This window comes from Rhizophagus irregularis, chromosome 1, assembly GCF_026210795.1.
Source record: "Rhizophagus irregularis chromosome 1, complete sequence".
Taxonomy (NCBI): domain Eukaryota; kingdom Fungi; phylum Glomeromycota; class Glomeromycetes; order Glomerales; family Glomeraceae; genus Rhizophagus; species Rhizophagus irregularis.
Window position 1 is genome coordinate 3,390,615 of NC_089429.1, and position 108,542 is coordinate 3,499,156.

General features: G+C 32.5%; 19 protein-coding genes across 22 annotated transcripts; 5 read left to right on the plus strand and 14 right to left on the minus strand.

Moving 5' to 3' along the window:
- Positions 1 to 4,530: 4,530 nt before the first annotated feature.
- Positions 4,531 to 4,860, minus strand: OCT59_000689 (uncharacterized protein; the record flags this gene model as incomplete). Its single annotated transcript, XM_066139028.1, has 1 exon — positions 4,531 to 4,860. The coding sequence occupies one exon, from the start codon at positions 4,858 to 4,860 to the stop codon at positions 4,531 to 4,533; it is 330 nt and encodes a 109-aa protein (XP_065988467.1).
- A 109-nt stretch (positions 4,861 to 4,969) lies between these two features.
- Positions 4,970 to 5,440, minus strand: OCT59_000690 (uncharacterized protein; the record flags this gene model as incomplete). Its single annotated transcript, XM_066139029.1, has 1 exon — positions 4,970 to 5,440. The coding sequence occupies one exon, from the start codon at positions 5,438 to 5,440 to the stop codon at positions 4,970 to 4,972; it is 471 nt and encodes a 156-aa protein (XP_065988468.1).
- A 672-nt stretch (positions 5,441 to 6,112) lies between these two features.
- Positions 6,113 to 7,579, minus strand: OCT59_000691 (uncharacterized protein; the record flags this gene model as incomplete). Its single annotated transcript, XM_066139030.1, has 1 exon — positions 6,113 to 7,579. One exon carries the CDS (start codon positions 7,577 to 7,579, stop codon positions 6,113 to 6,115), a length of 1,467 nt encoding a protein of 488 aa, XP_065988469.1.
- Positions 7,580 to 7,625: 46 nt separating this feature from the next.
- Positions 7,626 to 7,964, minus strand: OCT59_000692 (uncharacterized protein; the record flags this gene model as incomplete). The annotated part of the gene is made up of 1 exon (XM_066139031.1): positions 7,626 to 7,964. The coding sequence occupies one exon, from the start codon at positions 7,962 to 7,964 to the stop codon at positions 7,626 to 7,628; it is 339 nt and encodes a 112-aa protein (XP_065988470.1).
- Positions 7,965 to 22,167: 14,203 nt separating this feature from the next.
- Positions 22,168 to 24,159, plus strand: OCT59_000693 (uncharacterized protein; the record flags this gene model as incomplete). The annotated part of the gene is made up of 6 exons (XM_066139032.1): positions 22,168 to 22,252; positions 22,354 to 22,548; positions 22,835 to 23,112; positions 23,185 to 23,457; positions 23,534 to 23,695; positions 23,878 to 24,159. The coding sequence occupies 6 exons, from the start codon at positions 22,168 to 22,170 to the stop codon at positions 24,157 to 24,159; spliced, it is 1,275 nt and encodes a 424-aa protein (XP_065988471.1).
- An 8,201-nt stretch (positions 24,160 to 32,360) lies between these two features.
- Positions 32,361 to 32,917, plus strand: OCT59_000694 (uncharacterized protein; the record flags this gene model as incomplete). The annotated part of the gene is made up of 5 exons (XM_066139033.1): positions 32,361 to 32,376; positions 32,462 to 32,494; positions 32,573 to 32,597; positions 32,685 to 32,757; positions 32,843 to 32,917. 5 exons carry the CDS (start codon positions 32,361 to 32,363, stop codon positions 32,915 to 32,917), a joined length of 222 nt encoding a protein of 73 aa, XP_065988472.1.
- Positions 32,918 to 51,053: 18,136 nt separating this feature from the next.
- On the minus strand, positions 51,054 to 52,019 carry OCT59_000695 (uncharacterized protein; the record flags this gene model as incomplete). The annotated part of the gene is made up of 3 exons (XM_066139034.1): positions 51,054 to 51,221; positions 51,474 to 51,650; positions 51,753 to 52,019. The coding sequence occupies 3 exons, from the start codon at positions 52,017 to 52,019 to the stop codon at positions 51,054 to 51,056; spliced, it is 612 nt and encodes a 203-aa protein (XP_065988473.1).
- Positions 52,020 to 52,341: 322 nt separating this feature from the next.
- Positions 52,342 to 53,177, minus strand: OCT59_000696 (uncharacterized protein; the record flags this gene model as incomplete). Its single annotated transcript, XM_066139035.1, has 3 exons — positions 52,342 to 52,445; positions 52,524 to 52,586; positions 52,715 to 53,177. 3 exons carry the CDS (start codon positions 53,175 to 53,177, stop codon positions 52,342 to 52,344), a joined length of 630 nt encoding a protein of 209 aa, XP_065988474.1.
- A 3,563-nt stretch (positions 53,178 to 56,740) lies between these two features.
- Positions 56,741 to 56,986, minus strand: OCT59_000697 (uncharacterized protein; the record flags this gene model as incomplete). The annotated part of the gene is made up of 1 exon (XM_066139036.1): positions 56,741 to 56,986. The coding sequence occupies one exon, from the start codon at positions 56,984 to 56,986 to the stop codon at positions 56,741 to 56,743; it is 246 nt and encodes an 81-aa protein (XP_065988475.1).
- Positions 56,987 to 80,561: 23,575 nt separating this feature from the next.
- On the minus strand, positions 80,562 to 82,497 carry OCT59_000698 (uncharacterized protein; the record flags this gene model as incomplete). Its single annotated transcript, XM_066139037.1, has 15 exons — positions 80,562 to 80,589; positions 80,671 to 80,722; positions 80,809 to 80,858; positions 80,938 to 80,989; positions 81,087 to 81,131; positions 81,230 to 81,274; positions 81,370 to 81,414; positions 81,512 to 81,556; positions 81,653 to 81,697; positions 81,782 to 81,830; positions 81,922 to 81,959; positions 82,050 to 82,107; positions 82,229 to 82,242; positions 82,336 to 82,382; positions 82,478 to 82,497. 15 exons carry the CDS (start codon positions 82,495 to 82,497, stop codon positions 80,562 to 80,564), a joined length of 633 nt encoding a protein of 210 aa, XP_065988476.1.
- An 806-nt stretch (positions 82,498 to 83,303) lies between these two features.
- OCT59_000699 (uncharacterized protein) lies at positions 83,304 to 85,444 on the minus strand. Its single transcript, XM_025311787.2, has 5 exons — positions 85,359 to 85,444; positions 85,003 to 85,208; positions 84,757 to 84,943; positions 83,900 to 84,693; positions 83,304 to 83,829 (listed from the first exon to the last, which is right to left on the minus strand). The coding sequence occupies exons 1-5, from the start codon at positions 85,393 to 85,395 to the stop codon at positions 83,563 to 83,565; spliced, it is 1,491 nt and encodes a 496-aa protein (XP_025168350.1). The 5' UTR covers positions 85,396 to 85,444; the 3' UTR covers positions 83,304 to 83,562.
- A 226-nt stretch (positions 85,445 to 85,670) lies between these two features.
- OCT59_000700 (uncharacterized protein) lies at positions 85,671 to 87,442 on the plus strand. Its single transcript, XM_025333901.2, has 7 exons — positions 85,671 to 85,807; positions 85,889 to 85,909; positions 85,984 to 86,076; positions 86,186 to 86,357; positions 86,427 to 86,450; positions 86,571 to 86,816; positions 86,885 to 87,442. Exons 1-7 carry the CDS (start codon positions 85,706 to 85,708, stop codon positions 87,127 to 87,129), a joined length of 903 nt encoding a protein of 300 aa, XP_025168351.1. The 5' UTR covers positions 85,671 to 85,705; the 3' UTR covers positions 87,130 to 87,442.
- Positions 87,152 to 89,328, minus strand: OCT59_000701 (Putative clathrin-associated protein complex). Its single transcript, XM_025309582.2, has 9 exons — positions 89,248 to 89,328; positions 88,917 to 89,179; positions 88,757 to 88,848; positions 88,563 to 88,695; positions 88,360 to 88,486; positions 88,161 to 88,289; positions 87,854 to 88,087; positions 87,535 to 87,766; positions 87,152 to 87,455 (listed from the first exon to the last, which is right to left on the minus strand). Exons 1-9 carry the CDS (start codon positions 89,319 to 89,321, stop codon positions 87,450 to 87,452), a joined length of 1,290 nt encoding a protein of 429 aa, XP_025168352.2. The 5' UTR covers positions 89,322 to 89,328; the 3' UTR covers positions 87,152 to 87,449.
- Positions 89,329 to 89,956: 628 nt separating this feature from the next.
- OCT59_000702 (uncharacterized protein) lies at positions 89,957 to 94,217 on the minus strand (the record flags this gene model as incomplete). Its single annotated transcript, XM_025309581.2, has 19 exons — positions 94,092 to 94,217; positions 93,513 to 93,983; positions 93,260 to 93,379; positions 93,046 to 93,189; positions 92,914 to 92,980; positions 92,770 to 92,842; positions 92,512 to 92,666; positions 92,310 to 92,431; positions 91,943 to 92,224; positions 91,768 to 91,869; positions 91,594 to 91,700; positions 91,274 to 91,409; positions 91,050 to 91,201; positions 90,838 to 90,975; positions 90,727 to 90,770; positions 90,547 to 90,659; positions 90,331 to 90,471; positions 90,135 to 90,244; positions 89,957 to 90,053 (listed from the first exon to the last, which is right to left on the minus strand). The coding sequence occupies exons 2-19, from the start codon at positions 93,714 to 93,716 to the stop codon at positions 89,957 to 89,959; spliced, it is 2,307 nt and encodes a 768-aa protein (XP_025168353.2). The 5' UTR covers positions 93,717 to 93,983; positions 94,092 to 94,217.
- Positions 93,971 to 95,212, minus strand: OCT59_000703 (uncharacterized protein; the record flags this gene model as incomplete). The annotated part of the gene is made up of 2 exons (XM_025328061.2): positions 93,971 to 94,998; positions 95,071 to 95,212. The coding sequence occupies 2 exons, from the start codon at positions 95,210 to 95,212 to the stop codon at positions 94,526 to 94,528; spliced, it is 615 nt and encodes a 204-aa protein (XP_025168354.1). The 3' UTR covers positions 93,971 to 94,525.
- Positions 95,213 to 95,307: 95 nt separating this feature from the next.
- On the minus strand, positions 95,308 to 100,637 carry OCT59_000704 (uncharacterized protein; the record flags this gene model as incomplete). Of its 4 annotated transcripts, XM_066139040.1 has the most annotated exons (14): positions 95,358 to 95,832; positions 95,896 to 96,039; positions 96,103 to 96,192; positions 96,266 to 96,382; positions 96,451 to 96,711; positions 96,777 to 96,980; positions 97,048 to 97,182; positions 97,249 to 97,392; positions 97,465 to 97,912; positions 98,055 to 98,076; positions 98,405 to 98,465; positions 98,537 to 98,827; positions 98,898 to 99,483; positions 99,571 to 99,902. In XM_066139040.1, the coding sequence occupies 14 exons, from the start codon at positions 99,900 to 99,902 to the stop codon at positions 95,434 to 95,436; spliced, it is 3,234 nt and encodes a 1,077-aa protein (XP_065988478.1). In that variant the 3' UTR covers positions 95,358 to 95,433. The 4 variants fall into 4 exon arrangements, with proteins under 4 accessions (XP_025168355.1, XP_065988478.1, XP_065988477.1 ...); XM_025329485.2 differs by lacking the exons at positions 98,405 to 98,465; positions 98,537 to 98,827; positions 98,898 to 99,483; positions 99,571 to 99,902 and having other exon boundaries at positions 95,308 to 95,832; positions 97,465 to 97,922; positions 98,055 to 98,160; XM_066139039.1 differs by lacking the exons at positions 95,358 to 95,832; positions 95,896 to 96,039; positions 96,103 to 96,192; ... (5 more) ...; positions 97,465 to 97,912; positions 98,055 to 98,076 and adding an exon at positions 100,052 to 100,617 and having other exon boundaries at positions 98,236 to 98,465; positions 99,571 to 99,957.
- A 501-nt stretch (positions 100,638 to 101,138) lies between these two features.
- Positions 101,139 to 102,833, plus strand: OCT59_000705 (uncharacterized protein). The gene is made up of 6 exons (XM_066139042.1): positions 101,139 to 101,354; positions 101,457 to 101,567; positions 101,663 to 101,677; positions 101,755 to 101,967; positions 102,106 to 102,210; positions 102,323 to 102,833. Exons 1-6 carry the CDS (start codon positions 101,199 to 101,201, stop codon positions 102,701 to 102,703), a joined length of 981 nt encoding a protein of 326 aa, XP_065988480.1. The 5' UTR covers positions 101,139 to 101,198; the 3' UTR covers positions 102,704 to 102,833.
- Positions 102,834 to 102,982: 149 nt separating this feature from the next.
- On the minus strand, positions 102,983 to 104,847 carry OCT59_000706 (uncharacterized protein; the record flags this gene model as incomplete). Its single annotated transcript, XM_066139043.1, has 8 exons — positions 102,983 to 103,229; positions 103,310 to 103,460; positions 103,533 to 103,768; positions 103,837 to 103,907; positions 103,972 to 104,133; positions 104,294 to 104,470; positions 104,540 to 104,668; positions 104,737 to 104,847. 8 exons carry the CDS (start codon positions 104,845 to 104,847, stop codon positions 102,983 to 102,985), a joined length of 1,284 nt encoding a protein of 427 aa, XP_065988481.1.
- A 166-nt stretch (positions 104,848 to 105,013) lies between these two features.
- On the plus strand, positions 105,014 to 106,322 carry OCT59_000707 (uncharacterized protein; the record flags this gene model as incomplete). Its single annotated transcript, XM_025321629.2, has 2 exons — positions 105,014 to 105,058; positions 105,135 to 106,322. The coding sequence occupies 2 exons, from the start codon at positions 105,014 to 105,016 to the stop codon at positions 105,984 to 105,986; spliced, it is 897 nt and encodes a 298-aa protein (XP_025168360.1). The 3' UTR covers positions 105,987 to 106,322.
- Positions 106,323 to 108,542: the final 2,220 nt, after the last annotated feature.

A 108,542-nucleotide genomic window follows, 5' to 3' on the forward strand; every position in this document is an offset into this window, starting at 1 on the left:
GTAGAAGGAAGAACGTCGCAAAGTGAGTCAGTGTGAGTGGAAAAAGATTCCCATTGTTGAGTAGTGACTGAATCAAATTTGAAAATGCGGCGAGTTCGACGTTGAAGTTGTTTAGCACGAGCAACCTTGATAGACGCAGCCAAGAGTGAATCATCAAAATACGTGATGACAGGATTGTGATCAGAAGAGCAAGTATCGTGGGCGTCGAATATGTAGGAAGTGAGAGCAAAGCTTTTTAGCATCGGGCAGGACCAAACATAGTCTATACGAGTAATCTGGTCATCACGGTGGAAGGTGCCTAGGGAATCAGAAGCATTAACAGGAATGGTTTCTTCATAACCATGAGATAAAAGATGATGCAACAAACGGTAAGACCGTTGAGAAGCAACAGAAGGACGGTTAAAATAAATAGGGTAATAAGTATCTAAGTGCATATTAAAATCGCCACAAATGGCGTGATAAAAATTTTGTTGTTTAGTTTGCACTAACAATTGTAAAAGGAGATCAATAGTTTCAGATCGTAATTTAGAATCGGAAATAGGAGGGATATATATAACAAAAATACGCAATTTGACGTTGCCTTTAAAATAAAGGTCAACAGATAAAATTCGTGAGGAATGCGAAACAAAATCTTGTACATGAGAAGCAAGGGATTTTTCAATAAAAAGGGAAACGCCACCAGTAGATTTGACTTGTTTAGTTTTATCTATGTCAGAGGAAAGGACAGTATAATTAGGAAGGCGTTTGGATAAAAAATGAATTTGTTTGGGGGATAAATGGGTATCTACGATACCACCAAAGGAAATATGTTTGAGGTTGAAAAAGTTTGAAATTTGTTCAATTTTAACTTGACTATTATGGCGAAGACCATTAACATTAAAGGAAGAAATATTAAAAGAATTAGGGATAGGAGAAACATTTAAGGTAGTAAATAAAGATTCATGTGCTGAAAAATTATAAATATCTACAGAGTTGGGGGGGTTTCGAACGAACGTATCATAATCAAAATTGTCAGTCATTAGAACACAATGATAATAATAAACGGGGAGGAGAAATGAGAAATCAGTTATTGCGAAGGAGCTGAAGCTCGATCGGAAGGAGAACCACCAAGAGAAGCGATAAAACCTTGAATGGAACCAGTGAGCGATTGCAAAGTATCTTTAATCGCTTTTTGATCTTGAATAACCGAGTTCAATTCGTCATGCGGGGAAGGGGTAGAAGTGGATGTAAGAGTTGAGTGCAGAATATTATTGAGTGTAGATTTGGGGGAAGGGGAATTCTTGACACCAGAAGATAAGGGAGCATTAGGATGTGGGATTAAGGTACCAGTAGTTTCAGGAGGGTCTTCTTCCATCCGATCAGGTTCAGAATTGACAACAGGAGCGGAGGGAGGATGGATGCCTAAATGGGCTTCAATAGCAGATAGCCGTTGATTGTTAAGTTCTAGATTTGAAATGCGGGATTCCACACGAGCAACATCTTGTTGAAGATTCTCTAAAACATTAAGAATCTTAAGGGCAGCCTCAAGAGCATTAGGAGAATTCGGATCCGGGAGTGGAGCACGAGCATTGGACGAAAAAGAAACAGATCTATCTTTGCCTTTTCGATTATTGGAAGGCGTACGTCCATGAGCAGTTGAGGAGGAGTTAACTGGACCAGAGGAGGAGGGTTTAGTATTGTTAGAGCTATTATTATTATTATTAGAGCGGTTAGAGTTTGAATTCAGACGCTGAGCAGAGGCAGAACGATCTCGGGATTTAGAGCGAGAGCAAGACCGAGAAATATTACGCGGAGCTCTTTGTTGGGCAGGTCTTTGGACAATGTTGAAGCGTTCTTTAAGGGCGGCAACAGGGTCGCGTGTACGTGAGCGTCCGCGGCGTTGATTGAGCGGGCAGGAGGTAGGAGCACAACCAAGCTTACCACATCTGTGGCAGAGGGCTTTCGAATCGTTGGAAGTACCCCACCGAAGAGTACGACCTTGGAATCCAATTGTTTGTTCCATAGCGGCATCCATTGTCTCTTGCGAGTTGAAGGTAACATAAGCCCAAGGCTTGGGTTTATAAGAATTTAGGGAAAGGGGAATGTTAATAGCTTTTGCTCCATGTTCTTTGACCAAAGGAGCGAGATGGATATCTTTAGTATTAGCGGGAAGTCCAGAGAGAACAGCCACGAACACTCTACGAGCAGCTTTTTGATCTAAGGAGTAATGGCAAGGGGTAACACGCAAGCAGGTGGAAAAGCAATAAACTGCCTATTGAGTTGTGAAACGGGAGATGGCATCGGCATGATCATAGACAATGCGAGCTTGTTGCATCTTAGCACCTTTCCTTGAGTAGAGATGGAGGGCAAGGAGATTGCCAAATTTCTTGAAGTAGGATTGGAGTTGCGGTTTAGTAATGAAGAACGGTATATCCGTGACTTGGATTGCACGGAGGTCTTCATCAGACCGGAGCTGTTTGGGATCGTACTAGTGGAATTGAAGGTCTGGAAAGTCGGAGTGTGTGCTTCCAACACACAAGTCACGAGCCTCCGCAGTATGGAAGTGAATGATGAGACGTTTAGCGTCTCCTGAACCAGTCATACGAGCCCGACCGGTATATGATTCATATGTTTCTAAAAACAAATTGTTAACGGCATCAATGATTGCCTTATTAGTTTTAAGTTTCTCTAGAGTTTGGGGAGTGGAGTTGGGCGCAGCCGCAGCCAGGAAATCTTGACGATTAATGGTAATGGTAGGGGAGGGATCGACAGCCTGATCGGGCGATGTACCATCATTCACGTCCATATTAGGGGACGCGTTAGGGGATGAGTTATTTTCTTTGTTTCGGGGTGCATGAATTGACGCGTTAGTACCAGAAGACGCGTCTTGGCCAGGCGCAGGAGGCGCAGCAGAATTATTCGGGGTAGAAGCTTGAGTATTTTCTTGAGCGGTGCTGCGGGAATTATTTTGTTGAGGAATAGCGGTCGAAGTTGAACCAACTAAACCACCATCAGCCGGCGCGTCGGCAACGAAATCTTCATAGTCTTCATCCATGGAGTCTTTTGTAAGTATACGGGAACGTTTTTGAGAATTATTATCACTATCAGAACCAGAGTTGTCAGAGAGTTGTTTTTTATTATTTTTCTTTTCTTGACGAGCAGCCTTATTACTATTAGGATTATAGCTGCCGCCACCTCTTCTAGCAAGGTTTCTAGACATGTTAGAAGGTATGAGTTGGGTAAAATATAAGAGTTGTTAGTACGAAGATATAAAATTTTCTTTCCGAAAATTTTTGGTTAATAGATCGGCGGTAAGAGATCTATCATCAGTCCTATCAGTCCTATCATCAGTCCTTGTCAAGGTAAACATAGCATGAGCTTGAATTTTATTAATTAATGCCGAAGTAACTTTAGAGAAACACAGAGTGATCTAAAAAGTACCGCAACAAGTGCAGAACTAATAGAAAAACAAAGAACAAATAATCTTCCGAAATTACAAATAAGAAAAGCTAAGATTAAAAACCCCACCCTCTCTATATAAATAACTACGGCTACTCCCCCCAAATATATCTCAAAATGAGTAAAGTCGACTATGCTATACGTAACCCATCCAGCGCCGTACCCACTCCTAGAATCGGTAAAGAACCTCCGAGCTACCATTAGCACTATCAAAAACGCCTAAAATTCAATTTCCCCTATTTGACTACATACTATGGATAACAAACCTATTTCACAAAGACCTCCGGGAACTTTTTAGTGTCGTGCAGTCCAGCCGATGGGGAACTTTTTAGTGTCGTGCAATCCCTGAAGGGACACCCACCTCATTTCGAATGATCCCAAACGGAGGACACCCACCTCATTGCGAACAATCCATCGACCTAAGATCTACCTAGATAAGTCAATCCAATGATAGTCCATCATGTGACCACCTTGATCGGCATACTACAAAAACTGCGGTACCCAACCTGTCACCCCCCTTATCACCCCAATGATGATCGATTTTGAAAATTGTAACACCAAGCCACCATGACGATCAAATTTTCCAGTATCCCCCCAATCAGTCCTTGTCAAAAAATGCTAGGATGCCTGATGATGAGTCATCAGTTCTTGTCGCAAAACACGAGGATACCTGATGAATAAGTTATTGGATTATTGGCGCAAAAGCATTCGTTGAAAAACTATGGATTATATTACAGAAAATGTGAACGGAGTTCATGTCACGTGATACCCTGAACAAATGTGTAGAGTGTCGCGTGACTTCATGCGGGTACGTAGATCATTTCCTTTTTGGGCGATACCCGTTCCACAAAAATCGATTTGGTAAGAATGCGTTTGGAACCTTGTGTAACATAAATTTCCTTTTTCGGTAATTCGGGATTACGCGGTAATGCCGGCCGGATCTAAAAAATATGACTCTGCAGGGTAATTCCTACGAAAGTCAAGTACAAAATGCTTACTCCTGTTGAAATTCAATCATTCCACTTCCAGTCCAATCTCCAAGGATCGCCTCCCCATCTGCTCACTTAATGCATACTCTATGGTTTCCCTCTCTTAGGGGTCCACAACCATCCCATTCCTAAGCATTTTCTCCATAATATAAAGCTGATCCTCGGTAAGGCGGTTTATCCATCTTTTATAGAGGTCGTTTACATCTTCAAACGTTATCCAGTCAATTTCCCTCTTTATATAATGCTTTCCGAGAGCTTGGATTTCACAGTACACATCCCCGATCGTAGTGGCATAATTTTCCCACCTCTTATATGCCTCTCGACGAACTTCCTGCCACCACACTCTATCTACCTTACTCGCTGCAATAAGGTCAGTATCCGGGATCTTTGTGACAATGCGTTCGACTATTTCTACTGGTAATCGGTCCAACATGATGTTATGTTACTTATACTATAGCTATCTTCAATTACTGTATGCCTATTACACATGGATAAAAAATATAGACTAAATTCGTACAGAATCGTAGGACCACAGGAGCCGCTTATGCAAGAAGTTCTGTTAAGGTTTTCTCGGCCTCGTTTTTAGTAATAGCTCGCTTTGGGGGACCGGTTGATGAGTCCTTAGTCGCATTATAATACAATTCGAAGAGGGCCTCAAGCTTATCTAGGAGAGCTTGTTTATTCTTGTATGATTCGCGGATTTTTGCTATTTTAGCAGTATATGCCGCATTATCTGGGAAGAGTTTTCTGGCCACGAACTTCACATATGATACAGGAGAATTTGCCGTCTGGATTCGCTTGATATACTTCACGTGGTCCTGGACGAGGTAACTGGTTTTGCTAAACCCAGATACTAATGCGACTACTATAGTATCTTTTAATGCGCGGATAATCTTGGGGACAGTTTCGTCAGTGATAACACTAGGCTGAATGCGCGATGCCTCGTAAATAACCTCCTCACTAGTGCTGTCAGTGCTGTTAACAATGCTTGCGAATTCGGTATATGTTGACATGATTCTTTGTACTTTGTAAAAAATATAAATCTTCAGTTACCTGTTTATTCGAATGAGAAAAAATAAATATGAAACTCGGGGTTTACACTTGGGATACTGCAAGGCAGTAGAAGCGTCGCTTGGCCTTTTGTATCAATGGAGAGCCTGGTCTATATAACCAGGGGATAGCGACTTTCTGGATGATCTTAGCCGCTTTATTGTTCCTTCTTTCTATATATCTCCTAAAGGCTTTCTGGATCATTTCAGCATGATGAGTATAATAGTCGAAATTAAAATGCTTCGAGCAACTATATAAATGTAGTCGTACCGCTTGATCCATGGAAGCATCGGCTCCCCATCCGCGATCAATAAAAGATTTACAGTAGGTACAGTACCACCTATTTGGTAGTCGTGATACTATTCTTCTAATGTGCACAATATAAGCATATACAGCTTTCGACGAGACCTTGGATAAGGTAGCCGCCTATGAAAACCTATTCTACTACAAGTCTCATAATATTGCACAGCATTCTGAATGCGCTTAGCCCACGTGTGGAAACTTTCGTCGTCTTGTCTACCTAATCCGTCGGTGTTTTGCATTTGGGTATCTTGTAAGATTACATGTTCTATAGGTTTATTCAATTATGCTATCACGGTATGTCGGTAAAAAATAAACCTACCAGTTCTTAGCAATCATGTCCAGATAACCTTGTTCGCATTTTTCACATGGCAGTATCCCACGGTTTCAAACTTGAAAGTCTTTAGAGTCGTATCTGCATTCTCTGAACAAGTGAAAAGCGCGGGGCTATCTGGCTGCTCTTCTAAAATAAATCCATCCGTATGGATACGTCGTACTTTATCCTTGTATGGTTGAATTGCCTCAGATGTGATTTTGCGACCACGTGCTAATAAGAATGGGGCGATCCTGGGATACTCACCTTTGAAGGGATTACCCGGGTTTGTGAACTGGAATCGCCACTGGTCAGATCCTACTGGTATGATAGAGTCGAGTGTATGGCCCTCTGGAAATGTAAATGGGTCTGTTTGATCTGCGGTGAGTGTCTTGTAATTACGCTTCCTCTGGCATAATGCTCCCCATAATGTGTTGAGGACTCGCTTTGCCACGCGGCCAGCTACGCCACCTTGGTTTTTAATTTTCAAGAGGAAGTGTACATACTCACCAAATATTACAGTTCCAGGGATTCTTGCTTCTCTATCATATATCAATGCATTTGGCTTCCCATCCTGTATTAACTGTATATTGAGACCAAGTTTTTTTGCTCGTTGTAAGTCGATGAATGTATAGATTCCCCTTTTATTCTGTCGGAAGAGAATATTATTCCCACTTACCTTAGCATGGAATAATCCATACAAGGCATAACCCCTGTGGTCAACAAAGTCATTAAGTGTCTGGAATTTACCCCGTCTGATTGGAAAGTTCGCGTTCGATTGTTGGATACTCGGGTATAAACTTGTTGCATCGTACTGTCTTCCATAGCCCTTCCACTCGTTATCTGCCCAGATTAATCCTCCCATCATTGCATCACTTAACCACTCTGCTTCTATCGGGTCAAGAGGATCATTGGCTGGAATCCCTACACTTAATCGTTCGAATAACCAGAGAGCCGTTCTTTTGTAAGACCAGTTATGGTATGATAAGTCGATTCCTAAACTGAACTTCTTTGTAGTTTGTAAGAAGATATCCCGCTCCTCGTGGATTTTCTGATATGCTTCTTCAAGAGTTTCATATACTCCAGTCTTACGGTTTTTCTCGACGGGGATGAAAGAACTCTTGGAATTCTTAGTCTTTTGAAACTGCGCAATTGTGCAAGACTTAACTGTTTTGCCGTTGTATATTGTGACTACATTATTGGTCCCATCTTCATAGTATACAATGGGTAAATTACGCTTTCTATCTATTTTACTGGGGTGGAGTCTTCCGGGATTTAACGCGATGGAGTAATGGCCTTCTGATAGGATGAGAGTCGCACGTCTATCGGACTTACTCTTAGAGATTCGGGTAATGTCCCCCACAATATTAATTGCGAGACTTCCTGCAAGTTGTTCAACCTTGTCCATGCATGAAACTGGGATGGGAGCATCGCGATTGAGACCTAATGCCTTTTTGATATACTCGGGCTTTTCGATTGACTTTGGCATTTTAGAGAATGTGCCGTAGATATTTTTCAGGCATTCATACAGGCAATCATTTAGCTTCCCCGTTGCAACCTCCTGCAACCGGTGGGGCATCTACATAAATTATGAATCGTTCAAAATAATCAGGGTCTGCGTCATCCGGTAGTTGTGCTTCGTCGTAATGATCCAAGAGTGAGAAAAGGCTAGCTGGTTGGTTTCCTGATGTCCAACCACCGGGTTTCCAGTTTTCATAGGGAAGTAAAATCTGGAATTTACAATTTGGATATTGGGATTGGAGTCGCTGACCGAGTCTTGCTATTGCTCCTCTGGAAAAGCGGACGCCAGAAAACTGGAGTTCCTTGATGTCAGGTCGTGTTGGTAAGGCGCGTGCAATTTTTGAATGAGTCATTTGATATACTATGAATTGTATTCAATTGTAATATAGCTTTTCTTTATAATAAGTGTAGGATAATTTAGGACAAAAAAATATAAGATAATTACACGTCACTTATCTTATTAAATGGAGTCAATCATATCACAGACCTCATCAAAATACTCATCATCAAACTCGTCGATGATTCCATTGGCAGCTTCCCATTCACGTTCCATATTAGTCTTTGGACGTTCCTCGGGGATCTCTCGCGCTTTACCCTTATCTGCCCTCATAGTTTCATAACCAGAGGGGTGGGAATAATTTCGGCATTACGATTATCCTTGTATACTCTTATTAAATCCGCGAGTTCTTTACGGCTAGGTGTTTTAGGTAAGTATCCATTATATTCAATCCAGTCCTTGAAACGGTCTACTACTTCCCTAAGGTAGTACTGGTACTCGTCCTCAATACGCGTTGTGGGACATTCCTCTACTTCAAACGCGAGTATTTCCCAGTCATAGTCATCTGACGCATCTTGATACTTGGCCCATAATTCCTTACCTGTATTGTAGAGTTCATTGAAGACCTGGTCTTTTGAATTTTTAACCCACGGTTTGCGATCCTATCGGTGTCTTTCATGACAAGCCCAGTGCGCTCGAGTGCCTTCCTTTGGTTCAGGATTCCGGTCGACTTCTGGTTCTGTGTCGGGTTCTGGGATAAGTTGCTCTTCGGGAGCCGGTTCTGGGTCAGGCTTAGTGACAGATGCAGAAGATTCTGCGGGAGACTCGGATTGTTGTTCAGGAGTTGGGTCCATGGTTGTAGAATCCGAGTCTGATAATAAGTCATCTAAGATGTCATAGTTATCTGGCTCGGGGGCAGACGGTTTTTCAGGAACTGGGTTTGCGGTTGTAGAATCCGAGTCTGATAACAAGTCGTCTAAGACGTCGTAGTTATCTGGCTCAGGGGTAGACGGTTTTTCTTCCCTTGACTCTTGTGGGCGTTTTTTTAAGTGATCAGGCTTGGGTGGAAGCGGTGGAGGAGTCTTGCGAATTACAGGTGCAGGTTTTTCCTCGACAGGTTCGGGTTTTTTCTCGGCGGGTTTCTCGGCAACTAACTCTACTTCCTCTACTGGTGCTTTTTGTACGTCTTGTACATCTTGGATTACTTTACTAAAATTCTCCGTGATTTTTGCTTTATCTAGTATGTAATAGTTTATTCGGGCACCTGAACGTCTTGGGCGGGTTTTAGGAATGAATTGTTTAATCTCCATGCCAAACTTATTATCACTAAGTGTTTTGTTTTCGCCCTTCTCACTGCACCAATTCTGATAAGTGCTATAGAAATTTGTACACGAGATTTCAAGTGTGTCGCAATTGTCGGGCCACATCATTTCAAGGTAATATTGTATAAAACGCTGGGGATTTGGGATACTTGCTTCAATTAACTCCCGTTTCATTTGAGTATCAGGAATAGATCGGGGATTGAAGCTAGTTAAGTCTCGGCTAAGTAGATAGGACATGAAGGAACTGGCTGTATCCGGATTTTCTAATACTTTTACGAGAGAACCGAAGTATTCTCTATTGCCTTTATATTTGGCTGAAACATTGAGAGCTACAAATCTTTCATCTCCCATTTCTATGCGGATTGGCATAGCATGATTACTGAGGATCATGTAGCCAGCAAAGTCATCAATAACCTTTACATCTATCCCCTTTTCCTCAATAGAGATGTAAGACTCGGTGATTAAACTCTTGAGTCGGTTGTTTGCCGTGCCGTTCCTTGCCTGACATATCGCATTCATTGAGGATAATAAGTTTTTTGGCACGAACAGCCGCATTGAACCTTCCCATTACATCTTCAAGACGGGTAGTGGAGAGGAAGTTTTCACGGCCGAGAATACGTTCTCCGATAAAATCGGTTAAGATATTCTTACCACATCTGGGGGGACTGCGCATGATAATTGCTGTACCGGGTTTTTTGTCTGGATTTTGAATTAGAAATGCGAGCCAGTTGAGGATGTATATGGTTAATTGCTTGTCCTCTGCACACCATACCTCATGAACGTGTCGGATGATTGGATTAACTAGATTTGGTTTAATGCGCTCAGCGGGTTGGGCCCTGAAACCTAGGAAGAGATTGAAGAATTCAGGATTATACTTTGGTGCGTTTGGGGGATAAGGCATGAAGTTTACATCTGTATAACAGATCTTTGCGATTGAAGCTTGGAGAAGAAGATCCTTTAATTTTGTGGATGTGGTCGCGTCACTGTCTTCTCCGGTATCTGACCGAATAATTACCTTGTGCTTAGTAGAAATCCCCTTGAGATCTGCGGTGAACTCGAAGTATATGCTTCCATTGTAAGCCTTCTTTTTTCTAATCCACATGCTAAATTTTGTGGTGATGAAAGCCACAGAAGCCGAGATTGCTGAATTGACGCTTTCTTTCGTGTGTGTACCTACACATTTTTTAAGAAGGTCATCGTAGAAGAAACGGTTGTTAGGGTTAAAGATTGCTGGAACTTGAGCGGCCATTTTTTGTTCTATCAAATCGAGTACTAATTTATAGTTACCTAATCTTCAATTGCCGAATATATTTTTTCGAGTGAGATAGAGGGGCAGGTGTCCATAGCTTGAATCGGGTTTTAGAGTCTGAGGGGCTGACTAAGGTGTCCATAGTTCGGCTGCCATAGTTTGGGACATAGAGCGGTCATAGTTCGGTGGCTATAGCTCGGTGGCATGGTTCGCTGGCCAATGGGCGGCGGTCATAGTTCGGTGGTCATAGTTCGGTGGCATAGTTCGGTGTCCCAGGTAAGTAGATAAAGGGTGGTCATAGCTTGAATCAGGTTTTGGAGCCTGAGGGGCTAACTAAGGTGGCCATAGTATTATCATAAGTTTTTTGAACTGCGGCCAGTACTATGACCGGATATTCTGTCTGATTTTGGCTTTATTCGCGTTTTTATCCACTTTTTAGTAGTCTGGTCATAGTGGTCATAGTGGTCATAGTAGTTTTATATATAAGAAAAAATGGAGTAAAAAAAAGAAGTTGGAAAGTACTGTGACCAGCCATGGCCACTGTGGCCATGGCGGTAGTATATATCACAGGTCGAAATGCTAAAAATCGGCAAAAAAAATGGCGCGAAAAGCAGTGGCTATTTTTGGCTATTTTTGGCTATTTTTGGCTGTTTTTGGCTATTTACGAATTAACCTATACTATTTGTAAATAGTTTATACAAATTTGCGAATAGTTTATGCGATTTGCGCCATTTTTTTTGCCTATTTTTGATCATTTGACGTGTGTATGGAGAATTCTCTACCCCATGGAGGGGGGAAGGAGGTACTGCGAGGCCGTGAGGCCGAGGTGGGGTGAGCGTAGCGAGACACACTACCAGCCCGACGACAAAAATAATAAAATATAATAAAAAACGTTAAATTAAACGTTTTTTATTAATTTTTGTCAAAAAGTTTCGAAAAATCAAAACTTTACGGTAACCCTACAATAATATTAAAAAAAAAAACGTTTTTAATATTAAAAAATGTTTTTTAAAGTTTCGAAACTTTTGTTTTAAAACTTACCTTTGGAAATCGATATCTAAGTAGGAGCCGATTTCCTATATAAAATATAAAAAAAACGTTAGAAAACGTTTTTTTTATAAAGTTTCAAATTTTTTTTTCGAAACTTATCTGGGACATTGGTATCCACGCCAGAACCGATCTCCTTACAATAATATAAAAAAAAAAAATGTTTTTTCGTTAAAAAACATTTTTTTTAAATAGTTTCAAAGAAATTCTTCAAAACTTACCTTTGGAATTCAGTATCCAAGTAGGAGCCGATTTCCTATATAAAAGTATAAAAAAAACGTTAAAAAACGTTTTTTTTATAAAGTTTCAAATTTTTTTTTCGAAACTTACCTTTGGAATTCGGTATCCAAGTAGGAGCTGATTTCCTATATAAAAGTATAAAAAAAACATTAGAAAACGTTTTTTTTATAAAGTTTCAAATTTTTTTTTCAAAACTTACCTTTGGAATTCGGTATCCAAGTAAGAGCTGATTTCCTATATAAAAGTGTAAAAAAAACATTAGAAAACATTTTTTTTATAAAGTTTCGAATTTTTTTTTTGAAACTTACCTTTGGAATTCAGTATCCAAGTAGGAGCCGATTTCCTATATAAAAGTATAAAAAAAAATGTTAGAAAACGTTTTTTAAAGTAATAGTTTTGCAAAAAAAAATTAATAAAATCAGAACGTTAACTAATATTCCGATTGAAAATATTAAATGAATAGTTAAAAAACATTTCGTAAAAAATAAAAATGTTAAAAATCAGAACATTATTTCTGATAAAAAATTAAAAAAAAATCCCAAAACATTTAAAACTGTTTTGTTTAGGAATCTTTACAGAAACTTTAAGTTTTCAAGTGATATCATTTCGATATCATTTTGATATCATTTCAATATCAATTTAATATTGATACGATATCGAAATAAAGTATTATCACTTTGATATCATTTTGATATTAAATTGATATCGAAATGATATCAAAATGATAATAGAAATGATATTGAAACAACATCTTTAAGTTTAGAAATGATACCGTTAAGATAAACTTAACGATATCGATTCTATATTGATTAAAAATGGTAAGTTTCTGTAAAGATGAAGTTAGATGAAGATAAAGTTTCGAAACTTTAGTTTAAATAAAGTCTAAATTCGGTAATAAATCAACTAATTGCCGGATTAAATTTACTGTAGCTGCGGCTTAGTACATCATAAGTTGATTTTAAAAAATCGTTTATTCAATTATTTACATTATCGATATATCGATATTCTACCAATTTTTATAAATCGACCATAAATCATATATGTCAAAATTTGAATAACTTCTGAAATTGAGCCGAAATGTGTGACAGATCTTTCGAACTTGTGCCACACTGGTCAAAATCAATTCTATCGGGTACATATCGGGTACCTATATATCGGTGGCTAATCGGATAAATATCAGGTATTTTTACATATCGGGTACCTGATATCTAAACTATTAGTCACTGATATGTATATCGGGCATTGATCTATCTTACACATATCAGGTACCCGATATGTATTTTAATACGTTAAGATTTTTATTTTGTATAACGTACTGTATTATTTATAATCCGTTTCAACTAAAATTTTTTATTTAAATTCATTTTTTAGATAACTTTTATAAATAATTTTTTAAGAAATTTTAAAAGTCCATTTGAATAATATTTAATAGGGATTTTATTTAAGAAACTTTTAGATTTTTTAGATTTTTTTGAGAAATTTTTTGAGTCCGTTTGGAAAAATTATTTTTTGAGAATTTTTTAACTAAGGGGATCGTTTAGAGCATTTTTTGATAGAGAATTTTCTAAGGGTTTATTTGAGAAAATTATTTTTTGAGAATTTTTTAATTGAAGGTATCATTTGATAAAAATTTCTAAGAGTTCGTTAGGGAAATTTTTTTGTATTTTTTAATTAAGGAAATTGTTTAGGGGCTAGTGCTCCTAACAGATCGGTTCAGACCTTCCTTTTTTTAAATCCTGGTCGTTCAGTTTCATCTCACGTCCAGGTTTTTTTTTTAAAAAAAAAGGGAATGTTAATTAGTACGTTCCCTTAAGTAAAAATAAAAAAAAAACAAAAAAAAGAAACGAACTTACCATAGTTCGTTCTTTTTTTTAAATCCTGGTCATTCAGCTTCGCTTCACGTCCAGGTTTCCTAAAAAAAAAAAGGGAACGTTAATTAGTACGTTCCCTTAAGTAAAAATAAAAACAAAACAAAAAAAAGAAACGAACTTACCATAGTTTGTTCTTTTTTTTTAAATCCTGGTCGTTCAGCTTCGCATCATGTCCAGGTTTTCTAAAAAAAAGAAAGGGAATGTTAATTAGTATGTTCCCTTAAGTAAAAATAAAAAAAACAAAAAAAAAATGAACTTACCATAGTTCATTTTTTTTAAATCCTGGTCGTTCAGCTTCGTCTCACGTCCAGGTTTCCTTAAAAAAAAAAGAAAGGGAACGTTAATTACGTTCTCTTAAGTAAAAATAAAAAAAAAACTTAAAAAAAAGGAACGAACTTACCATAGTTCGTTCATTTTTTTTAAATCCTGGTCGTGTTGTTAGACTTCGTTCATCCAGGCTTCCTACTAAAAAAGAAGGGAACTGTTAATTACGTTCCCTCAAGTAAAAATAACAAAAAAAAAGAAACGAATTTACCTAGTTCGTTCTTTTAAATCTTAGTCGTCCGGCTTCGTCCATTCATCCAGGAAAAGGTTTTTTAAAAAAAAAAATTTTTTTTTTTATTTAAAAAAAAATTTGATCTGAATCTGTTCAGATCGGATCAGATTTTCTTGTATTATAGGGCATTTCACTGGTTGAAATTTATGCTATTGGGTATTTAGTATATCGGTATATTTGATTGGCCGATCTACACATCTTTTTTTTTGTAGATTCCGGGTAAGTCCTAAAAAAAAGGCCAAAAAAAAGTGAAAGTCCTAAAAAGACAAAAAAAATGACCAAGAAAAAAAGAAGACAGTGTCTTAAAAAAAGTGAAGACCGAAAGAAAGAAAAAACCGAAATGAAAGACCAAAAAAAAAGAGGGAGAAGTCCTAAAAAGAAAGACCGAAAAAAATGTAAAAAGTGTCTAAAAATTTTGTTTTTTTATGTAAGAACGTTCATTAACGTTCTTTTACTGCTTTTTTTTTGTAGATTTTGGCCGGAACTTAGAAATGGAGATCGGTGAGTATTTTTAAAAGGAGTAAGCAAGTTTTTCTTTAATTTTTCATATGTAAGAACGTTTATTAACGTTCTTTTACTTTTCATTTTTTGTAGATTTCGGCCTGTGAACTTGAAATTAGGATCAGTAAGTGTTTTTAAAGAGGAAAGCAGGAGGTTTTTTTATGTAAGAACGTTTATTAACGTTCTTTACTTCTTTTTTTTGTAGATTTTAGCCTGCAATTCGGAAATAGGGACCGGTGGGTATTTGGAGAAGTAGGAGGTTTTTTTTTGTTTTTTTTATGTAAGAACGTTTATTAACGTTCTTTTATTTTTTTTTTGTAGATTTTGGTCCGGAACTCAGAAATGGAGACCGTTGGTGAGTATTTTTAAAGGAAGGAAGGGGATTTTTAAATTTTTCTTCATGTAAAAACGTATATTAATGTTCTTTTATTTCTATTTTTTTGTAGATTTCGGCCCGGAACTCAGAAATGGAGACCGGTAAATATTTTTAAAAAGGGAAGTAGGGGTTTTTTATTTTATTTATGTAAGAACGTTTATTAACGTTCTTTTATTTCTATTTTTTTGTAGATTTCAGCCCGGAACTCAGAAATGGAGACCGGTGAGTATTTTTAAAAAAGGGAAGTGGGGGTTTTTTATTTTATTTATGTAAGAACGTTTATTAACGTTCTTTTACTTCTTTTTTTTGTAGATTTTAGCCTGCAACTCGGAAATAGAGACCAGTGAGTATTTGGAAAAGTAGGGGTTTTTTGTTTTCTTTATGTAAGAACGTTTATTAACGTTACTTTACTTCTTTTATTGTAGATTTTAGCCTGGAACTTGAAAATGGAGACCGGTGAGTATTTCTAAATGTTTTTTTATATTTCTTCATGTAAGAACATTTATTAACGTTCTTTTACTACCTTTTTTTGTAGATTTTAGCCCGGAATTCGGAAATGGTGACCAGTGGTGAGTATTTTTAAAGGGAGGAAGCGGATTTTTTTAATTTTTCTTTATGTAAGAACGTTTATTAATGTTCCTTTACTTCTTTTTTTGTAGATTTTAGTTCAGAACTTGGAAATGGAGACCGGTGAGTATTTCTAAAAGAGGAAGTTGTTTTTTTATATTTCTTCATGTAAGGACGTTAATAATGTTTCTTTTTTTTATCATTTTTATTAGGGACATGGATTCTTGGATAATAATACAAACTGTAAGTTGAGTGGATGAAGGAGATTCTAAATTAATATTTATTATTGTAATATTACGAAAAATCAGTGATTTAACTTGTTGACTGGTATATGCATGATAGGTTACCGATAGGTACCCGATATGTGACTAATTGGTATATTTAAGTAGGGTTTTGTATTATTTAAAGCAATAAAGAGTTTAACTTGCAGTGTAATTCTAGTATAAATAGTATAAATGCATTTTATAAATTATAATAACCCGGATTGATATGTTGGGGTTAAAATCTATGGCCCAATCAGAATTTGTTGTTGTAATCAAGCGATTGATTACATGATTTTGGTATTTATATTTCGCACTTTATTTATTTTTTTTTTCTTTCGTAAAAACCTTTCTCTTAAACTTTTTATTTAAAACAAACTCTTTACTTAGTTATTATGAAATAATAATATTATTATATTTTTTTATTTATTTTTATATTAGAAATAAACATAAAGGTATATTTTCATTATGCTTGTTTTTTTCTTTTATATATACATTTTCTATTGACGTTCTAATACTTTTTTTCTTTTCTCCCACTAATGTTTTTTACCACTTATTAACATTTTCTATTAATATTAAATACTACTAACATGTTTTTATTAACATTCTCGTATTAATATTTTCTATTTTACTAACTTTTTTTTCTTTCTACTAACATTTTTACTAACATTTTCTATATTTACCACTAACGTTTTTATTAACATTTCTATTTTTATTTCTCTTATTAATTAATATACTTACTAATATTTTCACTAATATTTCTTTTAAATGTTAAACAGATAATTTTATTATCATTGCTACTTTCAGTAGAACTTTACATATTACATAGTATAATTATTTATTTTTAATGTTCAACTTTATTTGATTTTACGTATGTAGTAGATAGAGTAAGACTTGTATTATTGTTTAAATTTTAATAAAGTTGAATTTCATTTTATCTGAATTAAAATAAAAAAAAGAGATATATATCTATTAGTTTTAATATGAAATTTATAGCTACTAACTGATGTATTACAAATATTTTACTACCCGATATATGTGTGTTAAATATATGATATCTATAATATATATCACTGATATTTGACTACCCGATATGTATAAGATATATACGTGATGTTTACAAGATATGTCACCAATATTTGACTACCCGATATGTATAAGATATATACATGATGTTTACAAGATATGTCACCGATATTTGACTACCCGATATGTGTAAGATGTATATATGATGTTTACAGTATATGTCACTGATTTTCTACATTTCTACTACACATATCGGGTACCTGATATGTGTAGTATTGTTAAATATCATACACATATATCACATATATTATACACATATCAGGTACCCGATATGTACCCGATAGTATTAATTTTGACCAGTGCCAATTTGTCCATGCCCAAAAGTTTTGATTTTGACCAATGCAATTTGATATAAAAGTGCCATAAATCAGACAATATTAGGCAAATTTTAAGCTGTTAATCAAATATGATAATTTTTTGCTAAATTTTTATTGAATTTTTATTGAATTGTCAATTTTTCATAAATCTGAAGTACATATTTGAATATTGTAAATTTTAGGTTGATTTTTTGATTTCAACCAGCATCAATCAGCCATCAATCAAATATGATGATTTTTTGCTAAATTTTTATTAAATTTTTATTGAATTATCAATTTTTCATAAATTGGAAGTACATATCACTAGTCGAAATAAGGCAAATCGGAAGTAAGGTAAATCGGCCAAATTTCGGCCAAATTTCAGATAAATTTCGGATATGATCGATAATCGGCTGACATTCGGCATAGCTGATTTGTGGTGCAAAATTCCGATTTCGGATATGATTGATAATTGGCTGCATATCAGATGATATTCGGCATAGCCGATTTGCGGTGTAAAATTCCGATATTTGTTTCAAATTCCGATGTTTGCGCATTATAATATTTCGACATTCCGATAATTATATTATATGTAAATTAGACATTTAATAATTCTGATATTTGTATTGTATTGTTTTAACATTTAATAAATTTCGATATTTGTATTATTTGAAATTTGTATTATTTTGAAATTTAATAAATTCCGATATTTGTATTATTTGAAATTATATGTCATTTCATCAAAATAAAGTTCGAAAAAGATACTAATTTCAGCGAATATGAAATTTTCTATTGACTGGATTTACCGCTAAATAGACGTTTGAACTTCTCCTGCCTGAAATTCGGTATTTCGTTGGTATAAATCGGCCAAGAATATGATGAACTGGAATAATACAGTCGCGGGATTCTAGGTAAAACTCGGTACCCCATAATTCAACATTGCATATTTCGTCATCTCTAACTCTGAAATGATACCAAATATTTGATGATTCTGCAGGTTTATACCAGCGAATAAATGCTAGATTATGTTCGGATAACCCATCCGGCAAATTAACGGCATGTGTAAAAAAGTATTGGACTTGTCCAGGATAGCAATTGATATCACCACTTTCTGTCATAAATTTTGCCAAGATAAATGAGCTTTTTACATGACGTGATGATATCGAAGAGCTGAATATTTCAGAACCAATTCGGCACCTTCCAAATTGATTCATTTTAACTTGAACTATTATCGAATCTTCTACACCTCTCTAAATGGTTTCTGAAATTCCATCGTTTCGTAGCTCGCCATGTAGTATTCAACTATTAAGTCAAGCATATCACTTGAAATTACAATATCGTTAAATACTGGTCTGAGCATTTCGCCCAGAAATGCTTCTTTTCCTGTGGTGGTCAATTCATGAATGTTTCTTGAAGTCAACCAAAATCGCCTCATTTCATCAGCAGAAAATTGGTCGGCTTCTGATAGAGATCAAACAGATGGTCTATTACTAATCAAATCTAGGCCCTTTGATTCCACGCTGGAATTAATGATATTACTGATTTGATTATCAAACATCAGGCGGCGCATAATTTCCGGTTCAATTTTCCTTCTGCTATTCAGAAAAGAGCCTAAATTTATTTTAAACAAAAGTTGATAAAAATGCATTATTTTAGAAAGTAACAAAAATATTTAAAATATTATACCTAGCATGCCATTCATGCGCTCAAAGGAAAAACACCAGAATGTATATAAAGGTCCATAGTCGAGTGAGCATTCACATAAGTGAAGTGATAAATGTAAATTCGGTGTGATTTTATCACGACCGTAATTTTCTTCTATCAACTTTACTAGGTTAATTAGCCTCTGATGCGCCTCTCTCATGAAATCAACTTCTACAATTCGACTTACTGAAATTGAACAAATTCTCACAAAATTCACGAGAATCTTCTGGTCATTCTCAGAAAGATGTTCCCAGAGAGAGACCGTTGCATATATTGTAAAAAATATTTGCCATTGATCTGCAGTAAAATTTGAAAACCCATCTCCACAATCGACTTTTCCCGGGATTCGACCCAAGTCAGCTGGAACTTTAAATTCATCCATTTTTTTCTGAACTGTTTTCAAAATATGTGTTGTTAATATGCCATTTTCGATTCAAAGTCTTCTTACAATCCATTTTGCGATGTCCAGAAACAAGCAGTGCATCGGGTCGATTGTAATGAACCGAATTGAATCGAAATATGGTAGACGCAATAATTCAGACCATCTAACTCCAGTTTGCTTTACAAATCGTTTTTTTGCTGCGTCCGAATTACAGCGTCTCCATCCTATAGCATCTTGACGATGTTGAGCTGAATCACGGCAAGTAAACCATTCGTCTATTTCATTTATCTCAGCGAAATTATGCTGCCGATTTTCATAATTCGCCTTCTTTTCGCATCTATGACATGACACCAAAGCGGAAATATGTCCGCAAATTTTTCTTGCAGCCGGTATGTCACATGAAACAAGAATCAGAGCTGCGCGAATTCTTTTCCCTTCTTGACATTCATACGTTTGATTTAATGTCACTCCTTCCCAAAGTGACTTCAACTCATCAATGATTGGCGCCAGATAGTGATTAATCTTATGTAAACTTACTTCATCTGGGCCGGGTAATAAGCCAAAAATCAAGATATTATTACGCTTGAATCTGACATCCCTCGGAAAATTACCGATTGCAGCGTATATTACTCCGGTGCTGTGGATTGTGCCGTCGAAGGGTTGAAACCAATCCAAATTCAAAATCAATCCGAGGTGCGAATCAGCAACATCAGATCGGAAAAAATTATTCAAACTTTCATCTGTCGTTTCTTTAAAAGTTTTCCAAACTTCACCATCGTATATATCAGTTAGGATATTATCGAAAGTTGGACGATTTATCCAATGCCTTAGAGAATTTTCAAAGTTAGGTTGACGATACTAAGGTTGCTTGCCAAAACCTAGAGGTTTAGGCAAGATGGCGTTTTGCCGAAAAGCGAAATTCTGCCGAAACTATATTAAAGTTATATTAAAAAACTGGCGAAACTTTGGAGAAAGGCGAAACTGCTGAAACTTATTATAAATGCCGAAACTGCCGAAACTCTGCCAAAACTATAATAAATCTATAGTAAAATTTTGACGAAACTAATCGTAGGATTTTGAAGAGGTTTAGACAAGCAACCTTAGACGATACATTGCTTCCAATTGCTGCTTAATACTCACAAACGGAAATAATAATTCAGGTTTGATTGAAATTTGGTTATTTAACAATGTTGTTTTCTGTGCCAAAGGTGTTTGGCACAACCTTAATCTTTGAGTTGTCAAATTAGGAAATTCGACATGGCAACACTTCATGATGGCAGGTTGCTCATTTTGGAGAAAACTTTTTATTTCCTGTTTGTTGTATAATTTGTGGCATTTGGAACACGCCACAAAACTATGAAACTGGTCTTCAAGATTAAGGGCTTTTCTTGCTAGATATAAAGTGTCAGGAAATGTGTCAAAATCAGGACTACCGATTTCTGTTAGAACAAGCTTCAAGAATTTTATCAATGATTCTGTAGCTGTTTCTGGTAAGTTAAACCTGGTTCAGAAGCTTATGATCCATAATAATATCCATAAGAACCGATTATTTATTGATTGTTCAGTATCAGAATCTTGAAATATTTCGAAAGGTGGACATGAATAATCTTCAAAAATTTTGTGGTATTCGTCATCATTGGATGGTTCATTATCGGATGATTCATTTCTATCATCAATATTTGCATCTTCCTCCGTAGTATATTCAGAAGATTCAGAAGATTTATCATCTACTATATCTCCTAATTCAGCAATTATAACCGGTCGAACATATTTTCTTGATCGTTGTCTACTAGGCAATTCAGCTTCCGATTCTCTCATTCGTGGTTCATCTGATATTGAGGCACTTTCGTATGGTTCGTTACTAGGCAATTCAGCTTCCAATCTTCGTGGTTCTCTGATATTGAGGCACTTTTAGCTTACTAGGCAATTCAGCTTCATCAGTTAGATGTACTTCTGTTCTTTCTGAATCATCATCTTCTGAATCTTGGTTAATTTCATGGATAGTTTTCGTACGATGATCTACTAATCGTCCATTACATTCAGAACAATTACATGCAACTAACCTTCCAATACGTGATGATGTAGGATAAGATTGATTTGAAGATTCTTCGTCAATTATATTTGACACTGATCTGGTTCTTTGTATACGTGATGAAGGTATGGCATGAGGTCTAGAATCTGATTCTTCATTGAGTATACTTGATAATGATCTTTTTCTCGTCATTTTTGTGAACGTTTTTCAAAATAAAGTTAATTGTTAATAATATATCAATAATATCAATATAATTCGTTTAAAATACTTAAATTAGAATAAAATCATCAACTGCGTCGATGTAATACTAAATTTATTAAAATCATCAATCTACACTTAAATTATAAATATAAATCATTCGATTAATAATATTAATAATAAAATAGACTATTCGATTAGTATGATGGCGAAAGTTTCTTAAAGTTTAATTTTTTAAACAACTTCATTTTTTCTTACCAACCTTTTTCTTTTTAGAGTTTAATCTTTTTAGAGTTTAATTGTCGATATAATACTTAAATTATATTAAATTTATTAAAATCATCAACTATCACTTAAATTATAAATATTACATGATGTCGATTTGCGTTCAAATCGTTTGATTAATAATATTAATAATAAAATAGACTATTCGATCAGTATGATAATGAAAGTTTCTTAAAGTTTAATTTTTTAAATAAAACTTCATTTTTTCTCACCAACCTTTTCTTTTTAGAGTTTTAACGTCTAATACTCTTCGCAACCAAAAAAAAATAAAAAAATAATGAGCCAAAATTCGCAACCAAAAAAAATAATGATCCAAAATAGAAAAAATAAAAATACTGAAAAAGGTTTGGCTAGTGATAATCGAAATAAAACGATTACTAACATCAATAAAAGTTCGTCCAATATCCAACAAGCTGTTGAAGGGACTGCCACGCCAATTCATGAGCAAGCTCAAACACTAACATCAATAAAAGTTCGTCCAATATCCAACAAGCTGTTGAAGGAACTGCCACCCCAATTCATGAGCGAGCTCAAACTACTAATATCAATAAAAATTCGTCCAATATCCAACAAGCTGTTGAAGGGACTGCCACCCCAATTCATGAGCGAGCTCAAAGTGTAAAAGAGAAATATAAAAATCTTCGGCTTCCGGATTCGTCCAATACTCAACCACCATCTGCTGCGCCAAGTCATGAACGAGTCTAAAGTGTAAAAGAGAGATATAAAAATCTTTGGCTTCCGGTCAGATATCAAACTAATGAACCTACCCGCAATGATGATGATACATCAACAGGTCTGTATCGTGTATATATCGTCAGTTAGATTTAGTATTTTTTTTTTGTTGATTTTACATTTTTATACAGAGAATCGGAGGTTATCTCAAGAAGTATCCGATTTGCGTGCGAAGTGTTTACAGTTAGAACGACGAAATAATGAATTAACCAAACATACAGCTGTCGTTGCCACTTAAATAGCTCGCTTACGAGAAGATAATGAATTTTTTGCTGGTGTTAACGCAGAATTCGGTTCTGAAAATGACGACTTGAAAGAAGAGGTTAACGAATTAAAAATGAAACTCGAACAATACCAGATACGATCATCATCTGAAAGCCTTGATGTTATTGATGTTCCAGAAGAACGGTTAGCAAAACGGTTCAAATCGGATGAGTCAAAAAAAGTAAAGAAGACGGTACACTACGCCGAAAATCAACCAAAAGAAAAACAAGAAGAACAATGTGAAAAGGAGGCGAGGGTTTGTAATTTTGTAATTTTAGGCAGAATTGTACAGTCTTTATACTTTTATACTAATTGTTCCGATTTAAAGATTGAAATGAAAATGATTCTCAAAACTATTAAACCTAATGACAATTTGGATGATAACGAAACATTTAATAGTCCAAAAAATGTTGAAATTCATAGTAGATTAATTCCCGAACTTCGAAGGGCGATGTTTCCGAATTATAAACCTTCAGTAGCACAATTGACCAACTGGTTGAGCGCCCTCCATAAGTCGCGAAGATCACAAACACAACTGAAAAAAAGTGGAAAAAGTGACGAGGACAGTCGTAGAGTTCACAACAACAGTCGCGTACAAAATGTAAAATTGTCGAATTTTTTCCTTTATCATCATGTTAATGATTCATGCTAATTTTCTTATATATTTATCATTTAAGAAAAAATTGCGTCGAATTAAGGCTGCAAAGAATCTTTATAGGAAAAGTGACGAAAGAATAATTAGTTATGAAAAACGCCAATTATTAAAAATGTTGGCAAATCGATCTTACCACTCACCGGAAATCAGTGAGTCAGATGAAGAGAATCCAGATAAGACGATCGTATGCGTCTATGATTATTTTTGGTGATCACAAGAGGTTTATACTTCGATATTTATTATACTTCGATATTTATACTTCGATATTTATACTTCGATATTTATACTTCGATATTTATACTTCAATATATCACTCTCGTTCCTTTCTTTATTTTGTATTTATTTTATTTATATTGTCTTTTTTAGCTAAAAAATTTACTTCGAAACGTCATCGACTCACATTCAGCAGATATTCAAATGGCAAAATTACAACGACCTCGCCAGTATGATGATGAAGTTCAACACTTCGACCGAATGCACCCTGAAGATGCTCCACAATGGTCATATGTCGAGCAAAAGGATTTTATATATGATATGGAAATCGATAGTAGAAGTGGTTTTGACGAAGATGAAGACTATGGTGAAGAAACGGAAGAGGTGTTAATCGATAGTCAAAAAAGTGCAGCCGGTGATGATTTAGCTGAATGAAGTGGGACTATCGATTACATTTATTTAAAAATTTTTTTTTTCATATATTATTCGTAAATATTTCTGATAATTAATATATAACGTTAATAAATTTAAATCGAATTTTCTATATATAATAATTTTCCGAATTTAGTATGATTTAGTTCTGATTTATGTCCGATTTAAGTTTCGAAGTACATTTGATTGACTGTCTGAATTTAGTATGATTTAGTTCTGATTTATGTCCGATTTAAGTTCCGAAGTACATCTGATTGGCAGTCAATCAGATAACAATCGGAATATATTTTTTTTGTAAAAATCGGACATATTTCAGCCGTAATTTGACCTAAAATCGGATATCCGATTTTTAGCCGATTTGCCTTATTTCGACTAGTGTATTTGAATATTGGGTAAATTTTAGGTTGATTTGCTATTTTGTCTGATTTTTTTTTGATTTCAACCAGCATCAATCAGCCATCAATCAAATATAATGATTTTTTGCCAAATTTTTATTGAATTTTTATTGAATTTTTATTGAATTGTCAATTTTCCATAAATCGGAAGTACATATTTGAATATTGGGTAAATTTTAGGTTGATTTGTCATTTTGTCAGATTTTTTTTTGATTTCAACTAGCATCAATCAGCTGTCAATCAAATATGATGATTTTTTTCTGGATTTTTATTAAATTGTCCGATTGGCATCAATCAGATGTGCCGATTTGTAATGTCTGTCAATTTTGGTCTGATTTTTAGCTGATTTTCCATATGTCCAATTTTTTTGATTTCGACCAGTGGTAATTTTATTTATTTGTAATTAATTAACAATTAAATAAATAAATTAATATTATAATTAAATTTAAATTATAAATTTATTAGCATTCATATTATTGCATTAAATAAATATTATTTTTGATATGCGTTTAATAATAAAATCAGTAAATTATAGCTATTAGCCTATTAAGTCTATTAAATATACTTCAAATATGTATATCGGCATTATCGGATAAATGTATATTATCTATCTGATATTTTACTATAGGCAAACGTGGTATAGTAGTCTTCATCTTTATTAAATTTATTCGAACATTACAATTTAAAAATAAAAAGAAAAATTAAACAAATAAAACTAACTAAAAATAAAGCTATATAGTCTCCTAAGAAAAAATAAAGTAAAAAATTAATCTGAAAAAAAATAATTGCATTACACTAAATTTTCCCAGATCTTTCCCCTTGATATATTCCAACCAAAGTAGAAGCAACTATGCTAACAAAATAATGAATAGCGCGTCCACTATAAAAATTGACACTCCATCCTGCAAAAGTTGTTATTCAGTAGCACCGTTAAATGACTCATAAAACCCAAAAAGTGATTAAACTAAGGCAAACCATATTTCATTGAGTTTTTTAACCAATCAGTTTCAGAGTCACATGAATCATGTAGGGTCAGAGGTGTAAAGATGAGTAAGGTAAATACACCATCAGGAAATTTGTTTAAGCGTAATTTAGTGTAATATTTCAGAGGTGGTGTAAAATTTCGAAATATTACACTAAAAACGTAATATTACAAAAGTTTACGCTTTTAAATTTGAATAATTATAGTAATTTATGAATATCTTGCTATCTACTGATCCAATCATGACGATCTATAGCTCATTGGAATCAGCTTATCAAGACGAATCGAATGGTAGCAAAATCATATCTCTATGTTCGATAGATGACTTTCTATTAATTTAAAACTTTATTGCATACTATAGAGCGTTCTATCAACTGTAGAAATGCAATTTTACTACCATTCGATTCGTCTTGATGAGCTGGTTTCAATGAGCTATAGATCGTCTTGATTGGATCAGTAAATAGCGAGATATTCTTAAATTACTATAATTATTTAAATTTAAAAGCGTAAACTTTTGTAATATTACGTTTTTAGTGTAATATTTCAAAATTTTACATCACCTCCGAAATATTACACTAAATTACGCCTAAACAAATTTCCTGATGACAGATTTTGGCAAATTCGACGGCTGAGGAGTAGTTTTTAACTTATGTATAATATTTATTGCATTTTCCCATCTATCTTTGTCATAGGAATGCAGATTTCAAATTCGTCTTCTGAATTTCTGAACAAAATTATTGTGAATGGCGGCGATAACCTTCATCGCAGAATTTCTTAGGATAGATAAATCGACTAATAAGTCGACAAAAAGCTTGGGCAGACAGCCATGAACAAGGTCATAAGAGGACCAATTTGTAGAAGAAAAGGAGCAGCATGAAAGGGAAGAGTAATGAACACTGGTAAAAAAATGGTCTATCCTACACATATCCTATACATATCTTACAAATATCGGGTACTCAAAATGTAGAAAATCATACACAAATAATACACATATCATACACATATCGGGTACTTATATATATAGTATACCTATTAGGTACCTGATATATGTATGATATATATATTAGTACCCGATATGTGTATAATATGTGTATTATTTGTGTATGATTTTCTACATTTTGAGTACCCAATATGTGTAAGATATGTGTAGGATAAATCATTTTTTTACCAGTGGAACGGGGTAGGATCAATATCAGCTAATGTTCCTGCTTCTAGAATTTTAGAAATCAAATGATCTTGATAAGATTGGAGAGTTTGTTGCATATACAAGCGATGTTTATTGCACATAAAAAGGTGCATTAAATCTTCCATGCAGTCGATACAAAAATAGCAAGTTAATTCGTTCATGTATAAGTCAGGACGTGTTCTTTTAAGGTTTTTCAAAGTGGGTAACTCATCCAAGAAAAGCTTAAATTTAAAGATATGGTGCTATGAAGCATGTTCAAAAGTGAAGGAAACATCATGAGAAGGTTCAAATTTCAAAACGAACTAAGTAAGATCCCAATCAACAATATAATCTATAAGAAAATAATAGAAAAGTGAAGTGAAATCACGTTAAATGTAATAATTTCCGCATCAACTGCGTTTAATAGTATTGTTTGAGAAGATGACGCAGATTGGACTCGCAGACAACATCATTATCATAAGTTAAGACAAAATCGTGGGCAGAGACAAGATCCAAGCCAGAGATTAAAATACTGGACGATAAGGTATGAGCAATGTTGGCTAAGGAATCAGCAAAATCATTCAAATAGTTGTCAGAGTGGGTTGTGATATTGACTAGAAGAACAGTCAAATTCTTGGAGAAGATAGTTCGTTCAATAATAGCCTAGAGTTCAAAGTTCGTAGTTTTATAATAAAGCCGGCTATTAGAATAAGTAGAAGAAAAACAACCTCAGAGGCCATTGATGGCAGTTTGCAAGTCAGTATAAATAGTAACTTCTGAGTCGCGAGGAGAGATAGTTAAGACTGCGTAGATAACGGCAGCTTCAGCTCAAAAAGAAAAGGGATTATTCCGAATAATGCCATGTGCATAAGTAGCAATAAAGTTGGGAAAGCCAGAATCTAATACAATTTGCATCCAAGACTAGTCCATAGAAACGTCAGAAGTTCCTAAGTTAATAAGAACTCCATTAGTGAAAAAGATATAATGTGAATCTGTAGAGGAAACTAAAGAAGAGTTAGCAAAAATAGAGGCAACCAAGGATTCAATAGTAGTAGGGATAGCAGGAGCCTCAATAGGACCCCGAAGAATACATATAATACTGGGATCCAATTTTGTATAAACTTACTATGTAATTTCTTAATAAGTTATATGTTTGAAATTGTATAACCAAATAGCAGTTACGCAAAAAGTCAGATTTTTATTTGTATAACAATAATGATTTTTACAATAAGTAAGATTTTCATTTTGTATAACGGATATTAGAATTTTTTTTTATATACGTTTAAAATTTTTTAAAGTTTTTTTTTATTTTTTGTTTAAGAAATTTTTAAGATATTTTTTAATAAAGAGTTTTTTTATTTGTTTTAAAAAACACTTGAAATATTTTTTAATAGAAATTGTTTTTTGTTTAAGAAGTTTTTAAGGGTTCGTTTAAAGACATTTTTTTAATAAAAATGAAGAAATTTTTTTAAAATTCATTTACAAAATTAAAAAAAATACATTTTATTATATATCTCAGCATCCAGTGATCATAGAGAAATGAAACACAGCTTATTAGATTCGTCTCAATACGATGAGTCGAATGGTGGTAGTTTCATATTTCTAGGCGCGATAGATACCGAGTTATGTGATAAAATGTAAAAATGCACAGTAGACGAAAATACAAAGTGTCGATGTGTGGTATAGCTCATCATCTATCACACCTAGAAACACGAAACTACTACCATTCGATTCGTCTTGTCAAGACGAATCCAACGAGCTGTGTTTTATCTTTTTACGATCACTGGGTGGTGAGATATATAACAAAATGTATTTTCTTTTATTTTGTAGTATACACCCAAATTTTTGCATAAAACTTACTATATTATACATATTGGGCATCAATATCTATCGGGTATTTAAAATTTTAACATGCAATTTTGTTTAAAAATTTTATTTAAGTTATTTTTTAATAATTTTTTTTAATAATTTTTTTTAAAAAAATTTTTTAAGTATTTGTTAGAATTTTTAAATAGTTTTTAATAATATTTATTAAAATTTTCAATAAAATTTATTTGAAATTTTTCTTTAAAAATTTTTTTTTATATAAACTCAGATTTATAATTGTATAATTTATAATAAAATTTGAACTTATGTGATGATTTTGTATAAAGCTTCTAATAAAATTAGGCGTATAAAGTTATATTAAAATTTTGGGTCTGGATCTGAGTTGTATATATATTCTTCGGGGTCCTGCCTCAATGGTAGCTATAGGGGAGAAATCAGGAGTAACATCCCATCTATTATAATGAAAACGAACACCATCTTCTATATCAGCCCAAGTAAAAAGGGTAGTCACTTCAGTGGTATCGCATCTAATCCGTTCATTAGTAATGGGTAGGATAAGCGAATATAGTAAAGAGACCTTCAGTATGCAAAAAGTTAATTCAGCATTCCGTCTTTTAGAAGGAAGTAAAGGGTATGAGCGGTGCAACCAGGGCAGGGAAAAAGTTTAATGATATCGCCAGGTAAAGATTTACAATTAGGAGAAATCCAATATATAATGAAGCAGATGTCTCGATCTGGTTGGACCAAAAGTTGTTTACCAAAAATGGGAGAACCAATTTCATCTAACGTGACAATCCAGTTCATGGTAGTAGAAGGAGAAGAAAGACAGGAATCAAGTTTATAGAACGAGAAGACGTTCACAGGTAGAAAAGTTATATATTCATCGATTAAGCAATTATTAGAATCAGAAATAGTAGTTTGTCATTGGATATCTTTATACCAAAAGGGGATGTGACCAGGGCCACATTCACTGGTCAAAAACTAGGCAAATGTGGCATAGTAGCTTTTATCTTTATTAAATTTATTCAAACATTACAATTTATAAAAAATAAAAAGAAAAATATAAAATAAAACTAACTAAAAACAAAGCTATATAGTCTTCTAAGAAAAAATAAAGTAAAAAATTAATCTAAAAAGAAAAATCGCATTACACTAAATTTCCCTAGATTTTCCTCCTTGATATATTCCAACCAAAGTAGAAGCAACTATGCTAACAAAATAACGAATAGCGTGCCTACTATGAAAATCGACATTTCATCCTACAAAAGCTGTTATTAAGTAGCACCGTTAGACAACCCATAAAACCCAAAAAGTGATTAAACCAAGGCAAACTAAATTTCATCGAGTTCTTCAACCAATCGGTTCCAAAGTCACATTAATCGTGTAGGGTTGGAGATGGTAAAGATGAGTAAGATGTGTACGATGACAGCGGCAAATTAGATGGCCTCAGAGTAGTTTTCAACTTATGAGTAATGTTCATTGCGTTTTCCCATTGATAAGTTTCATAAGAACGCGGATTCCAAATTCTTCTGAATTTTAAACAAAATTATTATGGATAGCAGCGACAACCTTTATCGCAGAATTTCTTGGGATAGTTAAATCAACAAATAGGTCAACGAAAAGTTTAGGTAAACAGTCACGAACGAGAGCATAGGAGGACCAATTAGTAGAAAAAAAGGACCAACATGAAAGAGAGGTAAGTTTAGTAATAAACGGAGTAAGATCGATATCAGCCATTTTACCGGCTTTATGAATTTTTGAGATTAAATGATGTTGATAAGTTTATAGAATTTGTTACATAGGCAAATGACGTTTTTTGCACATGAAAAGGTGCATTAAATATTCCATGCGATCGATACAGGAACAGCAAGTTAATTTGTCCAAGTATAAGTCTGGGCGAACTCTTTTAAGCTTTTCCAACACAGGTAATTCATTTAAGAAAAGTTTAAATTTGAAGGTATGGTGCTGAAAGGCATGTTCAAAAGTGAAAGATGCGTCATGAGAAGGTTCGAATTTCAAAGTGAAGCAAGTAAGATCCCAATCAACAACATAATCTATATTATCTGATAATAAAGAAATGAAATGAAATCACGTTAGATGTAATAAATCACGCATCAACTGCGTTTGATAAAATTGCTTGAGAGGATTGGACTCGCAGATGACATCATCATCATAGGTTAAAATGAAATCATGGGCAGAGGCAAGATCCAAGCCAGAGATTAAAATACTGGATGATAAAGTGTGAGCAGTATTGGCCAAGGAGTCGGCAAAATCATTCAAATAGTTGCCAGAATGTGCTTTAATTTTAATTGGGAGAACAATCAGATTCTTGAAGAGAATAGTTCGTTCAATAATAGCCCAAAGTTCAAAGTTCGTAGTTTTGTAATAAAACTGGCTATTAGAATAAGTAGAAGAAGAACAACCTCAAAGGCCATCAATAGCAGTTTGCGAGTCAGTATAAATGATAACTTCTGAGTTACGAGGAGAGATAGTTAAAACTGCGTAAATAGCGGCAGCTTTAGCACGAGAAGAAGAGGAATTATCCCGAATAATGCCATGTGCATAAGTAGTGATGGAGTTGGGAAAGCCAGCATCTGGTACAATTTACATCCAAGACCAGCCCATAGAAACGTCAGGAATTCCTAAGTTAATAAGAGACCCATCAGTGAAAAAAATGTAACGTGAGTCCGTAGAAGGAATTAAAAGAGAATTAGCAAAAACAGCGGCAGCTGATGAGGATTCAATAGTGGTAGAAATAATAGGAGTTTCAATGGCGACTACAGGAGAAAAATCAGGAGCAATATTCCATCTATTAAAATGGAGACGAACACAATCTTCTATATCAGCCCAAGTGAAAAGAGAAGTCACTTTAAAGGTATTGCATTTTATCTGTTCATTGGTGGTAGGTAAAATGAGCAAATATTATAAGGAAACCTTTGGTGTACAAAGAGTTAAATCAGCATTCCGTCTTTTAGAAGGAAGTAAAGGATATGAGCAGCGCAACCAGGGCAGGAAATAAGCTTGATGATATCACCAGGCGAAGATTCACAATTGGGAGAAATCCAATGGACAATAGAGCAGGTACCACAACCTGCCTGGACTAAAAGTTGTTTTCCAAAAATAGGAGAACCAAATTCGTCCAACATGACAATCCAATTTATTGTCCGGAGCGTAGCGAAGGACTATTTATTGTACGGAACTAGATAAATTTGTAGTACCGGTTTAACCCATGTAATTTTTCCTTCCTTCCACCTACGTCATTACCACAATTTCCTTTTTGAAACATAATGCCCCTGCTTATTTCCCTTTATACTTTTTATTTTTAGTAACATTGTATGCAATGTCCTTGATTACTTGATAAAGCAAAATGTATCATATTCATTATATAAAAAAAAAAAGACCCCGTATTTTAAAAAAATTTTGTCACGTCGCGTTACTCCGCGTATCACATCTGATAAGATCAATAATCAAACAAATAAGTCACATGAAAAAAAAAAGTACTTTCCTATTTCCTTCGTCTTACCCTTCCCCTTACTTCTCTCACTTTTTCTGGTGTTTAGTTTCCTTGAGCGTGATATTTCAGGTTTTCATTTTTTTTTTCTTTAATTTTTTTATCTTAATGACCGGTTTTTAACATTTTTTTCTTTTTTAGGCATTGTTTGTTAGCCCTTTGGATACATAGAAACTTGGTGAGAACATCTGCAAATGTATTTTTTCGAATTTATTTATTCTAACAAAGCATTGTTAACATTCAATTTTTCTCTTTTTTTAGATGGTTGATGTTTAAAACAAAATACTGAAAGTTACCAGCAGCGCCAAGGAAAAATGGTTTTTTATGAATAAATTTTGGTGTAAACTTGGCCCTTTCAGACTTTTTTTTTTATTTTTCTTTTAATGAAATGTTACTAATAGTTCTTTTCTTTTTTTCTTTTGTAGGTGATTCTTTGAGTCTCTTGGACATATATTTTGGTAAGTGAAGTATTCTTTTTACTTAAATCAATTCTTTTAGCGAAATGTTTGCTAATATTTCATCTTCACTTTTTTTAGAGTCATCTGGACGCGTTAGATTTAGGTAAGATATTTTTTTTACTTTGTTATTTGTTTTAACAAAATAACGAAACTTTTACTAGTAACATTTTGTTTTATTACTTTTTTTTAGACAGTTTCTTCAAATATCTATGGACATGAATTTCGGTAAGGTTGGAAATCCGGTTCTCCATAGATGCATTACGGTATGTGTTTAAATATTTTTTTTTTGTCTTTTTTTTTATTTTTAACAAAATGTAACGTCTGCTAATATTTTGTTTGTTTCTTTAGTTGCAGATTTTAGGCAGCTTTTGGGTGACGAAACGACTTATTGCTCCGGACTTACAACGGTTCCTGTTTCCCTAGTAGTAGTAGGAGGAGAAGAAAGGCAAGATTCTAACTCATAAACTGAGAAGTCATTTGTAGGCGAAGGAGTAATATATCCATAGAGCAACTGATTATTAGAGTCAGGAATGGTGGTAGATTTTTGAATATCTTTATATCAATAGGGGATGTTACCAGGGGCGCGTTGTCCAACCAAATTATTATAATAAGCCTCCCAAGAGATTAAATGGATACCTTGTGGAGTTACAAGCTGAGATAAATAAAACAGCTGTCATTTACGTAGGATAGGATAATAAGCTTTGAAAGCTTTGGGCGTCATGCATTCAAATAAAGAAATGTGACCATCAAGCAAAGATAGATTTGGGAGCTTCTACAGTTAAGTTTGAAGCAAATGAAAGGGAGTAGAATTCAAGAGAGCAATAGTGCATGCGATATAATCTTTCCTGAAAGAAAAAAGAGAAGATCATATAGACCAGTCCTTAATTAAAAGAAGAGAAATAGAAATCAAAAAAAAATATTGAAGTAAACGTATTCTATATATAAAAAGAGATTGCATAATAGAAGAAGAAGAATTAGCCATTAAAAATAAATTAGTAATATGACATTGTCGTTGATGAGCGAACAAATTAATCAAGCCCAAAGCTTGAGATAAAAATAAAATAGGGTTGGGGAGAGAACGAGAAAAGTTAGCTTTTTGTTTAACAACAGAACGTATACTTTTTGTTATTAGGTGGCAATCGGACTCAGAGAGGTGAGTAACTTGCATCTGATATTCAAGCTTTGGTATAAGAATGGCATTATGTAAATACATGACTTGTTTGGCAGAGAGCTTTACAGGTCAAATAATCACAGCAAAGGAGTTACATTCACGTTTGAGTTGTTTCTTAACAAAATCATGGGAGCTGTTAATAGTGAACCAAACACCTAAAAAATGAAAAGAAGTCGTCATCGAAATTGGAGTAATAGTAATAGAAGGAACTCTATTAAGAAGGGATAACTCCAAATTAAAGGTAACAGAAGGAAGAGTAGAATTTGAAGATAAAGGAAGCGAATTGGTAATTAACACATATTTGTTTTAGTTGGCAAAGGTATTTAAAGCTCCGCATGAGCCAGAGCCAGCTGCAAGAGCTGGCTCAAGCTTTTAATCTGTGCCATTGAGCTATTGGCGATTAAATTGGTTTAGATCGCACCATGTAAACTGAAATGGCTCGAGCCGGTGATAGGCTCGGCTCAAAAAGCTCAAGCCAGTAATAGGCTCGGCTCAAAAAGCTCAAGCTGACTTGAGTTATCATACAAAAAACGTTGCGAAAACGTTTTTTGTATAACATTATATTAAAAAAAACGTTTCGCAACGTTTTTTTTAATTCTTTAGTAAAAAACGTTGCGAAAACGTTTTTTTTACTATATTATTTTAGAAAAAAATGTTTCGCAACATTTTTTTAAATTCTTTAGTAAAAAAACGTTGCGAAAACATTTTTTTTATCTAATATTAGAAAAAAACGTTTCGCAACATTTTTCTAAATTCTTTAATAAAAAAACGTTGCGAAAATGTTTTTTTCACTATATTATATTAGAAAAAAATGTTTCGCAACGTTTTTTTAAGTTCTTTAATAAAAAACGTTGCGAAAATGTTTTTTTCACTATATTATATTGGAAAAAACGTTTCGCAACGTTTTTTTAAGTTCTTTAATAAAAAAATGTTGCGAAAACGTTTTTTCAGCTATATTATATTGGAAAAAACGTTTTGCAACGTTTTTTAAATTCTTTAGTAAAACGTTGTGAAAACGTTTTTCACTATATTATTTTAGAAAAAAACATTTTCGCAACGTTTTTTTAAATTCTTTAGTAAAAAAACGTTGCGAAAACATTTTTTTCACAATATTATATTAGAAAAAAACGTTTTGCAACGTTTTTTTAAGTTCTTTAATAAAAAAACGTTGTGAAAACATTTTTTTCACAATATTATATTAGAAAAAAACGTTTCGCAACATTTTTTTAAGTTCTTTAATAAAAAAACGTTGCAAAAACATTTTTTTCACAATATTATATTAGAAAAAAACGTTTCGCAACATTTTTTTAAGTTCTTTAATAAAAAAATGTTGCGAAAACGTTTTTTTCACAATATTATTTTAGAACAAAACGTTTCACAACGTTTTTTTTAATTCTTTAATAAAAAAATGTTGCGAAACGTTTTTCTGAAGATAAAGCTCGAGCGAAGCTTGAACTCGAGGCCATGAAAACTCGCGGTTCGCTCGGCGTTCACTTTAGCAGGCCTAAAATTTTTATGGCTCGGCTTATTCTGACTTAGGCCAGAATTTTTTTTTCGAGCTGAGGCTGAGCCCAGGTATCGGCGTCGGCTCGCCCACGTACGGAGCTTTAGAGGTATTATTAATCTGATAATATTCTTCTGTAATGGATAACATAGATTCCATGCTGGCTTTTGATGAGGAGACAAGAGTAAAGTCATCTATAAATACTAGATTATTAATCCGCAAATCAGGGGAAGAGTCTTGAAATACAGTTAAAGAGGGTGTAAAAAGAACATAAGGGTCTATCATTTTGTTCTTCAAAACAGTAAGTAAAGGATCAATATAAATAATCCATAAAAGAGAAGAAATAACTTCATTTTGATCAATACCAATGCGAACCCTATAAGCAGGAGTAGATCCATGAGCAATGAAAATGCTATTACACTAGTCAAAAACCAGGCAAACGTGGCATAGTAGCCTTTATCTTTATTAAATTTATTCGAACTTTGACAATTTACAAAAATAAAAAGAAAGATATAAAAATAAAACTAACTAAAAACAAAGCTATATAGTCTCCTAAGAAAAAATAAAGTAAAATATTAATCTAAAAAGAAAAATCGCATTACACTAAATTTCCCCAGATCTTCCCCCTTGATATATTCCAACCAAAGTAGAAGCAACTATGCTAACAAAATAACGAATAGCGCGCCCACTATAAAAATCGACACTCCATCCTGCAAAAGCTGTTATTAAGTAGCACCGTTAGATGACCCATAAAACCCGAAAAGTGATTAAACCAAGGCAAACCATATTTCATCGAGTTCTTCAACCAATCGGTTCCGGAGTCACGTGAATCGTGTAGGGTCGGAGGTGGTAAAGATGAGTAAGGTATGTACGTCGACAATGGCAGATTGGATGGCTTCAGAGTAGTTTTCAACTTATAGGTAATATGCATCGCGTTTTCCCATCTACTTTTCTCATAAGAACGCGGATTCCAGATTCGTCTTCTGAATTTCTGGACAAAATTGTTATGAATAGCAGCGATGACTTTAATCGCAGAAGTTCTTGGAATGGATAAATCAACAAATAAGTCGATGAAGAGTTTGGGTAAGCAACCACGGATAAGGGCGAAGGAGGACCAATTTGTAGAAAAAAAGGACCAGCATGAAAGAGAAGTAAGTTTAGCTATAAATGGAGTAGGATCAATATCAGCCAAATTGCTCGCTTTCAGAAGTTTGGAAATCAAATGATTTTGATAAGATTGGAGAATTTGTTGCATAGGTAGACGTCGCTTTTTGCACATAAAAAGGTGCATCAGGTCTTCCATGCGGTCGATACAAGAACGGCAAGTTAATTCGTCCATGTATAAGTCTGGTCGGGTCCGTTTAAGCTTTTCCAGTGTAGGCAAATCATCCAAGAAAAGTTTGAATTTAAAGGTTAGGTGTCTTGAAGCGTGCTCAGGAGTAAAGGATGCATCATGAGAGGGCTTAAAATTTAAAGTGAACCAAGTAAGTTCCCAGTCAACAATATAATCTATATTAGTTGATAATAAAGAAATAAAGTGAAATCGCGTTAAGTTTAACAAATCGCGCATTAACTGCGTTTGATAATATTGTTTTAGAAGGTGTCACGGATTAAATTCACAAACAACATCATTGTCATAAATTAAGACAAAATCATGGGCAGAGGCCAGGTCCATTCCAGAGATCAAAATACTGGATGACGCGGTATGAGCAGTATTGGCCAAGGAGTCAGCAAAATCATTCAAGTAATTGCCAGAATGAGCTTTAACTTTGACGGGAAGGACAGTCAAATTTTTTGAGAGGATGGTTCGTTCGATAATAGCCCAAAGTTCAAAATTTGTAGTTTTATAGTACAAACGACTATTTGAGTAGATAGAGGAAAAACAACTTCGAAGACCATCAATGGCAGTTTGCGAGTCAGTATAAATAGTAACTTCAGAGTCGCGTGGAGAAATAGTTAAAACTGCATAAATAGCAGCAGCCTCAGCTCGAGAAGAAGAGGGATTATCTCGTATGAGGCCGTGAGCATAAGTGGCGATAGAGTTAGGAAAACCTGCATCAGGGACTATTTGCATCCAAGACCAGCCCATAGAGACATCGGGAGTGCCTAAATTGATAAGAGACCCATCAGTGAAAAAGGTATAGCGCGAATCCAAGGAAACGACCAGCGGGGAATTTGCAAAGACAGCAGCAGCCGAGGATTCAATAGTGACAGGAGTATTAGGGGCTATAGCGGTATCTGCAGAAGAAGAATCGGAATCAAAATCCAATCTACTATAATAATGACAGACACCATCTTCTATATCAGCCCAGGTAAAAGGTGAAGTCACTTCAGAGGTAGTTCGTCTAATTCGTTCATTGGTAGTGGGCAAAATAAGCGAATGTTGTAAAGGGACCGTAGGCGTACAAAGGGTTAAATCAGCATTCCGTTTTTTGGAAGGAGGCAAAGGAGTATGAGCAGCGCAACCAGGGCAAGGAGAAAGTCTAATAAGATCACCAGGCGAAGATTCACAATCAGGAGAAATCCAGTGAACAATAGAACAAGTACCACGACTTGCTTGGACTAAAAGTTGTTTGCCAAAAATGGGAGAACCATAATCGTCCAATGTGACAATCCAATTTTTTGTAGTAGGAGGAGAAGATAAACAAGGAGTCAAATCATAAAAGGAAGAGTCAATCGTAGGCGTAAAATTAAACTGATCCATCAAACGATTATTGGAGTCAGGAATAGTGGTAGCATGTTGAATATCTTTGTACCAATAAGGGATACGGCCAGGGCCACGTCGTCCAACCAAATTGTCATAGTAAGCCTTCCAGGAAATTAAATGAGTTCCTTGGGGAGTAACAAGCTGAGATAAATAAAACAGTTGTCGTTTACGCAGGATGGGAAAATAGGCTTTAAAGTTTAAAGGCTTTAGGCGTCATGCATTCAAATAAAGGAACGCGTCCATCTATCAAGGACAAATTTGGAAGCTTCGATAATTGAGTGTGAAGCAACCGAAAAGGAGTAGAAGACAAGAGAGCAATAGTGCATGCGATATAATCTTTCTTGAAAGAAAATAGAGAAGACCATATAGACCAATCTTTAATTAAAAGGGGAGAAATAGGAATCAAAAAATTATATTGAATTAAACTCAATCTATAAATAAAAAGAGATTGAATAAAAACAGAAGAAGAATTAGCCATTAAAAATAAATTAGTAATATGACATTGTCGTTGATGAGCAAACAAATTAATCAAGCCCAAGGCATGAGACAAAAATAAAATGGAATTAGGTAAAGAACGAGAAAAGTTTGCTTTATGCTTTACAACAGATCGTATACTTCTCGTTATTAGGTGACAATCAGATTCAGATAAGTGAGTAACTTGCATCCGGTATTCAAGTTTCGGTATAAGGACGGCATTATGTAAATACACAACTTGTTTGGAAGAGAGCTTTGCAGGGCGAATAGTCGCTGCGAATAAGCAGCATTCACGTTTGAGTTGCTTTTTGACAAAATCCCGGGAACTTTTAATGTTGAACCAGACACCTAAAAAACGAAAAGAAGTTGTCATGGAAATTGGGGTAATAATAATGGAAGGAACACTATTTAAAGAGGATAAATCCAAATTAAAAGTAATAGGGGATATAACAGAATTCGAAGTCAAGGGCAACGAATTAGTAATTAACACATATTTGTTATGATTAGCGGAAGTGTTATTGATCTGATAAAATTCTTCAGTAATGGATAACATAAATTCCATGCCAGCTTTTGACGAGGAAATAAGAGTAGAGTCATCCATAAATGCTAAATTATTAATCTTCAAATCAAGAGAAGGACTTGGAGAATCAATTAAAGACGGTGTAGAAAGAACATAAGGGTCCATCATCTCATTCTTCAGAATAGTAAGTAAGGGATCAATATAAATGACCCATAAGAGAGGAGAAATAACTTCGCCTTGGTCAATGCCAATGCGAACCCTATAAGCAGGCGTAGATCCATGAGCAGTGAAAACGCGATTAGTGCGTTTCATAAAAAGTGAAAGGATGAACTTAACAGCGGAGGCTGGAAGACGTATACGTTCTAAAGCGAAACGTAACATCGTTAGATCAACTGAATCAAAAGCTTTAGAAATGTCTTGGGAAAGAATCCAAAGTGGGTTTTTGTTGACATCAGCATCATGGATAATAGATTCTAGAGTAATAATAGGGTCACGGCAAGAACCTCCAGGAAGACCAGCGAAGTTACCACCTTTAAGGACATGATGTGAAGCCATAATGGTAGAAAGGCGATTATAAAAAAGTTTGACAAGAGATTTCCTAATCACTTCAAGTAGAGTAATAGGGCGAGTATTTTTTAATTGACACTTCCATTCGTGAGGTTTGGGGATGGGAAAAACCATTGCTTGTCGCCATAAGTTAGGAATATCAGCTTTGGAAAGGCATGCTTGAATCAAAATGAGGAGTAAAGCTGAGGTACGAGATCCGAGATGTTTGAGCATTTCATAGGTAATCATGGAAGGACCAGAGGCTTTACCGTTAGGAGTAGAAGAAACGGTGGATAACCATTCATCAAGGGTAGGGGGATTCATTAAAGAATCATAGATGGAGGAGGACACATCATCCATAGGTTGATAGGCAGAAGACCATCTATCAGGTAGTGCATCAATAGATACAGGAGGAGTGGACTTTATAGGTACAAAGTTTTGGAAATGGTTAACAACAGCGTCATCTATGTCCTTAGGAGCAGTTAACAACTGAGGTTGAGAAGGATGGTCGATGAAGATACGGTCCAAAGTGATACGGCGACAGGTGCGAGAAAGCGCTGAATCAATAAAGGAGGAAAGGTCAGTTTCAAAATTATTATTCCTATCGTCCAAGTGAGCACGGATGGAGGAGTCTTGGAATTCTTTTTCTTGAAGTAAATGAAATCCCCGTAAGGATTTTGAAATATTGGATAAATCATCAAGAAGTGACTTGAAATTATCTTGTCGACATGATGAAAGAGAAAAGGGCAGAGTAGGAATGAAAGTAAAAACTTTCTTATATAATTGAAGAATGTTTTGAAGTCGATGCAAATGTATAGACCACTTATGTTCATGAGCAGTAGAATAAGTTAAAGGATATTTGCGCAATAGACGTATCGAATGCATTAGGCGATTTAAAAACCGATAATTTTGAGTTAAAATTTCCAGATCTTTAGGAACCTTAGGAGTATAATTATTGCCAACAGTAGAAGAAGGTAAAGTAACGTTGGCGGATTTAAGGATTCGCGATTGAAGATATTCGCACATCTGATTGATATGCCAGGAGGAAAAGGTTGATGGTGAAACATCACATAAGGCATCAGCTTTGTCAGCAAATTCTGTCCATTGAGTATCAGTTACAGAATCAAATTTGAAAACGCGACGGGTTTGGCGCTTAAATTGACGAGCGCGAGCCAATTTGGTAGAGGCAAAAAGTAAAGACATATCATAATATGTGATGACAGGGTTGTGATCAGATGTGCAGACGTCTTGAGCATTAAAAATACAGGCAGTAAGAGCAAATCCTTTGAGAAGAGGGCAGGACCATACATAATCAACACGAGTAATGTGGTCATTGCGTTGAAAGGTACCTAAAGAGTCGGAAAGATTAATGGGTGTAAAATCTTTATAACCATGAGAAAGGAGATGAAAAAGTAATCGGTGTATATGTTTTGAAGCAATTTGAGGTTGATTAAAATAAATAGGATAATATTTATCTAAATGCATATTAAAATCGCCACAAACAGCATGATAAAAACCAGCTTGTTTAGTAAGGATAAGTTGTTGAATAAGCAAATCAATAGTGTCAGTGCGCAGAACACTTTCAGCAGGGGGAGGGATATAAATAACAAATATACGCAATTTAACATTGCCTTTGAAATATAAATCAACAGAAAGCAGTCGTGAAGAATGAGATTTAAAGTCTTGTACATGTGATGCAAGAGAATTTTCTATAAATAGGGAAACACCACCAGAAGAAAGAATTTGTATAGAAGTATCCAAATTCGAAGAAAACACAGTATAATTAGAAAGTCGTTTGGATAAAAACTTCATTTGTTTAGGGTGGATATGAGTATCAACAATACCGCCAAAGGAAATATGTTTTAGAGAAAAGAAGGTAGAAATCTCTTCTAATTTAGTCTGACCATGCATTTTAAGGCCATTGACATTAAAAGAGGAAATATTAAATGAATTGGGGATAGGAGAAGTGTTACTAGGAGAAGAAAATAATGATTCATGTGAAAAAAGTTCAGTAACATTATCGGGGTTGGGAGGGTTTCGTACAAAGGTGTCATAATTAAAATTATTGTCCGACATTAAAACACAATGATAAAAACAGTCGGGGAGATAAGATTTGAAGAAGAAAATTAAATAGAAGAAGCTGAATCAGCTTGTTCTGGGGGGCACCACCAATGGAGCTAATGAATTGTTTGATATGACCAGTAAGTTGGTCCAATTTACTTTCAATAACGACTCTACTATTTTTGAGATCATTAATTTCTTCTTGCGTGGAGGAGATAGGGGTAAAAGGAGGAGCATTTGGAGAAAGGTGAGAAGAAGGAAGTGATGTGTCAGGGAATAATAGTGAATGTAGGCGAAGGTCGCGTTAAAATGCTTTTGGGGGGCAGTGAAGATTTAGCGGAAGACTGAATATTAAGCGGAACATGAGTTACAGGGGCATCTTTGCATGAGGTCCGGTTCAGGTTCGTTGGGCGCAGGGAAGTGGATCGAGGCCAAGGTGTGATTCAATACGAGTCATCCGTTGGTCAGCAAGTTCAAGAGCGGAGATGCGTTTGTGAAAGTTGGCAACTTCACATTGTAATTCTCGCAAAAGGTTTAAAATGTTATTAGCATCATCAGGAGATAATGCAGAGTTAGGAGTTTGTCGGGGTAAAGGACGTGCTGTAGAACGAGAGGAGGAAGAAAAGGAGACCGATCGTTCTTTGCTATTATGGCGGGCACGTTGAGAGGTATTGGGAGGGGGTTTGTTATGATTATTAGCATTATTAGTGCGGTCGTGGGAAACGTTATTGGCTCGTCCAGAATTGGAAACAGATCGATCTTTAGATTTGGAGCGAGATCGAGAGCGAGAACGTGCATTGGCAGTATTAGAATTGGAGCGATGAGGTTGATTAACATTAAATCGTTCTTTGAGTTTTGCAACGGGGTCGCGAGTGCGACTTCTACCTCTGGTTTGTTTGAGTGGGCAAAAATTTGGAGCACAACCTAATTTGCCACATCTGCGACAAAGTTTGTTAGTATTATCTGGGGAGGACCAGAAAAGCACTTTGCCTTGGAAGCTGACAGTCTGTTCCATAGCAGCATCCATGGTTTCTTGGGAATTGAAGGTGACATAAGCCCATCTTTTGGGCTTGTAAGAGTTTAGAGAAAGCGGCACATTGACAGCTTTAGCGCCGAAAGTACAGTAAGGGGAAGCCAAATTGATATCCTTAACATTGGGGGGAAGTTGGGTGAGGGTGGCAACGTATTGACGGCGCGCAGCCTTTTGATCCACAGTATAAGAACATGGAGTAATTCTGAGGCAGGTGGAGAAACAGTACACAGCCTATTGGTCGGTAAAACGAGCAATAAAATCGGCGTGATCATAAACAATGCGGGCTTGCTGAACTTTGGCATTAGGCCTGGAGAAAAGGCGGCAAGAGGTGATATTACCAAATTTCTTAAAATAAGCCATGAGGTTGTCTTTTTTAATGAAGAAAGGGATATCGGTAACTTGGATAGCCCGGAGATCTTCATTGGATCGGAGTTGGCGAGGGTCATGTGCATAAAAGATTAAGTCAGGGAACTCGGGATGGGTGGAACCAACGCACAAATCGCGTGCTTCAGCTGTATGGAAGTGGATAACGAGGCGTTTGGCTTCACCAGAGCCAGTCATACGTGCTTTTCCAGTGAACGACTCGTAAGTTTCTAAAAAAAGGTTATTAACAGCCTCAATAAGGGCTTTGTTGGTAGGGAAATTCTTAAGAGATTCAGGGGCAGCATTCGGTGCAGCCGCAGCCTGAAAATCTTCTCTGGTTATGGCGAGGGTCACCACTGGATCTGGAGTATGATCGTCATCTGGAGCACCATTGGTATCCAAATTGGGTGACGCGTTAGGGGGTTGTTGCAAGTCTTTGTTTAAAGGTGCATGCATAGACGCGTCCACATTTCCAGAAGACGCGACGTGACTGGGCGCAGTTGGCGCAGCAGATTTTTTCGGGGAGGAGGTCGAAGTATTTTCGCCAGAGATATTTTGTTGAGGAGAAGAGGAAAGTCCATCTACTCCAACGTCAGCCGTCTGGACATCGGCAACGTAGTCTTCTTCCATAGAATTTTCGGTAATCATACGATTACGTTTCTGCTGGACAGTGTTTTCACCATCAGAGCTTGAGTTATCGGAGTTATTATTATTTTTTCGTTCTTGACGGGAAGCTTTCCTACTATTAGGGTTATGACTTCCACGGCCTCTCTTGGCATAGTTACCAGACATAGTAGAGGGCTTTGAGTTGAGAATATATAAAATATAAAATTTTATTAGTAGTTTGTATTATTTTTTAAAAATAATAAAAAATATTTTTCGTCGAAAATTTCGTTTTTGAAAAATTCAGGAGAGAGTTACTACTGCATCATCAAAACCAATATAGTACAGTATACAGATATGTATTCGATATGTGTAGTATTAATGCAGAAAATCAGGTACCCGATATGTGTAAGATATGTGTAAATATATATATCGTTTACATATCGTATACATATCATATACATATCGGTACCCGATATGTATATGATATATATATTTACATATATCTTACACATATCGGGTACCTGATTTTCTGCATTAATACTACACATATCGGGTACATATCTGATACATATCTGCTACCCGATATATTGGTTTTTGACCAGTCTTATTAATATAGGCACTCCCGATGTCTCTATGGGCTGGTCTTGGATGCAAATAGTCCCTGATGCAGGTTTTCCTAACTCTATCGCCACTTATGCTCACGGCCTTATACGAGATAATCCCTCTTCTTCTCGAGCTGAGGCTGCTGCTATTTATGCAGTTTTAACTATTTCTCCACGTGACTCTGAAGTTACTATTTATACTGACTCGCAAACTGCCATCGATGACCTTCGAAGTTGTTCTTCTTTTGTCTACTCAAACAGTCGTCTGTACTACAAAACTACAAATTTTGAGCTTTGGGCGATTATTGAGCGAACCATCCTTTCCAAAAATCTGACAGTTTTTCCCATTAAAGTTAAAGCTCACTCCGGCAATTATTTAAACGATTTTGCTGACTCCTTGGCCAATACTGCCCATACCGCGTCATCTAGTATTCTGATCTCCGGAATAGACCTGGCCGCTGCCCATGACTTTGTCTTAATTTATGATAACGATGTTGTCTGTGAATCTAATCCGCGACACCTTCTCAAACTATTTTATCAAACGCAGTTGATGCGCGATTTGTTAAATTTAACGCGATTTCTTTACTTTTACTTCTTTATTGTCATCTAATATAGATTATATTGTTGACTGGGAACTTACTTGGTTTACTTTAAATTTCAAGCCCTCTCATGATGCATCTTTTACTCCTGACCATGCATCAAGACACTTAACCTTTAAATTCAAACTTTTCTTGGATGATTTGCCTACTTTGGAAAAGCTGAAACGGACTCGACCAGATTTATACATGGACGAATTAACTTGTCGTTCTTGTATCGACCGCATGGAAGACTTGATGCACCTCTTTATGTGCAAAAATCGTCGTCTACTTATGCAACAAATTCTTCAATCTTATCAAAATCATTTGATTTCTAAACTTCTGGCCGCCGGAAACATGGCTGACATTGACCCTACTCCACTCATTGCTAAACTTACTTCTCTTTCATGCTGGTCGTTTTCTTCCACAAATTGGTCCTCTTATGCCCTTGCCCGTGGTTGTTTGCCTAAACTTTTTATTGACTTATTTGTCGATTTATCTATTTCAAGGAACTCTGCGATTAAGGTTATCGTGGCCATTCACAACCATTTTGTTCATAAATTCAGACGACGAATTTGGAATCCGCGCTCTTATGATAAAAGCCGATGGGAAAACGCGATGAACATTACCTACAAGTTGAAAACTACCCCAAAGCCTTCTAATTTGCCTTTGTCAACGTACATACCTTACTCATCTTTACCACCTCCGACCCTACACGATTCACGTGACTTCGAAACCGATTGGTTAAAAAACTCGATTAATTATGGTTTGCCTTGGTTTAATCATTTTTCGGGTTTTATGGGTCGTCTAACGGTGCTACTTAATAACAGCTTTTGCAGGATGGAGTGTCGATTTTTATAGTGGGCGCGCTATTCGTTATTTTATTAGCATAGTTGCTTCTACTTTGGTTGAAATATATCAAGGGGGAAGGTCTGGGGAAATTTAGTGTAATGCGATTTTTCTTTTTTAGATTAATTTTTTTTACTTTATTTTTTCTTAGGAGACTATATAGCTTTGTTTTTAGTTAGTTTTATTTTTATATTTTTCTTTTTATTTTTGTAAAAATTGTAAAGTTCGAATAAATTTAATAAAGATAAAGGCTACTATGCCATGTTTGCCTGGTTTTTGACCAGTGTTAGTGTGTTTCATGAAGAGTGATGAAAGGATAAATTTAACTGCGGAAGCAGGAAGACGTATACGTTCAAGGGCGAAATGTAACATTGTAAGATCGACTGAATCAAAAGCTTTGGAAATATCTTGAGAAAGAATCTAAAGTGGGTTTTAGTTGACATCAGCATCATGGATAATTGACTCTAAAGTGACGATAGGGTCGCGGTAAGAACTACCAAGTAGACCAGCGAAGTTACCACCTTTTAAAACATCATGTGAGGCCAAAATAGTAAAAAGACGATTATAAAAGAGTTTGACAAGAGATTTTCTAATCACTTCAAGTAAGGTGATAGGACGAGTGTTCTTTAATTGACACTTCTATTCGTGAGGTTTGGGAATAGAAAAGACCATTGCTTATCACCATAAGTCGGAAATATCAGCTTTGGAAAGGCAGAATTGAATCAAGATAATGAGTAGGGCTGAAGTACGAGGTCCAAGATGTTTGAGCATTTCATAAGTAATCATGGAAGGACCAGGAGCTTTGTTGTTAGGAGTAGAAGATACTGTAGATAACCATTCATCAAAAGTAGGGGAATTCATTAAAGAATCATAGATGGAGGAGGACACATTATCAATGGGTTGATAAGCAGATGATCATCTATCTGGTAGTATGTCGATAGAGGTAGGGGGAGTGGATTTAATCAGCACAAAATTTTGGAAATGGTTAACAACAGTATCATTTATGTCCTTAAGATCAGTAAGTAGATGAAGTCGAGTAGAATGATCAAGAAGGACACGATCTAAAGTGATACAGCAACGGGTGCGAGAAAGTGCTGATTCGATAAAAAAAGAAAGGTCAGTTTCAAAATTATTATTTTTATTATCTAAATGAGCACGGATAGAAAGGTCTTGAAATTCTTTTTCTTAAAGCAGGTGAAATCTCCGTAAGAATTTTGAGATGGTGGATAAAGTATCAAGAAGTGATTTGAAATCATCTAGACGACATGATGAAAGGGATAAAGGGAAAGTGTGACTGAAAGTAAACACTTTCTTATATAATTGAAGAATGTTTTGGAGTCTAATTAAATGAATAGACCACTTATGTTCGTGAGCAGCGGAATAAGTTAAAGGATATTTGCGCAATAGATGTATTGAGTGCATTAGGCAATTTAAAAACTGATAGTATTGAGTTAATGTTTCCAGTTCCTTAGGGACTTTAGAAGTATAATTATTGCCAACTGTAGAAGAAGGTAAAATGGCATTAGCAGCTTTGAGGATACGTGATTGAAGATATTTGCACATTTGATTGATATGCCAGGAGGAGAAGACTGAAGGTGAGACGTCACAATAAAACGTCAGCTTTGTCAGTGAATTCTGTCTATTGGAATTCAGTAACAGAGTCAAATTTGAAGACGCAGCGGGTTTGGCGCTTAAGTTGTCGAGTGCGAGCCAATTTGGTGGAGGCAAATAGTAGAGACATATCATAATATGTGATAACAGGATTATGATCAGGTGTACAAATGTCTTGAGCATCAAAGATGCAGGTAGTAAAAGCGAATCCTTTAAGAAGAGGGCAAGACCAAACATAGTCAACACGTATAATTTAGTCATTACGTTGAAAGGTACCTAAAGAGTTGGAAAGATTAATAGGAGTATAATCTTCATATCTATGAGAAAGGAGATGATAAAATAATCGGTGAATATGTTTAGAAGTAAGTTGAAGTTGATTAAAGTAAATAGGGTAATATTTATCTAAATGCATATTAAAGTTGCCACAAACAGCATGGTAAAAACCAGCTTGTTTAGTGAGAATAAGTTGTTGAATAAGCAAATTAATAGTGTCAGAGCGCAAAACTTTTTTAGCTGGAGGAGGAATATAAACTACAAATATGCGCAATTTAACGTTGCCTTTAAAATATAGATCAATGGAAAGTAAACACGAAGAATGGGATTTAAAATCTTGGACATGAGAAGCAAAGGAATTCCCTATTAAAAGGGAAACACCACCAGAGAAAAGAATTTGTTTAGAAGTATCCAAGTCTGAGGAAAAAATAGTATAATCAATAATACGCTTGGATAAAAATTTTATTTGTTTAGGGTAAGGATGGGTCCACAAATAATTTCCAAAATCCGCAATATTGCAGATTTTGGAGTTGAATTGCGGTTAGTAACCCACAATTCCGCAATTCTGATTGGCTGATAATTAAATTTTTTTTTAATGTCTTTAAATGATAATTTAATCAAAAAAAAAATTTTTAATAAATTTATTTATTTATTATTTATTAGAAACAATAAAACCATAATTTCTGAAATGGTGCAACTGCGTCAAAAACTAAATCAAACACAGATAACAATGACGAACTTAATACTACTAATCAAAGTTCCGGCCAGAATCTACAAAAAAAAGTAGTGAAAGAACGTTAATAACGTTCTTACATAAGAAAAAACACAAAAAACCCTCCGCTTTCTCCTCTAGAAACACCTATCGGTCTCCATTTCCAAGTTCTAGGCTGGAATCTACAAAAAAAAGAAGAAAAGAATGTTAATAAACGTTCTTACATAAAAAAAACAAAAAACTCGCTTCCCCCTTGAAAATACTCACCGGTCTCCATTTCCAAGTTCCAGGCTGGAATCTACAAAAAAAGAAGTAAAAGAACGTTAATAAACGTTCTTACATAAAAAAAAAAAAAACCAACTTCCACCCCTTTAAAATACTCGCCGGTCTCCATTTCCAAGTTTCAGACCGGAATCTACAAAAAAAAGAGGTAAAATAATATTAATAAACGTTCTTACATAAAAAAAAATAAAAAAAACCTACTTCTCCCCTTTAAAATACTCACCAGTCTCCATTTCCAAGTTCCAGGCCGGAATCTACAAAAAAAAGAAGTAAAGAACATTAATAAACATTCTTACATAAAAAAAATAAAAAACCCGCTTTCCCCTCCCTTTAAAATACTCACAGGTCTCCATTTCCAAGTTCCAGGCCGGAATCTACAAAAAAAAGAAGTAAAAGAATGTTAATAAATGTTCTTACATAAAAAAATCCAAAAAAACCCTTGCTTCCCCTCTGGAAACACCTACTGGTCTCCATTTCCAAGTTCCAGGCTGGAATCTACAAAAAAAAAGAAGAAAAAAACGTTAATAAACATTCTTACATAAAAAAAACAAAAAAACCCACTTTCACCCCTTTAAAATACTCACAGGTCTCCATTTCCAAGTTCCAGGCCGGAATTTACAAAAAAAAGAATGAATTTTTTTAAAATGAAAAAAAAAATATTTAAAATTGCGCAATGCAATTAGTTGATTTGTACTATGCTGTCCGATAATCTAATCCAGATCATTAATAACCGTTGAATTAACCGGTTGATATGTTTCTTCTAAAAAATAAACTAATTTTTTTAAAAAATTTTATTAATAAAAAACCGAATTTTTTTTACTTTTAGTAATAACAAGAAATCGGTTTCTTTATTAGTTAATTATTAAAAAAATTACATTTATTAAAAATAATTATTCTTTTTTTTGCGAGCAATCTGCAATTCTGCAAATGTTCCGCAATTCCATAAAGTACCGCAATTCAACCGCAATTGAATTGCGGTACTTTGGATTATTTGCGGAATTGCGGAATATTTGCAGAATTGCAGACAATTGCGAATTGCAGATTTGCGGATATTTAGACTTCAAAATCTGCAATGTTCCGCAATACTGCAAATCGCAATTATTCTGCAATTGCCTATTTGCGGCACCATCCTTAGTTTAGGGTAAAGATGAGTATCAACGATACCACCGAAGGAAATATGTTTAAGGGAAAAAAAAGAAGAAATTTGTTCTATTTTAGTTTGATCATGCATTCTAAGGCCATTAACATTAAAAGAGGAAATATTAAAAGAATTAGGGATAGGGGAAGTGTTACTGGGAGAAAAAAATAAAGATTCATGTGAGAAGAAATCAGTAACAAGATCAGAGTTGAGAGGGTTTTGTACAAAGGTATCATAATTAAAATTATTATCCAACATTAAAACACAATGATAAAAATAGCCAGGGAGATAAAATTTCAAAAAGAAAATTAAACAGAAGAAGCTGAATCATCAGCTTGCTCCAAGGAAGCACTACTAATGAAGCTAATGAATTATTTGATATGGCCAGTAAGCTGGTCCAGTTTACTTTAATAACAACTCTACTATTCTTGAAATCGTTAATTTCATCTTGCGTAGAGGAGATAGGAGTAAATGGAGGAGCACTTGGAGAAAGAAGAGAGGAGGAGTGCAGCAAGGTAGGAGCAGGAGCAATGGTAGTTGAAGAAGGTTGAGGCTGCGTTAAAATACTTTTTGGAGGAGAAAAAGATTTAGCTGACGGCTGAATGTTGAGCAGAACATGGGATACAGGAGCATCGGTAGTTGAAGAAGGTTAAGGCCACGTTAAAATACTTTTTGGAGGAGAAAAAGATTTAGCTGATGGCTGAATGTTGAGCGGAACATGGGATACAGGAGCATCCACTGGTCAAAATAGTCCAAATCGGCCAGAAATCGGATGTCCGATTTTAAGCTGAATTTGGTGATAAAGATGGCCAATTTATTAATTTAGGTAAAGTTCCGATTGGCAGGCCAATTGACGCTGATCAGAATATCGAATTGCTTAGTATTTTTAATCTGAATTGTTTAAAAAAATATATTCATAAATTTACCGAATTGCAGTGAATTTATTCTGAATTATGATAAATTTTGATAAATTGTGATAAATTTTAATCTGAATTGCAGTAAATTTTAATCTGAATTACAGTAAATTTTAATCTGAATTGCGGTAAATTTTCTATTCTGAATTGCGGTAAATTTATTCTGAATTGCGGTAAATTTATTCTGAATTGCGGTAAATTTTAATCTGAATTGCGGTAAATTTTAATCTGAATTGCGGTAAATGTTCTATTCTGAATTGCGGTAAATTTTCTATTCTGAATTGCGGTAAATTTTCTATTCTGAATTGCGGTAAATTTTCTATTCTGAATTGCGGTAAATTTATTCTGAATTGCAGTAAATTTTCTATTCTGAATTGCAGTAAATTTGCAGTAAATTTTATTTTGAATTTATTCTGAATTGCAGTAAATTTGCAGTAAATTTATTTCGAATTGTAATTAATTTTTTTCTGAATTAAGACAAATTTATTTTGAATTATGGAAAATTCTAATACTAATAATTTGGAATATTAATTATATATATATATATATATATAGATTTTTGACGAAAAAAAGAAAGTTTTCTACCGAATTAATTCAGATTTGTTCATTGCGCGTCGTCTATATGTAAATCAGAATCTGAATTATTATGATTATTGCCGACCGTTGATTTGATGGTTTTTCTTTTCCTTCCTTGTTATGGTCTTCATCATTTTCGGTGGTGTTGCCAGTTGCTGGTGTTGTCCCTCTACTAACTTCTTCTACTTCATCATATTCAGTGTTGAAACCCTGATCGACATCAGTATCGCATATTAAATCTTGTTGTTGTACAATATAAAACCATTCAAGAGTATTCGACGGATATGGTCAGTCGTATTTTTGTACTTCATCATCATATCTATGTTCGCGTATTAATTTCGCCTTATTTAATGAGTGTACATCAAATACATTTCGTAGCAAATTTTTAAGCTGAAGAAACAATAAAATATAAAAATTAAATCCAGCAATTCGTCTGAAAAATCAAGATTCAGAAGTTCTAACCTCATCAGATCTCCACGAATAGTCGTAAATAGCGATTATGGACTTTGTTAGGTCTTCTTCGTCTGTCTCGCTTATTTCTGGAGAATGAAATAAGCGATTGGATAACATCTTTAGTAATCTATGCTTATCATATTTTGTTATCCGTTCATCGTCAAAACTATATAATCTCTTTGCCACCTTTATTCAGCGGATTTTCTTCTAAAATACGTTATAATTTGAATAAAATTTAATATATAATTGGAATAAAATTCAGCATAATAATTATAAATTATTACTAACGTCATGTACTCGATTGTTTGAGTACACCTGGTGTTTATTTTCATTGGCTTTTTCCCTATCCATTAATCTTTGATGAGAATAACTAGACTTGTGGAGACAACCCAACCATTTTGTAAGTTGCTTATTCAAAGCGGGAAAACATGGAGCAAGAGCTGAACGCAATTCAGAGACTAGTTTATGACGAATCTTGAGATTTTTCACGCTATTGAACGTTTTATTGTAATCTAGTCCTCGAGTTTCATCGATGATTTTCAAAATAGACTTCATTTCAACCTAAATATAACAATCAAATAATGATAACTGGTACTTAATTACTCAATACTGCAATTTTAAATAACTGAATCAAACAAATAAAATTAATATACCCCAACTTCTTTTTTGTCGTACTCATCATTATTGTTAGAACCAGACCTTTCTTCCTCCAATTTTTTCTTGTATCGCTCGAACTTTTTGTCTTAATTCTTTTTTGACGTTTTGCCGGCTATTCGAGATCTGTCTGCCTATAAATGGCTTTAGGCAGGCAGATTTTTGAATACCTGTTTAAGCTTTCATGTAGATCGTCATTCTTGTCTGCAAAAGCCTCATTTACTCAAGTCAAAAAATGATTTTTGTCAAATAATCGGTTATTTTCGTGTTGAAGCCTTGCATTCTCTACTTGTACTTCATCAATTCGTTTCTTTAATTTTAGATTTTCTAAATAAAGAATTTTATTAATAGTAATATTTTTTTACGAATAATTCTGAATTTATACGAATGAAGTCAAAATCGTACCTGCTTCTAAATCAGTATCGTCATCATCAATCACTTTTTCATTACCTTGATCGTCTTTAACCACTAATACGAATTTTTGTGGAATTCGAATATTCCCATATCATTTTTTATTTCCGATAACATCTCTTGTTGATCTATAAAATTATTAATTATCGTACATGTCAATCAGCAATTTTCCAAAATTCAATTACCTTTTATAGGAATATTTGGCGGTTCAATTTCTATAACCTCATCGTCAGACTCTTCTTGAGTCAGCTTAGTCGACTTTGCAGATTTGAGGGTCGACTTGATGGGTGTCGATTTGCTAGTCGACTTATTGGTCTTGTCACTTGTCTCATTCAGATCACTTTCTTCTTCCATTCTTCCCTGTTGACGCTTAGATCCTTCGCTCGGTGTTTCTTCTTGAAACCTTTGCTGCTTTTGTTTGTTTAACTTGGTGAATGACGATTTGCTAGTCGACTTATTGGTTTTGTCACTTATCTTATTCGGATTACTTTCTTCTTCCGTTCTTTCTTGTTGATGATTAGATCCTTCGTCAGGTGTTTCTTCTTGAAACTTTTGCTGCTTTTGTTTGTTTGACTTGGTAGATGACGATTTGCTAGCCGACTTATTGGTCTTGTCACTCGTCTCATTTGGATTACTTTCTTCTTCCATTCTTTCCCATTGACAATTAGATCCTTCGTCAGGTGTTTCTTCTTGAAATCTCTGTTGCTTTTGTTTATTATTTTTTTTATTGTTTTTTTTTATTATTGCTATTATTTGACATTTTGATATTCACTCAATATTCGTTTAAAAAATTGAAGCAGGTTCAATATCGTCATATCGTCCTATTTATAAATTTAAAAAATCAAATCAATTAATAATAAGAAAATCGTTAGCGTTCTACTGTGTTGACTTCTTAATTGGAAAATCAACTATAAATCATAATTAAAAAATCAAATCAATTAATTAAAATTAAGAAAATCGTTAACATCCTACTGCGTTGATTTCTCAATTGACAAATCAACTATAAATCATAATTAAAAAAGACAAATCAATTAATAATAAGAAAATCGTTAGCGTTCTACTGCGTTGACTTCTCGATTGGAAAATCAACTATAAATCATAATTAAAAAATCAAATCAATTAATTAAAATTATACAGGTCGAAATATAAAAAATCAGTCACCAATCGGTTATATGATTGATTGGTGGCTGATTTGAAGCTGATTGGTTATATATTGGTGACCGATTCTTTTAATCTGTCACCAATCGGTCACCAATCAGGCATAAATTGCCAATCAGTCATCAATCAGTCATATGACTAATTGGTAACTGATTGGTTGCCGATTTGTTTACAATATTTGATTTACATATTAAAGTTAAAAAATTAGCATTATAGTCATGTAAAGCAAGTCAAATTATACTTAATCTGAGCTTTTGAGTTTGTTTTGATAAATATATTAAGTTTATTATTGACAATCAGTTACCAATTGGTCACCAATCTGACATAGCCGATTGGTGACTGATTGGTGACTGATTGGTTTACAATATCTGATTTACATATTAAAGTCAAAAAATTAGCATTATAGCCTTGTAAAGAAAATCAAATTATACTTAATCTGAGCTTTTGAGTTTGTTCTGATAAATATATTAAGTTTATTATTAACAATCAGTCACCAATTGGTCACCAATCTGACATAGCCGATTGGTAACTGATTAGTGACTGATTGGTTTACAATATCTGATTTACGTATTAAAGTCAAAAAATTAGCATTATAGCCTTGTAAAGCAAGTCAAGTTATACTTTATTTGAGCTTTTGAGTTTGTTCTGATAAATATATTAAGTTTATTATTGACAATCAGTCACCAATCGGTCACCAATCTGATATAAGCGATTGGTGATCGATTGGTTACTGATTGATTTGTAATATCTGATAGTTTTTAAGAATTCAGGATTTTTATTTATTACTTTAATATGTAAAATTGGATCAATGAAAGAAAATCGGCTACCAAATTAATAGCCGATTAGTGACCGATTGGCTTTTAAAAAAACATTCATTTAATAAAGATAAATGGCATTCTGATTTACAAATTTTTTATTTTTGGGTCATAGTTTTCGTCCAAAAACCTGAAAAAAAGATGAAAGAAACGTTTAATAACATTTCTTAAAGAATTAATAAAAAACCCCACTCTCTGACCCTCTTTTTACCTAAATTCTAAAGTCCAGTTCATAGTTTTCGTCTGGCAACTTAAAAAAGAAAAAAAAGAAGCATTTAGTAACGTTTTTTAAAGAATATAATAAAAAAAATCCACTTCCTGACCTCCTTTTTTACCTAAATTCCAAAGTCCAGTTTGTATTATTCGTCCGGCAACCTAAAAAAAAAAGAAAGAGAAGCATTAGAACGTTTCTCTTAAAAAAAAATATTATCCCTTTCCTCCTTCACTTTACATAATTCCAAAGTCTGGTTCGTAGTTTTCATCTGGCAACCTAAAAAAGAAGCATTTAGTAACGTAATAAAATAAAAAAAACCTACTTCCCAACTCTCCTTTTACCTAAATTCCAAAGTCTGGTTCGTATTATTTGTCCGGCAACCTAAAAAAAAAGAAAGAGAAGCGTTAGAACGTTTCTCTTAAAAAAATAAAATATTATTCTTCTTCTCCTTCACTTACATAATTCCAAAGTCCAGGTCATATTATTCGTCTGGCAACCTAAAAAAAAAGAAAGAGAAGCGTTAGAACGTTTCTCTTAAAAAAAATATGTTATTCCAGTTCATAGCCGGTAAGTTGATAAGTCAAATCGGGTAGCAATCGGTTAACAATATAATATTGACCGATTGATGATCAATTTCTTTTCCTGCAATTTGTATCACTCGTGAATTAGGTGAGATGTGATCCGTAATCTAGATCAGGATAATCCAATTTGGAAAAAAAAAAATTTCTTTTTTATGGACGAAAAAAATTGCTGGACTTTGAGAATTGAAGTAAGAGAGGCGTTTTTCGTTGTTTTTTTTTAATAAATTAAACTAATTTATTTTTCTCTTTTGTAGGGTTACTGGACGAAAACTGGACTCTTGGAATTGAGGTAAGGGAGGGCTGAGGGAGAAGGTTTTTCATTTTTTTTTAATATATTTTTTTCTTTTTTGTAGTGTTGCCGGACGAAAAATATTGCCAGACTTTTGGAATTAAAGTAAGGGAGGGCTGAGAGAAAGCTTTTTTGTTGTTTTTTTTTAATAAATTAAACTAATTTGTTTTTTTCTTTTTTATAGAGTTGCCAGACGAAAATATTGCCGGACTTTTGGAATTGAAGTAAGGGAGGACTGAGGAAAAGCTTTTTCGTTGTTTTTTAATAAATTAAACTAATTTATTTTTTTCTGTTTGATAGAGTTGCCGGACGAAAAACATTGCCGGACTTTGGAATTAAGGTAAGGGAAGGTCAGGGAAAAGAGTTTCGTGATTTTTTTTTTTAAATAATTTAATTTATGTTTTTTCTTTTTTTAAGGTTAGCCAGACGAAAAATATGATCGGATTTTTGGAATTGAGGTAAAGGAGGACTGAGCAGAATCTACTTTTTTGTAAGGTTGCTGGACGAAAATATACTAACGTTTCATTCCTTTAGACTAATTTGAATCTCGATAAAAAATAGAGTTGTTTCTTTTCTAAGCGAGTCCAAGGCATTGGGAAGTTTGACTGGAACCTGGAATTTTTTAGACGTTTCTGGATCATTGATTTCGGTGGGACAGAGCAATTTTTTTTAAAAAAAAAAATTTTTTTTATAACAAAACGCTCACTAACGTTTCAATTTTTTTTTTTGTAGATGGTGATATTGGAATTCAGTGAATTTATTATTCAAAATATATTGTGAAGGCAATTGGATGATGATTATCTAACGAAGATTATGTTATGGAGTCTTTAAACAAGAAAATTTAAAGGTTCTTAAGATCTCCTTAGACGTAAGTATCGTTATGTTTATTTTTTTTTTAAAAAAAAAACAATCTTTTTTAATGAATCGTTTATTAAAATGTTTCGTTTATTTCATTTTTATAGACAACCGATTCTTTGTTATCTTTGGACATTGATTTCGGTAAGGGTAAATATTCTTGGATTATTTATTTAATTAAATAATTACTAATGTTTGTTTGTTTAAAAATCTTTTAGACAGCTTTTCTACTCTTTGGACGTGGAAATTTGGTGAGTATGATGTTTCTTTTAATTTTTTATTCTATCTTTTAAAGGACATTAACTAATTTCTTTTTTTTTAGATGGTTTGTTTCTCAGCTCTTTGGATGTAAAATTTGGTGAGAACATCCCTTTAACAAGACGTTTTGTATTCCAGGTCTTTAGATGAGTGAAAACTTTCGTAGGGATTAGGCCATCGAATATAAATCTACTCCACTCTTCCAACACTTTCGCCGTCTTTTCCATTCCTTTTCCATCCCTTTTCACACTTTCGTCTCCCCTTTCCCATTCTTTTTTCCTTTCCATCTCTTTTATCTTTTTTAGACGACTTTTCAGCCCTTTGGATATGGCATTCTGGTAAGTTTTGTAATGGTTCTATAAGGTAAAATCAAATATTAGTCCAAGATGGTTTTCAGTATATAATAAGGTAAAATTGTTTATATTTCTGAACCTGTATAATATTTAGTCATTAGCAAATTAGATTTTTTCAATAACGGGTTTAATAACATGTTTTAAAATATTTTTTTTTATACAGTTTTTATAAACCAGTTCAAAACTCTTTAAACTCCATATGGGAAGGGTTATATGGGATATCTGATGGAAAATTTTTTTTAAGAGATTTTCTAAAAGTTCATATGGAAAGGATTCGTATGGGATATCTGATAGAAAATTTTTTTTTTGAGAGATTTTTTAAGATTCGTATAGGATATTTTTGATAAATAAAGATTTTTTTTTTTAAGATTTCTAAGTGTTCGTATGGGAAGAGTTCATATGGAATATTTTGATAAAGATTTTCTAAGAGTTCGTATGGAAAGAGTTCGTATGGGATATTTTAATAGAGATTTTTTTTGTGAAATTTTTTAGGGTTTGTATAGATGTTTTTGATAGAAAATTTTTTTTTGAAATTTTCTAAGATTCGTATAGGAAATAGGAATTTTTTTTGAAATTTTCTAAGAATTTGTATGAGATATTTTTAATAGAGAATTTTTTTAGAATTCAAACATTAAATAAAAAATAATATACTTTTTATTAAATTTATATTAAATAAATTAATATTATTAAGCAATTTTAAAAAAATTTAGGTCTCCGAAAGTCAAGGTAAAATTTAATACAAATTTAAAAGGTCATTATATATAAGGTAAAATAATGAGATGAGTGAATTTGAAATTTTCAGTTTCTGGAGATGCGATATTTATCTATTATATCTATTATTAACCAATTAAAATTCGGTCTGATCTTTATGCACGTGATCTGATCTTAACATGCATATAAATTACCAAACTCAAGTTTGTTTATTTTTCAAAAAATATACACGCTCTTTCTTTTTTATTTTTTTTTTACTCTCTTTACATTTTACAGGTATATTAATTATTGTATTTTTGTCATTAAATTTATTGTACTGACTATATTTTATTTTATAATATTAACTTTATCACTTTTTAATATTACTAATGTAACGTTATATTTCTTTTATTTTATATTACTAATGTTATTCTTTTTTTTATATTTTACTAACATCATCACATATTTTTCTTTTTTTTTATCAAACTCTTCATAATACTAACTTTGTATTTGTACTTTACTATGATTACTAACTTTTATATTTACACTTTACTATTTATTAAATATTACTAACTTTATCAGTTATATTCTAACATCTGTTTTCAAATATTACATCATTTTGTAGTATAAAGTATTTAAAAAAGATTATGAATGGTTTTTATTTAAATAAAGACACTATGTATTTTATTGTTTGTAGAGTTTATAATTTTAATAAATATTATAATGTGCTGTAATAAATTTTATTATTGGTTATGTGATTACTACTATAAATTAACCCATAAATTGACCATAAATTGACCATCGATTAACCATAAATTGACCATCGATTAACCATAAATTGACCATCGATTGACCATAAGTTAACTATCGATTGACCATAAGTTGACTATCGATTGACCATAAATTGACCATCGATTGACCATAAATTGACCGCCAATCGGTCACCAATCAGTCACCAATCGGTCACATCGGTCACCAATCTATCACCAATCTGTCACCAACCGGTCACCAATCTGATACCAATCTGACACCAATCGGTCACCAATCTGATACCAATCGGTATATCAATCCGTCATCAATTGGACTGCCCGGTTGGTATTGGATTTTGGCAGAAATTGGATGCCAATCAGGCACAAATTGGATACCCGATTGATGACTGATTGATGACTGATTTGATACTTTTTGACCTGTGTTAAGAAAATCGTTAGCGTCCTACTGCGTTGATTTCTCAATTAACAAATCAACTATAAATCATAATTAAAAAAGACAAATCAATTAATAATAAGAAAATTGTTAGCGTTCTACTGTGTTGATTTCTTGATTGGAAAATCAACTATAAATTATAATTAAAAAATCAAATCAATTAATTAAAATTAAGAAAATCATTAGCGTACTACTGTGTTGACTTTTCGATTAGAAAATCAACTATAAATCATAATTAAAAAATCAAATCAATTAATAATAAGAAAATCATTAGCGTTCTACTGTGTTGATTTCTCGATTGAAAAATCAACTATAAATCATAATTAAAAAATCAAATCAATTAATAATAAGAAAATCATTAGCGTTCTACTGTGTTGATTTTTCGATTGAAAAATCAACTATAAATCATAATTAAAAAAGACTAATCAATTAATAATAAGAAAATTGTTAGCGTTCTATTGCGTTAATTTCTCAATTGAAAAATCAACTATAAATCATAATTAAAAAAGTCAAATCAATTTATAATAATAAGAAAATTGTTAGCGTTCTACTGCATTAAAATTTGATATACTTTAATGCGGCAAGTTATACTTTGTCGAAATTTGCAGTAAAATCGAAAATATTTCTTGTATATTTAGATTCTGTAGCGATATTGTTATTATAGCAATACCACTTTGATTAATACAAAATTGTTACTTTTCAACTTTCGCTAAAATTTACAGTTTCTTTTGATAAGGTTTGTTTGGCATCCGAAAATGATAAAGGGATGATAAAGTGATTATCTTGTAAATAAAAGTTATTTTAAAATAAAATAAGCTTTTTATTTTAAAAATAAGCTTTTTATTGTAAAATAAGCTTAAATCATATTGCAATTTTTAAAAGTATATTAATTAGAAAATTCGCAAATTTATTATATAAAATTGCCAAATTTGTGAAAAAAAATATTAAATCCTAAAAAATTATTGAAATAATCATAGAAGCCAGGATTACATTAATTATATATACAAATTATACAAATTTTGTGTTATTCCAAATTTTATAAAAATCGGCCTTTTTACAAATTTGGATTTTGCCAAACTTATTAAACTTATTCAAACACTAAACAAATAAGCAGAAAAAGGTCAGTCTTTAGTATACTTAACGATCTTGATGATGAAAAATCACCATCAAATCAGCTATCTTCTACTTGTAGAAATAGATCAATTTCTAGTATAATAAACGAAGAAATAGTATCTTCTGCTAGATCAACAAATAATAAAAGAAAACTAGTAGTTTGTAACTGTCTTGATTGTGATGGTGACTTGGTGGATTCTCGTACAAAAGAAATTCACGATTCCAGACATCAAGAATACCAAGATTTGCAAGATCTACAAGTTGAATAAGCAATCACTCGTTTAAGATCATTTTGGAAAAGACCAGTGGTAGCCGCCATGAAAGCTGTCAAAGATCTGATCCAAAGAAGTAATAACAGAGCCATTTCACTGTACTCTAACAAAGGAGAAATTCGGAGAAATAAGAATACCAAGTTCATCAACTTGAAATAGGTGAAACATCAACACCCACTTCAGCTGAACAAATGATTGATGAATCTATTAGACAAGAATCGGAAGAATCAGATAACAGTAATCAAGATGATGTTGATGATGAATATCAAGATATCGAATTTAACTTCTTATCTCGATAACGTGCAAGAAAGTATACAAATCATCCGGAAATTTCAGAAGATCCAGAAGATTCATCATCATCCAAATATACTACAGAGGAAGATATCTACAGTGATACATTGTCTATAGGCAGTGAATCAGATAATGATCCAATTTTGGAATTTCTGGAATTTTTGAAGACTATTCACCACCTAGTTATGAACCATTTCAAAACCCACTATATTCAGAATCGAATTATAATCGATTTTTATGGATGTTACTTTGGATAATGAACTTTCGAATAAGATTCAATATCGCAGAGACAGCTACTGAGACTCTAATAAAATTTATGAAATTGGCCCTGTACGAGTTCAGTAGTGACGATTTTAATGATTTTCCAGATTCGCTTTACTTAACAAGAAAGAAGCTTGGATTAAACGACCAATTTCATAGTTTTGTACCTTATCCGAAATGTTACAAATTGTATAAAAAAGAGGAAGTGGTAGATTTCAAACAAGAGGACAATCCTGCTATAATAAAATGTCAACACATAGAATTTCCCAATTCTTCAGTTCATAGATCACGTCTTTGCAATATGGCATTGTCTGAAAAAATTAGCGTATCGACAAATCGAACAATAATATGACCTAATTTAATGTATCTGTTTGCTGGAATCAATCAACAATTTGCCACTATATTTTGTCGGCCTGGGTTTAAAAATTCTTTCTGACATTGGACTAATCGGTCGAATTTTGATAATATTTTGACCGATATATATGATGGGTAAGTGTGGAAGAATTTTAAAGAATAGGACAATGAAGATTCGCCAAATTTTTTCAGAAGCGAAGTGGCCGATTCTCATCTTGGCTTGATGCTGAATCTTGATTGGTTTCAGCCATATGATAGTACTATTTATAATATCGGTATCATATACGCTGCTATATGCAATTTGCCATGCGATATCCGATTTAAACGTGAAAATTTATTGACTCTTGGCATTTTACCTGGGCCAAAGAAGGTCAGCTTACATAAAGTAAACCACTATTTAGCACCAATAGTTAACGAATTGGAAACACTCTGGGCTGGGTTAACACTAAATCGTACTTATGAATGCGAAAATGGAAAGAGAGTTCGTGGTGCTTTAATCTTAGTATCATGTGACATTCCTGTCACAAGAAAAATTTGCGGTCATGTTTCTGCCTTAGTTTCATGTTACAGGTGTGAGAAAAAAGCAAATTATGAAAATGTGCAGCATAATGTTGCTGGAATGGATAATGTAGGGTATTCTGCTCAAGATTCGAATGAGCACTGGCAAAACGCATTAGGTTGGCGAAGATGCAACTCAGACGCTGCTAGAAAGTGCTTCGTCAAAGAAACTGGCGTTAGATGGTCTGAATTGTTGCGTCTATCATATTTCGACCCTATTAGATTTATTACAGTCAATTCAATGCATTGCTTATTTCTGGGCATTGCTAAGTGGATAGTAAAACAAATTTGGATCGATGGGGGTATTTTGACACCAAATTCTTTAAACAAAATTCAGAAAAAGATGGACGAATTTCAGATACCATCCGATTTAGGTCGAATTCCAGGAAAAATTCATAGTGGAAAGGGATTCACCAATTTTACGGCCGATCAGTGGCGAATATTCTTTACAATTTATTCAACTGTATCACTTTGGGAACACCTTTCAGACGTAGATAGAAGAATTCTGACTCATTTTGTCAGAGTTTGTTCGATTTTGGTAAATCAGATTCTAGAATCTAATTTGGTGAATGAAGCCCATAGAAGTCTTATTGAAATAGTCAAATTAATTGAAAATTACCACGGCAGAGATAAGATCACACCAAATCTTTATCTTTCTCTGCATTTGCGTGATTGCTCATCTGATTATGGACTATTATATGCGTTCTGGTATTTCTTTTTCGAACATATGAACGGTATATTAGGTAAATATCCGTTAACGATTTTTTAACGATTTTAACGATTTCAATATTCATCAGGAAATTTGTTTAGGCGTAATTTAGTGTAATATTTCAGAGGTGGTGTAAAATTTCAAAATATTACACTAAAAACGTAATATTACAAAAGTTTACGCTCTTAAATTTGAATAATTATAGTAATTTAAAAATATCTCACTATCTACTGATCCAATCAAGACAATCTATAGCTCATTGGAATCAGCTCATCAAGACGAATCGAATGGTAGTAAAATCATATCTCTACGTTTGATAAATGACCTTCTATTAATTTAAAACTTTATTACATACTACAGAGCGTTCTATTAACTGTAGAAATGCGAATTTACTACCATTCGATTCGCCTTGATGAGCTGATTCCAATGAGCTATAGATCGTCTTGATTGGATCAGTAGATAGTGAGATATTCTTAAATTACTATAATTATTCAAATTTAAGAGCAAAACTTTTGTAATATTACAATATTTCAAAATTTTACACCATTTCCGAAATATTACACTAAATTACGCCTAAACAAATTTCCTGATGTTAGCTTATAATTTATTGATTTCGCACTTTTAGGTTCGTTACCAAACAGCAATAGGAAAATTGAGTCTGAACTTATGCGCCAATTAATGTTTGATAAACAAATCGAAAATATCATAAGTTTAGGTATCGAAGTAAAAGGTCTTGAATTGCTAAACAGTCAGCGTACTATCGGGTCCCTTTCAGTTACTGATGAATTTTTGTCAGATGAGATGCATCGATTTTGGTTGAATTCATAAAATATTAAGGATTCACAGATTTCTGGCAAAGAAAGCTTTCCAGGTGAATTTTTCAAGCCGGTATCTCATAATATACTACTTTCAAGTGAAATGTTAAATTTAATGGTCGAATATTACAATGCGACTTACAAATTATTTGGATTTCGAAGGCCTCTTGTAAAAGGTTTAGATAACGATATAATAATTAGAGTCAAAATTAACCAATTCAGAAGGTGTCAGATTGGTTCAGAAGTCTTTAGATCGTCATTATCGTTAAGACATGTAAAAAGTTCGTATGTCTTAGCAAAATTTATTACGGATGATGAAGATGTCGACACCTACCCAGGTCAAATTCAGTATTATTTTACTCACGTAGTAGACTTTCTGGATGGTCCTGTTGAACATTTTCTAGCATACGTTTATTGGTATAAACACGCAAATTCAACCAATATTCGATACTATTTCAGCAGTGATGAAATTTGTAATGTTGAGTTGTGGAATACTGAATTTTATATAATAAGTCGTGATTGTATAATACTTGTGCATCATATTTTAGGTAGATTTGTACCAGTAAGTTACAAAATCTCAAACCGGCAAAATGCAAGAGAGTATTTAGCCGTAAATCCATCCAATTAGTAGAAAATACCAATTATAAACTTATAAGTTTTAGACATAAATTTATAATAAATTGAGTAATTGACTATAAATTTGGTGTTGATTTTTTCCGAATTTCTGAATTTTAATGACAAATCATGTTTTTCAAAAGTTAATTTTGATGACTTTTTTTGTATCAATCAGCTGTCAATTAAGTATAATGATTTTTTGCCAAATTTTTATCAAATTTTTATTGAATTATCAATTTTCCATAAATTGGAAGTACATATTTGAATATTGGGTAAATTTCAGGTTGATTGCCATTTTGTCTGATTTTTTTTTTTGATTTCAACCAGCATCAATCAGCTGTCAATAAATATAATAATTTTTTGCCAAATTTTTATTGAATTTTTATTGAATTGTCAATTTTCCGTAAATCTGAAGTACATATTTGAATATTGGGTAAATTTTAGGTTGATTTGTCATTTTGTCTGATTTTTTTTTTGATTTCAACCAGCATCAATCAGCCATCAACCAAATATAATGATTTTTTGCCAAATTTTTATTGAATTTTTATTGAATTTTTATTAAATTGTCAATTTTTCATAAATCGGAAGTGCATATTTGAATATTGGGCAAATTTTAGATTGATTTGCCATTTGTCTGATTTTTTTGATTTCAATTAGCATCAATCAGCTGTTAATTAAATATGATGATTTTTTGCTAGATCTTTATTAAATTGTCTGATTGGCATCAATCAGATGTGCTGATTTGTAATGTCAGTTGATTTTGGTCTAATTTTTAGCTGATTTTTTATATGTCCGATTTTTTTGATTTTGACCAGTGTAATGAGGTGCTTAAAGTTGCTTGCCGAAACTCTTATATAGTGCCGAAACGCCGAAACGCCGAAACTGCGAAACCTATCAAAATTGCGAAACTGCCGAAACATGCCGAAACCTCTATAATAGGTTTCTCCATAGTTTCGGCATAGTTGATCATAAGATTTGCATATAGTTACGCCAAGTTACACCAATTAATAATATAATTTAGATGATCAAATAATCTACAGATAAAAGATTAAACTTCAATATTTTACCATCGTCTTAGTTCTTTTAAGCTTTATCTAGTGTTAGAATTTTCATTTCTAACTCCCATATTAATATTATGATATTACACGTTTTTACAGTTTTTTTTTAAGGGGCTTATATTCATTAAAGGAAAATGCGTAACATGCATTTAATAAACCCAATTCCGTCATCTCCTTTAACACTGAACTAAAGTTTCTTTTACCATTTTCTTAATAATAAAATTAATAATAAACTGTTTCAAATGACTGATCACATAGAAGATTCACCCATTAAAAAGAAAAATAGAGGAGGTCGGTCACCTAATAGCATTTGGGAAGATATTAATAAAGGAGAAGCTGTTGGTTCTGGCAAATTTGCCGCCTCCTGCAAGTACTGTAAGAATACATGGTCACGCGATGAAGTTTCAAAGCTCGAAGAGCATCTTTCAAACCATTGTCCAGATACACCAGCAGCAGTTATTAGAAGGTATATGACTAAAGTAATGGAACGGCAAGATAAGTCCAAGTCATCCAAAAAAAGAAAATACTCTGAAGGTCAAAGTAACATGGATGATTACCATGATTCAACAGAGCTTAACGAACAAAGATGTACACGAATTAATCGTGTATTAGTTAAATTTTTTATTGCGTGCAGAATTGCGTTTAGAGTAGTGGAACATCCCTTTTTCATCAATTTTATAAAAGAGCTTAATGCCGGGTACAATACACCAACAAAGGAAGTATTAGTAAATCAACTACTTGAACGTGAATTAGCTCAAGTGAACTTCAAAGTTAATTCTGAGCTTGAAAAGGAAACGAATTTAACGTTAGGTTTGTTAAATTAAATAGACTATCATACGTCATTTTTATTTAATCTTACTTACTATATAATATTAATTTATAATTTAGCCTTTGATGGTTGGACGTCTGGTACATATCGTTCAATTTGGAACTTCATTGTAATGACTCCGTCACGTAAAGAATATCTTTATCAACTTTCTGATTTGTCTGAAAATTCGCACACTGCAGAATATCTAGTTACGGTAATTGAAAAGGTTATAGAAGGTATTGGAGAAGATCGAATATGTGCTGTAGTTTCCGATAATGCGGCCAATGTTTGTAATGCATGAAAAATTATACATGAGAATCATCCAAAGATTGAGAATGTGTGATGCATTGCACATTCTATCAATTTAATTGCATGCGACATCGTCAAGGAGAAGCTTGGGGAACGTTTATTAAAACGTGTTAATATTTTGACAACCTTTTTTAGAAGTTCTCATCAGGCTAATGCAAAACTTGCTCAAATAATTAAAGAAAAAGGAATTAGTGGAGGAGGATTAAAATTATATTGCAAGATACGCTGGACTACTGCTAGTGAATCCGTAAATTCAGTAATAAATTTGGAATCAGCACTAGAAGAAATGGCTAGCGATCACGATAAAGTGCTAACAAATGATAAAATAAAACCGATTATTCAATCGAGAAATTTTTTTTCAAATTTACGAGTTCTTGGATTTGTTCTGGATCCTCTAAGAAAAGCGGTACTTTCATTAGAATCGAGAAGAGCTACACTTGCAGATTGTTTCCTGAGCTTGGCAAGACTTGCAGCTACATTAAAAAAGTTACCCAAATCATTAAATCCTGCATTCCGAAGTCATTGTATCAAAGTAATAAATGAAAGATTTGATGAGTTCGATGATGATAAGTATATTACTTGTTTTTTTATGGATCTCAGATTTAGAAACGCGCCACTTAAAAAATGCGCCCTTATGAGAATTATCAAATGTGCAGCTTCAATCGGGAAAAATTTAGGTTTCGACCGTTACGAAGCTGAAACTTTATGTGATCAAATACAGAAATATATTAATGAGCAAGAGCCATTTGACCTAGATATCAGTTTTGCTAAAGATAATCCCGTGAATTGGTGGAAATATATTAATACCGAACCAGAACCAGATGCCCTGCCAAGAATTGCAAGTTATCTATTTGCAATATGTCCTAACTCAGCAACTTGCGAACGTGGATTTTCGACTTTAGGATGGCTATTTCATAAACGTCGCTTAAATCTTAATGTGGATAAACTAGAATCCATGTGCAAATTAATTTTGTATTGGAAATCCAATTCAAAAACTGAACTTGGATTTTATGGAATTGATCAAAAAAAGAATACTCGTCTTAGTGATGATGAGATCAATATACGTATTGCAGAAGCTTTTACAGAAGATGACGATGAGGAATATAATGAGGAGCAAGCTTCTACTCAGAGATTAACTACAAGCGGCGAAACAATACCCGAAGACAATTGCCATGTAGTAATCGAAAGTCTATGAATTGATCAATTTGTTAATTTATCGCATGATTCAATTACTAGTGAAATTGGCGATATTCTAAGAGATATATTGGATGATTCAGATGAAAATAATGCGGAAGATGATGAAGTTGATGATAGTGGTAATAACAAGAGACCCGGAGAAGGTGACTATGATTATGATATAGATGATGTATTAGGTATGGATGACGGTGATAATAATGACGATAATTATGATGATAATGAGGAATAATAATAATGAGAAATAATTACAATAGTTAATCCAATGAGAATTAATTCTAATATCATGTGATTTAAATAATGATACTATTTAGGAAATAAATGATGTAATTATGCAGGGCAAAATATTCGCGATCAAAGTCCAGTTAACATATAATTATGCAGGCAATGCAGGCAATTGTAATTTTATATTATATTTTAAAACATTGCAATTTAATTAAGGAATAAGGATAAGCATATTATATTTTAAAAATAGTGCAATTTAATTAAGGAATAAGGATAAGCATATTATATTTTAAAAATAGTGCAATTTAATTAAGGAATAAAAATAAGCATATTATATTAGAATCAATAAGTTTTAAGGACTTCGTTGATTAAATTTATTACATTAGATCAATAAATTTTAAGAACTGCGTTACAAAAAAAAATTTAGAACTGCGTTAATTAAATTTATTACATTAGAATCAAAACTGTATTTATTTTGTTACAAATACTTTAATTATGTAGAATGTTATTATGTTTATCAGTTCATGTTTTAAACATTATAACGAATTTTAAAATTATTATAAATATTATGAAATTTGAATTTTTTTTTCGCAATTCAAAACCAAATTGTATTTTAATTTTCAAATTGTATTTAATTTTCAAATTTCAAGTTACGAAAAAATCATAAAAATAAAAAATGGCAGCATTAGTACCTTTTGTCTCACCGCCACCACCAGTATTCCAATGGATATTAACGCAGCTAGGCAATTAATCGCAGAGCGGAGAAACTTACATCAGCAATTCGAAAGAATTGCAAACCGTTATCATGTAAATGCATGGACAATAATAGCAAATAGGGTGTTCGTTGCAACGGGATTTGCAGCGACACCCAGGCAATGCCAAACAAAATGGAATGCTCTCAAACGAGGTTATGAAAACCTCAGTAGGATAATAAATAATAATGATGACGACATTCCTATTATAAGCCCAAATAGTTTCGATAGAGCGTGTTTTGCTGATATGAACGATGAATTCTGGTTACAAACCGGTAATTATTATTAATTATTATTTTAAATTAATTTTATTTAGGCAATTCATTCAATTCATTAATATTTTTATTGGATTTTAGATCTGTTTAGACGAGAGTATCGATGGCAGCATGCTGCGCATGATCGACGTCGATATGAATATAGATTGCGAAGGAAAAGAAGAAGGTCGCGATCTAGGTCTCGATCAAGAAATAGATCAAGAAGTAGAGATAGAAGACGAGATAGAAGTAGAGATAGAAGACGAGATAGAAGTAGAGATAGAAGACGGGACAGAAGTAGAGATAGAAGAAGAGGTAGAAGCAGGTCCCCACATAGAAGATAAAGATATTATTAAATTTTAATTTTTATTATATTTTTAATCGTGTATTTTATTAGTTTAATATTAAATATTATAAAATAAATATTTACATACAAAAAATCATATTGTCTTTATTCTTATAAATTGTTTAAATGCCGAAACTCTAATTAAATCATATAGAAAGTATTGCCGAAACGCCGAAACAGTTTCAGTAAGTTAGGGCAGTGACATTTATTACGTAATATCTATTTACTATAAGCCCATACTCCCCCACCCCCATGTAATATGAAAAATCTTACGTTACACTTATATGTTATATGACCTTTAAATACCCTCCCACCCCCTAAAATATTACGTAATAAATGTCACTGCCCTTACGGCAGTTTCGCGATTTTGATAGGTTTTGCAGTTTCGGCATTTCTTGATGATTTCGTGAAACTAGTTTCGGCAGTTTCGCGTACGCCATTTTGCTGAAACCCTCTAGTTTCGGCAAGCAACCTTAGGCATAGTAGCCTTTATCTTTATTAAATTTATTCAAACTTTACAATTTACGAAAAAAATAAAAAGAAAAATATAAAAATAAAACTAATTAAAAACAAAGTTATATAGCCTCCTAAAAAAAAATAAAGTAAAAAATTAATCTAAAAAAGAAAAATCGCATTACACTAAATTTTTCCAGATCTTCCCCCTTGATATATTCTAACCAAAGTAGAAGCAACTATGCTAACAAAATAACGAATAGCACGTCCACTATAAAAATTGACATTCCATCCTGCAAAAGCTGTTGTAACACCGTTAGACAACTTATAAAACCCGAAAAATAATTAAACAAAGGAAAACCATATTTCATCGAGTTCTTCAACCAATCAGTTTTGGAGTCACGTAAATCGTGTAGGGTCAGAGGTGGTAAAGATGAGTAAGATAAGTACATAGACTTTACGGCTGAGAAGTAGTTTTTAACTTATGAGTAATATTCATCGCAAATTCCCATCTTCCTTTATCATAGGAACGTGGATTCCAAATTCGTCTTCTGAATTTCTGAATAAAATTATTGTGAATGGCAGCGATAACCTTCATCACAAAATTTCTTGGGATAAATATGTCGATTAATAAATTGACAAAAAGCTTGGGCAAACAACCACGAACAAGGGCATAAGCGAACCAATTCGTAGAAGAGAAAGACTAGCATGAAAGGGAAGAAAGTTTAATAATGAACGGGGTAGGATCAATATCAGCCAATTTACCTGCTTCTTGAATTTTAGAAATCAAATGATTTTGATAAGATTGAAAGATTTGTTGCATAGATAAGCGACATCTCTTGCACATAAAGAGGTGCATTAAATCTTCCATGCGGTCAATACAAGAATAGCAAGTTAATTCGTTCATATATAAATCTGAACATGTTTTCTTAAGTTTCTCCAAGGTAGGTAAATCATCCAAGAAGAGTTTAAATTTAAAGGTATGATGCCGTGAAGCGTGTTTAAAAGTAAAGGAAGCATCATGAGTGGGTTCAAATTTCAAAACAAACCAAGTAAGATCCCAATCAATGATATAATCTATATGAGAAGATAATAAAGAAGTAAAGTGAAATCGCGTTAAGTGTAACAAATCACGCATTAACTGCGTTTGATAATATTGCTTGAGAAGGTGTCGTGAATTGGATTCGCAGACGACATCATTATCATAGGTTAAGACAAAATCATGGGCAGAAGCAAGATCCAAGTTAGAGATCAAAATTCTAGAAGATAAAGTATGAGCAGTGTTGGCCAAGAAGTCAGCAAAATCATTTAGATAGTTGCCAGAATGGGCTTTGATTTTGACTGGGAGAATAGTCAAATTCTTGGAGAGAATGGTTCGTTCAATAATAGCCTAGAGTTCAAAATTCGTAGTTTTATAATAAAGCTGGCTATTAGAATAAATAGAAGTGGAACAACCTCAGAGGCTATCAATGGCAGTTTGCGAGTCAGTATAAATAGTTGCGAGGAGAGATGGTTAAAACTGCTTAGATAGCGGCAGCTTCAGTTCGGAAAAAAGAGGGATTATCTCGAATAATGCCATGTACATATGTAGCAATAGAGTTGTGAAAGCCAGCATCTGGTATAATTTACATCTAAGACCAGCCTATAGAAACGTCAGGAGTTCTTAAGTTAATAAGGGACCCATCAGTGAAAAAGGTGTAATGTGAATCTGTAGAGGGAATTAATGGAGAGTTAGCAAAAATAGCGACAGTTGAGGATTCAATAGTGATAGGGATAACAGGAGCCTCAATGGTATTGATAGGGGAGAAATCAGGAGCAATATCCCATCTATTATAATGAAAACGAACACCATCTTCAATATCAGCCCAAGTAAAAAGGGTAGCCATTTCAGAAGTATCGCATCTAATTTGCTCATTAATAGTAGGCAGGATGAGCAAATGTGATAGAGAGACTTTTGGTGTGCAAAGAGTTAAATCAGTATTCTGTCTTTTAGAAGGAAGTAAAGGAGTATGAGCAGTGCAACCAGGGCAGGAAAGAAGTTTAATAATGTCACCACTCACCAGGTGAAGATTCACAATTAGGAGAAATCCAATGTACAATGGAGCAGGTACCTCGACCAGATGTGACCAAAAGTTGTTTACCAAAAATGAGAGAACTAAATTCATCCAACGTGACAATTCAGTTCATGGTAGTAGAAAGAGAAGAAAGGCAGGATTCAAGTTCAAAGAATGAAGAATCATTTGCAGGTAGAGAATGATTATTAAAATCAAGAATAGTAACTTGTCTTTGGATATCTTTGTACCAAAAGGGAGTGTAGCTAGGGCCACATTGTCCAACTAAATTACTGTAATAAACCTTCCAGGATATTAAATGGGTGTCTTGTATAGTTATGAATTGAGATAAAAAGAACAGCTATCATTTGCGCAGGATGGGATAATAAGCCTTAAAGGCTTTAGGTAACATGCATTCAAACAAAGGAATGTGTCCATCAAGCAAAGATAATTTTGGAAGCTTCGAAAGTTGAGTTTGAAGCAAGCGAAAGGGAGTAGAAATTAAGAGAGCAATAGTGCAGGCGATATAATCCTTTTTAAAAGAAAAAAGAGAAACTATATGGACCAGTCTTTAATTAAAAAGGGAGAAATGGGAATCAAAAGGTTATATTGAAGCAAACGTATTCTATAAATAACGAAAAAGAGATTGCATAAAAGAAGAAGAAGAATTAGCCATTAAAAATAAATTAGTAATATGACATTGTTATTGATGAGCGAATAAATTAATCAAGCCCAAAGCTTGAGATAAAAATAAAATAGGGTTGGGAAGAGAACGAGAAAAATTAGCTTTATGTTTCATTACAGATTAAATACTTCTCATTATTAGGTGGCAGTCAGATTCAGACAGGTGAGTAACTTGCATCTGATATTCAAGTTTTGGTATAAGGACGGCATTGTGTAAATACACAACTTGTTTGACAGAGAGCTTTGCGGGTCGGATGGTTGTAGCGAAAGAATTACATTCGCATTTGAGTTGTTTCTTGATGAAATCACGGGAGTTTTTAATGTTAAACCAAACACCTAAAAAATGAAAAGAAGTTGTCATAGAGATTGGAGTAATAGTGATAGAAGGAACTCTATTTAAAGAGAATAATACCAAATTAAAGGTAACAGGGGAAAGAGTAGAATTTGAAGTTAAAGGTAACAAATTAGTAATTAACACATATTTATTGTGATTGGCAGAAGTGTTATTAATCTGATAAAATTCTTCAGTAATGGATAACATAGATTCCATGCCAGCTTTTGACGAGAAAACAAGAGTAGAGTCATCCATAAATACTAAATTTTAAGCACATTTTAAGAATATTTTAAATATGTAAAAAATACATTTATATTGTACTTAAATTCTAGTTTAAGTATATTTTAAGTATAATTTAAGTACTTGGGCAAAAAACAAGTACATTAAAAGTATATTTTAAAAGTATTTTAGATACATTTTAGGTATATTATAAGTATATCTATACTTACCGTTCAAACCCAAAAGTTTGGGGTTTGTCCAGTGGAAATACCAGGACAAATGGGATTTTTCAGCACTTCCTAAAATCCCATGATGGAAAAACTGGAAAAACCTAGTTTGGGCCATAATCCCAAATGGCCAAACTCAGACCAATCTAAAATCTGATAGACAAATGACAAATTTAATATGAATTTCCCCAATTTATGTAAGAGACAAAATAAGTAAATTTAAATTCCTTTCTAATATTATTTAATCATCTTAACTATATTTAATGTTAATATCTAAAAATATCATTAATTAAATATTTAGAATGAATATATTTCATTTGGAATCATTGGCTTAAATCCCATTCTTTTTTAATTGCAAATGCTCCAAGTGAATTAAATTTTATTAATAATAACATCAGTCAAGATGAATTCACCACTGCTTTTAACCAAATTACTATAGCAATGAAAGAAGGTATCGATTTATTTGAGGATAATGATTTATTTCCAGCTTTTGATGATGACAGTGAAGAGAATAATGATTTGTAATTGCAAAATGAAAATGGATTAAATTTGGAAATAAGCAAATTAATTTAGTTAAATATAAATCAATTAGGTTCTATTAATGAAAATTAAGCAAATATAAATAAATCGAAAATTGAATATGGAGATAAAAATTTTAATATTAAAGACTTGTTACATGATGATTAGGATAGTTTATTTTTATTAAAATTTTAATATAAAATTGTAATTTCTGTTAAATTCATAAATAATAAATTGAATCGTAAATAGTTTGGGTTTGGGATATTCACTTTGTCTAGATTATTATAGTTTGGATTTAGAATTTTGTCCAGTTTATCCATATTTATCCAATTTATCCAGGTTTAGCTGATTTGTCCAGTTATGGCCGTCCAAACTTAATTTTTCCAATTTTGACATTACACCCAAATCCCATGGGATTTGGGTTTGGGTGGGTATTTATAGAATTTTAGTTTGGACGGCAAGTATAAGTATATCGCAAATTAAAATTGATACTTATTTTAAGTATATTTTAATAAAATTTTAAGTATATTTTAAGTATAAAAACTTTTCATGGGGGAATTTACAGCGTTATGTTAATTGATAAAAAAAATGCCGTTTGAAATTTCTGTTTTCCCAAGAAACAACAACGTCAAATACATACATAACTTCCAAAAAACTTGTTACAACTGGTGCTATTATATCAGAACTTCATTATTATGTCCATATTTATATGACTTGTTTATTATTTTTTTAAAAAAATTTAAGATAACTATTCCTATTTTGAGATTACGCTAAAACTTAATAAAAGTCCTTTTATTATTCATATATTTCATAATATTCATATTTTTTACAAACTGGACATATTTGTGAAAGAAAAAGTGATATAAAAGTGCGTAGTGTTATTAAAAATATAATAGTTGACAGAAATAATAATCAAAAAAAGTTTTATAAGCGTCAAAAAAAAGTTAAAGAACTAGAAATTGTTTATACTATAGAAGTAAAATAGTAGTAAATACTATGAAATTTCTGTTTCCTACATATAAAACTTTATAAACTGCAAAGAAAAAAAACTTTTTATAAAAATTTTTTTTTTTTTCTAAGATCTTAAACATATATTGCAGGTATTAAATTACGCAATTGTATAACAATATGGTTGCATTTTATTTGATATAAAAATATGATTGACATGGCTTATATATAAATGTTACGCCACATTTTATTATATAAATTCTATCAATCACATGTGGATCGGCAATTAAGCTTTATAGATCAGTCAAATAAAAAAATAAATATAATTAGTATTTTTAATTTTTAATTATTACAGAACTCAAATAATATTAATGCAACTCACAAATAAACTTTAAATACTGAAGTAAAATATATTTTATGGTATAATTCTATTAATATTAAAGCTAGAAATGTAATTTTACTACTATTAGAATTCTCTTATCAAGATGAATTCAATGATATAAATTTATTAAAATCAAATCACTAGTTGTATTTAAAATGAAGTATATAGGGTAATAAAATTTTAAAAACATCTCTATAATACACAACTTTTGAAAATTTTTAATATAAACTCTAAATAAACTCAAATATAAGTTGTATTAGTGTTATTTGAGTACTAATCTAAGATAATTAGTAGAGGTCTATGATCAAAATTAGTAAATTAGTTTTTTAAAAATGCAATTGATTGAATTAATATATCTGTTATCATATTAACTCTTTATTTATGCTTAATTCTTCAGAATATAGAATAGACAAGAGAGTAGAAATTACACGAGATTATCAAACAACATGGCTATCCAGCATATTAGATAGAAACACTCTCACAAATATAGTTATAGATAAAGTGTTAGTAAATGAGGAAACAGGAATTTCGACTAAAAGACTAGCTACAGAACCGAGAGAAGTTAAAAAAGCAGTGGACAATGATTTCGCGAACATGTTTAGGAAAAGAAACACACTGCTGGATACAATGACACCAATTTGGCAACAAATTTATGAACCCGTAGGTAAATTCAAAGAAGTGATGGAATCTACAATAGAAAAGATCACTATGGCAGAATGGAATAATACCGTTAAAGAATTAAATAAAGAGTCGGCTGCGGGGTTGTCTGGTATAAATTACAGAATCATCTTACAATTGCCTGAAGAATTAATCCTCTTCATGGTCAAGTTCGGAAACTTGACACTACAAACTGGACTTGTGCCTATGGCATGGAAAACATCGGTCATTCTTTCCATACATAAGTCCATCAACTTTGAATACAACATTTTGAATACTCGACCTATTGCATTGTTGGATTGTTTTCGGAAAACCTTTACAAAGATGATCACGAATAGGTTGAGTTCAGTTTTGAAATAATGTAACGTACTACAGGAATACAATTGTTGCGGTTTACCCGGAGAATGCACAAGCGAACCAATATACCTAGTTAACAATTTTATAGAGGATGCCAGGGAAAACAGTAAGGAACTATGGGTCCTCACACAGGATATGAAAAAGGCGTTTGACTCAGTGGGATTAAAGGTTTTAAAACGAGCCATGCTTTGTATTGACATCCCAGCATCATTGGTTGAATGGATTATAGCCCTCTTCAAACACAGACACCTTAAAGTAGCCACAGCGTATGGCTAAGTGATGGGTTCACCGGAAATGACGGAATTGATCGGGGTGACGCACTTTTCCCGCTATTGTGGCGGGAATTTTTTTATGATCCGCTGTTGATAAGAATACATCAAAAAGTCGAGCAGATATGAAATGAAGGTTACCTGGCCGAATGATATTAATGACCCTATCACATGGACGCAATACAGGCTTCAGGTCCCCGTATGTGCATATATGGATGATACGATATTCTTAGAATCATCAAGATTTAGGATGCAAAATATAGTAGATATAGCAAATGAATTCTATATAATTAATGATATTGATATCAACGCTAAGAAGTCAGAATTGATAATCATCAACCCAACTGTGGAATGGCACGAACAAAATATTGAACTAGGTCGTGATCGTTCTATAATTCAAGCCACAAATGAGGAAATAAGGTATCTTGGAGTCTGGTTCTCTAATAAACCGAGCAGACGACGATAGATGCAACGCCTATCTATGATAGTCAATGATTTTTGTACTATAGTCCGTAGGAAATTCATTTCAGCTGGTCAATGCATTTACCTAATCAATAGAGTATTAATACCTAGACTAATATATACAGCTCAAATTATGACATTATCAGAGCATGATTGGAATCACATATTTGCTCCGGTAATGAAGGTGGTAAAAAATTGGTTGAAATTACCTAAGAACACACCTTCGTCATTATTATTTCATGAGGGATGTCTCGGTATGGATCATCCATGGAAACTCCACTGCATCAATACCATAACAGACTTAACGATTAGGTTGAATAGTGATTCATACGCAGTGACATCAACACAGATTAGACTCAGAGACGCGCAGCTTAAATCACTCATCACGGATCCGATTTTTGACTGCGATCTTCAAGTAATGCCTTGGATAAAGCCTCAAGCCCAGAAAAACGTCTCATTTAATGCATTGGTAATAGCTAAGACCCTCGACATGACAATGGCAATAGACCCGATTGATAGATCAATCTGGAGTGTATTAGGGGGAAAGAGCTGATATTAAAGTTCTTTAAACAATATCAACTCACAAAATACATATATCGGTTAAACCAAAGCCCACATTACCCAATATTCTATATTGATCAATTATTTATCAGGGGTACACATCTTATGACATGAAAACAATATCGTAAATTAGCATTACTCCCGGTACAAGGAAGGGTAGCCAGATGGTATCGTGATGTGACCCATTTGTGCACATCCAGAATAGATAATTTAACAGTAAATGATGATCTGGAGCTTGCTAAAGTTAACCATTGGGTTTTTTTAATGGATATCACACCGGACGCACGCCGTAAACAAGTTGTCTATGTTCGGGAACCTTTGGCTAATTCAGACGCATGGTCAATAGGCAAAGTTAACAAAATACTCTGACACGAACAGGGGATTTTAGTGAATTATCGACCAGGATACAATAATAACGGAATCATAGGATATCAGGACACGGGATGATCTATACCGGCTTACTATTGCAAGGTGGCAATATTAGAAAAAAGTTCTAATATGCGCGGTTGGAGTTTCCCTAGTGAATGGTTGTCATCAACTCATCGATCTAACACCATGATACCTGATGATATGGTACCAACAGCGGCCCTAAATCCTATAATTAGTTTACCATTGGTTCAAGACATATGGATTCACAGATGGATAGATGATGATAACCTGAAAGCTCAACTAATAGATATTAGAAATATACTAGCAGAGAGAACAGAGGTAGAATATTACATAGATGGTTCGTTCATGCCAAGCATCCCTACATCAGTGGGCAAACAAAACCCTAATCTAGTGTACACAAATATGAGTGCAGCATTTTGTGTTAATAATGAACCTGCTTTGTCAGCCCAAACAAATTTATCATTATAGCCCTCATCTACACGTGCAGAATTAGTGGCCATTTTCCTGGCATTACTCACAGGTCCTATGAATGCAAAAATCAGGATCTATACAGACAGTCAAAGCGCCATCTACATGATCAATAATCAACATAATAAATCAGGCAGGAAACTACTAAAACAGACTAATTCTTTAATCTTACTCAAGATAGATATTCTTTTACAAGAAAAAAAGATGGATCTAGAATTAGTGAAAGTTAAGGGACATAGTGGAGATGTTATGAATGAAATGGTAGATGAATTAGCTAAAAATACAAGTAACAACAGCTGCTACTTTAACAACAGGTTTAGCTATAGTAGTAGGACAGTTAGATTTTTTCCAATTTTCAAACAGATCCCAATAGAGTACAATTTAAGGAAATTTATCAAAACTCTAATGAATGCTAAAGTAGCAGCAGAATGGTCAATGTTAAAAACCAATAAACATGAAATACCAATTGCCTGGAATATAACATGGAACTTAATTCATAGATATAAAGAGTTTAATTGTATTTCAGTTAAAAAACACTGGCATTTAATTTTTATTATTAAACTATTTGCTAAACTTCTTCCTATAGGTACTATCCTGTTACAGCGAAAACCAAATATATACAAAGATTTTGTTTGTCCCAGGTGCAATGCTAATAAAGAAGAAAACAGATATCATTTTATTGAATATGATGCCAATAAGGATCTATGGCCTATAATTAAAAGTAGAATGCAAGATGATGTGATTCCTATAATTCAAAAATGGAGTAACATACCAGAAAACACACCTAAAGCCATAAGTGAGAAATTAAACCAGATACTAGGATTACAACATGATAACAAAAAATTTATTGATTTTAGCTCATTGGCCTTGGAAGCTAAAATTAACACCAATATTTCTAAAATTTCAAAACAAACATTTGGATTCTCAGAATCAAAAAACATTTTATTCTTGGCTTCACTTTTGGACTCCTTTATTATTCACTTTAAAGAACTAATTTGAATACCAAGATGTAATGCTACTATTGCATGGGAAAAGACTAGAAATATTGGAAGAAAAGAAAAATTAAATGAATCTGAAAATATGGATCGTTACTTCAAATCCTCTCACCAACAGGTTAAACACTTAAAACAGGATAAACAAATTTTAAAGAAGAACAATTATTCAGATTTACAGGAAGATCAAATTGCAGTCTTGATGATATTTCAATTGAGTTGGATTCAGTGCAGTCTGAAAATTCATTAAATGAAAATCACATTATATCAAAGTGTTATAGAGTGGGAAAAAAAGCTCAAGAATCAGATGAGTTTACTAATTAGTAATAACTGGTGGTATAGCTGGGCGATATAAGAAAACAAAAAATATTATTAACAATGTTATAATAGATCTAATAACAACATAATTAATTTTACTCTGAACTTAAATTCATTAATTTTGAAAGGAAAAAAAAAAAAAAAAAAAAAAAAACCTCAAATCTTGTAGTTCAAATTAATTGGTATAGTATCAACTATCATTTTTCTTTTATTATCTATATTTTGATGATTGCATCCTGCTGGGTGGATATAGCTCATGATAATTTGTTTGTATGGTATATAAACTTAATATCAATAAAGCATATATAAATCATTAAAAAAAAAAAAAAAAAAAATTCTTCAGAATATATTAGGGAGTTTAAGGAAGTGACATATATGACGTAATTATTAGAGGGGAAGGAGATAATTAAAATCTGATGTTACACTTATTCTATTTATATAAATTGTATAATTAAATTTAATTGGTTATTAAATCTGACAAAGGGGGGAGGGGTAGAATTCATAGTAAAATATAATATATGCCACTTCTCTTACAGATATTACGTAATTATTAAAGGGGGAGGGGTAACCAAAATCTTACATTACACTTAATAAAATATATAATTTATAAATATTATAATTTGATTGGTTATTAAATCTGACAAGAGGGGGGTAAGTTTATATTAAACTGAATATTACGTAATATATGTAACTCCCCTTACATTCAATAGTAGATAGTAATGTTTTATATTGCACTTAATTTGGTTTTTAGTAATCATAAATCTCAGATATTTAGTTTAAATCCAATTGGTGTAATCCAATATGCCATTTTGTTAAGGATGGAAGAATCCTATAAAAATTATAGTGAATTTAACTAATAAATTTTAGTTATACTATAATAGTATTACAAGTATAATAGAAAACTGTTTTCTATTTTAGCAGTACAGTAGGTCTTAGTATTGCTTTAAAATAGGATACTACACTAGTTGAAATAAGGCAAATCGGCTAAAAATCGGACATCCGATTTTAGGTCGAATTATGGCTGAAATATGTCCGATTTTTACAAAAAAATATATTCCGATTGTTATCCAATTGACTACCAATCAGATGTACTTCAGAACTTAAATCGGACATAAATCAGAACTAAATCATACTAAATTCGGACAGTCAATCAGATGTACTTCAGAACTTAAATCGAACAAAAATCAGACTATTTTTTTCTGAATTTATTTCAATTTTTATTATCAAATTTATTAAATGTATTTATTAATTAGATGCTTAAAAACTTTATAATTATATTATTATTATTAGCATCTATCTAAATTACAAATAAATATTGGCAATTCAAAATTATAATAAAATAATAATAATAAAATAAACTATGATTCGTACTTACGAATCTTGGTTTTGGTTCATCCATTCGTCGGAAATCCACCCAAACTTATAAAAAAAAGAAAAGAACGATTATTAGTAACCGTTCATTAATATTAATAAAAAAATTTAACCAAGATTCGTATATACCTACGAATCTTGATCTTTTTCCGTTCTCCAGAACTTGGAAGCCCACCCGAACCTATAAAATAAAAGAAAGGAACAGTTAGTACCCGTTCCAAAATAATAAAAAATAAAAATAAAAAATAAACCAAGATTCGTATTTACTTATGAATCTTGGTTCCTTTTCTTCCGATCTTTGGAAGTCAACCCAAAACCTAAAAAATAAAAGAAAGGAACGGTTAGTAAACCATTCCAAATAAAAAAAACAAAACCAAAACCAAGATTCGTATATACTTACGAATCTTGGTTCTTTTCCGTACTTCGGAATTCGGAAATCCACCCGATCCTAAAAAAAAGAAAAGAACGGTTATTAGTAACCGTTTATTAATAATATTAAAAAAAAAAGAAAAAAAAATCAAGATTCGTAATTAGTAGTTACTTACGAATCTTGATTTTCCGTTCTTCAGAATTCGAAAATCCACTCGATTCTAAAAAAAAAGAAAAAAACGGTTATTAGTAACCGTTCATTAATAATATTAAAAAAAAAAGAAAAAAAAATCAAGATTCGTAATTAGTAGTTACTTACGAATCTTGATTTTCCGTACTTCAGAATTCGGAAATCCACCCGATTCTAAAAAAGAAAAGAACGGTTATTAGTAATCGTTCATTAATAATATTAAAAAAAAAAGAAAAAAAAATCAAGATTCGTAATTAGTAGTTACTTACGAATCTTGATTTTCCGTTCTTCGGAATTTGGAAATCCACCCGATCCTAAAAAAAAGAAAAGAATGGTTATTAGTAACTATTCATTAATAATATTAAAAAAAAAAGAAAAAAAAATCAAGATTCGTAATTAGTAGTTACTTACGAATCTTGATTTTCTGTACTTCGGAATTTGGAAATCCACCCGATCCTAAAAAAAAAGAAAAGAACGGTTATTAGTAACCGTTCATTAATAATATTAAAAAAAAAGAAAAAAAATCAAGATTCGTAATTAGTAGTTACTTACGAATCTTGATTTTCCGTACTTCAGAATTCGAAAATCCACCCGATCCTAAAAAAAAGAAAAGAACGGTTATTAGTAACCGTTCATAATAATAATAATAAAAATAAAAATTAAACCAAGATTCGTACTTACTTACGAATCTTAGTTCCACTTTTTCCAAAGATCGGAAGCCCACCTGAACCTAAAAAAAGAAAAGAACGGTTATTAGTAACTGTTCATTAATAAAATTAAACAAAACAAAAAAATTAAAACCAAGATTTGTATATACTTACGAATCTTGGTTCTTTTCCGTTCTTTGGAACTCGTGAACCTAAAAAAAGAAAGAACGGTTATTAGTAACTGTTCATTAATAAAATTAAAAAAAAAAACAAAATTAAAACTATGATTCGTATATACTTACGAATTTTTGGTTTTTTTTCGTTCTTCGGAACTCGGAAACCCCTCCTGAGACGCCGAACCTATAAAAAATAAAAGAAAAAGAACGGTTAGTAATAACCGTTCCAAATATTAAAAAAAGAAAAAAAAAACTAAGATTCATAGTACGGAATCTTAGTTTTTTTCCGTTCTTCGGAAACTCACCCAAATGGCCGAACCTATAAGAAAAAGAAAAGAACGGTTAGTAACCGTTCATATAATAGGAAAAAAAATAAAATAAAAAATAAACCAAGTTTCGTACTTGTACTTACGAAACTTGGTTCTTTCCGTTCTTCGGAACTCGGAAGCCAACCCGATCCTAAAATAATAAAGAAAAAAACGGTTATTAGTAACCGTTCGTTAATATTACAAAAAAAAAACAAAAAAAAATTAAACCAAGATTCGTTTACTTACAAATCTTGATTCTTTTCCATTCTTCGGAACCAGGAAGCCTGCCCGAAACCTATAAAAAAGAAGGAACAGTTAGTAACCGTTCCGAAATATTAAAAAAAGTAAAAACCAAGATTCTTAAGAATCTTGGTTCTAAATCCCCTTTCTCTTCCCCCTTTCCCCATTTTTTACCTTAAAGTCCAGTTTCGTGTTAAAGCCGGCGTCCTCCTATACGTCCTACAAAAAAAATAATGAAAAGAAACGTTAGTTCGTTTCTTAAATTAACAAAACTTCACTTTCCTGTTTTTTACCCTTTTTTAAACTTTGATATGCGTAACGTGTGACGTTTAATTAGACTATTCGACCAATGTCTAATCGTAGATCATGGTCGAATTTTTAATTGAATATAGGCCAGCCTTTTTCGACTAGTGAAATCAGAAATCGGCTATGCCGAATGTCACCTGATATACAGACGATCGTCAATTATTAGCCAAAATTTAGCCAAAATAAGGACGATTTGCCTTATTTCCGATTTGCCTTATTTTGACTAGTGCTAGTTAAGCATTTCCTACCTTCTGAATTTAAGTTTCCATCTAATAGTGCATATATAAGATACTTTTTAGTATAATGAGTGGTTTGCAGATTAATTATATTAGAATTAATCATTATGTATTTTTTTTGTATATAAACTTTTTAAAAAAAATAATTAATGAACTTTTAGCTAAAATTCTCCTTTTTTACTAAAACTCAAAAATTGTGCTTTGCAAATTTTTTAGCATCAATTTAATAAGAGCTATAAAAAAATAATCAGACTATCAAATCATATTGAGATAATTGCATAGCCTTAATTTTTTAACTTTTTTATTAATTTATTAATCCCAAATAATACTGATATAACTTACATAAGGAGTTGCGTAAAGTTTATATGAAAAAAAATTTGAACTAGCATGCATAGATCAATTAAAAATTTTATGATGCTACTTATTGGAAATTTATAAATTATATATTTAAAATTATTAAAATTATAATTTAAATAATATACAGTACATAACATTTTGATATTTTTAAATTCTGGAATAAATAGATTTAAATGTATAAAATACAATATATCAATCACAATACTTTTCTAAAAATTCATTATGAAATTTTTGCAATTTTATACAAAATCCATCAAGTAGCTCTTCAGGTGGTAAAAATGTACTTCTGAAGTGCCAAGTGCCATTTTTTTGACCAAATCCACTACCGGGAACAACACATACACCTGTTGCATCAAGCATAGCTAAACAATAAAATTCATCAGGTTTTTTGCCTGCTTGATGAGCAGCTTCAATTGCCTTTTGTGGCAAACGAAGTTGAGGGAAAAGATACATTGATCCCTTTTTTTTTAAAAAAAAAAATGTTAATTAGTTTAATTTTATAAAAATAAACTTATATCCAATATCTCACCTGAGCATTATTACATGTAACGCCCTCCAATTGATTGAAGCATTCACTTAGTTTCATGCTTCTCCTTCGTAAACTCTCATAAATTTCATTCAATTCTTTTTGGTATGATGTATAACTTTTATCACCACGTTTTGGTGGTTGAACCATTAAATCTACCATGATTTGTCCTTGAACATTTGGACAAAGACTAACTGATGCCATTTTATAAAGTTCTTCGATGATACGAGAGTCAATATTGGTACATTCATAATATCCCCCTCTCCTTCCACATTCCCCTATCATGCCTTTGGAAACTGAATGGAAAGAAAATAATTCAAATCGCTCATATTTTTTTCCCATTGATCGAATGACTTTTTTAAAAGAATGGAATGGGCGTTCATCAGGTTGATAAATATTTGTTTGATAAACCTCGTCTGCCAATAAAACAATATGTTCATTATGGCAGAAATCTACAATTTCACGCATATTATGTTCAGTCAAACATTGGCCAGTAGGATTACCAGGATTAATAATAACAAGCGCACGAACATCTAACCCTTTAGAACGTCCCACGGAGAGTGAAGAGGCCAATTGACTCAGATCTAATCCCCAATCTTCTTCTTCATTTAAATAGTATGGTACAGGCTGCGCGTCATATAGTGCCAAAGTAGCAGTATAAAGAGGATATTGTGGTATTGGTATCATAATACCAACATTAGAATGTGTGATAATAAGTTGAAGCACGGCTTGAACACCTGCAGAAGCGCCCTGAGTAAGAAAGATATCATTTGGATTTGCGGGGTACCCATCACGTTCTAAGTAAAAAAAAAATATAAGAATTTCGAAAAAAATCTTCAAATTAAATTGATATTATCAACCTTCGATGAATTTTGCGACATTATTCCTTATATAATGAATTCCTTGAGAATGAGAATATGCACCGACACTTCCGATTTCCTTAAGTAATTTTTGTGCGCGTTCAATTGCATCTGTAGGATACAATGCTTCAACTTGTTCACGATTTTCAGGTAATAAAAGATCAGGATATTCTGTTAAAGAAGCGACCTATTCAAAAAAAAAGGAATAAATATAACACTCTAAATTTAAAAAAGAAAAAAACATACCTGACGGAAGAAAGTTATGGGTTTTTGCTTTAATTGTTGTGGATTGCCGATATTACAATTAACAACAGCGTCGAAGTCGTAGTTATGTGAATTTTCTTTAGATAATTCATCTTTGATTTGTTCAGCACGAATTGCCAATTCACCACGAACAGCGTACTCTACCCTCTTTACATGAGGGTTAATACTTTCATAAGTAAGAATTTTCGCTAGGGAATTTAATCCATTAATTAATTACAAGATGGCGTAACGGTTCAGAACATGATAATTTATAATTAAGATAAGCCTATGATATCTCCGAATAAGGTAGAGCGAGAAAGTCAATTTTAAGATACTGAAAAAAAAACTATAAAACTAACCTGGTGAAGCACTTTGTACATGATTGGAGACGGACATATTTAACTTTGAAATTTTCAAATAAGTTTGTTGGTAAATTGTCGAGCCTAGGCGGCAAGCAAGAAAAAAAGCTGGTTTATATGTTTTTCGCATCATAGAATGATTTGAACATTCGAGGTTACTAATATTAATATTAAGATTAGATTTGATTTTAAATCCGATTTATCCCGTTCCGCGGAGATGATTTTAGGAATTCCAAATTAGGAAATACGGTTTGATGGCACGTGTATTATTAGATCGATATAAAAACGCGTTTATCCGATTTTATTGATTTTACTCGAACATCTGATTTTACTCAAACAACTAAAAAATGTCAGAAACAGACCGAACAAACCAAGGAGGGTTTAAGAGAGCCGCTAAAGATTGTTTTAGCGGAACGGTTGGCGGAATCGTACAAGTGTTTGTCGGTCAGGTAACTTAAATATACTTTTAATTCAACCAGTAGTTTATTCGTTATTTAACAAGTGAGCTGTTCTTATTATTTATTGTCTAGCCATTTGATACAGTTAAAGTGGTGAGAATTAGTGTGAATATGTTTATTCAGCAAGAATACAAGAAATAAAAATAATTATTATATATTATTTATAGAGACTTCAAACACAAGGCGAACCACCAAAATATACTAGCATGCTGGATTGTGTAAGGAAAACCCGAAAAGAAGGATTGACCGCATTTTATAAGGTTTGTAATTATCTAATTTTTTGATTTGTTTTGTTAAAATATTCGCATACAGGAATTCTATTACGGGTATATATTTTTCGTCGTCCGCTTATTTTTAGAGAATATATAGGGAACAACTACCCCATTAGTAGGAGTTGGTGCCTGTGTCTCTATTCAATTTCTAGTTTTCGAATTTATGAAAAGATTCTTTAATGAAAAAAATAAACGCCCGGGGCAGTTGACATTACCACAACTGTATCAAATTGGAGCAGCGGCTGGAATGGCAGCTTCTTTTGTTTTTTGTAAGTTATATTTGAAATGCTTATCGATTTATTTGCAAAATTGTAATTTCTTTGAATTCTGTTTTATAGGTCCAGTTGAACATATTCGTACACGTAAGTCTTGAAACGATATTATAGAGCTAAATCGGGGATTTGCTCTGTTTAAATTTAAATTTAATTATAGATTATGTATCTTGATAATTTTATATATTTAGTGATTGTTTGTTAAATTAGGTCTCCAAATTCAAACTCAGATTAAAAAGTATAATGGACCAATTGATTGTATCAAGAAAATTTATTCCTGCCACGGTATTAAAGGAATTTATAAGGGACAGTTAATAACAATGGCACGTGAATTTCATGGAGGTGCTTGTTATTTTCTAATATACGAATTTCTTATGCAACGCGCTATGCTAAAAGAAAAGAAATTAAGGAATGAATTACCCGGTTGGAAAAAATGCTTATATGGAGCTGCATCAGGTTTGTCTTATACGCATTAAAAAATTTTTATTTCTGTTTTCAAATGTAAACTTTAATCTTTTTTTAAGGATATGGAATGTGGAGTTCTATTTATCCGATAGATGTTATTAAGAGTAAAATTCAAACTGATTGCTTTTCAAAAGAAAAGCGAAAGTATTCAAGTTCACTTGACTGTGCAAAACAGATTTTAGCCAGGGAAGGAATTAAAGGTTTTTTTAAGGGATTTGGAACATGTATGCTACGTGCTGGCCCTGTTAATGCTTCAAGTTTTGTTGCCTTTGAATTCGCTATGGAATTATTTGAAAAGATTTAAAGAAAAAAAGAAAGAACAAAATAGAATTCAATATTTTTTTTATTACAACATTTATTTAATTTTACTGACAATTTAAATAATTAAATAAAAATATTAGAATCAATTTGACTGATATATATTATATATAAAATATGCTCCCCCAGCGGACTCATTAATTCAATTAGAATTAAAATAATCTATTATACTTTAAAGTTGTACTAACTATTAAACTTGAATTGATATTACTTATATTGTACATTATAAATTAATTTTTAGATTGCGTATTGCAATCTCTATAACTGATAATATTATTTTACTATATCATAATTTAATGATAAACATTAAAACTAAAAAACAAAAATAAATATTATTAGAAAATAAATAAGAAAATTAATAAGAAAATTTAATAATAAAAAATTTTCTTACCCTAATTTGATAACTTCCTGCTTTAGTCATATACCTTACCCATTTGACACTTGTGTAATTACTTTTTTCGAATACTTTCAAAAATCTTACCAATAATCCGGAAGAAGTGAACATTAAAACTTGGAAATCCATTGATATCGGTGGTCGCGACCATGCTTTCTTAACAGTCATAGAAGAAAGTTCAGCTTCGCCAGACAATGTTGCCTCGGATTGTCCTTGAAATCGCGGTAACCTACATAAAAAAAAATTTTTTTTTTTTATAATGTAAATAAATAAATAGACTTGAATTATCGTATTCATAATTATTTAGATACATTACTTCCACACAATAGAATTCTCAGCTGGGACATATCTCGCTCTACCAGCAGTAACGCGTATATTAATACTGGCAGTGTTAAGTGGCGTGGGTATCCTTATCACCACATTATTAGCAATTAACTTCGGAGAAAAATTGGCTTTTACAGTAACACGATATTCAACTCGAGATTTACCAATTTCATTAACCACCGGGTGAACACGAAATGGAAGATTGACATTTTCTGTAGTACGATATCTTTATAAATAAAATGATTAAAATAGCATTCGAGGAATTTTGAAGATAAGAAAAACGGTTATTCGGTTCAAACCTCATTAATTCAAATTCACCATCTGGAGGAACAAAACTTATAGTTCGATCGGAATCGAATTTTCCTAACTTAACACATTGATGAAATTGGCAGTCATCAATCTCAACAGCATTAGTTCTTCTCTGAGATCTGTTGAATAATTTAATTTTAAGTAAGTCTCTAAATGAATCTATTTTAAGATACAAAAAAATTCACATACAATCCTCTATGCGATGTGTCTTTTTCTAATAACAACTTATCATTAAGTCCAAATTTACATTCTGGAGTACCAGAAAGGTATGCTCTCATCATAATTTGCCCAGACACGTCCGCTCTTAATGTTGTACCTATTTTATCAAAGACAAGTATTTATTACCTTATAAAGCACTAAATGTTAAAAAACAGAACATTAAAGATACTAACCTTTAGTACTCATTAACAAATTTACGGATTCAATTACATCTATAAAGGCTTCATTCTTTCTGTATTTAATATCTGATCTGCGCCACGAAGTAGCCCCAGTTGCTTGGATGGTGATCTTTGAAGAATCCTCTTTCTATTATTGAAAATAATCAATATTTTACCTAAATTTATCTACAATATTGGAGATAACATACCACAGCGCGTTGAGATTTGACGCCTTCGGTGGTTATATACATTTTGAGCGTTTCTGTTTCGCTATTTTGAGGATACCCAAAATCGAGGACCTCTAATAAAAGTTAAAGCATTATCAATTTTATGACATTATTCCTATTCCAAATTTGCGCGAGTATTTACCATCTAACAGCTCATATATTAATACAAAATTATTCTTAACGGCTTCCTCGTCAAATTTTCCAAAATAAGCCTTTCCAATATTAACCAGCCGATAACAAAACTCAAACACTAAGGCAGCGTTAGCATTACATTTTGTAACGGCCACAATGTAAAGGTTATCATGACGAACATGAAAAAATGATGTAGACCCAAGTGTAATGATTGGTGAGCGAACATCTGTATTGGAAATTACTTGAATTCTAAAAATGTCCGCCACAGAACGCCTAGATAGAATGTTCGCGTTTTATGAGTTTCTATTAATGTTAATCTAAAACAGAAACTTCATACTCACTTCAAATCTTGACGGTACAAACGCGAGATGAGCACTTCTCCTTTCTGATTATAAATAAAGAATGCACTTATCATCGTTGTCAGATACGAACCTAATTCGAGAGCAAATCAATTGATAAGTTTGTCGATCCTCTTTCCTATTGGATGGATACACAGTCAATCTAATAAAATTTTAGTCGCAGCTTATCGTACAAGTATTACAGTAAAAAATAGAAAACAAAGTTGGAACATGATAGATTTAGATTTACTATCTTCCTTCAAACCAAAATCTAAAAGACCAAAATTACAGTTGATCCGTTCATTCTTATTGACGGAATAAACGAGCACGACGGTAAAAGAAGTCTAAAAAAGTTGCTTTAGGATTATAGGATGTTTAGAGTTTGTTTAAGGTTGTTTCTGATTCTAGTTAAAAAAGACTAGGTTTTTATCAAACGTAAAAAAAAAATACGCTTTCACTCGAACGCCCGAAAATTTTAAAATGAATCTTTTAAGTGATCGATTACAAACTACTATGAAGACCGGGAAACCACTAAAAAAGACTATAAAGGGAATTAATTTTTAATGGATCGCCTAGCAAACTTGCATCTATTATTTGTAATTTTTTGTTTTGTCAAACATATTAGATGATTTAATATAGTCTAAAGAACATTTAAGGCTGCGCCAAAAGAACAATAAATAATATCTAAAAATCTAAAAATCTTGTATATTCATCACGTCGAACTTCTCAAAGATCGTACAACACTTTCCATTGCTCGTTTTTTAACTCTCTCTTCAGGTTGCATTGCCAATAACGGTTGATCCTGCCATCTATTAAAACAATGTGTTTCTTTAACATGATGCTTATTAATATATAATTTTTTTGTAATATAATTTTTTGGACGAACTTACTTATCAAACAAATTAATAACATCTGTAGGCTTAAGTAATGAATATTTTCTATTTCTTGTAGAAGGATCCAAGTATTCTTCAACATTATCGGATTGTAGAAGAGTTACAATCTAAAAAAGCGGTAACATAATATACAATTAGTGACTTGTTAATTGCTTATTAATGTAATTATATCATAATTTATGATTACAAATACCTGTCTCAATTCTAAAAATGCATCCGCGATATTTGGGTCTTCAAGTTTACGTGCAAAATGTTCAAGGAACGTAACATCAACTTCAAGATTTGCAACACCATTCGCATTAATCTTTTTAACGCTAGGACTTAGAATTAAATTCTATAAAAGGTATAGAGTACAACTTTAAAATAAATCTTTTCGATAAACTTTAAGTAATAGTTAAATAAAGCATACACATAAAGAAGAAGCCAAATGACTTAAAGCATTAAAGTAAATGAAAATCTTGATTGACATCGGAAGATTGTACAAAGTTGAACTAATGACAGCCGTAAGGTAGTTAGCCATATCTGTGTTTTAAAGTAAAAATTTCATTAAATGATTTCAAATAACACTATTAATAATAAAATAACAAACCGTGAAGGAAAAAACTTGGATGAGCCTGAACAGAATTCGGCACCCTAAATAATTACACAATTAAAGTATATGATAGATTCAAGATTTCAAGATGTGAAATAAAAGACTTACCAATCATAATCTGCTAATTCTAAGAAATCATCAATTTTTGAATTGACTAGTTCAAAAATACGCTTCTCCGCTTTTTTACTAGTCTCACGAAATTCTTCAGCAGCTTTTAACTTGATTTGGCCTCCACGATGAGATGATCTAAAAAAAATAATATTTGTCATGGTAGTTTGCAATTTTTTTTTTACAGAAGTGGAATAAGGTGAATAATATACCTTTTTGATTTTAGTAATTTTTCTAATTCCCCACAGGCATCATGAAAATATTCGAGATTAATGATAATTTGTACAATCTGTGACATATTTTGACTTTCTAATTTACTCGTTAGAACACCATTAACATGTTCTATTAACAAATTATCTAACGTCTTTTAAAAGCGAAATATATTTATTATAAGCGGATAATTCAAAAAATTTCCTAACTATAATATTAAACCAACCTGTTTTGCAATATCGTCTACTGTACTAAATTGTCGTGAATCACCTTCTGCAAATGTATAGTATTGATCCACAAATTTTTTAATGTCCAAGCAACATGAAGGATATGCTTGCGAAAAAGGAAGTGTTCTTGGATATCTATAGAATATTCATACGAAAAGTAAAATTTTTCCTTAAATATATTTCTGATTCTGAAAAATCAAGTATCAACAATTTTTTACATATGGACTAATTCGGCTCCAAGAATTTCAGTACCACCCAATCAAAAACTGAAATTGGCCAGGCTGCGTATAGAAATATTTATAATTGATTCCTAACATACCCTTGACTAATACGATGATCCTCTTTAAACCAACAAGCATCAACAACTGCCTCATACTCTGCTGGACTACTAATAGGCATTGGCATGTAATCATCATACAGGAGTGTCTACAATATATAACTTTCTTTAAAAATCAACATAATATCAAAGAAATAAAAAATCAACTTATTTTACCTGAAGAAAATCTTCCAAAAATCTTTGTTTCAACATATCAGAGTATCTTTGAAAAACAGTTAATATCAAATCTGTAAATGCGTGAACATTATATCCGTAATCCTAAGAAAAAAATACATATATATATTATCTATGACAAAACTTTGATAGAAAAAAAGTATGTAAATTTAATTACCTCCAAAGTTTGAATGAAGGTAAATAAAGAAAATTTAATCTGTAAAAATAAATTTGGATCATGACATTCATCAAGACTTTCAGTAATAATTTTAACGACTTTAGCAATTACTGAATCCCATAAGTTATCAACCTCTGTTTGAGATCGAAAATTTTGTGTAGAGTGTACAATCACATATTCTACAACAAAAAACCCTACAATGTCTTGGAGGAAAGCTTCGAAACCCTTCTCATTACCTTCCCTCAATGTGAATGATTGTGATAGAACCAAATTTGCTTGGGACTTGAAAGAAAAAAAAAAAATTATTATAATCATTATTATATGTGTATTAAATTCACATGAAGTTAATTCACATGAAATTAATTACCCTTCTATCTTCCTCATAATTTGATTTAAATTCATTTCGTTTTCCTAGTTCTTCGTAAATATGCAAACATTGATATAATGGTTTGAAATCAATATGTACATGATCATTATTTACGATGTTAACTATATAATAAAAAAGAATGTAGTGTACTTGTAAAATGAGGAAATAAGGGAAAATGAAAATGATGAATGATATAACGTACATTCATTTTCTTCGTTCATCACCATCTCGATTGGCGAACTAACCGGAACTGAACGTAAATCGGGATTTTTAGCAACCTTAAGTTTCCATCGTTCTTGACGTAACTTCATTTGTTCCATCGCTATTTTGCCAACTTCTCCGGACACTTGCCGAACTCTTTACATAACAAAGAACTTGGTCAATAATTAACTCATTGTCCGTATCTAATTAATAACTTAATTTGGATACGTTTACAGCAATAGATATTATAATCACATACTTAAATAACCATTCTTTCATTTCTTTTGTTACAGCATTCTTGACATCATGCTGCATAACGGGAATAGATTCCTCTAAAATAAATTACATATTATCCCAAATTCAAAATCGTAAATAAACTTTAAAAAAAGAAGATATAACATACGCAAATGTTTGGCGAATTCATATTGTATAGCTTTACGCAAATGAACAGTCTGTAACTCTTCCAATGTCTGAAATAATAACACTTTAATGTCTTCACTAACAAGTCATAAAATTAAACCAACGGAATATCTACCCTTAAAGCCGAATAATATTTTCTCTCTTCTACTAAATGATTTACACGATTTGCCATGTCAAGCACATGTAAACATAATTGCAATGTTTCAACAGCTTCATCAATATTTTTTTGGATTCTTCGTGTTTGTATAAGTTCTTTTTTCTAGTAGAAGGAGAAAAGTTCATTAAAAATGGTAATCAATGTAGTTTTAAAATGAAAATAATGTAACTACCTTTGATGCAACTTTTTTACCAGATTTTTGTACATCATAATTTAAATCAATTATTTTATTTTTTAAATTGACAGTTCCTTGTCTAACTTTCAATAATTGATCCACAGATTGTATAAATTCCTACCAATGATAAGTTCATTTATTTACTTATTTATTGTATTTATTGTAAAAATGTTTAACAAAATACGGGAGATAACCTCAAATTAGATATATCCAAAGATGTCTATAGATATTGAATTAATTCAAGCCATACCTGATAATTACTATTACACATTCTCTCAATTTCTCCTTCTTTCTTCCTAACAAACATTGCCAGTTGTTCAAGAAAAGCTTCTTGTCTATCAGTATCATAAATAGTTTTTATGATAGGACCGAGCTGTTCAAGGTTCTCATTTTCAACATTCAATTCCGCCGAGAATACAAGATTCTGAAGCTGTTGTTGGTCGTTAGCCGACATTCTGTAAAACGTTCTTCGCAATAATCTTTTTATTTCAACCGATCAGAAAATTACATTTTAGTTTTCAGCTGAAAAATGTGACAGGTTACGCCAAATATTACTCAATGTATGGGCAGAATTATAAATGATCGGCGCTGAATATTTCTAATGCCACTCTGTCAGATCTCGCGTTTTGCTGTCCGTCGTCAAATATGCTGCAATTTTTTCTGAGTGCCTTGATGCTTTGAAATAACTGATTTGTTATTAACGATATTAAATCAGTGCCAACTAAAGGTAATAAATAGATTTTTATTCAATGCATGGAATAATTTCAAATGGAGCAAATTTAATGTTTGTACATATATGCAAGTGTGATGTGGAAAAATCAAAACATACGTGTCTACTAGTGAATTTTCTTCTGAGATTTTTTAATGTAATTTTAATTGTTTCTCTGTCTTTAACCGTTAAGCTACATATTTTACACAATGTATCAAAAGAATATTATCGGACAATCAGAGAAGGGATTCCTATTTTAAATGTTTAAAGAAAATGAAATTATGGGATCAGACTCCAAACAAATCATTAAATTTAAATTCCAAAATCAAAGTTTTTGATTGTAATAGAAAAAAATCAATCGGTTAAGTTTGGCACTGAAAATTGAGTCATATGCTTTTATAACTGCTTCTGATCACTTATTTAATAAGATTCCACGCCGATGTATCGAAGGAAGATTAATGAGATCTTTAATGCATTAGTGTATTAAGGCAACGTTCTTGGTAAAGCAGACACAATATAAAACAGTGACCTTTTATATAAATTATTCGTATAATCTATAAATCAAATATCCCGCTCATCCCATGCGTCAATTCTTTAACAGCAATAACTACACCTCCAGTAACCATTCCGGTAAGTTTTCTTGCGATTTCTGCATATATCCATCCAACAACTGGTAAAGATTCCAATAAATCCTTTAAACTCCAAATATCTTCATGTCTAACAATCTTGTGTTGTTCGTTAAACTCAAATCTTGAAATTATACGCAATGTAAATTCATTATTACAGTTATTACAAAATTGACTATTTTTACCAAACACTATACGCAAACACGGAAATGAAGGAAATTGAAGAGGGAAACGATATTTAATCAAAGCATCTATGCATACTAAATGATGATTTCCTGCTATTTTACTATTAGTGACTGATTGTATTTCAGGTGTTATAGCATAGAAGAACGCAGAAAGCAAATGAAATTGATTGATTATTTGGTCATGTGATTCGACAAGTAAAATTGGATTTTCAAAGACTAAAAAAGTTCCAAAAAAAATTTTAATCAATTTTCAATAAATTATTTCTTTGATCTATTTTATATCCATACCAGCATTAACATCAAAATAAGTCGTAACAACATTCCTTTGGATTTCTTTTTTCTTAGAAAACAAGCTTAAATAAACAAGCCTAGCGATAGCTTTCTCGCTGCTCTCGCTACTCTCGCTATTTTGTGATCCATTTGCATTCATGATTACATACGGTTCTTATAAATAGAAGTTGTGCTATTATAATAACTGGATAATAATACTGATTGCCGATCATTTTCATATGATCTACAGATTTAGTTTGCGCAGAAATGATTTGAGATATTTTATTTTACTACAGTTGGAAATCTAGGTTATATTACATAAAATCAATATTAAATTTTTATTTAAAAAAATCATCTGCACTTAAATAATATTTTGTTTATTTATGTTTGTATAATATCTTCCTTTTTTGGTTTTTTCACTTTTTCATCACTATTTTCGGGTTCCTTCTTCACTAATACACCCAAACCTTCACCTTCTGTACATAGTTCTGAAATATGATCTAAAAATACTAATCCATCACCATCTACGTCCAATTTTTTAACGATCTTTTTAATTCTCTCATTATCACCAGGCGTATGCTTGATAATTCTTAAAGCTTCTTCCAAATCATGAACGCTTATTTGTCCACTTTCATTGGCTTGAATAAGATTAAATTTCGATCCAACTTCACTATCATATTGTTCCAATTCTTTATCAATTTTTTGTATCATTTTTTCCAAACGTTCTCCAAGACGGTGCTGAACTTTAGATTCTGTATGCTTTCCCAATTCTTCCATGTCCTGTTATTAAAATAAATGAATATTATCATTTTAATAATAAATTAATACATTTCCTTAACAAACCTCCTTATATTCCTCACGATCCTCTTTGATTTCATTTAATGCCTCTCTTTCTTCCAGCACTGCAGACTTTGAAGAAAGTATTGAAAGCGCCACACGAAGTTCTTGAAGTTGTTCTTCTGTCATGCGTACATCTTCCTCTGGAACCTAAATAAAGCTTATTAGCATCTTGCAGACATATCTCATTGAAAAAGATAACTCTTTAGTTACTTGAACATCACTAAGTAATTGTTCAGCAAGAGCTGCTTCCTTAGCAGCTTCTTCCGCCTCTTTTTGAGCTCGTCTTGCAGCCTCTTCTTTCTATAATATGATTGAAAATTATATTATATTTTAAATTAAAATTTCCAATATAATGTAATAATATAATATCAACCTCTTCTTGAGCCTTTTCATCAGCAATCAATTCTTCTTGCTCTTCAATAACTTCGAGTTTTTGCTTATATGTGGCTGCACCATCTGCTTCTGAAACTTGCAACTCAGTTTCGTTAACCTATATAAAGTAAGAACAATCTCTATATATGTCATTTATAGAAGTAAAAAAAAAAAAGAATTATTTACAAGATTGTCCGGCAAACTGTTCAAAGTTGCTTGAAGAGCTTCTGCTTGATTGGCCAATTCATTTCGATCCGCAAAACTAAAAGCGCGAGATAAGATTAATAAAGTAGAAGGTACTTTATGATTTAAATGAAGGTCCAGCCACTGATTCAATTCACTGCGTAGACGCGCTGGAGAAACTCCGATCGTCCTAATGCCACGCGATTGACACGCATGTTGAAGTTCCGGAATGGTTAATGAGTCGACTCCTTCCGCCATTATCATCTATGAAGTTACAAATACTATTAATAAAATTTAAATTCTTTAGGCCTGAAAATAATTATAAGTACCTTATCATCCTCCCTAATACTCCTCATTTGATTTCTAATTTGGTACCTTAAGAAATTATCTGTACCGAAAGCATTTAGATTCATATAACGACACATGCTAACCAATTGAGGGCGTGATAAGTTATCCAATGTTAATTCATCTTCAAAAATATTAGCTATACGAAGCAAGTCCTCAGTACTAGCTTGCTCTCCAGTAGAACGAACCTGATTAGGGAAAAGTTACTTTAATTGAATTTCGAACAACAAAATTAATAAATATTTATGAATTTACCTTTCGGAAAAATTCTGTAAATTCTTTTGCTGCTTCGGCACTTTTCAACCCAGTTGTACCGGTTTCAGCGATTGTTTCTTGTAAGAATTTGGCCATCTCCAAACGAACTTTTAGCAATTTTCTCTTTTTTTCTTCCTATATTAACTTAATGGATTAAAACGTGTTAAAAAAATTAAAATATAATAATAACAAGAATGGTACCTTTGAAAATTTATCTTCAAAGGTGCTTGGTAGCATATTAGGAAACAATTTTAATGCTATTGGTAATAAAAATTCCATAAAAGGAACAATTATGAAAACTAAGAACGGAACGAGTCTAACCAAATCTTGTGTAGTACGCCTGAGCTAAATTCGCATAGAAAAATATATAGGTTAATATCTTCAACATACTCGAATTTTTATGAAATATCGCCATACCTGTCTATGTTCTCGACGTGTAAGCTTTTGTCCCTTTAATAATTTATACAATAGCTTAGTTGATATCTTAATTTCCAATCCTAATAATTTTGTACCGTGCCAATAATGTGTAATTTCATCTTTGATACGTGTAGTCAATGGTTTTTTTTTAGTTACGGCAGCAGCAGAAGACTTTTCATTTATATTTGTTTCCTCTTTGGCGAGTTGAGCAACTTTATGTGTGATATTTTCATTCTCTGCTGTAACTTTGACTGATTCTTTTGGAATCTGTTGACTTCTAAATACTCTTAAATCGTTTGGTAATGTAAAAGGACTTTTATTCGAAAAATGCAATTTTTGGAGTGACGCAAAATGTAGCTGGGGATTTTGAAGCTTCAAGCATGGTATCTTTGGAGAAGGTTGAAACCGAAAAGATCGTGTAGTAGAGAAAGGACTCAAATGGGTAAGCCTATTTTGCACTTGCAGTTATTTTTTTTTATTTTATTACATTTTTTTTTTGGTACATATATTACAAGAAAAATCGAAGGAGGACAGGTTATATAGTAAATAAAAGTAAAGTTCTAACATAAATGTGGTTTAAATATCCTTACCAAATAATATTCGCTGAATCCTCTGGTGAATAATCATTGAAGGAATATTTATTCCTTTAGGTGAAAAGCCCAGTGCGAGAAATTTTGCAGAGACCATTCCGAGATTGATCGAAATCAGACATCAATTAATGCTCATTATTTATCAATGTTTAAAGTTACACAAGTTCCAAATTTTTTTTTTTTCCGACATATTATATTATTATTAAAATTTTTTTATTAAAAAATGATTTTACAATATAAATAATAAATAAATAGATAAATAGATGAATAAATATTCACAACATTATTTTTTTTTCTTTTTTTTTGCTAATAGGGTCTTTTTGGTGTTTTGGTTGATAAATCTCTTTTACCACCAATTTGTTTTGCGGCTTTACCTATGTCAAAACCCGGTATATTAGGTATTTTTCCATCCTAGAAGATTACAGTTATAAAAAATTGGTGAGAAAGTTTTCATATATATTAACAAATATGTATAAATTTACCTTAATTGGGCAATCAATCATGGCTTTCCTATCCAAACTTGGGTTTATGGTAATTAAAAGAATTTTGATTGTCAGTGTTAATTTATAGTCGATTTCCAGTTTTTGTTTCTCTCCTCCTCCGGTTAATCCACATTTTTGGGCAATGTCAAAAAGGATAGCAAATCCTGGATCAATATCCTTATTGTAATTTACAGAGAATGGAAAATCAATAATGGTTTTTCCTTTAGCTGCGATAGTCACATCGGTCAAATTTCCGCCTCCAATTGGATCTGAATGTCCGGGATAAAATGCCTACATTAAATATGAATCAGATTTGAATATAATAATTTTGATTCTTTTTAAAAAAAGAGTCGAAACTTACAATTGCTTTGATCATTTCAAAATTTGCGCCAACTATATTTGGATTATCGACTTGGATTTGTAAACCAAAATTAAAATCAAATCCTGCGGTATTAGCATTGTATGCTGGTAAACCGTTGGGCGAAGGAACAATGCCCAAGAAATCGACTTTTGGAGGACGTGCCCATAATAAAACAGCAGCTGCAATTCCAATAATAAGTAAAACAAGGATACAACATATAATTGCACAGGCCTTGCAACAAGTGATGCGACCACCACAACAGCAATATTTCATTAGTCCACCCGGTTTTGCGCGTTTTTCATCATCATCATCATAATCAAGGAAAGGTTTGCTAGAGTATGCACTAGTTGGGCTAAGGGGGTTTTCTTGACCATGATTGGTTGGACCGGGATTTGGTGAGGATGTAGAAGAGGTAGAATACATTCCTTTAGACAAAGCACTGTCGCTATAGGGATCTGCTGGACGACCACCATATGGAACTTGATGAGTAGGAATCGGATTAATGGGTGGATGAGTAGGGTTCATCCCAGGCATAACTGGAGAACTTGGATGTTTCACCGGGGAAGGAATGTAAGGAGTGTTATAACTAGTTTTTGTATCGTTAAAAGGAGTGGTATAAGGATTTTTATAACGAGCATTAGAATGCGATGATATATTATTAGGATTTGAATACCCTGAATCATCATATGCACTGCCAACAGGACTTGTAGATTTGATATTGGAATAATGTGTATCATTACTATATCCATTCCTAGGATCGGGATATATTCCACCGCCATCATAATTATTATTATTATAATTGACTTGCGAATTGTTGATATATTGTGGACGATAATCATTTTGAGCATGGTTTTCATATTGAGGGCTTCTTGGATATAAATTATTGTCATGCTCATTCTTGCTATAAAGGTCACCAACATTTCCTCCCTGATTACTAAAATTTTGATAATATCTAGCGCTTTGGGGATTATAATAGTCCATATTATTATTATAATTGTAATCCATCTTTAGGGTTAATCAATAAAAAATAATAAATTAATCTTTTTTCACCGAAAATTTTCTAAAATTATAAAAGTTCAGTATTATTATACAGAAGTAATAAATATTATATATATAAATAATTTTGAGGGAATCGTTGCTTTTTTATTTATTACCCTCGTTCCGGAACGTATATATATACGTTATAAAAAGAAACAAAAAAGTTTGAACGTCGAAAAGTTTTGCAATAAGTTGCAAACTTAACAAAACGCATTTATTTGTTTCTTATATTAGATTATTACTAAATGCTTTTTTTACAAGTTTTAAAATTAAACCCGCGCAAAAATGTAACCCCAACCCAAATTAAACCGGCTTCGCAACTGAGGCGAAGTTTAATAAAAAATATGCTAGTGCAAAAAAAACAAATAAGTAACGTAAGCAAAAAAAACGAGAATTTTTAGGCTAAGCCAATGTCTTTTAAACGCAAAAGAGGCTTGGAAGCTGCGGATACGATAAAAGGGATACGATAAAAGGAGTATAAGGAGTAAAAGGAGTAAAAGGAGAGGATAGAGAAGAAATTGAAGTGGGGGAGGAGAAATAATTGGAGGACTAAAGTCGTCAGACTTGCCTCTTTGCGTTGTTGACGTATTAGTGATGATGAAAACTTTGCACCAGGCAAGATAAAAGAAATAAACGATTGCAAACTTTTGCTTGTAAAACGAAGAAAACTATTTAATTAAAACAAACCGATATTGGTTAAACAAAGGTTATTAAAAGAAAATTTATTATGCATATATAGTATATATAATGTATACAACTTATTCAAAACCAGAAAGACGACCTACCATCTAAATAAGGAAATGCATTCAAGCTCATTTATGACTCCCTTGTATCTGTAATCTGTTGATCGATCATTTTTTCTCCTGTATGTACTTATTGTATTTATCAACGAGCCACAACTTGATCCCTTGTTCAAGATGAACACTTGGATTAGAATTACGTCAGATAAAATCTTTTGCCATTTTTTCGTTTATATAAATATATAATGTTCAGTCAAATTTCTAAATTATTCATTATTCGAACTTAATATATATATAACAAAAATTTTCTCGAATTGAATTAATTTGCTGCGGCGTACAAATTTTAAAATAAATTAATAAATCAATGATCACCAATTGTCACCTGATTAATAACACATTTACTACACAAACTTGCCGCATTCGTCCTCATCACAAAAGTAAACAAATCGAAAACTAATAGTTCATATTTTCTACTTTTACCTTTTTAATAACCTTCTTTTCAAGGGTTTTTTTAAAAAAAACTATGACAGAACAAACGCCACAGACCGCTGTCGATCAAAGTGTTTCAGCAACTTCAAATGTTGCTCCCACTTCTACTGCTACTCCGTCAGCTTCAACACACATTCAAACGCAACAGCAACTGCAGCAGCAACAACAAAACCAGGCGTTTATGCAGCAGGTTCGTAGAAAGAAAATTTATTTTCATTGTTTTATAAAGGTTACTTATTTAATGTTATGAAGGTTAATCTTATTTATTGATAATAATTTTAAACAATCTTAGTTTTGGAGTCGACAAATTACTCTTGCAGAACAGTTTGAAAGTGACTTTAAAAATCATCCTCTACCTCTAGCTAGAATTAAGAAAGTCATGAAAAGTGATCAGGATGTTAAGGTAAGCATTTAGATAATAAAAATTATTCTTAATGAATACTATTATAATTGTTTTAAATTATACTAATTTATATAAAATTGAATCAAAAAACTTAGATGATTAGTGCAGAGGTAGTCTTTTTTTTTAATTAATTGTTAAAAAAATTATAAATGCTCAACTCTTTACACAATATCATGTCATCAATTAGGCACCAATCTTATTCTCCAAAGCCTGTGAAATTTTTATATCTGAAATTACAATGCGAGCATGGATCCATGCTGAAGAAAACAAACGTCGCACCCTACAACGTAGTGATGTTGCTTCTGCAGTTAGCAGATCTGATCAATTCGATTTCTTGATTGATATCGTTCCAAGAGAGGAAGTACCTAAAAGTTCAAATAGAAGACCTAAGGAAGAACCTGTAGGCGTTAATGCTTTTTGATGTATATTGCGTTTATAAAAGATTTTTTTTCGTATAATGGTTGTCTTTTTATTCTTATAAGAGTATCTTGATTTATATTTTTTAAAAACAAATTTTCAATAAAAAATAAATTTTAAGCAAACAGAACATATATTTGCCGAACAAAATACTTTAGCTTATTATCCACCTCAACATGGAATGCAATACCAACCAGATCCCACTACTGCTTCCTATTATCAACAGGTAAGGAATTAAAATTTGTTGGGCACCTTATTATAAACGTTAATCTTTTCCATCTTATGATCAATATCTAATAATTAAGAAAAAGAATTCGAATGACACAAATGTTGTTTAGCTTCAAGCAGAACATATTCGACATGAAATTCACCTACAAGAACAACTTCGCATTCAACACCAAAAATTTCAACAAGATCAACAACAATCATCAACATCCTCAGATACAACATCGCAAACAGTAGTAGCTCAACAACAGGAACAAACCCAAACATCACAACAACATTCTTCTCAACAATCAACACCATATGATCATAAACAAACTTCACAACAAATAAAAACCTCCGCTCCACCTTCTACCACTCCGTCGGATGGTACAGTGATAGATGCTTTATTAACTGCTGCAAACGACGTAGCAAGACATCAACCACAAGAATCAGAAGACCAAGATAGACAACGTTCTAAATCTACACGGAAAGGTTCAAAGAAAACGAAAAAGTAGATAAATATAATTTAACTCTCTAGGGAGGTCAAATGTATATAGTGAGATATGAATAGCATATATTTTCTGATAATCCGAGTAATTTGAATAAAAAGAGTATCTATTCCAGATTAGCGAATTTATTAAACTAAATTTGCCACAACCATTTTAAAATTTCTGATTTTTCTAGTGAAAATACATAGTTATACAGTCACGTTAGCGGTACGTAAGTGCGCAACTATTGTAATAATTGCACGATATCACCTATATATCAGAGTAAAGACATATATATTTATATACTCATTCAGAACATTTGTTATTTGTTGCACCGCATTTTAAATAATTCTCTACAATTTTTGCGTCTAACTCTTGATAATAAGGTAATTTTGCCAAAGGTTTTGGATCTAAATCGATAACATTAACTTTGTAAACATACGGCTTATCAAGGTAATTATCGTAAGGATACTTATTCAGAGAATCACTAATGGGCGATTGTGTTTCAGACAAAGATATTTGTTGAAGTCTTTCTTTGTTTTGGAAAATTTGACTTAAAAACAAGAACAAGAAAATACTTTATGGATCAATAATTAATTAGCCATGGCCTAACCCGAAAAATGTAAAGAATACCTTGAATGAGATTTTTGTTCAGCAAAATCGCGTATATCAGATTTCCGAAAAGAAAAGATTATAGAACAGTCCTTCAATGTAGCAGACATCAAATATTCGTATATCCGCTGATGAATTTGTTTATTTTCCATTGTAGACATAAACTCGAGCACTAATTAAAAATCAGTGTAAATAGTTATAAGAGTAATAATAATAATAATAATAATTTCTATCTTATTCAAACCATTTTCATTATTACTATTATTTGCGGTGGTTCTCTTCATATATTCATCTACTATCAATTTCCATTCTTCTAATAATGGTTCTGATAATTTCGGTCGGAGAGTTATTAAGAGTTTATTAATTCCTTCAATGTCTAGTTCATCTAAAGTTTTTTGTAATATCTTTAGCCTTCTAAACAAATATTGTTCTTTCATAATAACTTGTATCAATAGAACAATAAGCATATCAATTACATAACTGTAAATGAATAGGAATTAACAATTAATAGTGCTACGTTTTATCAATTAGGTATTATGTAAACTTACTGCTGTTTTTTATCATCCAATTCAGGGTAACCGATCTCAAAAAACTCACATAGCGAAGTCAGCCAATTCTCCTGTATTCATATAGTTTATGTTTAATATCATTATACTACTTATATATAATTTAATTCAACTTACTTTTCCAATCTCAATTTGCAGCCCTTGTATAAATAATTTTAAATTACTTCCAGGACAGTCTATTAAGGCCTCTATTGCCTTTCTTATTCTTTTATCTTCCAGAGAAAATAAATCTAATGGACAATATCTTGTGACGTCATCTGTTGGACCTCGTTTAAGGTACTTATGCATACAGAAACGACATGATTGAAATTTTACAAAATTTTCAATGAAAGGAGAAGATGGCAAAAATGCCCATTTAGGCTGAGCTCAAAAAGAGAATAATATAATAATATTATAAAAAAATGAATAAATCAGTATCATAAGAAAGAATAAAGTCTACCTTTAACTCTACAGAAAGCGTGGGACTAATATTCGACGGGAACACCGTATGATCAGGTGTTAAAATAGCATATTTCTGATTGTGATCGATATCTTTTTGGGTTCGCTTATTGGATCGTATCTTAAGAACTGATTTAGACAAAGCTTTAAGAAACTCCGGCTGTACTTCCAACAATATCTATAATCACCTTTTATTTAAATAAGGTCAAATGGAAATTTTAATAAAGTTTAAATTGTCTTTATTTACCGATTCACCGACGTATTTATCACCAATTAATGGCTTCATAATGAAATTTGCATAAGAATACGTAAAGTATTGAGGATCAATAATTGTATCCAATTGATTATCCTTTCGCAAGCGAAGTACCGTAGCTGACTACATATAAATGCATGAAATTATTGGAAAAAATTAAGTAATAATAATGATATCATTTTTAAGCGTACAAATCTAGCATTTTCGCCAACATATGATAATGTTATATTTGCGTTGCCTTCTGCCTTGAATTTCCATAAAGTCGTGTTATAAAGTTCGGGAATAGTTTCGACGCGCGCCATTCATCAATTACTTATAACAAAAAGTCACGGGATGTTCAAGAAAAGTCATTTTATCTGGATTGATCAGCAAAATAGTAAAAAAATTTCCAGATTACGTATTGTGCAACCTATAAAAATGATAAATAGAAATTTAAAACTATCGAAATTTGTTCTTTTAAAGGATAAAATGTCCAAGTTCACAATATTTGTTTCGGGCAGCATTAATTTGCCGGTATGTATTAATAAATGATATTGAAAAAACGCGAAAACAAATTTTTGAAATTCCAAACGCTTTTTAATTGTGAAAGGCCAGAGCCGTTGTCAAAGAGCTAAATAAACACGATGACAAAATTACAAAGCTACGGCTTGGCTTGTTACCAGGTCAAACTACCTTGGATCTTGTAAGAGGATATACGGAAGTATTTTATATAAATCCTTCCGAACGTAATACTATTAATGTAGCGTTGGAAGGCGTTGATGCGGCATTTGTCTGGGATTCAGAGCTTGAAGATAAAAGTCATTTAAATGATTTTATTGATATAGCCGTGGAAAAGGGAGTCAAACAACTTGTCGTACTTAGTGCTTATAATACAAACCCTCTAGCAGCTGAAGATATTGAGAAATATATCATTTCAAAACAAATTCCTTCTTATACATTCCTCCGTGTTCCTTTTTTTACTCATCATCTTAACCTCTATACCGATTCAATTATTAAAGAAAAAGTTTTGCCTTTGCCAATTGGATTTGAAGGGACTTTTTCACCTTTAGATGATCGTGATTTTGGTGAAGTGGTTGCAACTATCTTATTAGCTGGTGTAACCGAAAATCCTTACAATAAAATGATCTATACTCTTACCGGACCAAAGTTATATAGTGGACCACAACTAGCTGAAAAATTATCAATAATAATGAATGACCAAATTGATTTTCGAGGTACTTCACAAAATGAGGCTGAAGCTTTTTTGATACAAGCGATTCCATCCGAGTTTCGTAACAAAAATCAATTAGTAAAGCATTATCTTGAATTTTATCGTTTAATTCGTGATGGAGAAATTGGGATGACAACAGATGATGTAAAGAAAATAATGGGAGATGAAAAGTCACCAAGAGATATTGAGGGTTATTTTGGAGAAGTATTGTTGCAAACTATCTCTATCTAACATTGGTATTTAATTTAATGAGGTGCTACGTGTAATTTTATTTTGCAATTATTCTATCCTTCACATTTATTTTTCTTCATTGTAATCAATTTTTTAAAATCTTTATCATCAGCATTTTCTATTGTTGTGTCTTTGACATTATTTTCTTTTTTTATTTGATTAGCCATTTAAAATAGTATTCCCTTCTAAAAAGTTTTAATTTTATAATAAATATATGCCAATTATTAATTAAGTTAATATAATTTAATATATATTATAAAAATAACATTTCAGATAAATTTAATTAGCAAAATAATACTTTACTCTTATAATATTTGTTATATATTGCTTTACTAAAATTATATATAATTACCAAAATTAAAATTTTATTACTAATAATAAAAATTCTAATATACAGTATATATATTATATTATTCTGTCATCCTACCAGAGTTTAGGAGTTATGCACTTGCACGTGATAGCGTTAAACTTAACTCCAGCCAGTGCGTAAACTAATATCGTACACATGATGCGTAAGTTATATTGCCAATAATTGATAATTAATATTTATAATGAAAATCACCTGTAGTGAGATTTAGCAATACTATTGCAACAAGTTATATATACAAACTTTGTATTATACATTATACTATTTTATCAAATTACTATAAATAGAACAAATAAAAAACAAATAAAAAAATGAATTTTTAAATAAAAAAGATGCCTAAAAATATTAATTTAAAGTAGAAACCTTTAATAAAGTTTGCATATAAGTAACTTTTGAAATTTTGTGTAATCTGTTTTTTTATATATAAAGTATAAACTTGCCTAAAAGTTGGAATTTTCATTTTAAAATCAAAGTTTTTATTTAAAAATGCAATAAAATTTATTGATTTTAAGAAATTTTATTTTTATTTTATTTTTCCTATTTATTTATTTATTTATTTTTGCTGTAGCACATTCAATATTTATTAAAATAATGCATTAAATCAAATACACATATATAATACAATTTAAAAACTATTTTAACTAATTACTGTATATCGTGGGCCACAATACCCCCCTACACAGTACTCCTTTAAAAAAATTTATCGTAATTTTAAAGTATCCAGATACTTTACACAGAAATTTTCAATTTAAAATCTTAGAATTTGTAAAATACTCAGGATATAAATACTTATTTATAATATAATATTCTGAATACAACTTTATTTATTAAATGGAGTACAGTCAATTCTCTTTATAGTCATACATTTGGGACAGTCCATATTTGGTGATTATGAGCAAACAGTCTTATGACTTTATCTTTTATTATAAATTTTAACGAAAAGCACAATAATCAAATCAAATAATATTACAAACAAAATATAGAAATTTAAACATAAAAAATAAAAAGAACTAGCTTCACGATTCATATAAGTAAAGAAATCTAAACAAAATAAAATTAAGTAAAGAAAAACTAAACTATTACAGAATACGCATACCCCAACTTTACCCGAAGGCCAGTGTGAGTCAACTATCCAGCATGCCCTAAGATCCAATCCGTTACCAAAAAGAAATCTTACGTAGAGACTGAACTGTTAAGTGGCGCTAAAAATCCAAGTGCGAGAGCCAAGACCCACCTTGGATTATAGAAGAGGAAACCCAAAAAACCCAGAAATCCAAGGAAACTGTCGCCAAGGAAGGTGTCAAAGAGTCAGGAGGAATATTAGGGAAAAGGTGAGAAATAATAGAAGGTCCAAAAGTGGACGATTTCATCTTTTTAGTGATGCCTTGAGCTGATTCCCAATGATGAAAGAAAATGGAACAGCACAACCAGATTTGAACATAAAGGTCAAAATGAAAGTTGTGCAAAGGTGTATCTAAAATAGACCATATGGTGGATAATGAAAAATAATTTCCAAGAAATCCAGTTAGGGATATTGGTATAAGTCCACGTGCGAGTCTCAGGCAAGAGGACAAAGGAGGGTCACAATGCCAACAGTCAATAGCCATGAATTTAGCATCAAAAGAATCTGGTAAAGGTTTTAAAGATGTCGTGGAAATGAATTTATCTAAATAATTAGATTGAAGATCCAGTAAAAGTGTTTTAAAGGTAGTGAGAGGGCTAAATTCGGGTAAGATATAAGGACAAGTCCACAAGTGGTTTAAAGTCTCGGGAAAGGAGTTGCATTGAGGGCAAAGTCAACTCAGGTCATAGAGATGAGGCTTTCGTCTCTGAAGAGTTGTAAGTGTCGGAAGCATATCTAATAGTATCTTGACACGGAAAGCACAGAATTCGGAACGACCATTCCGATAGGAAAAGAATTGTTTTTTGTTGTTAAGACAAAATTTGGTACAAGCCCAATCAATATCAGAAATAGAAGAATTAGAATTAAATCTTGGTAATACAGCAAGAGTTAAAAGACTCTTAGCGTCAAAAATATTGCTAATAAACTTCTGGATATTCATATCCACAGATAAAGAATTAAATTGTAAAATGCAAGGAGCGAGAGGTTCAGACAACGACTGAAAGAAGAGATGCGAGTCTGTATGGGCGGCTTTAGCTAATGCATCCACATAATTATTCAAAGGGTC

Bases quoted from the DNA above. Each gene is read 5' to 3' on its own strand.
- OCT59_000699 (XM_025311787.2), bottom strand. From the start codon at position 85,395: ATGTCCGTCTCCAATCATGTACAAAGTGCTTCACCAG. The intron at 84,944-85,002 runs GTATGTTTTTTT...TTTTTTGAATAG, and splicing joins CCATAACTTTCTTCCGTCAG to GTCGCTTCTTTAACAGAATA. The intron at 83,830-83,899 runs GTGAGATATTGG...TTAAAAAAAAAG, and splicing joins TTACATGTAATAATGCTCAG to GGATCAATGTATCTTTTCCC.
- OCT59_000705 (XM_066139042.1), top strand. From the start codon at position 101,199: ATGACAGAACAAACGCCACAGACCGCTGTCGATCAAAGTGTTTCAGCA. The intron at 101,968-102,105 runs GTAGGCGTTAAT...ATAAATTTTAAG, and splicing joins GAAGACCTAAGGAAGAACCT to CAAACAGAACATATATTTGC. The intron at 102,211-102,322 runs GTAAGGAATTAA...AATGTTGTTTAG, and splicing joins CTGCTTCCTATTATCAACAG to CTTCAAGCAGAACATATTCG.
- OCT59_000700 (XM_025333901.2), top strand. From the start codon at position 85,706: ATGTCAGAAACAGACCGAACAAACCAAGGAGGGTTTAAGAGAGCCGCT. The intron at 85,808-85,888 runs GTAACTTAAATA...TTTATTGTCTAG, and splicing joins TACAAGTGTTTGTCGGTCAG to CCATTTGATACAGTTAAAGT. The intron at 86,077-86,185 runs GTTTGTAATTAT...GAGAATATATAG, and splicing joins GATTGACCGCATTTTATAAG to GGAACAACTACCCCATTAGT.
- OCT59_000701 (XM_025309582.2), bottom strand. From the start codon at position 89,321: ATGATAAGTGCATTCTTTATTTATAATCAGAAAGGAGAAGTGCTCATC. The intron at 89,180-89,247 runs GTGAGTATGAAG...CATTCTATCTAG, and splicing joins TTGTACCGTCAAGATTTGAA to GCGTTCTGTGGCGGACATTT. The intron at 88,290-88,359 runs GTATGTGAATTT...ATTATTCAACAG, and splicing joins GACACATCGCATAGAGGATT to ATCTCAGAGAAGAACTAATG.